Source organism: Myxocyprinus asiaticus, chromosome 32 (assembly GCF_019703515.2).
Source record: "Myxocyprinus asiaticus isolate MX2 ecotype Aquarium Trade chromosome 32, UBuf_Myxa_2, whole genome shotgun sequence".
Classification (NCBI taxonomy): Eukaryota; Metazoa; Chordata; class Actinopteri; order Cypriniformes; family Catostomidae; genus Myxocyprinus; species Myxocyprinus asiaticus.
In genome coordinates this window covers 24,531,058-24,675,236 of record NC_059375.1, presented here as the reverse complement: position 1 = coordinate 24,675,236, position 144,179 = coordinate 24,531,058, and the positions used below count along the sequence as shown (strand labels likewise).

General features: G+C 38.5%; 3 protein-coding genes across 9 annotated transcripts in view; 1 reads left to right on the top strand and 2 right to left on the bottom strand.

The window, feature by feature from the left end:
- Positions 1–109, top strand: part of LOC127422765 (putative glutathione-specific gamma-glutamylcyclotransferase 2) — a 13,557-nt gene extending 13,448 nt beyond the window's left edge. The window contains exon 3 of the mRNA XM_051666502.1: positions 1–109. This exon is cut by the window's left edge and continues 1,429 nt beyond it. The gene's annotated coding sequence lies outside the window, so the exon portion shown is untranslated.
- The window catches only part of LOC127422761 (proteasome activator complex subunit 4B-like), a 55,328-nt gene extending 324 nt beyond the window's left edge, over positions 1–55,004 (bottom strand). The window contains exons 1-47 of one of the 7 annotated variants that reach the window (XM_051666490.1): positions 54,501–55,000; positions 52,318–52,458; positions 47,555–47,671; positions 47,070–47,123; positions 44,889–44,933; positions 44,423–44,572; positions 44,219–44,282; positions 43,990–44,064; positions 43,789–43,911; positions 43,576–43,668; positions 41,947–42,212; positions 39,730–39,916; positions 39,182–39,271; positions 39,021–39,085; positions 38,773–38,923; positions 38,279–38,377; positions 38,132–38,201; positions 37,979–38,046; positions 31,584–31,799; positions 30,893–31,050; positions 30,324–30,419; positions 30,174–30,229; positions 29,962–30,018; positions 29,812–29,867; positions 29,552–29,650; positions 29,398–29,460; positions 29,196–29,291; positions 28,966–29,097; positions 28,654–28,863; positions 27,944–28,080; positions 27,793–27,846; positions 27,559–27,688; positions 24,489–24,570; positions 24,188–24,341; positions 24,031–24,097; positions 21,363–21,488; positions 20,568–20,720; positions 20,353–20,457; positions 17,575–17,666; positions 15,067–15,198; positions 14,654–14,948; positions 14,386–14,514; positions 5,917–6,072; positions 5,648–5,810; positions 3,150–3,283; positions 2,894–3,032; positions 1–1,199 (exon numbers count right to left, since the gene is read on the bottom strand). The exon at positions 1–1,199 is cut by the window's left edge and continues 324 nt beyond it. In XM_051666490.1, the coding sequence (XP_051522450.1) occupies positions 2,898–3,032; positions 3,150–3,283; positions 5,648–5,810; positions 5,917–6,072; positions 14,386–14,514; positions 14,654–14,948; positions 15,067–15,198; positions 17,575–17,666; positions 20,353–20,457; positions 20,568–20,720; positions 21,363–21,488; positions 24,031–24,097; positions 24,188–24,341; positions 24,489–24,570; positions 27,559–27,688; positions 27,793–27,846; positions 27,944–28,080; positions 28,654–28,863; positions 28,966–29,097; positions 29,196–29,291; positions 29,398–29,460; positions 29,552–29,650; positions 29,812–29,867; positions 29,962–30,018; positions 30,174–30,229; positions 30,324–30,419; positions 30,893–31,050; positions 31,584–31,799; positions 37,979–38,046; positions 38,132–38,201; positions 38,279–38,377; positions 38,773–38,923; positions 39,021–39,085; positions 39,182–39,271; positions 39,730–39,916; positions 41,947–42,212; positions 43,576–43,668; positions 43,789–43,911; positions 43,990–44,064; positions 44,219–44,282; positions 44,423–44,572; positions 44,889–44,933; positions 47,070–47,123; positions 47,555–47,671; positions 52,318–52,458; positions 54,501–54,697 (5,538 nt within the window). In that variant the 5' untranslated portion in view covers positions 54,698–55,000 and the 3' untranslated portion in view covers positions 1–1,199; positions 2,894–2,897. Of the gene's footprint in view, positions 1,200–2,893; positions 3,033–3,149; positions 3,284–5,647; positions 5,811–5,916; positions 6,073–14,385; positions 14,515–14,653; positions 14,949–15,066; positions 15,199–17,574; positions 17,667–20,352; positions 20,458–20,567; positions 20,721–21,362; positions 21,489–24,030; positions 24,098–24,187; positions 24,342–24,488; positions 24,571–27,558; positions 27,689–27,792; positions 27,847–27,943; positions 28,081–28,653; positions 28,864–28,965; positions 29,098–29,195; positions 29,292–29,397; positions 29,461–29,551; positions 29,651–29,811; positions 29,868–29,961; positions 30,019–30,173; positions 30,230–30,323; positions 30,420–30,892; positions 31,051–31,583; positions 31,800–37,978; positions 38,047–38,131; positions 38,202–38,278; positions 38,378–38,772; positions 38,924–39,020; positions 39,086–39,181; positions 39,272–39,729; positions 39,917–41,946; positions 42,213–43,575; positions 43,912–43,989; positions 44,065–44,218; positions 44,283–44,422; positions 44,573–44,888; positions 44,934–47,069; positions 47,124–47,554; positions 47,672–52,317; positions 52,459–54,500 lie in introns of those variants that run through there. The other 6 variants (XM_051666487.1, XM_051666491.1, XM_051666488.1 and 3 more) reach the window with 6 other exon arrangements.
- Positions 55,005–57,704: 2,700 nt separating this feature from the next.
- On the bottom strand, positions 57,705–124,138 carry LOC127422760 (supervillin-like). Its single transcript, XM_051666486.1, has 42 exons — positions 124,069–124,138; positions 116,645–116,705; positions 115,509–115,600; positions 113,291–113,351; positions 112,379–112,527; positions 111,537–112,221; positions 104,911–105,783; positions 104,079–104,246; positions 103,467–103,501; positions 102,346–102,410; positions 100,449–100,585; positions 100,100–100,195; positions 98,096–98,381; positions 93,575–93,956; positions 84,003–84,231; positions 82,283–82,415; positions 80,537–80,587; positions 79,154–79,222; positions 78,261–78,311; positions 76,895–77,063; positions 76,646–76,741; positions 75,768–75,854; positions 75,474–75,651; positions 74,972–75,144; positions 74,336–74,491; positions 72,310–72,446; positions 71,485–71,632; positions 71,188–71,333; positions 70,498–70,673; positions 69,956–70,091; positions 69,614–69,807; positions 69,364–69,446; positions 68,931–69,079; positions 67,357–67,462; positions 66,411–66,618; positions 66,166–66,299; positions 63,758–63,913; positions 63,413–63,556; positions 61,854–61,975; positions 61,539–61,694; positions 61,131–61,151; positions 57,705–58,643 (listed from the first exon to the last, which is right to left on the bottom strand). The coding sequence occupies exons 1-42, from the start codon at positions 124,121–124,123 to the stop codon at positions 58,557–58,559; spliced, it is 6,840 nt and encodes a 2,279-aa protein (XP_051522446.1). The 5' UTR covers positions 124,124–124,138; the 3' UTR covers positions 57,705–58,556.
- Positions 124,139–144,179: the final 20,041 nt, after the last annotated feature.

Here is a 144,179-nt window from a genome sequence, read left to right as displayed (position 1 = left end):
ATCGTAGACTACAAACATGCTCACTCACACCAACATGCATATGTATCTCATTGCCCTCCATGACAAGACAGACACTTGTACGAGACCACTCACACCAACTGGCCTCAAATTTAATCAGATCAGGCTGTTATCCCTAGCAGAACTGTCAGTCGTTTATGCACAGATAAATGCATATGTACAGTGCATAAATACATACATACAAACATATACATATATAAATACACAAACACATAGGACACACAACAAAACCCTGTTATGATGGCATGTGAGCAGAGTGCTATGGAACAATACATGGCTGTGTCTCACTAGACCACAAACTGCTACCTTCAAACACATATCACAATGGTAAATAATAAAGGCTCAGTCAAAATATATTCTTGTATGAGGTTCCTGATGCGTCTAGCTTTGACCAACCATCGCAACACTTAATTTTTTTGCATGCCGCATCAGATTGTCATGAAGATTTTAATATACTGTACAAATTTAGGAACAAAAGATCCTAGCAGGCCAATGAGGTTTTTTCGTTTCATCAAATTTGGTGTCTGAACATTCCTTGAAGATATTTGAAATGTTTGGGAGGTGGAAAATTTTACAATTCTTTATCAAATGGATTGAGTTTTTTGGCTTTAGGGGAGCCAATTTTCAGAAGCTCAGTTCAGAGAGCATGATGGGGGAAGAGAGGCTTGAGTCTTGGAAATGGGGGGGGGGGGGGGGGGGGGGTGGGGCATTCAGTCCTTCATCACACAGTCCATGTCAACACACAGGATTAAAGATAAGAAAAAAAAATTCTATCTGTACAATAATATTACAGACTGCAGGCCATACATCCCTGCACTGGTAAACCTTAAATATTAAGTATAATTCAAATGCAAAAATATGGGCTAGATATATACATACAAACAGTACATACAGAGTACATTTATAGGTCATTAATCACTCATCCCACGTCTCTGTACTCCAAACGATTCCTACATATTCCTCCTCCTCTCATCTCCTCATGTGCTCCTGGTTTACTGGGCTCTTGGGTCTGAGTTCGAGAGTCTCTGCTGTAGATGCTGTTGCCTGAGCTGAACAGAGCATATTTGTTCCTCTTGTCCTCCCATGACATCCTCATGAATGCATTACATTTTATTCGCTTGATTATAAAATAAAATAAAAAAAAATGAACAAACTAAAACCTGCAGCAACATTGTCACAACCTGAAAATAAACACAGATTAAACATCCATCAGATCACAGTAAAATAATTTAAAGAACATTAGGCAGATTTTCCAGATAAAACAGCTTTCATTGTCAAGTTACTACTGTAATGCAACAAAACATTAAATATGTCTAAAAAATTAGACAGCCAACCTAAACAGCATTTGTTGGGCACCCAAGATGTGTTGACCGATACATTTCCATGACCTTTCCAGTAGCTTGATAAGGATTTTTAAAAATAAATATGTGACGAGGAGGAGGGCGGGGCACGGCTGTGAGGATACACGCCCAGCCCTGAATCGGGCTAATCAGCCAGGAGGGGGATAAAGACGAGCCGGAGGCGCAAGTTCAGGGGAGAGAGAGAGTGCCACATGCGGCCACTGTGCGTGTGTGTTTACATTGATTTAAGTTCATTTATGTTATTAAAAGTTATGTTTACTGTTCAGCCGGTTCCTGCCTCCTACTTGCCCATCTTACCCAGTTACAAAATAAAATTCAGAAAGTTATGCTAATTAATCATTCAGTAGGGGTGGGTAAAAATATTGATTTTCCGATGCATCACAATCTTCATTTGAATGATTTCGATACGATTCTTAAATTCCAAAATCATGTAATGCGTGTCCAAAGATGAGATCCATACATTTGTCATTGAATAAGATCTATTCTAATACTCTGTGATCTACAGTCAGTTGTTGAAAAACAAAAAAAATAAACATTTAATTCTAATCATGCATGGCATAGCTGAGATTCAAGCCATTCGAGTCCTCTCTCGTTAACATGGTAACGTTTTTTTTAGCATGTGTTCAACAAATCAATATAAATACCTGTGAATGGTACACACTATGCAATTAAACAAACAAACAAAAAAATAGTAGTAAACAAAAAAAATATATAAAATATAATATCTTTATTTCTCTGTATGGAAAAACATGGATTTGCTCATTTTTAAAAAGCCAACATGTGACCAAAATGATGAAAAACTAAAATATAATTAGTAAAATTAATATTTTCATAATGTACCTAGTTAGAAGGTCCCTTGTGTAATAAATAGCATTAATGGGGAGAATGTTTTTTTCATATGTATGCAAAAGGGACATTAGATCTGAAATATACTCATCTGAATCTATATAGAACCCCATAGAAAGCGAAATCGAAAGCTTGTGAATCGGAATCGAAAAATCTTTATCAATACCCAGCCCTATCATTCAGGCCAATGTGCAAACCAGATTGACTGATTTATAGAAAATGACAAACTCAAAAGAACAATTAGCTCACAAATTTGACATCACTACTGCTTATTCAACACAAAACAATATCAAGCCAATTAAATATTTTAGAGCACAGCATAACTACAAAATTTCATATTCATAATTGAAATTTCCATGACTTAAGATTTAAGAAAGGTAATTACTGAGTAATACTAATGAACTAAATGTAACTGATGTGTAATTATTTTGTAGGCCTGCTTGTATAACTAATGTAATTAATAATAGTAACATGTAATATGTGCAACACAGATACTGTAAAAAAAAATATGTTGCCATTAATTTCCATGACTGTTCCAGGCCTGAAAACCACAGTTTTAAAATTGCCTGATATTTCCATTTTTTTCACGACTGTGGGAACCCCACAATTCGTGTTAATGAAGAAAACACCAGCTGTGTTACTTTTGAATGAGTAGCTTTGTTCCATACCCATCTATGCATAGTAGCAGGGTGACACAAGAAGGTCTGTGAGCACCACGAGCTGGTCGTCCGTGAACTGCTGCTTGTGCTCCAGCCAGTTGTCGTGATGAGTACGGCGGAAATTAGACAAAGTCTTTTTCACTGTCATCTAAATCAGACACAGAGAGGCTTGTATTGATTTTTTATAGACTTAATGGCCCCTAAAAGTGAGCTGCACAGAGGGGGACAGAAAGCAAACGTGTCTCAGTTGTGATGACTGGTATACCTCGATAGGCTGTGTGTCGTTGAGGTGTGCACTTAGATCCATGAGGAGCTGAGGCATCCACGTAGGGACATCATACGGACTGGATAAGATGCAAGCACTGAGTCCCAGCACTCCTGCATGACGCCGTACTAGATCTGAGAAAAAACAAACAAACAAACATGGATCATGTCCACGGGCAGCTGATGCTTTCCAGGCATGACAACATACACTTGTGTCCCAGTGATGGCTTCGACATGAACACGTAATTATAGCCAGAGGTGGGTAGTAATGTGCTACATTTACTCCTTTACATTTACTTGAGTAACTTTTTGGAAAAAAAGTACTTTGAGTATGTTTTATAGTGGGTACTTTTCACTCTTAAGTAAATTTCTGATGAAATTTGTTCTACTTCGTTACAACGGGTAGCAATCCTGTCGTTACATTACTGGTTTTAATTTAATAAGTGTTAATAAATGCGTAATTTATTTAGATTTTTGAATGGGACTCTTACGACAGTGGAACTTTACAGCTGCGTGCTGTCACTCGAGTCGCATTCAACACTACAGCAAGCGCGCAAAACACATTTTTTTTCACTCCACACAATGCCTTCATTTGACACCAAGACAAGGATATAATTCAAGATTAAAATTGCAGCTCCAACTTAAGAAAACACAGTGAGGTATATTTTTGAGATTGTGACAATGTGGGCTTGTCTGTGTCATGACGATACTCATTTATTTTCAGCGTGAATCTGTAACTGTGGGCTCTTATGACCTCAGTTTCTAAATTTGCATTTTTATATCAGCACTGCAACATATCAGTACCTACTGTATAAATCCTTGTCAACATCCATGTTAAGTGCAAATTTTTTGCCCTGCCTATCACGATTGTGAGCATTTCTGCATGTGCATGGTTGGCGCGTGCACAGCGTTTGACATGTGGGCAGCTTTGTCTTATGGACAACACGCTTCCAAATACAGAGATAAATGTGTAATTTACCCTTAGTGTACAGAACTAATTATCTAAATACTTTCGACACTGACAATGCTGGACCGTCTCAACAAAATTCACGCAGGATGTAAAAAGCAGTGAAATAATGACAGAAGGCATGAATAAAGCATAATCTTGCTTCAGTGTATAAACAAACATTATATGTAACTTGGGACTGTGTGACATTGTTCACGTTTTTCACCATAATAATTACTAGAAAAAGGTTTCCAAACTTCTCTTCTAATTGACAGATTCATCCAAATCTGAGAAGTGTCCTTAAAGTGATAGTTCGGCCTTTAATATTATATCATCATTTCCCCGCCCTCAAGTTCCTCTAACCCCGTGAAACTTTCTGTATTCTGTGGAACCCAAAAGATGTTAGACAGAATGTTAGGGACTGACAGTCTCAGTCACCATTCCATTTCAAAATATGGAGGGAGAAAAAAACATGCATTGAAAGTAAATGATGATTAAGGTTAGCATTCTGTCTAACATCATATAGGAATAATGTTTCCAAAATTTTTAATTCTCACATCATTTGCTCACCCTCATGCTCATGTTTTTTCTTCAACTGAACACAAATATTTTTAGAAGAATATATCAGCTCTGTTAGTTTATACTAGAATGCAAGTGAATGGGTACTAAAACTTTGAAGCTCAGAAAGCACATAAAAGCAGTATTAAAGGAATTCAAATGACACTGGTTCAATCTATGTCTTCAGAAGGGATATGAGTGTGGGTGAGAAACAGATCAATATTTAAATCCTTTTTTTACTAATAAATCTCCACTTTCACATTCTTCTTCTTGTGTTTTTGGTGATTCAATACTTTGTGCACTGGGTAGGGAGTGAATATAGTAAAATAGTTTTTTAATAGTAAAAAAAAAAAAAAAAAAAAGGAATATATTATAAAGTTATATACATTTATCTGTTTCTCACCCACACCTATCATATTGCTTCTGAAATTCACTGGAGTCATATTAATTACTTTTATGCAGCCTCTATGTGCTTTTGGAGCTTCAGAATTCTGGTCACCATTCACTTGCATTGTATGGACCAACAGAGCTGAGATATTCTTCTAAAAATCTTCATTTGTGTTCGGCAGAAGAAAGCAAGCATACACATCTGGGATGGCATGAGGATGAAAATGAGAGCATTTTAATTTTTTTGTGAAATATATATCCCTTTAATTTGATGCATGGAAGAAATAGGCCATATGGGTTTGGAACAACATGGTGGTGAATGATGACAATTGCCATTATTAAGAATAATATTAATAGTATTATTATTATTAATAATTCTGTCATGCATGTTAAATGTGTATCATGTACTGGAATATAGGAGAGTAAACATCCATAACATTTTATGTGAAAGTAACCAGTTACTACATGAGTATTATTTTTATTGGATACTTTCTTACTTACTCGGATAATTTATAACATTATTACTTTTACTTCTACTTGAGTAACGTTTTTAGCTACTCTACCCACCTCTGATTATAACACTGCATGTGATCAAAGTGGGTGCATACCAACTGAAGGGATGGTGTCCACCACAGAGCCCAGTTCTCTTTTCCTCTTTTTGGGCAGTCTGGTTTTGCATAGAGCCTCAAAGTGAGTCTGCATAGAGGCATCCATGCTCAAGAAGTTGCACTGCAGGAAGCCACTGAGAGTGGTCGCAGCCATCTCCCTCACCTAAGGTACAGAAAAGTAAAGAGAGAGATGCAGGTTATATGAATGAACAGGTGCATAAAACAGAATAAATAATGATGCCAGCACGCCAGTGTGACATGGCAGGTACCTCCAGTTGTTCATCCTCCAGTAGCCGGATGACCAGTGCTCTTACGTCCTGAACAGCCTGATTGGTGCTCAGTATGGTGAACAGGTTATAGAACACCATTATCTGTAGATATGTCAGCACTGAATATCGTGCATGCCAGGAGCTGCTGCCAGCAATCTAAAAACACAACATGAATCTCATTATTCCAGAGCAAAGACAGTGACCACTAGGCAATATACACTGCCTGGCCAAAAAAAGTCACCGTTTGGATTTAAATAACAGATACTTAAGAGCCTGTGTTTGGATCATTATTGCAGTGATTAATATGTTTCAGCTGGCAACAATTCTTTTAACCCTAACTGATGCCGTGTGTAGTTTCTCATTTCTTAAACATGTCGGAAGACGTATCCCGTGGTTGTGGAAAAGATGTTACTGTGTTTCAGAAGGGGCAAATTATTGGCCTGTATCAAGCATAGAAAACAACTAAGGAGATTGCTGAAATCACTGGAATTGGGTTAAGAACTGTCCAACACATTATTAAAACCTGGAAGGATAGTGGTGAACCATCAGATTCGCAGAAGAAATGTGGTTGGAAAAAAATCTTGAATGATCGGAGATCACTAAAACGCTCACGACAGTAGAATTCATGGCTATGTTTGATAGTGAATGTAAGAGCATTTCCACACGCACAATGCGACAAGAACTTACACGATTGGTACTACAGCTGTGTGGCCACAAGAAAGCAACTTGTTTGTGAGGCTTATTGGAAAAAACTACTTCAGTTTGCTAGGGAGCATAACAATTGGACTGTGGAGCAATGGAAAAAAGTAATGTGGTCTGATGAGTTCAGATTTACCCTATTCCAAAGCGATGGGCACCTCAGGGTAAGAAGGGAAGCATATGAAGTGATGCACCCATCATGCATAGTGCCCACTGTACAAGATTCTGGAGGCAGTGTTATGATCTGCGGTTGTTTCAATTGATCAGGTCTTGCTCAGCAATGTTATGCAGCAATAAAAAAGTCGTCTACCTGAATGCACTGAGTGACCAGGTTATCCCATCAATGGATTTTTTTTCTTCCCCGATGTCACAGGCATATTCCATGACGACAATGCCAAGATTCATCGGGCTCACATTGTGAAAGAGTGTTTCAGGGAGATGAGGAATAATTTTCACACATGAATTGGCCACCACAGAGTCCTGACATTAACCCCATTGAAAGTCTTTGGGATGTGCTGGAGAAGACTCAACGGAGTGGTTTGACTCTCCCGTCATAAAATTATTATTTATTTTTATAAAGTGAAGATGGCGTAGCAGATGGCCGCCCTGGTGTGGAGCTCTTCAAAATTCTTTTGTTGTTTTTGTTTGTTTGTCCTGTTTAGTAATTTTTTTCCAATCAGTTTTACCAGGGATGAACTTCGGCAGCACATACCAGACAATCTTTTCCCGGTTTTGCCTATTCAGACATTTTGCTGGACATTTTAGTCTGAGGTGCAGCCGTGTTGTTTAAGTGCGCTATGAGATGCAGGTGAGGGAAGCGAGCCGGCAGCGCGGATTTTGAACAGCGCTGCCGAGTATTCATCTGGCGAATCTCCGCTCTCTTCCTAACAAAACGGACGAACCACATCTCCTCACCCGTACAAACAAGGACTATTTAAACTCTGCTGCCTTGTACTTCACAGAAACTGTGAAGCCATTCCAGACAGCATGTTACATTTGCCAGGCTTTCAGCTGTTCAGAGCGGATCACACTGCAGAGTTAACGGGGAAAACAGAGGCGGTGGAACGTATTTTTACATCAATAAAAGTTGCTGTACAGATGTAACAACATTAAAGAAGATGTGCTGTCCTAATTTGAAAGCGCTCTTTATCAACTGTAAGCCTTTCTACTCGCCGCAGGAGTTTTCCTCGTTTAATCAGAAGAGTGTTTATATTCCTCCACATGAGTCTGCATATAGAAGGGAGGTTGAATGGCTGGCTCACTGGTGCAGTCATAACAACCTGGAGCTCAAAACACTCAAACATTGACCCCGCTCACCATTCTAAACAGCACTGTGGCAGCAGTGGAGTCATTCAGGTTCCTGGGCACTACCATCTCACAGGACCTGAAGTGGAAGACCCACATTGACTCCATTGTGAAAAAGGCCCAGCAGAGGTTGCACTTCCTTCGCCAGTTGAGGAAGTTCAACCTGCCACAGATGCTGCTAATCCAGTTCTACTCAGCAGTCATTGAGTCTGTCCTCTGCACTTCAATAACTGTCTGGTTTGGTTCAGCTATGAAATCGGACATCAGAAGACTACAAAAGACAGTTCGGACTGCTGAGCGGATTATTGATTGCCCCTTGCCCTCCCATCAAGAACTGTTCACTTCCATATATATATATATATATATATACACACACACACACACACACAGTTTACATACACCTTAGCCAAATACATTTAAACTCAAGTTTAAATGTAAAGTTTTTCACAATTCCTGACATTTAATTGTAGAAAACATTCCCTGTCTTAGGTCAGTTAGGATCACTACTTTATTTTAAGAATGTGAAATGTCATTATAATAGTGGAGAGAATTATTTATTTCAGTTTTTATTTCTTTCATCACATTCCCAGTGGGTCAGAAGTTCACATACACTTTGTTAGTATTTGGTTGCATTGCCTTTAAATTTTTTAATTTGGGGCAAATGTTTTTGGTAGCCTTCCACAAGCTTCTCACAATAACTTGCTGGAATTTTGGCCCGTTCCTCCAGGCAGGACTGGTGTAACAGAGTCAGGTTTCTAGGCCTCCTTGCTCACACATACTTTTTCAGTTCTGCCCACAAATGTTCTATCGGATTGAGATCAGGGCTTTGTGATGGTCACTCCAATACCTTGACTTTGTTGTCCTTAAGCCATTTTGCCACAACTTTGGAGGTATGCTTGGGGTCATTGTCCATTTTGAAGACCCATTTGCGACCAAGCTTTAATTTCCTGGCTGATGTCTTGAGATGTTGCTTCAATATATCCACATAATTTTCCTTCCTCATGATGCCATATATTTTGTGAAGTGCACCAATCCCTCCTGCAGCAAAGCACCCCCACAACATGATGCTGCCACCCCCATGCTTCACGGTTGGGGTGGTGTTCTTCGGCTTACAAACCTCACCCTTTTTCCTCCAAACATAATGATGGTCATTATGGCCAAACAGTTCAAATTATGTTTCATTAGACAAGAGGACATTTCTCCAAAAAGTAAGATCTTTGTCCCCATGAGCACTTGCAAACAGTAGTCTGGCTTTTTATGGTGGTTTTGGAGCAGTGGCTTCTTCCTTTCAGGTTATGTTGATATTGGACTCATTTTACAGTGGATATAGATACTTGACTACCTGTTTCCTCCAACATCTTCACAAGTTCCTTTGCTGCTGTTCTGGGATTGATTTGCACTTTTTGCACCTCTCTAGGAGACAGAATGCGTCTCCTCCCTGAGCGATGTGATGGCTGCATGGACCCATGAGGTTTATACTTGCATACTATTGTTTGTATAGATGAATGTGGTACTTTCATGCATTTGGAAATTGCTCCCAAGGATGAACCAGACTCGTATTTTTTTACTTTGCTGATTTCTTTTGATATTCCCATGATGTCAAGCAGAGAGGCACTGAGTTTGAAGGTAGGCCTTAAAATACATCCACAGGTACACCTCCAATTCAGTACACCTCTTATCAGAAGCTAACTGGCTAATTGTGTAAAGGCTTGACATCATTTTCTGGAATTTTCCAAGCTGCTTAAAGGCACAGTTAACTTAGTGTATGTAAACTTCTGACCCACTAGAATTGTGATATAGTCAATTAAAAGTGAAACAATCTGTCTGTAAACAATTGTTGGAAAAATTACTTGTGTCATGCACAAAGTAGATGTCCTAAACTTGCCAAAACTGTAGTTTGCTAATATTAAATCTGTGGAGTGGTTAAAATGAATTGTAATTACTTCAACCTAAGTGTATGTAAACTTCTGACTTCAACTGTATATTTACAGTATATATATATATATATATATATATATATATATATATACACACACACACACACACACACAGCAAAAAAGTTTGTAATAATGTACAGATTTTGCTCTTATGGGAAGAAATTGTTACTTTTATTCACCAAAGTGGCATTCAACTGGTCACAATTTATAGTCAGGACATTAATAACATGAAAAATTACTATTACAATTTGGAAAAAAATTTCAGAACTTCTTAAACTACTTCGAGTTGTCATCAAAAAATCCTCCATGTGCAACAATGACAGCTTTGCAGATCCTTGGCATTCTAGCTGTCAGTTTGTCCAGATACTCGGGTGACATTTCACCCCACGCTTCCTGTAGCACTTGCCACAGATGTGGCTGTCTTGTCGGGCACTTCTCACGCACCTTACAGTCTAGCTGATCACACAAAAGCTCATTGGGGTTAAGATACTGAACATAACACTCTTTTCTAATTATCTGTTGTTCAATGTCTGTTTCTTTGCCCACTCTAACCTTTTCTTTTTATTTTTTGGTTTCAAAAGTGGCTTTTTCTCTGCAATTCTTCGCATAAGGCCTGCACCCCTGAGTCTTCTCTTTACTGTTGTACATGAAACTGGTGTTAAGCAGGTAGAATTCAATGAAGCTGTCAGCTGAGGACATGTGAGGTATCTATTTCTCAAACTAGAGACTCTGATGTACTTATCCTCTTGTTTAGTTCTGGCCTTCCACATCTCTTTCTGTCCTTGTTAGAGCCAGTCGTCCTTTGTCTTTGAAGACTGTAGTGTACACTTTTGTATGAAATCTTCAGTTTTTTGGCAGTTTCAAGCATTGTATAGCCTTCATTCCTCAAAACAATGATTGACTGATGAGTTTTTTTTCTGGCCATTTTTGATCTAATATTAACCTTAAAACATGCCATTATATTGCATACTGTAGAAACTCAAAAACAAACACAAAGACAATGTTAAGCTTAATTTAATGACCCAAATAGCTTTCAACTGTGTTTAATATAAATGGCAAGTGATTTTCTAGTACCAATTTAACATAATTACTCAAGGATAAGGTGTTGGAGTGATGGCTGCTGGAAATGGGGCCTGTCTAGATTTGATCAAATATTACTTTTTTAAATAGTGATGGTGCTGTTTTTAACATCAGTAATGTCCTGACTACACTTTGTGATCAGTTGAATGGCACTTTGGTGAATTGAAGTACCAATTTCCTTCCGAAACAGGAATCTGTACATTATTCCAAACTTTTTGCCACCAGTGTGTGTGTGTATGTGTGTGTGTGTATGTATGTGATTTTATATATATATATATATATATACACACACACACACACAGTGGTGTGAAAAAGTGTTTGCCCCCTTCCTGATTTCTTATTTTTTTGCATGTTTGTCACACTTAAATATTTCAGATCATCAAACAAGTTTAAATATTAGTCAAAGATAACACAAGTAAACACAAAATGCAGTTTTTAAATGAAGGTTCTTATTATTAAGGGAAAACAAAATCCAAACCTACATTCAATTTCTCTAGCCACACCCAGGCCTGATTACTGCCACACCTGTTCTCAATCAAGAAATCACTTAAATAGGACCTGCCTGACAAAGTGAAGTAGACCAAAAGATCTTCAAAAGCTAGACATCATGCCGAGATCCAAAGAAATTCAGGAACAAATGAGAAAGAAAGTAATTGAGATCTATCAGTCTGGAAAAGGTTATAAAGCCATTTCTAAAGCTTTGGGACTCCAGAGAACCACAGTGATAGCCATTATCCACAAATGACGAAAACATGGAACAGTGGTGAACCTTCCCAGGAGTGGCCGGCCGACCAAAATTACCCCAAGAGCGCAGCGACGACTCATCCAAGAGGTCACAAAAGACCCCACAACACCACCCAAAGAACTGCAGGCCTCACTTGCCTCAGTTAAGGTCAGTGTTCATGACTCCACCATAAGAAAGAGACTGGGCAAAAATGGCCTGCATGGCAGAGTTCCAAGACGAAAACCACTGCTGAGCAAAAAGAACATTAAGGCTCGTCTCATTTTTGCCAGAAAACATATTGATGATCCCCAAGACTTTTGAGAAAATGCTCTGTGGACTGATGAGACAAAAGTTGAACTTTTTGGAAGGTGTGTGTCCCATTACATCTGGTGTAAAAGTAACACCGCATTTCAGAAAAAGAACATCATACCAACAATAATATATGGTGGTGGTAGTGTGATGGTCTGGGGCTGTTTTGCTGCTTCAGGACCTGGAAGACTTGCTGTGATAAATGGAACCATAAATTCTGCTGTCTACCAAAAAATCCTGAAGGAGAATGTCCGGCCATCTGTTCGTGACCTCAAGCTGAAGCAAACTTGGGTTCTGCAGCAGGACAATGATCCAAAACACACCAGCAAGTCCACCTCTGAATGGCTGAAGAAAAACAAAATGAAGACTTTGGAGTGGCCTAGTCAAAGTCCTGACCTGAATCCTATTGAGATGCTGTGGCATGACCTTAAAAAGGCAGTTCATGCTCGAAAACCCTCCAATGTGGCTGAATTACAACAATTCTGCAAAGATGAGTGGGCCAAAATTCCTCCACAGCGCTGTAAAAGACTCATTGCAAGTTATCACAAACGCTTGATTGCAGTTGTTGCTGCTAAGGGTGGCCCAACCAGTTATTAGGTTTAGGGGGCAATCACTTCTTCACACGGGGCCATGTAGGTTTGGATTTTGTTTTCTCTTAATAATAACAACCTTCATTTAAAAACTGCATTTTGTGTTTACTTGTGTTATCTTTGACTAATATTTAAACTTGTTTGATGATCTGAAACATTTAAGTGTGACAAACATGCAAAAAAATAAGAAATCAGGAAGGGGGCAAACACTTTTTCACACCACTGTATATATATATACACATACATACATACACACACAGTTGTGCTTAAAAGTTTGCATACCCTTGGAGAATTGGTAATATATTTACCATTTTTAAAGAAAACATGAGTGAGCAGGCAAAACACGATAAAACATGGCAACAAAGAAAAACATTTCTGCATACCCTTATTTCTTACTACTGTGTATTGCCCCCTTTAGCATCAATGACAGTGTGCAGTCTTTTGTAATAGTTGTCTATGAGGCCCCAAATTCTTGCAGGTGGTATGGCTGCCCATTCGTCTTGGCAAAATGCCTCCAGGTCATGCAAAATCTTTGGTCGTCTTGCATGAACCGCACGTTTGAGATCTCCCCAGAGTGGCTCGATGATATTAAGGTCAGGAGCCTGTGATGGCCACTCCAGAACCTTCACCTTTTTCTGCTGTAACCACAGGAGGGTCAACTTGGCCTTGTGCTTAGGGTCATTGTCGTGCTGGAAAGTCCAAGAGCGTCCCATGCGCAGCTTTCGTGCAGAAGAATGCAAATTGTCTAGCAGTATTTTCTGATAACATGCTGCATTCATCTTGCCATCAATTTTCACAAGATTCCCTGTGCCTTTAGAGCTCACACACCCCCAAAACATCAGTGAGCCACCACCATGCTTCACAGTGGGGATGGTATTCTTTTTACTATAGGCCTTGTTGACCCCTCTCCAAACATAGCGCTTACGGTTGTGAGTATGAAGCTCTATTTTGGTCTCATCACTCCAAATTACAGTGTGCTAGAAGCTGTGAGGCATGTCAAGGTGTTATCGGGCATATTGTAACCGGGCTTTTTTTGTGGCATTGGCGCAGTAAAGGCTTCTTTCTGGCAACTCGACCATGCAGCTCATTTTTGTTCAAGTATCGTCGCATTTTGCTCCTTGAAACAACCACACCGTCTTTTTCCAGAGCAGCCTGTATTTCTCCTGAGGTTACCTGTGGGTTTTTCTTTGTATCTCGAACAATTCTTCTGGCAGTTGTGGCTGAAATATTTCTTAGTCTATCTGACCTTGGCTTGGTATCAAGAGATCCCCAAATTTTCCACTTCTTAATAAGTGACTGAACAGTACTGACTGGGTATCTTTTTATATCCTTTTCCATCTTTATAAAGTTCCATTACCTTGTACGATAATGGAATTATCCATTATTCCATACGCAGGACTTTTGACAGTTCTTTTGTGCTCTAGCCTGCTCAGTGCATCCACGTGAGAGCTAACAAACTCATTGACTATTTATACAGAGACACTAATTGCAATTTAAAAAGCCACAGGTGTGGGAAATTAACCTTTAATTGCCTTTTAAACCTGTGTGTGTCACCTTGTGTGTCTGTAACAAGGCCAAACATTCAAGGGTATGTAAACTTTGATCAGGGCCATTTGGGTGATTTCTGTTATCATTATGATTTAAAAAGGAGCCAAACAATTATGTGATAATAAATGGCTTTATATGATCACTATCCTTAAATAAAAGACAGTTTTTTTTGCATGATCAGTCATATTTTCAAAATCAATGGCAAAATTTCTTTCAAAATTGCCTTCTAAACAGTTGTTCTGATGTGAAAGGTTGTCTGGTGTGCCTGACACCTCACCTCATGTAGCACACCAAGTACTGGAGGGATCTGCTCAGGATAGAGAAGCCCCTGAGACATAAGGGACAGACATGTCTTTGCGTCTCTCTTTAGCTCATCATAGCTGTCATCGTTTTCTACAGGAGCGATCTGCAAATGGAGAGAAACAGGCAGAGAGTGGAAGTCAGGAAAGAAAAAATCCACTTAGAGCACTCCACACAAATGGATAGATTATGAGTTACAAAGAGCATGCACTAAGACGGACAGAAAGAGAGATGGCATGCAAGACCTTAAAGAGCAGAGGCAGCAGCTGTAGTTGCTGAGGTACTGGAGTGGAGAAGGAGCGCCCCGCACTGGCCATCTGCCACTTCAGAACTGTTTTGAGAAGTTTGATGGCCTGGGTCCTCTCGTCCTGCTCTCCCACTCCATTCTCCTCCACCACGTGGTTCTGAATCTCCTCCTCTCCCTCAAACAGAGGCTTTAGCTGAGACAGAATCCTCTCAGTAAACTCAGCAATGTGGGGGGACTTCGTAGGCTGAGTGTATGGCAGGGTAACATCAATCATGAAAATGTATGTCAGCACACTGCAAATGAAGACAGTGTGAAAATGCGAATTCAAAGGATCTGTCTGTTGTTTTGTTAAGAATTAGGAATTTTGGATAAAGATTAATGTGACTGCTCCGATTCCTTTTCCAGACTTACCTGCCGATACGCTCTCTCACGTTCTTATAAACCTGAGTGAGTTTGGGCTCCAGGTAACTCAGCAGTCTGTGCAGTAGCTCTGGGACCCTCCATTCCTGCTGTGCCAGACCACCCTGCAGCACATAAAGGTGACTACACAGAAAGGGAGCGAGGGGGAGAGAGAGACCTCAATTCTAAGCATCAAATAAACAACTGTATTTGTATACATAAAACAATGAGAGGTCTCAAAAATACGTGAATTAATTTCCATGTATTGTTTTCAAAGAATCTCGTGATCGGTGAAAAACGAAGACTCGCTTTTTGCCCAGTCACATGCGTGCTTCACTTTGTGTGTCAGAATGTTCGAATCCAGACATCTACTCTAAGGGATTATGGAAGTTTAAAGAACACCTATTATGGTTTTTAAATGTGCCTAATTTTGTTTTAAAGGGGACCTATTATGCAAAATTCACTTTTACATGGTGTTTGAACATAAATGTGAGTCGGCAGTGTGTGTACACAACCACTCTACAATGTTAAAAGTCCACCCACTCCTCTTTCTTATATATCTATTAATCAAAAACAGTGTCTCAAAATGACTGGTTTTTGTATCCGCTCTAAAGTGACATCACTTTAGAGCAGGCCATGCCCACGACTGGTGACGAACTCCACCCTATTATCATAGATCCTCCCGAGTGATCGACACACAGTCCGCCATTTGTTTCCGCACTGGAGCAGCTACAGTGAGAAGAATAATGTCTCAGCTTCGTAAGCATCATAAGTGTTCTGTTGTTGGCTGTAAAAGTGAAGCATAAGAGTCTTCATGTACTCCCGGCAACAGAGCCACTGAAGACGCAGTGGACAAGTTTTGTTTTTGAAGAAAACGTGCCCCAAAACATACCAAAATTAGTGTATGTTTGTGCAAATCATTTTACACCGGACTGCTTTGTGAATGAGGGTCAATATAAAGCAGGATTTTCAAAAAAATTGACTCTCAAGCATGGATCAGTACCAACTGTTCGTGTTCCAGCTTTATATCCTGAAGATGTAAGTATCGCACTTTATATTTTGTGAATGTTTCAAATCACCTTTCCGAATGTGCTTGTTAGCTGATTCCACGGCTAATGCAGCTAAAGTTACTATTGTCTCGGATTGTATTCACGGAGACCAGAGCTATGTCGTTATAGCTTGTTTGCACATGACGTCACGTTACTGCGTTGCTGTGGCGTGAAATGCAGATGGAGGGCAGATTTTCTACATAAGAAGCACTATCACAAACTCAAAATGCCTATGTTTTGCGTCGTTTACGGTTGCTCATACATATATGGCTGAACACTGGTATTTACGGTGTCAGTCATATTGGTTTTGATTTGTTGTTGCTATAGTATCCGAAGCATGAACTGTAAAGGCACAGCCCTCTTCCGGAAAGGGGGCGGGGAGCAGCAGCTCATTTGCATTTAAACAGACACACACGAAAACAATGTGTTTTTGATTCCACCCAAAAAGAGGCATTTACAACATGGTATAATAAATGATCCGTGGGGTAATTTGAGCTGAAACTTCACAGACACATTCTGGGGACACCTGAGACTTATATTACATCTTGTAAAAAGGGGCATAATAGGTCTCATATCATACAATAGATTTACATGCATCCAAGGTCAAAAAACACTTTAATTTGCTCAATTTAAATTGCAGCATTACCTTTTTTGACCAGTGTCAAAAACAACTCCTTCAATGATCCGTTCTAAAGGATTCATTCTAAACTTCTCCTTTCAGAGAACCTACTCTGCTCTGATTGGTCAGATGTCCCAGTCTGTCGTGATTGGTCTACCGCTTAGTGTAGTGTTTGAGGGCGTGTCAAAGCTGTTCGCGAGCAGCCAGTTTTTTGTTACCAAATTACGTAGGTTAGTACAGGAAGTCTGGAATTACAAACGACTCGTTTCAGGTGTTCAGAATCAGTTCTTTCTTTTGGGAGTCAATAACTCCATTTGTCGTGCACTTTGATTTTTGAAACTTTGCAGATTTTTTACATTCACAAACAGCTATATAACACACTACATGAAAGGTAATATTTGAAAAGCCATAATAGGTGCTCTTTAAGTCCATTTACAAACTTATTTCAAATTACATTATAATATACTCTGTATATCCTGTCATACAAGTAGTATAAAAAATATAAAGTAATTAGAGCACCCAGATACTTGCCTCATACAACTATGTTAGTCGTATTAATGTAAAAAAAGTATCACATTGAATCATACCGACTCATATTGCCATTTTTTGCAACACTTTAATATGTGATTTATATGATAAAAATGGGAAAATCAACACCCTTAGCATTGTTAGGCTTTTATTTGTGCATACTGGATTAAAACTACATCAGTGGATTCATCTAACGGAGCTGCATACCCGGGTTGCTTTACATTTGACCAACCATCAGATGGCATCATTTTCGACACTTGAAAACGATTCAGAGCTTCATTTCCCCATCCCTACCCCACAAGCCTACTCTCGATGTACACTTACCAGGCATCTACAAAGGATCCTCCTTCACCACTCAAAGGACATTCCATTAGCATTTCAAGAAGCCAGTGAAGCTTTCGTGGGTCTCTACTCTCCTATAATACCAAACACCAATAGTCAGTTGTTCTCATAGCTTCAGAATCCACAGAAAAAAGATTTAGCATTGCAAAAAAGGCTGCTTGGAAATTCTAAGCTCAGCTGGTATACAAGGGAATATTAAAGGGATAAGTTTACCCAAAAATGAAAATTCTGTCATTATTTTATCATGTTGTTTCAAACCTGTATGACATTCTTTCATGCGTGGAAAACAAATGGAGATGCCAGGCAGAATGTTAACCTCAGTCACCATTCATTTTCATTGTAAGGAAAAAAGAGGCTAACATTCTGCCTACTATCTCCTTATGCTGGTCCAAACCATATGATTTTCTTCCTTGGAACACACAGGGTTCCCACTCTTTTCAAAGCACAATTTTCCAGGACATTTTATATGCTCAACCACTGTAATATTTAAGCAAAAATACATGCGTCCATTTAAATCAAGCTTTTATGCTTGTTTTTGATGGTAGTTTCTCACCTCCAGATAAGGATTTCGCAACATGGTCCAGTGTGATTATTAAACCCTGTCTTGCCCATAAAGATGTGATTTAATGACATACATATAAAGACTTTATGTGCTGTGCACTTCAGAGTGCTCTGCTCTCTGTCATCTCACACACACACACAAGAGTGCACATGATGATCATGATGAGGTCTTTTCAGTGTATGAGTGGCCAGCTTCACATATTTCCCTGATAGTAAAAATGTGTGTGTGAGTCTTGAGTGGCCTATCCGACATCGTGTATAAGTGACTTGGTCCCAGCGGTTATTAAAAGAGAAGAAACTTCTTGCCCAAACAGCAGGATTTATTTCATGTAATTTGTTTAAGCACTGACCCCATTCTGATTGCCACTTGCTTTTGACATACAAATTTATGAATGGTTTCAGATCTGTGGAAGGTATTCAGCATTATTTGAGCTCTGAAGTTAATGCTTCTTTGGCAGCATTATCTGCTTGCTCCTTTCCAGAGATTCCACAGTGGCCAGGTACCCAGCAGAAGATGATGTTACAATTTTGAGCTTCAAGGAATGACAATTTGATTAGAATTTTCACAATTGTTGGGTGATCAGTTTTAATAGATTCTAGTGTTTAAAGACATGATTTTGAATCAGAAATAATAAAAAAAAAAAAATCCTGTTGTTGTGCAGTCTCAATGAACTTCAGTGCCAACAGTACAGCATTGGCCGCTGCAGTGAAAATTAAGCTTTGGTCAGGAATACGTATACCCTGATGTAGTTGATTTGATGCAAAAGCCGCAGACACAGATTTAGGTTCACCTGTATAAAGTGGAATATGTAATGGGAACATTTGTCTAATATCCAGAAGTTGTTGGTGATAATCATTTGGATGAGTTTTTGACTTTTGTTTCTAGTTAAATCCAGAAGGTGTTTTGGTTTTCTGAGGTCCCACGGAGGAATTTTGCAAAAGTGAGTTTGTTGATGAGGTTTAATGTGTAGACCAAATGGGCAGATGTAACTTGTTTTTTTTTTTTTTCATACATTATTGAAAGTTGAGGTGAAAACACTGCTGGATAGGCCTGATTTTCTTTATTTGTGTTAAGCTTGATTTCGTATTGTCCAGATTAATACTGTGGAGGATGAGAATTTCAGAGATTTAATGTGCATTGCAATGAATATGCAACCTATGGGGAGACAAGTTCTTTCAATTAGTCAAACAAGCACTTACACTTTGGGAAACATTTAATGTTACATGAACTGGTGCTATTTCAGTGCATTTCTATCTTTATACTATTGAAGGCTCTATTTGGAAAATGTTAATAAAGCATTATTTGGATACATATTTTGTTTCCAGCATTTTCAAAATCTGCGATTAATCACAATTAACTACAAAAAAAAATTGATTAAATCGCAATTAAAAATTTGACTGACAGCACTACATTTGTTTGAACTGTGCATTCAAACATACATTTTTGTCCAAATATGTCATATTCAATGATATTCTGCTTTTTATATCTAATGCCATTTTTATGACTAGATTCTGTGATTCCGTATGTGTTTTCCGCATACTACATGTGGTAATCGCGGTATAAGCAGACCCTGATTGTTGAATTAGCGAAAATGGATCCACATCTCGAGATGTAAAGGCCAAATAACCATGCTACCAATTCAGGGTGTAAATTAGTAAAAAAAAAAAAAAAAAAAGAAAACAGTGGTCCGACCTTCATCATTGTCTTAAGTTTATAACTCAAATGTTTTTTGGTTAACATAACAGCAATGTTGGAACGGAAAAATCTTATTTTGTACTGTATCAATACTTAAACTCTTTTGTTGGAGCAAAGCACAGATGACAGCAAATGAGCAGAGAATGTACGTGACAGGGATTCATCCATGACAGTCAACCGTTGACATGGTTTCATAATGTGCAACCGCCTGCAGTGACAGCGATATGAATGTGTATTTGACTCCTATTCCGAGTCGTTACCATGTTTTTGTGCATGTAACAAAAACCTTGTTAGCAACACAGTCAAAGAGTTCTATTATACTAAAATATTTTCCAGGACATTGAGGTATTTTTCTAATTTTCCAGGACATTTCCATGACTGGAAAACTGCATTGCAAAATTTCAGGTTTTCCAGGACATGTGGGAACCCTGACACTAGATAGTGAGTAGTTGATTTTTAGGTGAACTATCCCTTAAACGGAGTAAAAATCTGTGAGAACATACACATGCAGTTGCCACACAGGTTCCCCAGTCAGCGTAGGTTTCAACAGTGATGTTGGACAATGCTGTTCGCATCAAAGGAATCAAGAACTGCCATAGTGCTTCCACCTAAGTGAGAGAGAGAGAGAGAGAGATAATTTTAGACATGAATGTGGTTAAACATCTCAGGGGCTCCATAATACGCATGTATCCCTCAGGCTTGCAGCAGGGGTGCTCACCTTGCTGAAGCTCCAGTGCTTGCTGCCTCTAACCAGACCTGCAATGATCTCAGCCACACAGCGCTGGGTGCTCTCATGAGAGTCATCTGCCAGCCGCTCCATATGAGGCTTTAGAGCAGGCAGGAAGGCATCACTGTAGTTCCGGAAAAGTCCCTGTGGATATGGAATGAGAAAGCAAGCCATCTGTATTCTGCCAAAAATTTACACTTATCTCAAGTGTGCGAGGCAGGTTTATGAGCTGGTTAAAATGCAGAGATGTGCAGCAGTATATGTGGCTGGGATTTTTAGTAAACTATTTTTAGTGCCCTTCACAAATCATTTATTAAATGCATCCTCACATACTGCATGTTCTGTTAATTTGGAATAATAGCACAAAAACTGCTGAAAAGAAATGATGAAATCTGAGAATATAAACAGGATAATAATGAGCCAATAAACACCATATTTAAATGTTTTAACTCCACTGAGGATCCAAAAAGGATCCATAAGAACTATGGGGGATTTATTACATCCTTTGCAACATATGAATGTGTTTTTCCTTCACAGAATTATTTATGCAAATCTAAGCTATATTTCTACAGCTTACATCAAGGAAATTCAACATATTTATGATTCTATCAATACAGTAGTAGATTATAATAGTTAAATTTAATGTGTCAATATTGTGATCAGAACAGTGATGTTTAATCAGTTTATGTGTATTATCTCTTTATTCTAACCTACTGCAGAACAATTTTGTTTTTAAAGATAATGTAACTACACTTGTACATGATAATTGCCTTAGTATGAGGGTACCTTGAAGAGACAGAAGCGACGAGGATTGAACTTGTCTTTGCCCTTTCGGTCCTCGAGAGACAAGAACTCGATGAGCTGATTGATGAACATGGGGTCTGTGAAATGGTCATAGATTATGCGCTCCCTCTGTAGGAAAATTAACATTCAGTAGTTGTACAGGTGCATCTCAATAAATTAGAATGTCGTGAAAAAGTTCATTTATTTCAGTAATTCAACTCAAATTGTGAAACTCGTGTATTAAATAAATTCAATGCACACAGACTGAAGTAGTTTAAGTCTTTGGTTCTTTTAATTGTGATGATTTTGGCTCACATTTAACAAAAACCCACCAATTCACTATCTCAAAAAATTAGAATATTTTGACATGCCAATCAGCTAATCAACTCAAAACACCTGCAAAGGTTTCCTGAGCCTTCAAAATGGTCTCTCAGTTTGGTTCACTAGGCTACACAATCATGGGGAAGACTGCTGATCTGACAGTTGTCCAGAAGACAATCATTGACACCCTTCACAAGGAGGGTAAGCCACAAACATTCATTGCCAAAGAAGCTGGCTGTTCACAGAGTGCTGTATCCAAGCATGTTAACAGAAAGTTGAGTGGAAGGAAAAAGCGTGGAAGAAAAAGATGCACAACCAACCGAGAGAACCGCAGCCTTATGATTGTCCAGCAAAATCGATTCAAGAATTTGGGTGAACTTCACAAGGAATGGACTGAGGCTGGGGTCAAGGCATCAAGAGCCACCACACACAGACGTGTCAAGGAATTTGGCTACAGTTGTCGTATTCCTCTTGTTAAGCCACTCCTGAACCACAGACAATGTCAGAGGCGTCTTACCTGGGCTAAGGAGAAGAAGAACTGGACTGTTGCCCAGTGTTCCAAAGTCCTCTTTTCAGATGAGAGCAAGTTTTGTATTTCATTTGGAAACCAAGGTCCTAGAGTCTGGAGGAAGGGTGGAGAAGCTCATAGCCCAAGTTGCTTGAAGTCCAGTGTTAAGTTTCCACAGTCTGTGATGATTTGGGGTGCAATGTCATCTGCTGGTGTTGGTCCATTGTGTTTTTTGAAAACCAAAGTCACTGCACCCGTTTACCAAGAAATTTTGGAGCACTTCATGCTTCCTTCTGCTGACCAGCTTTTTAAAGATGCTGATTTCATTTTCCAGCAGGATTTGGCACCTGCCCACACTGCCAAAAGCACCAAAAGTTGGTTAAATGACCATGGTGTTGGTGTGCTTGACTGGCCAGCAAACTCACCAGACTTGAACCCCATAGAGAATCTATGGTGGTATTGTCAAGAGGAAAATGAGAAACAAGAGACCAAAAAATGCAGATGAGCTGAAGGCCACTGTCAAAGAAACCTGGGCTTCCATACCACCTCAGCAGTGCCACAAACTGATCACCTCCATGCCACGCCGAATTGAGGCAGTAATTAAAGCAAAAGGAGCCCCTACCAAGTATTGAGTACATATACAGTAAATGAACATACTTTCCAGAAGGCCAACAATTCACTAAAAATGTTTTTTTTATTGGTCTTATGATGTATTCTAATTTTTTGAGATAGTGAATTGATGGGTTTTTGTTAAATGTGAGCCAAAATCATCACAATTAAAAGAACCAAAGACTTAAACTACTTCAGTCTGTGTGCACTGAATTTATTTAATACACAAGTTTCACAATTTGAGTTGAAGTACTGAAATAAATGAACTTTTCCACGACATTCTAATTTATTGAGATGCACCTGTATAAGTGGTGTCAAGTTAGGCAGTAGATTACCAGCAATTTATCTAAATAAGAAGTGCATTATAGTTGAGAACTGTGAGATCAGAAGCACATTACAGTCGAGATAATTTTGACTGCTCGAATAGATGACAACTAAATCAGCCAAGTACTCAAGAACTTTGGGTGGGATGAGTGACGACAGATCTAGTTTCATCAGCGCTTTTCTTTTTTTGCAGGTCTATGTACATATGAGTCAGACAGACGGCCGCAGCATCAGGTCTTGCTGTTTTTTTTTTCCAATGTCTTACACCAAGTTAAAAACAGTTAAATTTTTTTAAATTCATCTTAAGGCATCTACATTCTACTACATTCCCTTTTTTTTCTTAAAGCAGGAACATGTTCTGTGTGTAGGTTACTTCCAAACAGTCTTATGCACCATTACTGCCCTAGACTGCAAGCCAGTTTACAGTGTCCATGTACAGTTGCTGTCCCAACTTTTAATTAATCAGACTGCAAGGTACTGTCCAAAACGCTATCGAAACCAATCACAATATTAAAAAATTTAATATTTTGAAGCCAAGTCAAGTACTTAAAGGGATAGTTCACCCAAAAAGCAAAATTCCCTCATCATTTTCTCACCCTCAAATCATGCCAAATGTGTTTGACTATCTCAGCTTTGGATGTGAAGACATCAATTTAGCCACTGGAGTCATAAGGATTACTTTTATGCTGCCTTTATGTGCTTTTGGAGCTTCAAAATGTTGGTACCCATTCACTTGCATTGTGAAGACCAACAGAGCTGAGATATTCTTCTAAAAATCTTTGTGTTCAGCAGTTGAAAGTAAGTCATACACATTTATGATGGCATGAGGGTGAATAAATGATGAGAGAATTTCATTTATGGGTGAACTATCCATTTAAGATTACTTCTGTCCATCCAGAGCAACCATACCTCACTCATGTTCTCAGGGGCAAGATCCTTGGGCTGCTCCTCTTGTGGGGCATAAATTATCAATTTTCTATAAACAAAGAAACAGAGCATGAGAAAAGAGGACATAATGACAGATGAAGATTGAATCATCCAGTGATCAGCGGCTGAGAGTTTTCACTTTGGCCAACAGTAGTAGCCCCAATGTGTCTTTTCTACAAAGCAGTAACTGTCCCAGTCTTGCTGGGTGCGAGGCAGGCTGTCGTCGTGGTACTGCAGCCAGTCGTTCCCTGGCCTGTCTCCTGCCACCAGTCCCTCCGGCTCAGTTACCCCACCTGCAACACACCACATGTGTAATTAGTTCCTTCCACAGATACTGAAACCTTAAACAACAGATGGACCAACAGATGGATGTGAAGTAATTTAATGGTTTCTTCATTTCATTTTAGTATTTATTTGTTTGCACAGCAATGCTTACTCACTTATATTGCAGGGATTAATGGGTACTTTCTTGCGCGGTCTTTTCAGCTGTTTCAGTATGCCTGCCACAGCGGCGATCGCCATCTACAGGAAGTGTTGGAAGCAGAACCCATTAATAAATACAATATTTTTAAACTAGGGCTGCCAAATGAATTAATTACATGATGTGCCATTTTATGCATCCAATTAATAGAATACATCAATATTTGCTCAGAAAATACCCCAAATGAAATAATTTCAAGACATTTCATTATGGCAGATAAAAGCATTGAATAGACATTAAAAAAAAAAAAAAAAAGACTTTTAAAGTCAATATATTGTTTTTTGATCATGGAACATACAACTATTATTGCATTATCTTCCATTCTGTTGCACTCCATCTAGCTGTTTTCAAAGCAAGAACGAATCCTGTGTAAACTGCTTCATCTGCTCAGAGGCTGTGCTGACTGCGGATTTGCCAAAACAAAGCTGGTATTTTGAGCTTGAATTACTCAGATGGGGGGAAAATTCCTTATTACGGAATTTATCAGTCAGTGAGCATGATTAATTGCGCAAATTGTTTTTATATAATGAACCGTACAAAATAAGCACATAAAACTGACAGCCCTATTTTAACCATAACAGGCCAAGTGCATAGAGATGACCAACAACATTATGTACAGCATGTACAGTTGAAGTCAGAAGTTAACATACATTAAGGTTAAAGTCATTAAAATTATTTTTTTAACCACTACACAGATTTTCATATTAGCAAACTATAGTTTTGTTAATCTACTTTGTGCATGACACAAGTAATTTTTCCAACAATTGTTTACAGACAGATTGTTTCACTTTTAACTGACTATATCACAATTCCTGTGGGTCAGATGTTTACATACACGAAGTTAACTGTGCCTTTAAGCAGCTTGGAAAATTCAAAAAAATGATGCCAAGCCTTTAGGCAATTAACCAATTAGCTTCTGATAGGCTAATTGACGTCATTTGGAGATGTACCTGTGGATGTATTCTACTTCAAACTCAGTGTCTCTTTGCTTGACATCATGGGAAAATCAAAAGAAATAATTGTGGACCTCCACAAGTCTGGTTCATCCTTGGGAACAATTTCCAAACACAATTTCCAACCACGTTCATCTGTACAAATAACAGTACACAAGTATAAACACCATGGGACCACACAGCCATCATACTGCTCAGGAAGGAGACACATTCTGTCTCTTAGAGATGAACATAGTTTGGTGCGAAAAGTGCAAATCAATCCCAGAACAACAGCAAAGGACCTTGTGAAGATGCTGGAGGAAACAGGTAGACAAGTATCTATATCCACAGTAAAACGAATTGTATATCGACATAACCTGAAAGGCTGTTTAGCAAGGAAGAAGCCACTGCTCCAAAACCACCATAAAAAAGCCAGACTACAGTTTGCAAGTGCACATGGGGACAAAGATCTTACTTTTTGGAGAAATGTCCTCTGGTCTGATGAAACAAAAAATTGAACTGTTTGGCCATAATGGCCATCGTTATGTTTGGAGGAAAAAGGGTGAGGTTTGCAAGCCTAGGAACACCATCCCAACCGTGAAGCATGGGGGTGGCAGCATCATGTTGTAGGGGTGCTTTGCTGCAGGAGGGACTAGTGCACTTCACAACATAGATGGCATCATGAGGAAGGAAAATTATGTGGATAAACTGAAGCAACATCTCAAGACATCAGCCAGGAAGTTAAAGCTCAGTCGCAAATGGGTCTTCCAAATGGACAATGACCCCAAGCGTACCTCCAAAGTTGTGGCAAAATGGCTTAAGGACAACAAAGTCAAGGTATTGGAGTGGCCATCACAAAGCCCTGACCTCAATCCGATGGAACATTTGTGGGCAGAACTGAAAAAGCGTGTGCGAGCAAGGAGGCCTCCAAACCTGACTCAGTTACAACAGTCCTGTCTGGAGGAATGGGCCAAAATTCCAGCAAGTTATTGTGAGAAGCTTGTGGAAGGCTGACCCAAGTTAAACAATTTAAAGGCAATGCTACCAAATACTAACAAAGTGTATGTAAACTTCTGACCCACTGGGAATGTGATGAAAGATATAAAAGCTGAAATAATTCATTCTCTCTACTATTATTCTGAGATTTCACATTCTTAAAATAAAGTAGTGATCCTAACTGACCTAAGACAGGGAATGTTTTCTACAGTTAAATGTCAGGAATTGTGAAAAACTGAGTTTAAATGTATTTGGCTAAGGTGTATGTAAACTTCTGACTTCAACTGTAGATTATGATAGATTCTGAGACTCTCAGCCAAAAAAAAAAACTTGACAAAAATTTACTTTTTAACTGATTTGTCTGATTTTACATTACATATCTCAAGGTGTAAATAAGGTAGCTCCGGAAGACTCACCTGTAACTGAGTAAAATTTGTGTTGATATGAAAAAGTAACAGTTATAGCATTACAAAAATAATTTCTCCTAGTGTCCAAAAAAATCTCCAAGTATACAAAAGCCTCTCCAAACAAATAAAACATAATAACTGTACATACGAACTACTTCCACGACAATGACCAAAGGCATACTCTCTCTCGAAAGCATGCAGGCATGAGTAACAAGATCTCATTAAGTTCCATTCTGTGTCATTTGAGCCATCATTGAGTCTCTATCACGTACTTGGCGCCATATCCTGGTGGCCAGATATAATTAGACTGAACGATCCTCTCTGCTCATATTTGGATGACTTCCACCTCTGGATGCAGCGATTGTTGTACTCTACTCTTTGAGAGCTTTCCAACGACATATGACACATGGCTATTTGATCAGTTTGACGTTGTTATAGATTACAATAAAATGTGCAGTGCAAAATTATTAATAAATTATCAAAACGGAACACTTCTGATTTGTCTGCAAATTTCAAAGCACTTATTCAGTTTTGGTCATAATGCCTACATGCATTGTAAAGTATAGCTCGTAAGCTTTAAAATGATACCTATTTTGTGTTGGTCAAGACAGTAGTTATTAATATTTTTTTCTCAGCGGGCCCAAAGGGTAAAGGCTTAAAGGGTTAAGTAGAAGATACTAGCATGGACACATACCTTGCGAACGACAAGTGCATCATGGTTGAGGCTCTGTACAAAGAGGAGCACAGCAGGGGCAGGGAGAGGATGGTCATCTCTTAGCAGTAGAGACAGAAAACCAATAGCAATGTGCTCAAACTTCCAAGGCCTGAGGACACGCATTATAACATATTTACAAATGAGTGATGCTTTTTTGTGTCTACTTTTGGAACTTCACTGTGTAGCACTTTTAAACATCTATTGTATACTTACAAGTCCCTGTCATCAAGACATTCCAACAGATCTCTCACAAGCTTTTCATATTTCCTGAAAGAGGAAACACAGCAAATATTTACTACACCATGTTGAATTTGTGGATGGCTTTAGAGCAAATAAATATTGTGTGTGTGTGGTTAGCACTCACTGCTCTGCCTCCTGGTTTTTGTCTTTTTGAAGTGCCAGTCCCTGATCCAGCTCCTGATCTGTGGGGGTGCCCATGTGTGGAGTGGGTTGGCCTGATTCTGTGATGCTCCGGCCCAGTAACGCAGCACTCTCAGGTACCTACAGATTCATCCAAAATATACGTGAGGATGGGCATTCATATTTGTGAATGTTATCTGATAACACTTGATTGTTGCTGATTTACACCATATGTACAATATATATTAAGTTTTGATATTTTTAGTGGCTCTGTAATTAGCATGCTGACAGCTGGCCATGCTGTAGTTTTTAGACAGTTTGTAGGAAACAACCCTCTCTGAAAGGTTGCATCTGTAAAATGATCCCCTTTATAGTCTTTGGTCATTGTGTCACACATGATGCTGTTTGTTTAGCATCACACCACTAGTATTGTGTTAGTTAAACTTATAAAAACCTTGTGTCTCGAGACCCCTGCATTCTGTTTTTGCCCATTAAAAAACTGTCTTATCGAAGTCAGGTGAACACAAAAACCAGCCTAAATACACAGGGCTCCCATAGGACTAGTTGATCAGGTAGCATACACACTAGTCGATTTTTAAATACGTTTTGCACATCCCTCCTCAGTACATCTAGGATAGGTGTCATCAGAAACACTAAATTATACATTACAGCTGCACAATCCCATTGTCTACAACTTAAACACAAGTTTCTCACAGTGAAATCAATGCCGATGGTCTCGTATTGCCGATGGACTTTGTCTGCGAGGTCATCGAAAAGTCTGACAATGGATGGTTTCTCCAGAGACATTGCTGAACTGAGGCCAGAGTGCACTATGGCCGGCCACGTCTGAGCAATGCAGTCCCAGTCATGTAGGTTAGCAAGACACACTCCAGAATGGTTCCCAAGCAAGCAGTACAGTGCCCCCTATACAAGAAGAGGATATCAAACAATGGCATTCAAGCAATAAAATGAATACACTAGTACAGCAGGTTAAATGTAAAAAGTAAATAGTTGGCTGCCATTTACCTTGAACTGTTGCTGGGTGACATCAGTCCGTGTGGGCTCCAACAGCTCCAGGACAAGTGGAGTAATGTCTCTGCAGCAGAAGTTATAGGTCCCCAGCGCTGTGAACAACACATTTTGGGCCTTGCTGCGAACCTAAAGGGCCAAAAATGGTCTAAATATTTAGACGTTTTTAAAAAATAAGGGGGGAATTGTTTTAACCCAGAGGTAGGATGATGGATTTGTAATCAAACCTGGCTGTAGGTGCTGGTGGAGAGACGCAGAAGGTCCCTCAGCAGGTCCTGATGAACAGTCTTGTATTCACAACCTTCTAATAACAACTTGCGCATCTAAAAGTGGAGAGCAGAAATTTTTCTTTAAAAAAATTTCAAAGCTATAAAAACATATCTATTAAATGCAATTCAACTGTTCCAGTTTATTAGCGTAAGCTCATACCTCATGCTGAAGAAGAACTCTGTCAATAAGAAGCGCTCGAATGTGCTGTTTCTTCCCATGAAGCTGGAGAGAACAAAATTCATGTGAAAATTATCCATTTCAAATTTAAAACGTCACTGTGATTCAAGGGGATTTCACAGATTCAACTTCTCACCCGGTTCTCCATAGACTTCTTCACTAGTGTGAAACTCTTCCAATGAGAGTCAAACTCGTGTTTGTGGGATCCTTTGAAGTGCATCAAGTCACTGATGATCTGAGTGAGATAAAACAACTGTCAGCCATGATCTAAAAATGATAATATATACATTATATATATATATATATTATATATACACACACACACACTTGAGACCTTAATGACCAACGATCCATTTATTTTTGCTCACACTACTACAATCTACTGCAAACACTTACCTTGATAATGGAGAAGAGGGATTTGGTGTCATCCTCTGACCGTTCAAGAATGTAATCTATAGAAAATAATTAGATGGTGGTAAATCTGCCTTAAGAGTTATGAGTAATGTAGTTTAAGTGAGTTTTGGGTTTTAAATAAGGAGCACTCACGAAGCAATTGTCTCATCACTTTGCAGATGGCCTCACGGTAGTTCTCTCTGGACTCATCTGTGGAAAAAAAAATCAGCAATGTGTTACTGAGAGACTGACATCCTATTCTCTATGACTATAATACAACATATGTCACAAACTGCTCATTCATCACATCAACAACAGGTTTCATAAGCATAGTTTCACACTGAACTTCCTCATTTATGGCTTACCATAGTCAACCCCAATGTACAGCTTTGATTCCTCCAGACTAACCATGCTGGGTACACTACACAGAAGAGACCAAACAAAAAGATCATATCATACTGAAACGAAAAGAATGCATACACTTTAATTCATACTCAGTGGGTTTTAACACTTACAGGCCGGTGACTGTGGGTCCATCAAGAGGGGGGAGCATGCTGCCAGCTCCCAACAAACAGTGCTGGACTATACATAGACTCTGAAGAACATCATCTCTGATTAAAGAGCAGAAATGGGACAACATTAGCAAAAGGTCACATTTTATTTCGCAGTGTCAAATTTACTCAATATTTACACAAGTAATTACTAAGAAATACTAATTAACTTTATATATATATATATATATATATATATATATATGTCCTGTGTAATTATTTTGTGGAGCTGCTTGTTATTACTATATTACTAATATAATTAATAATAGTAACACAAACACTCTAAAATAAATTGTTACCTAGCAAAAACATTTCAACTCTGTCAACCACAACTTGAGTCAGGGAAAAACATTCAAGCAACCCTGAATGATGCTACTGTCACTTTATTATCCATTAAGAACTTCAATGTTATCAAATATTGGGAGATGTCAATTTAGTGCCTGAATAATTCTTTCATGAATATGTCATTAAATTTACATAGCTCAGTCTCCATTAAAACCTTTTAGCTTCAGCATTAACTTTTGACCTCTGACCTGCTCATGTCCTGCTCTCCCTTTGCATATATCTGCAGGCGCTGGAGCTCTGGCTGCAGCAACAAATCTAGAATGTAGAACACGAAAGCAGTCTCCTCTGCACTGGGCACATGCCACTGGATCTCCAGGTTCCACAGGTCCCCTGGACGACCCCAGTCCTGTGGAGAGACCCAAGGTGGGAGGAAAAGAGAACGCATGAGAAAGGAAAAGAAAATGCATGAGGTTACATCAAAGACTCATACAATTAACAATGGTCTAATAAACTGTCTCTAAAAAAAGACTGTCAGATTGTTAACGTATTGTTAATACCAGTGGCTCTCAACTGGTTTTGCTTAAGAACCCAGATTTTACATTGGACATTAGGTGGTGACCCAACACAGTACCAAAATTGTTTAACGTACAGAAGTAAACAAAAATGTCCTTAAAGTCAAACACTGAAATGTATTAATATTTGTATTAATATTACCATGAACTACATAGGCCCAACAATATGCAAAATTATTACAATTATTTAGGCTGCATAAGAAAGCTTTTATAAGTTGATAAGCCTGTTTATTTTGCCTTTTTGCCTAGCACCATGTTAAATTTGATTATTTGCATTTAGCATTGTTTTTTTCTGCTGTCTGTGGCTCAATCAGAACAGGACCAATGAACTGGTTTATACACTGATCTTTACACACATGGGCAGTACCTTTATTGGCAGGTACTCTTGCAGCGATCTTCTGAAGCCGCCAGGCACACTGCAGTAGTCGGTGGGGTAGGTGAGTGCTGTGGAGCGCAGGATGTGGTGCAGCAGGTTGCAGGCCAGAGTGTAGCCCTGCTTACAACGCAGCCGCAGGGTCAGCTGCAGAATCTGCACCAGCTGTGTGCGGTATGGGAGGAGCTTTTCTCCATCCACACGAGTCACCTGTGGATCAGCAAAAGGGGGTGGCGATGTAAGCTACACAACAAATAAGCTCAGTTCCAAGCATAGTGAGCTGCCTTGCAGTCTACGGTCATACACAGGCAAACATCACCCAACCAAACTGGAACCTCATTAGTGACTGATTTGTTTGTTTGTTTCTTTCTTTCATTTTTTATGCCATGCCAGCTTCTATGGCTATATTCATGGCAGGAGCCAGGTTTAGTTATTTAAAAATAGAGTTAAATAAGGTGTTTAAGATTCATTTTTCCTAAAAACCTTAAAACTAAATTTGGATTCACTTGATTAAAAACCTTTTCAAAAGTATCAACTGAATAATACAGGTTCCTCAGATGTGTAGAGGTATGACAGTCCAGTAAATTATGTTTAATGGATAGTGGGTTCTGACAAGATGAGCATTTTGGTGAATACATTTTGGTGTGTGAGTCTTGTATGTCCTATCTTGCATTGTGTATAAATTACCTGATCCCAGCGATTATTAAGAGAGAACACATATCTTGTTCCAACAACAAGATTTATTTCCCGTAATTTGTTGTTTAAACATCGATCCCACTCCAACTGACATTTGTTTTTTATATATACATTCAGAGTTGGTTTCACATCTGTGGAAGGTGTAGGGCATTTTACTAGTTCAGTACATAGTGCTTCTCTGGCGGCTCTGTCTGCTTGTTCATTACCGGAGATTCCTGAGTGTCCAGGTACCCAGCAGAAAAAAAATATTAAAACGCTTTGCTTCAAGAGCTGACAGTTTGATTAAAACCTTCACGATTGTTGGTTGATCAGTTTTAGTAGCTTCCAATGCTTCAAGACATGATTTTGAATAAGTTATTATTAAAAAAGGTTTTTGTGGAGCAGTCTCAATAAACTTCAGTGCCAGTAGTAGAGCGTTTGCCTCTGCAGTGAAAACTGAACTTTGGTCAGGGATGCGGATACCCTGACACAGTTGGTTTGTTGCAAAAGCTGCTGCCACTTAATTTCCAGATTTAGATCCATCTGTGTATATTGGGATATGTTGTGGGTATACTGCTCTTATGTCCAGAAATTGTTGATGGAAATCATTCAGATGCGTTTTGGATTTTTGGTTCCTTGTTAAATCCAGATAGATTTTAGGCTTTTTGAGATCCCATGGAGGAATTTTGCGGAAATGTGTCTGTTCCAAACTGTTTAGATCCACTTTCAGATTCTCCAGATGGGTTTTTATACATAGGCCAAATGGATGAATGAAACTTGATTTTTTTTATATATTGTTGAATGCTGAAGTGGGAAAACTGCTGAATAGGCTGGGTATTCTTTATTTGTTTTAAGTTTGGTTGCATATTGTAAGGCCAGCTTTAGGTGTCTGATTTCCAAGGAAGGTTCATTGGCTTCCGCATAGAGACTTTGGATTGGTGATGTTCTGTAGGCTCCCAAAGCTAGTCGTATACCTTGGTGTACAGTGTTCAAAAGTCATATGTATGACTTCCTAGCTGATCCATAAATGATACTTCCATAGTCCAGCTTTGAGCGTACCATGGTTCTGTACAAGTTTATGAGAGTTGAGCTGTCTGCTCCCCATTTGGTTTTGGATAAAACCTTTAAAACATTCATAGCTTTAAAACATTTCTTTTTTAGTGATTTAATGTGAGGAATAAAAGACAGTTTGTTGTCAAAAGTGATACCAAGACACCTGTTCTCTTTAACAACTTTAATGGGGACTCCGTCCATAAACAGCTCTGGTTCATTGTGTAGCAAACGAAGCCAACAGAAATGCATACAGATGGTTTTTGTTTGTGAGAACTTGAAACTGTTCTGTGTTGACTAGGAGTGCATATTGTTTATCTTCAATTGGATATTTCGCTCGATAGTATTCATGTACTTGCTCTTGTAGCAAATGCAGATATCATCTACATATAAACTACAGAGGACATCAGAACCAATGACTTTTGCAATGCTATTTATTTTAATACTGAAAAGGGTCACTGATAGGATACTTCCTTGAGGTACTCCAAGTCCTTGTTTATGTAGGTTAGACAAGGTGTTTGCTATTTTAACTCTAAAAAGTCTGTTCAATAAAAAAAAACTTTCAGTGAAGATTGGCAGTCGACCTCTACAATTCATCTGGTACAGATCCTTTAAAATGCCATGTTTCCATGTCATGTCATAGGCTTTCTCCAAATCAAAGAAGACAGCTACAACGTGTCCTTTTCTGGTAAAGGCGTCAAGAATATAGCTTGCAAGGCAAATAAGGTGATCTGTAGTGCTTCGAACTTTCCTGAAACCACATTGGGCATTACTTATGTGGTGTTTAGATTCCAGTATCCAGACCAGGCAATCATTGACCATCCTCTCCATTGTTTTGCATAAACAACTAGTTAAAGTTATATGGCGGTAGTTTATGGGGTCGTTATGGTCTTTTCCTGGCTTTGGAATAGGTATTATTTCTGCTTCATGCCAGGCGGATGGGATTTTTCCCAAAATCCAGATGGAGTTAAAAATTCTAAGGAGCATTTTCAGGGAAAGGTGGGGTAGATTCTTTAAAAATTGATAGTGGATTTTATCCGGTCCAACAGCTGTGTCGTGGGATTTTTTAATGGCTCGCTGTAGTTCTTCCATAGAAAAAGGTTGGTTGTATGGCTCTGTGTTACTGGAGCCAAAGTTAATCTTTTCTTTTTCTTGAGCAAGAAAAGTTCGAAAAGCAGGAAGGCAGTTCTCAATAGATGAATTGTTTTCGAAAGTTTTTACTAGAAAGAATGCAATTTCTTGTTTTGAAGTCAAGAGTGTGCCATGCTGTTTGATGTGTTGTATTTGAGGACCGTTTTTTTTTTCCCTTCATTTTCCGTATCAGGTTCCATATTTTGAGTACTTGTTGTCATGCTGGAAACAAATCTTCTCCAGCTTTCCTTGTTTACTTAATTTATAATTCTTCTTGCTCATGCTCTACTCATCGAGTTTGATAAGATTTTCAGTTGATGGATGTCTGAAGAACAGTCTTTCAGTTTTTTTTTCCTCTCTTTTATAGCTTCTTTACATGTATCATCAAACCATGGAAGTTGTCTATGTTTTATATTTAAAGATGTTCTTGGGACTGTATCATTAGCCATATATATGAGCGTTTTAGTGAAATTCTGCATAGCATCTGGGCTGTCTTCTGGAAATCGTGTCAGTTTTTCATGACAGAGGGTTTGAAATTGATACCAATATGCTTTTTTAATTTGCCATCCTTGTACACATGTTTCTTCCTCTCTGCCTTTGATGGTTACAATGATTGGGAAATGGTCACTTCCACAGAGGTCATGCCAAACTTTCCATGATAGGTCTAAAAATAATTCAGGCTCACCAATTGTTAGGTTGATTGCAGAGTACGTTCCATGTCCTAGACAGGTATTCAATCCATTATTTAAAAGACATAAGGTGTGGTTATCTATAAAATCTTCAATCTTCTTTCTTTTTGTGTTACAGTGATTACTGCCCCACAAAGTGTTATGACTATTAAAATCTCCCATGAGAATAAAAGGAGATGGGAGCTGAGCGATAAGGTGATCTAGGTCCATGTGTGTCAAGTTTAAATTTGGAGGAATGTAGACAGAGACGACTGTAATGGTTTTCTGAAAAGTCAGGCGTACTGCTGTTGCCTGTAGGTTGCTATTAATATTTATATGACTATGGATCACATCTTTTCTTATTAAAATGGTTGTACCACCGGAAACCCACTTTTCATTGGGACCGAAAGTGTTAAAACATGTAACATTTTTAAATGAGAGAGTACCATCTGGTGGTAATTGTGTTTCTTGAAGACATATGGCTAGAGGGTTAATAATTACAGTTAGAAGCTGCAGCTCCATAAAATTTGTCCTGATACCACGACAGTTCCATTGAATGATAGAATTTTCCATTACCTATCAGGGAGAATAGGGACAGTATTCTTGGTTCATTCTCTTTCATTTCCACATCTTTTGTTTGTTTTGTCTTTGAGGTTTTGTCTTGGGATACTTTTGACTGTGAAGAACTTGCCTTACCGTTGTTTTTATTTGCCTTTTGGTTTCCTGTTATTAAGCTCTGACTGGAGTGAATGTCATTTAGAAGAGTTTCGCTCTGTGTTCCTGTGTTCTTCATCTTTGGGGGAATATTACTATGGTTAACGGTTTGGGGTTTGTCTTTATGCATCCAAGTGATATCTGTCTGGCAGTCTATTGTTCTCACAGCTTTTTTTTGCAACAGAGGCAAAAGTTTTATTCAACGTAAAAACAGGGACGACATCCACCATTTTCTACACTTTGAGGTAACTGATTCTCTTAGTACACCTGATCTTCTGTATTTCCTTTTCTTTGATCCACATGGGACACTGTTCTGATGCAGCTGAATGGTCACCTGAGCAATTACAAAATGTTGATGGTTTTTCCACAGCTCCCTTTGTCGTGGCCTACCTCCCCACAGTTACAACAGGTATGTTTGTTGTTGCAGCCATTAAATCCATGGCCGTACTTTTGACAGTTGAAACACCGCAGAGGGTTGGGTACAAATAAGTCCACTGGAACACTTAAGTATCCAATTCGAAGTTTATCTGGGATTAGCAGTTTATTAAAGGTGAGGATGTACATACCAGTTTTAGTCGTTTGCTCTTCTCTCTTGATTATTATTCTTTTTATGTTCATTACTCCTTGGGTCTTGAGCTCATGTGTTATTTCTTCTTCATCCACATCATCCAACTCTCTAGTTTGGATTACTCCTTTACTGTAGTTCAAAGTTGGATGAGGAGATGTCTTTATTTGAACTCCAGCTAACATGCTGGCATGTAGTAGATTTTCAGCATTGGCCTTTTTACTGCATTCCACAAGAATCTGTCCAGATCGTAGTTTTTTCACTTCCTTTTCTGTTCCCGCTATTCCAGCAATACCTTTTTGTACAGCAAAAGGGGAAAGCGTGATGATTAAAGAATCTGGAGCAGCAACTTCAATGATGATGAATTATGGCCAGACATCATTACTCGGCACAAGAGCACATCTATTTTCTGAGGTACTGTCGTTATCCAGGTCCAAGAAACTTTTTTTGAGGTGTGTTTTGTAGCCATGTTTTGGGTTTATAGTTTCGTTATCTCTGCTCCCCACCCACCTTGAAGCCCAAAAGTAAGGGATGCACAGCGCCATGGATCTCCCGCAGATTATGCATCAGGGATACAGAGATGATATACTCAAGCAAAATGAGCAACAAGTTGCTCAATTTACTTGATTGGCTAAGGGTCAATGCCTACTGGGAATCTGAGAGATATTTGATGTTCAGCTATCACAGAATATTCCCAGGGCATGTCTTGGCCAGCCGATTGATTGGATCGAGCCATTCCAACCTCCCACCTAGGTGAAGTAGGAGCCGAAGTACCGTGTTGAAATAGTGGGAGCCGCAGCAAACCACATTTCTCAGGGACAAGGATCTCTTCCTCCACCGACACGGGTCGCAACTCATGGCAAACGAGTTGTCCTTTTCCTTAATTCTTATAACGGAAATGGGATAATAAGGATCTATTATGCACCAGGTCTTTACAGAGTGATGGAAAAATCTTTTTGCTGTAACCCTTGCAGGGGGGGCTTGAGGGTTGTTCTCTCTTGCCCAAGGAGACGACCCTAGCACTACGAAGGGAAGGAAAGTAACTGATTTGAAACCCCCTACATAGGCAGCAACTCAGTAAAAGCTGCCTGCATAAAGTACGAGACACCTGTTGATTCCAGTTTATAAGGCTGACATTAGAATGTCGCTAAGATAATAAATCAATACTTAAATAAGTACTAAACAAATATGTTGCGCAAATATGCTGTTTTTAAATAGTTCATTTGTAATTAAGTATTGATTTTCTTTCAATACTTTTCAGTATTGAATAAAACAAGCTTATATTTTTAAATCAACATTTCCCTTGGCTCTGTCCACCATCTTAGATCAAAGATTTGGGCAATCCCATCACATTAAACTCTGGGATTTCGCTACCTGCAAAGTACAGATTTCAGTCAAAAGAAGGTATCTTGCTTTTAACGGCTACTTTTTTTAACAACCTTTGCGTCACAAGCACACCTATAATGCCTATAATGTTGCTTAGATAGTTGGCTTTCTTGGTTTTGGAACATCACTTTAGAATCTTCAGTGGAAAATCTTGATCAGAGTGATAGAGCGCCTTTATGCAGTGCTAGTGTTGTGTTCACCTCAGACAGCAGCTGAAGGTTCCATAGCAGTTCTTTATCCAGCTCTTCCTCATTCGAAACATCCTCATCTGAAACACATAAGCTCACTTTGAATAAAGTAGACACATACTCACACACCGAAGATGACATTGTCATTTATTTTCATGTACGTACTGGCAGTAAGGTGAGTAATGGCGTAGCAGCAGTGTGGTACAAACAGTCTGAGAGACTCAGCAGGGTGACACTGTAAAAAAGCAGAGAGGAGAGTTGAGTCAATGCAGATTTACAGGTGTGTGTGTGTGTGTGTGGGAATAGGATTACCTTAGCAGCCGCTCTGCACATGTCTGCCACCATTCTGCCTGCAACTCGAGTCTCAAAGATGTTAGTGGTGGCAAAGTTGAAGACTTTCTCGAGAGCCACCTATAGACAGAACCAGAGCAAAGACTGCCTGATATCAGACTGTTTGTGTGTGTGAGAGTGTTTCCAACTACTAGTTAAGAGCTGAGATAATAAAGAGAAATGTGCTGTCCAACTTGTGAATGAATCGCTCCATTAGTGTGGTTCTTATTAATGAATCAGTCACACCAAAATGGCAAATCAGTCAGACCACTCCCTTTCTCACTGAATCGGCTTTGATTACTCAATCACTTATCACCTGAAGGTTATTATGTCTGACTCAAGTAAATGGTATTGTTTTTCCAAGAAAAATGTCAAATATGTTAAAATCTTATAGGAAACACTGGTGTAAAAACTAGAAAGTGACACAGAGAACCCTTAAAAGTGGAATAGAATGCAATTGTGATCATATGTAAGACCTTAAAGATCTCCATGGAGCACTGTGTCAGAATGGTGCTGAAGGTGGATGAAAGGCCCAGCTCCACTAGGCTCTCTAAATGAGTCATCTTCTCCGTCTCAGTCTCCTCGCGTGTCTGCTCCAGTGTGCTGCTGTCAATCAATGCAAAACACCTACAGACACACACAAAACAGGGCATAAACCAACAACATAGTGTTGTTTATTTTGTACTAGACATTTTTCAAACACACATCTGACAACATGCCTCACCTGTCCATAAACTGTAGAACAAAGTCCTCAAACTCTGCAGAAGCTGAACACAACTCTCTTTCTATCTACAAAAAAAAAAAAAAAAGAATTACAGTTGGTTTAATCACATGAGACCAAAAACAAAAACAAAAAACATTTATGTTAAATCTACAGTGCCTCACCTCTGTCAAGTCATTCTTCTCATGGAGGGCTGATGAACAGTCCACTAAAGGCACTAGAGTAGCGAAAGTAGCAATGAACTGGAACGTGATCTAAAATAAATAAATAAAGGATACCATTTTTTTTCTTTCGGTCAAACACAAAGATTGCCACGGGAAGATTAAAAACTTGGTCTCTACATATTTTACAATTATAAAAAAAAATTCAAATGTTAAAATACATTTTCCTAAACCAGCTTCATATGCATTCTATGAAATATGCTTTTTAAACATTAAGCCATATGTAGATTTATTTCCCCAAAAAGGGTAAACAATGTGGCTCTTTGACAGGATCAAAACGTTGTTCTTGCTTTTTGAGCATCCCAACCAGACCAACACAGCATCACTGGCTCAACTACTGCCATGTGTTTTGCCCAGGGTTCTATTGTTTGTTGATGGGGTTTGTCAAACATGTTTAAAAAAATAGAGATTATTTTTGCAATTCCACTTAGTGACATTAGTGATAGTTTTAAGAACACAATCCTTGAGAGTTCATGTCACAATTTACCCACCATGCATTTGCTGAAGTCATTGGGGTCAACACCAGGCAGTGCTCGCATAAGCAAGGGAAGGACGTGCGCAGGCCCTTCTGGATAATGCCGGCCGCCGCTGAGAAGACTGCGTGCCATGCCAATCATGCAGCTGAGAGTGGCAGTAAGCTGGTGTGGCTCCGTCAGTGTCTCCATAGCAGGATACGTCCTGCAGGGGGCAGCACAATCACACATTACACCCAGTGACTGCCAGCTTGTTCCTCCTTTGGGAACAGTCAGGCTCCTACTTTACACTGTATTCTAAGAAGACTGCTTGCAAAGCCTATTTACAGAGATTAGAATTGTAAACCCTGACAGTGAATAGAAGAAGCCACTATATGGGCTATAAAAGCATTAAGACAAAAACAATTTTTTTTATTTTAAACTGCAATTCATTCTAAACTATTTGAATACTGTACAAATAAGCAAATTTAAAGTTTTATTCAGTTATCAATCAAATAATTGACCCTTTAAAAACATTTCCAGGCTTGGAAGTTGAAGTAAACTATAGCAAGGTAAATGGTACTGCTGGTGATTAGAGGTAAATGGGAGAATATACATTTTTTTATTGTAGAACTCTCTTGTTCTCCAACAGAACAAATCCACTACGGTACTTTTCAAAACAGGAGAAATTAAGAGAGGTGAATGACAGCAGTAAGAAAAGAGGGAGGTGCCAAATTTACTGTGACTCCCTCAACAGCTATATCTGAAACTCCATTGCAGCAGTGCTGACTAGTTTACAAGATTTATTTAAATTAATGCTACAGTAATGTAACATAAAATACAGTGATATCATACATTAAATAACACAAACACACACAAAAAAGATTTGCCTAAATATATATATACACTATATTGCCAAAAGTATTCGCTCACCTGCCTTTAGACACATATGAACTTAAGTGACATCCCATTCTTAATCCATAGGGTTTAATATGATGTCGGCCCACCTTTGCAGCTATAACAGCTTCAACTATTATGGGAAGGCTTTCCACAAGGTTTAGGAGTGTGTTTATGGGAATTTTTGACCATTCTTCCAGAAGCGCATTTGTGAGGTCAGACACTGATGTTGGACGAGAAGGCCTGGCTCACAGTCTTCGCTCAAATTTATCCCAAAGGTGCTCTATTGGGTTGAGGTCAGGACTCTGTGCAGGCCAGTCAAGTTCTTCCACACCAAACTCGCTCATCCATGTCTTTATGGACCTTGCTTTGTGCACTGGTGCGCAGTCATGTTGGAACAGGAAGGGGCCATCCCCAAACTGTTCCCACAAAGTTGGGAGCATGGAATTGTCCAAAATCTCTTGGTATGCTGAAGCATTCAGAGTTCCTTTCACTGGAACTAAGGGGCCAAGCCCAGCTCCTGAAAAACAACCCCACACCATAATCCCTCCTCCACCAAACTTCACAGTTGGCACAATGCAGTCAGACAAGTACCGTTCTCCTGGCAACCGCCAAACCCAGACTCGTCCATCAGATTGCCGGATGGAGAAGCGTGATTCGTCACTCCAGAGAATGCGTCTCCACTGCTCTAGAGTCCAGTGGCGGCGTGCTTTACACCACTGCATCCGATGCTTTGCATTGCACTTGGTGATGTATGGCTTGGATGCAGCTGCTCGGCCATGGAAACCCATTCCATGAAGCTCTCTACGCACTGTTCTTGAGCTAATCTGAAGGCCACATGAACTTTGGAGGTCTGTAGCGATTGACTCTGCAGAAAGTTGGCGACCTCTACGCACTATGCGCCTCAGCATCCGCTGACCCCGCTCTGTCATTTTACGTGGCCTACCACTTCGTGGCTGAGTTGCTGTCATTCCCAATCGCTTCCACTTTGTTATAATACCACTGACAGTTGACTGTGGAATATTTAGTAGCGAGGAAATTTCACCACTGGACTTGTTGCACAGGTGGCATCCTATCACAGTACCACGCTGGAATTCACTGAGCTCCTGAGAGCGGCCCATTCTTTCACAAATGTTTGTAGAAGCAGTCTGCATGCCTAGGTGCTTCATTTTATACACCTGTGGCCATGGAAGTGATTGGAACACCTGAATTCAATTATTTGGATGGGTGAGCGAATACTTTTGGCAATATAGTGTAGGTGGAAATATGTGTGAAAATGTAATAATAAATGTGCAAGAATAGACCATTAAAGAGCTATCAGGGAGAAGCCCTAAACATCCAGTAGCCCAACACACTCACTTCTCCAGCACAGGTGGGATGACCAACTCTGGCCTCATCAGTGCAAGGTTCTGCAGGGCCTGGGCTGCATCCATGCTGCCTGTTTTGCTGAACATGGCCATCAGCACTGGCTGCTTCATGCTTTCCACAAAGTCCGTCACATCCTGGTCAGTGAGTTTGTGACTGGCAGGAACCGGTGTTATCCAGCAGGGTTTCTTATAGCGCTCCCGATGCAGCCGTCGAACCACGCTGGCAGGGAGACGCTGCAGGAGCTTCATCAGCTTCATCTGGAGAATAAAACATGAGAGAGAGAGTTATTAAGATCTGATAGGCCCAGATATCCCAGAAAGACAGTGAGATATCAATATTTGGTTACATATATAGATATGTGCAAACTTGGGAAATGAGTATTACTTTGATGGAAATTGTCTTATTTCTGAGCTTTTTCGCCTTGTTTATTAGACAGATGAAGATATGGGATGTGTAACACCATGGCTTGTGCACTACCCACAGCAAAATGGCAATGAGAACAGATCAAATTTCTAATGTGATATTACAGATTATAGAAAAAAATGACTTTGCAATTTTAAGAGTTACAAGAGTTGTTGATATTGTGCAGCAGATCTTTCTTCTTACATCAAAACTCTTGAATAGCATGTGGTTTCAAAGGCTATATTGCAAATCCAAATTAAATAATGAACTATGCAAACTACCCTCATGATACTGTATGGTCATGAGTGTGATATGGTATGATACTCTGTCATGAGTGTAAGTAAGTATGCAGATAACTGGAAAGCTGTCACTGGTGTTTCAGTAGCCAGAATGACACAAGGAGTCCCTCTACCAGAGGACCATCTGTTCACTGCATATAGCCTACTGAAAGTGTCATGACATGCAAACTTAAACCTCAGCTGACAGCACGTGACATACAGTTCTAGAATACATTTGAGGAGTGGGGTGGACATTGAGGGGCCTCATCGCAGACCACAAACTTTGCCCACATTAAAAAGGACAGCCATACATTTATCAAGCAACTTGTTTGAACTGTAAATTAGTTAAAGGAATATTCCAGGTTCAATACAAGTTAAGCTCAATCGACAGCATTTGTGGCATAATGCTGATTACCAGAAAAATACATTTCAAATCATCCCTCCTTTTCTTAAAAAAAAACCAAAAAAAACAAAAGCAGCAGCACAAATCGAGGTTACAGTGAGGTACTTGCAATCGAAGTAAATGGGGCCAATTTTGAGGGTTTAAATAGGCAGAAATGTAAAGCTTATAATTTTATAAAAGCACTTACATTAATTCATTTTAGTGTTGTAGGGTTTGTTGACATTACATCGTCATGGTCTTGTGGCTATACTTTTGAAAAAGTAAGTATTTTAACGTTTAAAAATTGGTCCCCATTTACTTCCATTGTAAGTGCCTCACGTTAACCCAGATTTTTGCTTTATTTAAAGGAGGGACGAGTCAAAATGTATTTTTGTGGTAATCAACATTATGCCATAAATGCTGTCGACTGAGCTTAACTTGTATTGAACTTGGAATATTAATTTAAGTAAAAGTGAGAGGAGCATTTACTACAGTATAAATCATTACAAAAGAGCTATGGCAATGTGACATTACACATGGCACCATTTTATATCTTACCAGCCAGCGTCCATTGTTGGAGGGATGGTAGAAGGATGCTATGCTGCTGAAGAGTCCATTAAGCTGTTCCTGGGCCTGATTCTGTAGGCCGCCCTGATAGAGATATTGAAGAATATTATTTAAAAAAAATACAGATACAAATACATCTGTAAACAAATGCAACCTTATGAATAATAATGAAGCTTTAATAGGAGTGTGACTTATAATACTTACAAGCATAGAAGAAATCCAGAGGACTACATGACCAATATCATAGGAGTTGGTCAAGTACCTGGGAACTACCATTTGGCTGGTGCCAACAGGGAGATTGAAACTACGCAGGATCCTGGTGAAGATCTGAGGCAAAACAAGAGATCAAAACATGCTCTGACAACAAAAAGTCTTTAAATCATCAGTACAAGCACAGAACAGTACCTTGGGAATGTATGGATTCCAGTTCACATAGCCAATGTTGTCATTAGCCAGACGTGCAAAAAGATTCACTAGATTCTGTGAGAGGAAACAACAGTTCAGAGAACAGTAAAGCACATTGGCTTAACAAATCTAATAGTTTCAAACTGTGAATTAATGAAATGCAAGAATGACAATAATAAACCAATAATAAATAAGTGACACAGCAACATCATACGAGAAAAGTACTTACACCCTCCCAAGCAGGTAAGTTTTGCACTGAGACCCAGAGATCCATCAGTTCATCAAACCATAACCTGAAATATGCATAAATCCTTCTGTTACCTTCTTGTTACCTTGCAATAAATCAATGTATCAAACTTAGAGGGATAATGAGAAATATTTGACTATATATTGAAACCCACTTTCATTTTTGGGTTGCATAACAGGGTCTTACTTGAAGCCTTTGTGGTGCTGTTCTGGGGGCATAATGGTGGGCAGAAACAGCTCAAAGTAGCTGAAGGCCTTCTGCATAGTGACATCAAATGGACACAGTAACGGCCGCCACTCATCGAGCATCTCCTGTGTGGCAGACTCAGGGAAATAACTACGCGCACACACACACGCACACACAAACAAACGCAGACAAACATTATGACATTGTATGACATGCCATTTTCTAAAAGCCATGGATGCTTATTTTGTTACATGAGCTCTCGCAAAACAAAGTCAAGGGGAAAATGGCTGTTAAATCAACAAAACAGTCAACAGTACAGTGTGTTAAGAGAGCTGTAATTGCTTCAGTGTGAAAGCTGAAGGCTTGTCCAATAACGGCCTGATAATTTGATTCTTTCAACAGCACAACGGAAAGCTGATTAACATAATGTGCAATTCCTTTGTGAAAGGGGTCAAACATTACTCACAGTCTACAGCTCTTGACTAGTGTCTTCAACACGTTCTCCACTGAGCTAAAAGGGAATAGGAAGAAAGAGATGAATGGAGAGAGATAAAAGCAATACATTACTATGATATCAAAAGCTATGCTCATTTGAGATTGAAGTGCTGGTTAGGGATTAAGACCACGTGCAAAGCAGAAACCCAACTAAAGTACATTTTGTGACAGTCAAAATAACAGTTTCTCGAAATCAAAGTCTGGGCACATGAGTGAAACATGCCAGGTTATCAGTTTCTCCTTGTTTGCTTTTTATAACACTGAGCTTAAAAACATTGAATACAGTCAGACTGCACTGACAGCCAATTTTAATCAGGAAACTGTTCCTAGATATTACAACCGAATGAAAGTTGGCCTAGTTGTGTGAACCATTGGCTGTGTGTCACTGCTTTTAGAAAACCACAGTGTTACTAAAAGTTCTAAAAATACACTGCTGAGCAAGTCATCTGTGTAATCAAGACACAGCAGCAATTGATCTTCCTTTTGGTGCAAGTGTAAACAAACACCACCTTCTGCACGCTCTCAGTGCAGGCAAGATTAAAATAGAACACAATGATACCGGACCCAAATGGGAAAATTAGCAAAATTTGGGTGACCTTTCTCTCTAAAAAGCAGGCCCAAATGATCCCACATAAATACTCCAGGCTGATTAGTTAGAAATTTCTTTAAAGGGACAGTACACCCAAAAATGTGCTCTTCCATCATGCTTTGGTGGAACACAAATGGAGATGTTAGGCAGTATGTTAATCTGTCACCATTCACTTGCATTGCATTTATTTATTTTTTTTCCATACAATAAAAGTGAAATGTGATTGAGAATGTCATTTTGTCTCAACATCTCATTTTGAGTTCCATGGAGGAATGAGTCATATAGGGTTAGAACAACATGAGGGTGAGTAAATGATGACATAATTTTTAGATGAACTATCCCTTTAATATAAGCTCAGAGAAATATTAAAGGGATAGTTCAGCCAAAAATGAAAATTCTCTCATAATTTACTCACCCTCATGCCATCCCAGATGTGTATGACTGTCTTCTGTTGAACACAAATGAGGATTTTTAGAAGAACATCTCAGCTCTTTAGGTCCAAACAATGCAAGTGAATGGTGATCAGGCATTTGAAGCTCCGAAAGGGAGATAAAGGCAGTATAGAAGTACTCCATACGACTCCAGAGGTTTAATCAATGTCTTCTGATGCGATTCAGTTGTTTTTGGGTGAGAACCGACCAAAATGTAACTCACTTTTTACTGTACATCTTGCCATTGCAGTCTCTAGGCACGATCATGATTTCAAGCTCAATTATACTTCCTAGCACTTGACACATGCACAGAGTGCTAGATGGCACTATAAGGAGTATAACTGAGCTTGAAATCATGATAACCAAGGAGACTGCCGTCAAGAGTTATATTTTGGTCTGTTCTCAACAAAAACCAACTGGATCGCTTCAGAAGACATTGATTAAACCACTGGAGTCGTCTGGATTATTTTTATGCTTTGCTTTTTGGAGCTTCTAATGGCTTGATCATCATTCACTTGCATTGTATGGACCTACAGAGATCAGATATTCTTCTAAAAATCTTTGTTTGTGTTCAGCAGAAGAAGAAAAAAAGTCAAACACATCTTAGTATGTATGAGGGTGAGTAAATGATGAAAGAACTTTTAATTTTGGGTGAACTAATCCTTTAAGCATCCAGAACCTCAACTGTTAGACAACTGAAAAAGGTTTCTTGATTTAGAGAGTGAAGCCATGGGAGACCAGTCTATCCAATTCCTGAAAGAGGTGTGCTAAATATAACAACCCTCTCAAATGTAAAATCACATTAACATTAATTGTCAAAAAAAACAAAAACTGATATTTTCTGTCATGCAGACAAAATTGACATTTTAAGTTCTTCATGCTAGTCACCAGGAATCATGTTTGACAGACAAAGATGAAATGCCAGAAACTTCCAAAGGAGCACCATTTCCTGAAATGTTTCTAAAACATGTTATTGAGTGGCTAGGCTACTATAGAAACAAAGATTATAAATACAGATGCAGATGTGATATTTGTAACAAATTACTGATTGGCTTTAATTTTGGACACATGCAATATCAGCGGCAGCCCTTAAAAAGTACAATACAACATGTAAAACACTAACTGTGCTTACCGCTTGCGCACAAAATTAAGCATTTTTTGTTTTGTTGAGGCTTCTGCTCGATAACTGAATGTGGGAAAAGGAAAGATGCATAAGCCAATGCTAAACATACCAATAACTTCGATTTTAACACTAGTAATAGTTTAACGGTAATAACTATGCTGTCATATACTGGATGTATTGGAAAGAAAAACAAGATAAAGCAAATCGCTAAATCTCGGGCAGCATATTAGGGTCCTCGTTTTCCATTAAACAAACACAGCACAGACAAGTTTTATTTTCCATGACTTCACCGTGCCCAGTACACTGACCCACTTTAATAGACTTCACTCTTGTCCTCTTTGCTCAAATGTGTCATGAGGTGCCATGCTTTAATAAGAAAGTGTATTCAATCACAAAGAAAGTTCTGTTCCACTGACATTAAATTTTTAATCACTGTTCACAACAGAGCAAGCGAGAAGACGACAGACAGGCAGAAAGAAGGCAGAGAAACCTACTTGGGGAACCAGTTAAGACCCAGATGCTCAGTTTTGGAGTAGAGGATACTTTCATAGAGATCGTACAAAGGCCTCCAAGGTAACTCCAAATCATCCCGGGAAAGCAGTTCTTTCTTCCTGTATGTTAGACGATTACATTACATTAAGCATTCATAACATGATACACAACTAGATGCAATCAAATATGTGGCAATGGTCAGGGGCCAGTTGCAGCAAACCACTCAAAATAAAGGAATGTTCCAGGTTTAATACAAGTTTAGCTCAATTGACAGCTTTTGTGGCATAATATTAATTACCAAAAAATGATTTAGAGTTATTCCTCATCTCTTACAAAAAAGCAAAAATCGAGGTAACAAAGGCACTTACAATGGAAGTGAATCAGGCCAGTGTATAAATGTCACGATCCTGTCACTCTGTCAGTCTTGGTTTTTGTCTGACAAGACCGTGGAATTATGTCCCATGTCTGTCTTGTGTTTCATTATCTATCTTTGTGTGAGCACGCGGTTTCGGTTGTATTGCCTGCCGTGCACTCTTCGGTCTGTCTTGTTTCATGTCGGGAGCACGGTGTCTGGATCCTGACTTCCTGTCTTGTTCAGTTTCGGTCTGTGTCGGGATCCAGACACTCGTGCTCCATGTCTGTCTGTTATTGATGCGAGAGCATCGTGCTTATGTCATCTTGGCAGCATGCACTCGTCAATAGTTTGTCTGTCTCTCGCGAACACAGGTGCACCTAGGGTTGCAAAATTCCGGGAATTTTAAAAGTTGGAAACTTTCCAGGGGAATTAACTGGAATATATGGGAATTAACGGGAATAAACTGGAAAATTGCAAAATTGCAAGTTAGCCAATAACAGGGAACTTAAATGAAGTTGAAAAAAACAAAAAAACATCTTGCAGCATAATCTTAGTTAAAACAACCAGATTTAATGCAAATTCAGTTGAATTTCTACCCTGCGCATTTCTCAATCACATGCACACAGCACACTAGTTACTGCAGGCTACTTACTACAGCAGGACTATTGAAGCCACACTATTGCATTTGAGCCCAAGGACTACATCCAGTCAAATAAGTTTTGATGATATTACTAGGGTAAATATATTTGATCTATGGTATTAAAGTTTAACTAACAAATACTAAATCAAAATGTGTTTATACAGTAGCTAGCTAGCCAGTAAATCAGATATACTAAATGTAAACTAGCTAACACCATTTCATTGACAATTTAAGAGGCTAGCTATCATGGTGCTAGCTAGCTCAACTGTGATGCCGTTTCTTCTGCCAGCCAGTTTTCTGTTATCATACGAGAACGTAGGTTATAGTTTGATTTAGCATGCTGATTGAGGAGTGTTCATCTATTCATCTAGCATATTTCTATTCATTGTCCAGCATCAATTGTAAAATATTTTTACCATTCCAGAATATTCAAATTGTTTAGCTAACTATTTATATATCTGTGCATGGCATTGCATTAGTGTTTTTTACAAGCTTTTTTCTAATTTTATTCTACAGAACAATGCCACGTGCGCCATCTGATGTGTGGATACATTTCACCTCAGCCAATGTAGAAGGAAAGGCTGTGTATATTTGCAAATACTTTGCAAAGACCTATGTTAAGAATGCCAGAAACATGCAGCAGCATATAGCCAAGTGCCCAAAGTTTTTTCCAATATTTCCAAAATTCCCCAGCTTAACTCCCCATGGAAAGTTTCTGGAAAGTTTCCGCCCCTTTGCAACCCTAGGTTCACCTCGCGTTGCGCTCACATTGAGCGCCCGGGTAGCGAGCGGTCTTCATGTTGTGCTGAGGTTTGGTCACTTCAGTCTAAGGTGTTGGGTGTGTGTGTGTGGCTGAACTCTCGCACAGGTGTCCTGTCTTGTTTTTGTCGCCTGTTGCGTGCTTCCTGTGGCGTTTGCATCGCGATGTACGCTCAGGATTGGTTTAGTGTGAGAATGCGTGGCATCGCTTTGCCAACTTTAACATGCTCAAATTGCAAAAGAGTGGTTCAGGAAGCATGAGGAATAATTTTCACACATGAATTGGCCACCACAGAGTCCTGACCTTAACCCCATTGAAAGTCTTTGGGATGTGCTAGAGAAGACTTTACGGAGTGGTTTGACTCTCCTGTCATCAATACAAGATCTAGGCCAAAAATTAATGCAACTCTGGATGGAAATATATGTTGTGACTAGGACTGCACAATTAATCAAATTAAAATCGAAATTGCGATATGACCTCATGTGATTATTAAATCGCAAAGGGCTGTGATTTACTTAAATAAATAGTCTGCCCGCTTCCAAGTTTATGTGCGCTGCTCTGTCCAGTCTATATTAAGTTAGAGCATTATTACAGTGTTTTCGAGGCGGTTATGAGCTCCACAACTCTATCTCATGCTTACAGTAACAGAAGTGCTCAGAGTTAGGTTCCATTTGCTTGTGTGTGCCAAATGCTTTATTCACACTAAACCGGTGCATTGTGCGTGAAGCAGTACATATTATCATGAAAATTGTGAAATGGTAAATTAAATTGTGACAAACTTACCAAAATTTCACTAAGTTTAATTACACCAATGGGTCATCAGTTCAACTTCAGTTTGACATTAAGCTTCAATTTTTAGGACTATCTTATATACAGTAAGGAATAGTTTGTATAAGCCTACTTGTTTTTAAGGCCAAAAGTAAAGAGTAAAATGGAATATTTGTGTTTCTTTAATTATTCATCCAACCAACAGTATTTTTGACATCAAAAACTAGACGACAACAACTATACCAATAGGGAAATTCAGTTAACAGTGACATTGAGCAGAAAGCTTACATACTGTATAACGGATTTGACAGAGCTGCTGATAAAAAGTTAAATGATCAGCATCAGACAAGATGAAAAGAAAATTGGACATCGGTATCGGATGTAAAATTCCAGATTGGAGCATCCCTAATTTTCAAGTTGACTGGGTTTCAAAAACAAATGATGATGATAAGTGGGCTGAGACCCTATCACAAAATGGACAAAAACAGATACACGATGGGTACAATTTGAATATGAAGACAGTATTTTTTCTTTGTTTCACTGATTATTTGTTTGTGGGTGAACTGAAGAAAAAAAAAAAGTTTGGTTATTTTTAAGAGGACTCAAGTGTGAAAAGCCCAGTAGCCTTTTGCCATCTTAACATTACCGCATAATCGCAATCGCAATATTTTTCAAAATAATCGCAATATGACTTTGTCTAAATCATGCAGCACTAGTTGAGACGTTGCATATGGTTGATGAAACAATACCATGATGAATGCGCACCATAATCAAAGCTAAAAACAGTCCAATGAAATGTGTATGCAACTTTTTTTTTTTGCCCAGGCAGTTGTGGAGGTGGAGGCGTGGTGGAGTGGAGTGTTCGTCCGGAGAGAGAGAAAGCAGTAAGGGTGCACATACCAGAGAGCTATGTGTCTAACACGTTTCTGATTGCAGTGAGCAATGGGGAAAGCGATATAAGAAGGAACCACGCCAGAGCCTGAGAGAGAGAGAGAGTCGCACTTCAACAGCCAGTCAACGTGTTTATGTGTGGAAGCTGAGAAACTGTTCAAGTTACTTGTTATTAAAAATCTACCTTATGAGTTGAAGCCCACATTTTCCCATTTCCTCCTTACATCCATTCTTGAACCCCGTTACAGCAGTGTACATGTTAATATGATTTTAGTCCGTTACAATGTTTATCAGATTACAGGATTTAATTGTGATCCGTCATCATGACAGCGAAGTTGCAATATTGGATAACTTTACACAGTTAAGTTTAGTAAGCGATTTAATCACACTAAAACAATGTTAACACATATAATGTTTATGCCTTGTAGCTGTATTTTCAAAACTTGCAATGTTGTATAATTTCAGCATTTTTTCCACATAAAATGAGAATCTGCGATAATCGGATCACTTTTCTCCATATTGATCACAGTAAAACAAGTGCTCGAAAAGCTTGAAGAGGTCGGGATACATCCATCTGCACAGCAGCCATTGTATCATCTCCACAGTTACAGAGTAAGCATCTCTGTCATTAACCCTGCATGCATGAACCTGCAGCAACCAAGAACATTAGCCATTATATGAATGTTAAATTGAAACTAACAATTTGCGTTCACTGTCGAAAGCCTTGTCTAAACATTCAAACTGTTCGCATAAATCACAGCCAGCATATAATCTTAACACGCTTTTCAGGAGCTGCTCTAAATGGTCCGAGGTTCAGGTTGGTGACTGCATCAGTTCACTGGGACTGCTCACATCATGCACTGTTGCACCGGAAATTGAAAATCCACATTCATTAAACGTGTTCGTGTTTGGCAAATCTACATTTGCTCAAAAATACCTTATTTGGATAGTACAATGTCATTAGTCAATAATCACAGTTCTCTCAAATAATCGTGGTTAAATCGAATGATCACGATCAGGTGTTGTAATAATTGCGACAGGCCTAATATTAAATCCTCATTAGTGTTTTTAGTTTACAGTTTAGTGACCAAAGTTTACTTGCACTGTCTGAGGCAAAAACTTTTAATATACTAATAATTAAGGGTCTTCCATTGAACTCATGTTCACCATATCATGTTAGCCATTTTTTTTTTTTTTTTTTGTAGTAATCAACATTATGTTATATTAACTTGTATAGAATGCAGAACATTCCTTTAAGAAAACTCTCAAATAAAATTAAGTTATCACTAAGGGTTTTCTTAATTTAAGGGGTTAGTTGAAACTGGCGTTTAGAGTAGACAATTTTGCGTACTTCAATAGGTTGACGAGGAGTCGTGCAAAGCTCTGCATCATGCTGATCTCCAGCTTGGGGATAGTGACCAGCTCGTACAGAAGCTTGATGAAGAGCACATGGTCCTCCTTGCTGAACTTTCTTCCATACAGACGCAGGTACCTGCCAACAGGATCAGGTCATAGCGTTCATTGAAGAAAACGGGTAGGAGGGAGAGAAATATCAAGATTCACTTAACAAGACATGTAGTGTTTAAAAAAATAAAAAGCCTACAGAATGCACGCTATTTCTAAAATTCTCAATTCCTTTTTTTGATGACCAATACGTTTATCTACATGTTAACATACTAAACTAGAGATATAAATATCCACATAGTCGACATATGGAAGTGGACATCTACCTTCCTAAAACAACATGTATTAAGAGAGCCTAGAAAAAGTTGCTGTTTTTGGCACACATGGGCATTGCTTATCTGGAGCAATTCTGACCTTATCACTAAACAACATGTACATTTGAATGCACCATGTGATCATGCAACAACAGACAGTGAGAGTCAGGCTAACATGGCACAAATAAAGCAATGGATTCTATAAGAGAGGCTTTTAACACATCAACAGACCTCACTTATTCCCATTTTACAAGACTGTTGCATGGCTTTGAATGATTTTTGTTGTTGTTGTAAACATTGTATCCATATAAGCAGAGGTGCTATCCAGTGCTTGGTTGAATACAAACTCTACAGTGGCAAAGAGTCCTGTAGCAGTAATACACTTTAGTAAGTTAAGCGGCATAATGTCGCTTAAAGGAATAGTCCACCAACAATTAAATCTCTCATCATTTAGTCACCCTTATATAATCCATGATATGTATGACTTTTCTTCTTCTGCCAACACAAATTTCTCAGCTCTGTTGGTCCATACAATGCAAGTGAATTGGTACAGAGATTTTGAATATCATATGACTCCAGTGGATAAATCCATGTCTTCTGAAGTGATATAATAGGTGTTGGTGATAAACAGATCAATATTTAAGTCCTTTATTACTATCAATCTCCACATTCACATTCTTATTTTGTTTTTAGCTATTTGCATTCTTCGTGCATATCGCCACCTACTGGGCAGGGAGGAGAACTTATAGTTAAAAAGGACTTTATATTGATCTGCTACTCACCCAAACTTATCATATTGCTTCTGAAGATATGGATTTAACCACTGGAGTCTTATGGATTACTTATATGCTGCCTTTATATGCTTTTTGGACCTTCAAATTTCTGGTCACCATTCACTTGCAATATGAGGACCTACAGAGCTGAGATATTTTTCTAAACATCTTCATTTGTGTTCTGCAGAAGAAAAAGTCATACACACCTGGGATGGCATGAAGGCGAGTTAATGATGAGAGAATTTTTAATTTTTAGGAGAACTTCTCCCTTTAACTGTAGGGTCCCATATATAAATACACAAGTCATGCAACATGGACAAGAAAATGATCATGTAAGATCATGTAATGATAAATGAAAGTGTCAAAATACAAAACACCATAAAAGTCGTCATTAGGTATTTTAATGGAACAATAACACCCCTGTCTGATCTATGCAATTTACACACTTTTAAAAGAAGGTTTTTCTTATAGAAATTGTCTTATCTAAGGTCACATATACACATGTAAATGTGTGATGTTAAAATACCGTGAAGTATCACTAAGAACCATACAAAAGGAACCAAAATGAATAAGGCAAATCATGAATGTAGACATAATAATGGATTTCGATAGAGCAACAACCATCCTGGTTTACAATCTCAAAGCAGTATTATTTTTAAAGAGCCCATGTCTAACCACTAGTTGCAGTGATGCATGTGGCAGCTGCTTGTCCAGCACTAATGTTAGCTGGCTAGCTTAGAAATTAGCTTTCAACAAACCCGAATTTCCTTCAATTTACCGGCTGAAACCATACTGACAAGATAGACTAAGCACTAATGTTACATTAACAATTGTGAAAGACCATCAAGAAATAACATACAATGTGTGTGCGAGGTTTAAACACGAGCAAGGGCAGTTGAGGGACTCACTTAGCTGGTAGCGACTAGCTCGCGAGCTAACGGCTAAAAACTGCGTGAGTCACTCAACCGTCCTTGCGGTTTGTTAATCAAACACTTTACATTTACGCAGCAACGCGTCATTTTTAGCTTTATTAAAATACTTACGTGGAGAGTTTCCTGGTCCAAAATAAAACTCCAGGCCATAACTCTCGGAGCTGGACAGCTCGACCCAAATTCCCTTTAATCTGGGCCAAAATGACATTGGATTCGCGATCAAGTTTAACTGCGTACGGGAGAAGTTTGTTGTAGACGATCTCTTTCTGAGGGACAAAACCTAATATCTCGGTCTGCTCCTTTTTCATATTACGATTTCCCGAAAATAAATATCCTCTTCTGAGTTGTCCGGCTTACTTCCCCTCTTGACAGAAGTTCACTTGATAAATCTTCGTTTTATTCCAAACAAATCCACTACTTTCGCATGAGTCCTGTTATTATGTTGTGGGATTCAGATACAAAAACTTGTTACTTCGACAGATGTCGTTCTTGCGTGTTGTTAAACACATTAGCGTCAGTCACCTGAATAGAGAAGTCTCCACTCAATCTCTTGACACATATTACGAGTCACACGGACAGACGGACACACACACTCACATACACACGCGCGCACAATTTCACAAACATACACACACCGGTGAGTGCAACAACGAGCCATGAGCGGCGCGCCCTCTACTGGTGTTTACCTGCACATTCAGCAATCACAACATGGCCGTTTGGCATTCTGTTATGTCGTTTTCTAGTAGATTAATACAATATGTGATCTTTACACAAGTTTATGCATATTTGATATGACATTTTATATAAAGATTTGCAAATGTCTCAGATGTTTTACTTAGTTGATTGGGAAAAGGTATAGAAGAATGTGCTGTAATTGTTATGATGTAAAAAAAAAATAAATAAAAAAAACATTTGAAAGGCCTTTAATTGTCATTGAAAAGCATAAAATAAAACAAAAAGGTAACATAACACCTTTAGGCATTTTTAATGTACAGCATATCAATGAAACTATATTTTTAACAGTAGTTCATCATGTATATCTGAGTGTTAATTATTTAGAAAGACGTCAAGATTTAGAGATATGTTCTTATTCTCATTTCGCATAAGCATTTGTTAGAGTGCAGCTCATAAGCAGAGATATTTGTCATTAAAATGGTTGTGTGATTGCCTTTTTTCCCTCATAGGTATTTCATCTTGGCATTTCTCTTTAGATCAATACTTAATATGAGCAGATTCATGGATTCCAAGAAAAACATGCGTCGTCCCTGCAGCTCATGAGTATTTAAAGACGTGCACAGACATGTAGGTATTCCTCAAGGTCATTTATTACCTATCAACCACACAGCCTACATCTTTTCCAACCAATAGGAAATTTTCAGTGCAGAAATTCCAGCTAATCAGACGCAATAACCTCTTACCATTTAGCCAACCAGGTTATTTGCCTGGAGGGACATTGCATTCCAGATAAAGCGGATTTGTCTGCCCTGATCATGGGTCTTTTGATAATGAGATCCTGGATTAACCAGGCCTTCTTGCCAGTCTCTAAAATATGGGTCTATGTCAGTGATAACATAAAACAGATTGCCTGAAATGAACAGTAAATTAAATGCATATCATGAAAACAGAAAATTCACTGCAAATATTGTCAGGTCCCTCTTAGCTACTCATATCAAACATCCTGCAAAGCATGTGTGTAAAATGCTTGATGCACGATCAAAGCTATTAATGACTTAAAACTGCATTAATAAAATGCCACATTGGCTATTTCTCATGTATAATAGCTGTACTCCTTTATCTTGAGTTGTTTTCTCGTAGGTATGTCCTCAATCCCACTTGAAAGACAGGAAGTAGCTCATTGACCAGCAGGCACACGCCATCATCACCAATCACTTGATATAACAGTTTTAGCTCTGACTTTAATTGATCATGTGACTTGTAAATCCTATTTGACCCAACAAGTTCAAGGCGTTCACTCTGTCTCTGCTGGCACAATTGCCTCCCTTTGGACTGATGGCAATACTCATTTGCTTTTTGTAAATACTTTTAGTTTGTGTCGTTGATCATGAGTATTTTTAATCCAGGTCCTATGTTAGATAGATTCACAAAAACCACGTTATATTTAGAAATATTGAACTAAGTTATATAACTAAATTAGGCTATAGGCGATTTGAAGAATAATGCAGAGGAAGATATTTATATATGTCATATATGATGGACATTCTAGGATGATTCAGTAATAATTGCTCACTCACATGTTCAGCAATAGCGTCCTCTGTTGGTCTTTCTAGTGTAATTAAGATTTAATCAATGCCCTTAAAGGGATAGTTCACCCAAAAATGAAAATTTTTATTTACTCACCCTCATGCCATCACAGATGTGTGACTTTCTTTCTTCTGCTTAACACAAACGAAGATTTTTTGAAAAATATCTCAGCTCTGTAGGTCTTCACAATGCACGTGAATGGTGGCTAGAACTTTGAAGGTCCAAAAAGCATATAAAGGCAGCATAAAATTATCCATAAAACTCCAGTGGTTAAATCCATATCTTCAGAAACTATATGATAGGTGAGGGTGAGAAACTGATCAATATGCAAGTCCTTTTTTATGATCAATCCCCATTTTCACTTTCTTGTATGGTTTTTGGCGATTCACATTCATCGTGCATATCGCCACCTACTAGACAGGAAGTATATATAGTTAAAAAAAATAAAAAAATAAAAAAAAAGGACTTAAATATTGATCTGTTTTTCACCCACTCCTATCATATCATTTCTGAAGATATGAATTTAACCCCTGGAGTCATATGGATTACTTTTATTCTGCCTTTATGTAAATTTTTGAGCGTAAAAATTTTGGTACCCATTATCTTGCATTTTATGGACCTACAGAGCTGAAATATTCATCTAAAGATCTTTGCGTTCAGCAGAAGAAAGAGTCATACACATCTGGGACAGCATTAGGGTGAGTAAATGATGAGAATTTTTATTTTGGGGTGAACGATCCCTTTAAAAAAACATTTTCATTATTATTAGATTCTACATGACTTAAATACATAGTTCAAGTTCCAAAATACATTCAATGTTGGAAAACAAGAGTGCCACAATACAGCTATTACAAATGTATTTTGTTAACATTTCAACATATTTTTTTATAACCCTTTCTTTTGCCAATTCATAGTTATACATTGTCTGTGAAAATCAAACTACATTTCACAGAATGTTCTTATGCATTTAAATACAAGTACTTTGCACCATCTATTTATATGTAAATCTGAAACCACTCATTCAGGTTTGAGAATAAAGTACCAAACAAAATGTTAATTATCTACATTATTCAGTGTTTATTTGCTTTAATATTTATTTATATCACAAATAAGTCTTAAAAACACAGACTAGCATGTGTCTATATATAAACTGTACATGAAGCCAAGGCACTATACACTGCAGAATAGAAAGAGGTTTTCTCTTATTCCACAAATTGCATTCATTCTAACCAGTTTGAAGAGACACTGTACAGATTCACAAACACAGCCCCATTTATACATACAGGCCTCTTAATGTTCAAGGAACTATCTGTAATGTTAAACACTTTCGAGGCCATTTAGGAGAGAAGATATGAACGTTAAGATCATAAATTACATAATGTAACACAAGGTCTCCCCCAAAGTCAAGGACACATTTGAGCTTCCTTACATTCAGATAATACTAAAAGGCTATTTTCATTTATTGGGTATTTATATAAAGCTGGGCAGTGTATGAGGGCTTAATTGTGCATAAGGGATGGCTGAATGGCTTCTGTCATGTCGTCACAGAGCAATGCAGAAAAATAAAAACAAGAAAACAACAAGCTAGGGAGCACACAAAAAAATCCAACCGATTTTGCTGATTCACTGATAAAGGGAAAATAACAAAACAAAACCCAGGAAATAAAAAAAAAAAAGAAAAAAAAAGAAAAAGCACTACACAAGGCTGGTAAACCTCTGCCGATCTTTTTATTTTTCATCTTCCTCCTCTGCACCTGCCTGTGTGATTTGACATGGGTAGATCTAAGCTTGTGTTTGTCCTGTCTGACTTAAAAGGAATGAGAAAGTTCTCCACTTGCAGATTCAACCCCAGCAGTTCCAGTGCAGTCAAGTCCCTCTTGAAAGGACTCTAAAATGTATTTCCCTCTAAAATAATCCTTTGGCTTTCTTCACATTCACTTGCTTCCATCCTGGCAATGCCTCATACTCACTTTTTGTCATTTCCAATGCTTTCTGTGAAGAGCACACATACATAATATACTGTAAGGATTAAAACCAAAAAAACAACAACAAACAAACATGTTATTTAAAGTCAAACTGGAGTACTGAAAAAAACTGAAAAGAACAATCACACACAAAAGCACACTTATTCTTCTGTCAAGGTGGGGAGTTTCATTAACTTCTATTGCTTTTATGCGGAGGTGGTGATATTTCCTATGGACCCTTTTCACATTTCCAGGTTTGGAATGCGAAAATAAACTTTAGCTAAAAGTTACGTAGGAGACCATAGCAAATATTACTTTTTGCGTTCCAATTTGCTCCAACAGCAGAAAAAATCCACTATTAAGTTTCCACAACTTTCTGAGAGAGAGAGAGAGAGAAATTAGGGCAGTTGTTGACTAGTTTTTTATTTTTATTTTATTAATGTCAGGGTAATATAATAAAGTAAATTTATAACACTATAAATTTACTTTAAACAATTTAAAAATGTAAAATATAAAAATGTTTGCTAAATTTATGCCCCTAAATTAATTAGCTGTTTTCCTGGTTGGGATCATTGGCTGAACCCCACAAAGCAGCTTAACCTGACCCACACATATAAAAAAGTTGTAGGATATAGGCCATTACCATTCACCAATTCAAAAATGTAACCATTTTTTACCAGTTTAGAAAACTATTAAAGATTTTAAACTAAAGAACTTATCCTGAATACAATGTACTAAACTATACTATAACAGTGGCAAGAAAAAATATCTGAACCCTTTGGAATTATCTAGGTTTCTGCAACAATTGGTCATAAAATGTGATCTCATCTTCATCAAAGTCACAAGTATAGACAAACAATAATGTGCTTAAGCTAACAACACAAACATTTATAATTTTTCATATCTTTATTGAACATCTCATTAAACATTCACAGTGCTATGGAAAAAGTAAGTAAACCCTTGGATTTAATAACTGGTCGATCTGTCTTTGGCAGCAATCACCTCAATCAAGCATTTCCAGTAGCTGCATTTTAGACCTGCACAACGTTCAGAAGGAATATTGGACCATTCTTCCTTACAGAACTGCTTCAGCTCCACCATATTCTTAGGATGTCTGGTGTGAACGGCTCTCTTGAGGTCATTCCACAGCATCTCTATCGGTTTAAGATCTGGACTCTGACTGGGCCACTCCAAAAGGTGGATTTTCTTTTATTGAAGGTATTTTGTAGTGGATTTACTTTGATGTTTAGGGTCATTGTCCTGCTGCATCACCCAACTTCTACTGAGCTTCAGCTGGTGCAGAGCCACCCTGACATGATCCTGTAGGACATCTTTATAAACTTGGAAATACATTTTTCCCTAGATGGCAAGCAGTCCAGGCCCCAAAGCAGCCCCAAATTATGATGTTCCCTCCACCATACTTCACCAATGGGATGATGTTTTCATGTTGGTATGCGGTGACCTTTTTATGCTATACGTAGTGCTGCGTGTTCTTCCGAAACAAATCAACCTAAGATTCATCAGTCCACAAAAAATTTTCCCAGTAGCGTTGTGGAGTGTCAAGGTAGTCTTTGGAAAACTTCAGGCATACAGCAATGTTTTTGTTGGAAAGCAGCAGCTTCCTTTGTAGTGTCCTGTCATGGACACCATGTCGGTTTAATGTTTTCTATATAGTAGACTCATGAACAGAGATGTTAGCCAGTTCCATTGATTCCTTTGAGTCACTAGCTGTCACTCTTGGGTTCTTTTTTGCATCGAGCATTCTGCAGTGTGCCCTTTGAGTCATTTTGGCTAGATAGCCACTTCTAGGGAGAGTAGCTAAATCATCTATGAATAAATCATCTAATTCATAGACAATTTGTCTAACTGTGGACAGATGTCTAAGCTCTTCGAGATAACTTTGTAACCCTTTCCAGCTTTATGCAAAGCAACAATTCTTGATCATAGGTCTTCGGAGATCTCTTTTTTGCGAGGCATGGTCCACGTCAATAGATGCTTCTTGTGAATAGAAAACTCAAAATGTCTGAGTGCTGAGTTTTATTAGTCAAAGTAGCTCTAACCTACACCTCCAAACTAGTTCCTGATTCTAATTAGCTTTTGTTGATGTCATTAGCCTTGTGTGAATGTTTGAAAGATGTATTCAATATGCACAAGAACAATAATTTGTATGTTATTAGTTAAAACAGATTGTGTTTGTTTATTATTGCAACTTAGATGAAGATAAAACCAGATTTTAAGACAAATTTATACATACTGCAAATGCAGTTAATTCCAAAGGATTCACATAGTTTTCTTGCCGCTGTATGTATAGACATACAAGACAATCTTAAATTCAACCCCATGCACGGGACCTGCAAAAGTGAGCTATCAGTGGTGCACCATGACCCACACGCTGTAAATATCAGACAGTTTGCACCAAAGGATGTGTTAAACAAGCAAATGGTGAGGCAGTTCAAACGGTGATGATGTTGCATTAGTGGGAAAACACGAGTGTTCCTTTTTATACAAAACTCACCTTCCCAGAAGCCCCTACACCCTGGCATGTGAAGAGAAAAATTTACCTTAGTCAGACTCAAGACTACAATAGCAAAAATGGGAAAAGCAGAAAGATAGCATGAAAAGAGAGATAGGTTAAGAGGGGCCACTTGATGAAGACATGGTGGAAGCAGAAGGAGAAATATGAAATGCAGAGTAGTACAGATAGTACAGAACATTTATGCACAGACAGACAAGCATTACAGAACAGATAGCCTACATAATATACTTCAATAATATCCGTATCCTAAAATTATCAAAGTTAGGCTTATTAATAACTTAAATTGATCCAACTTAAACACTATGGTCTATAATAACATCTGTAGACAGTAGACATATCTTTACCAAATGGGAGATCTACTGAAACTTGAGATGTGCTTTATCTCACCTCAAAGTCTTCATCTGATAGGTAGACCTCAAGACGTAGAGGGTCAATACCTTCTGGTAGGGGACGGGCTTGTAGATCGGCCAGTGGGTAAGTGGTCTTGCAAAGTCTTGTCAAGACGTCTTTAACAAGAATGATCTGATTGCATACTTCAGCTTCCTATAAATCGCAGAAAATAAATGAGAAAGTTGGTGTACACCACAAGACCACCAACCATATGCATTAGTCAAACTTATCCTAAAACCCATCCATGTGCCTTAGTAGTAGTACTGCTACTATTAAAGTGTAATAAAGTTAGTGAATTTAATTCTCACTCACCTTCTCTGTGATCTCAGCGATGTCCTCTCTGTGTTCCCAGCTGGGAAACATGTTAGTGAATGTAAGAGGCTCTAGGCCTGCATGGATCAAGTATGATTTTGGAGGTTTCTTCTCATTTTTTTCTACAAAGACAAAAGCAAAGTGTCATGCTGATGTAATACTACCAGCTACTTAAAGAAGAAAAACATTTATACTTCGTCAATTCCATGGTCAGACTTGTTTAATGTAGCCAACTGCAAATGTAAATTTGTGGGCTCATTAAGTGTTGACAACTAAATGTTCTATAGCTAGAAGTTGTATTCAAGAATATTCAATAGCAAAGTAGGAATAGACAAAATATGAATGATGTGTCCTTGTTTTATAGAAAATCATAAGGAAAATAAGTTTATTTAACTAAAGAGGTCTATATAAGCAATCCAAGTTATTTCACCAATTTTTTCTCTAATGATAATACAGTTGAGACCAGGCAAGAAATTGGTTTAAAACAATGAGGAAATGGGATTGAGAAATAATGAAGGCCAGATTCAAAGTCCCCATGAGCACAACAGATCTTTATGCAGCCTGATATCATGAACATTACGTGACCGTGGCAACACTGTTGCCAAACCAAATTACATGCTTCATTACATGTTTTGCTGCAGTTTCCCAGTGAAATGTCCAGTGGGGGGCGCCAAAAGTGAGTGAAATAGTGTTGTAATCAGACAAGGTTTTTAAGGTGAATATTAGATCGAAGTATTAATAAGTAAATGTAACTCCCTAACCTAAAACTTTAACATAAACCTAACCAAAAAGCAAATGAGAGGTAAACAAAACAGACATCCTTACCCTAAACCAACACCTAAACCTAACCGAGAGCATCCAAAATGCAAATATGACATGAAATGCACATTTTCTGAAGCAACCATGTAATTTCGTGTCTATTCTATGACACTTTCATCTCATGTGTCTACTTGCGAGCTTGGCTGGGCTTGAACCATGATCTTCTGAGTCCAAAGTCCAACACTTAAGCTACTGCGCAAGTTAATCACATTGGAATAAATATGTAAATGTAGGTGGGTCTGTAATACAAGCATTAAAATGTATTGTTTTTCAAATGATGCGTTATAGTAAAAATGTTTCGATATCATAATATAGCAGTGTATATTACAGTAAAAAATAAGTGTTTATAAAATCATAATCAGCCATTGTTGTTGTGATTTGTGTGAAAGTGATTTAAATGCACAGTTGTTGAAGTGCCTCTAGTGCTAATTTCACTAGGTAACTGTGGCAAAACGTAGAACGTGGCATGCAAAACTGAGTTTGCAAAAATTAAGTTATAGTAACATTTATTCTATGAGACAAGGTTGTCAAAATGTGTCATCAAGAGTATGTGCACAGCTCTTACAGCACCAATATTTGTAACTATGTTCTTGACAATTAAGCAAAATATACTTTGTGGCAGAAATTCACTTAAAAAAAGATATTACACATTGGCACTGATATCTGTTTCTTAGCTAGATAATTTAAACACTGGAATGTTCATTTAAGTGGCCAGGAAGGTTGGTCAGCTGCATGGTCACCTTTGCAATAGTGGAGCACAGTTTCCATGGCACACTTCCTGTCAGAGTCCCATCGTATGCGAGCTGATCCTGTGCTCTCACTGTCCTGAGGCCACCAGCCCTGCCATAGGTAAACTTCATGGTGATTATCCACCAAAAACAGGGCTAAAGAAAAACAAACACATTTTTGTACAATAGCAATAAATGATTAAGATTTTTTTCCCCATAATACATTATACAGGCAATGATAGTAGAAAGTGTCATTAAAAGCTAACTGATGTCTACTCTGAATACCTAAACAGTGAGAAGTATATCTGACGACAGCACCCTTAAAAGGTGTTTAGTGAACATGAATGTGTCAAGCACCTGGCTGAGTGGCTGTATACAAATCCTCCTGAAGAAAAGGCATTGAGTTGACCATATTTGGCTCTCTGGACGGATACACAAACTCCACTGCCATAAACTCCCCTGAAACACTGCTTAGCTGGAAGAGCCGAGGAGTAAAGTTAAATTTTCCTGGGTCTGAAACATACAAACAAATAGGGGCATCATAAATGAACAGCTTAAACATTTTAATTACTCCTTTTGTTTTATACAGGAAAAATGAGTGGGTTTCGAGGGATATAATCACAACAATACAATTATATTTTTAAACATTCATCATGCAAAATAACTGATTAAAATATTTTGCATAAAAAAAAAATAAAAAAAAAATATATATATATATATATATATATATATATATATATATATATATATATATATATATATATATATATATATATATATATATACACACACACACGCGCACATATATATATATATATATATATATATATATATATATATACACATATATACACACACACACACAGTACTATAGTTTTAGGCACTTGTGAAAAATGTTGCTTAGTGAGGATGTCTTCAAAAATAATGCCATAAATTGTTTTCATTTATCAATTAACATCATACAAAGTCCAGAAAACATAAAGCTAAATCAATATTTAGTGTGACCACCTTTGCCTTTAAAACAGCACCAATTCTCCTAAGTACACCTGGACATAGTTTTTTTTTTGTGGTTGTTGGCAGATAGGATGTGGAGAATTCACCAAAGTTCTTCTATCTATTTAGGCTGTCTCAATTACTTCTGCCTCTTCATGTAATCACAGAATGACTCGATGTTCAGTGGGGGCCTCTGTGGGGGCACCCTGTTCTTCTATTCTAATCTGTTCTATGTGCAAAAGTAATGTTTGGGAGTCTAAAATGTATTTCTCCTATTGACACACTAAAGCTGAAGATATAAATAACCATCAAAACAAATGTTTTTGTGAAACATTTTAAGTGCCTAAAACTTTTGCACATTACTGTATGTATGTATGTATGTATGTATATATATATATATATATATATACACACACACACACACACACACACACACACACACACGCGCGCGTGCGCGCGCGCATGCGGCCAAATGTTTGGAATAATGTACAGATTTTGCTCTTATGGAAAGAAATTTGTACTTTTATTCACCAAAGTGGCATTCAACTGATCACAATGTATAGTCAGGACATTAATAACATGAAAAATTACTATTACAATTTGAAAAAAAAATTTCAGAACTTCTTAAACTACTTCAATGAGTTCTCATAAAAAAAATCCTCCACGTGCAGCAATGACAGCTTTGCAGATCCTTGGCATTATAGCTGTCAGTTTGTCCAGATGCTCACCCCACACTTCCTGTAGCACTTGCCATAGATGTGGCTGTCTTGTCGGGCACTTCTCACACACCTTACAGTCTAGCTGATCCCACAAAAGCTCAATGGGGTTAAGATCCATAACACTCTTTTCTAATTATCTGTTGTCCAATGTCTGTTTCTTTGCCCACTCTAACCTTTTCTTTTTGTTTTTCTGTTTCAAAAGGGGCTTTTTCTTTACAATTCTTCCCATAAGGCCTGCACCCCTGAGTCTTCTCTTTACTGTTGTACATGAAACTGGTGTTGAGCGGGTAGAATTCAATGAAGCTGTCAGCTGAGGACATGTGAGGCATCTATTTCTCAAACTAGAGACTCTGATGTACTTATCCTCTTGTTTAGTTGTACATCTGGCCTTCCACATCTCTTTCTGTCCTTGTTAGAGCCAGTTGTCCTTTGTCTGTGAAGACTGCAGTGTACACCTTTGTATTAAATCTTCAGTTTTTTGGCAATTTCAAGCATTGTATAGCCTTAATTTCTCAAAACAATGATTGACTGACAAGTTTCTAGAGAAAGCTGTTTCTTTTTTGCCATTTCTGACCTAATATTGACCTTAAGACATGCCAGTCTATTGCATACTGTGGCAACTCCAAAACAAACACAAAGACAATGTTAAGCTTCATTTAATGAACCAAATAGCTTTCAACTGTTTTTGATATAATGGCAAGTGATTTTCTAGTACCAAATTAGCAATTTAGCATGATTACTCAAGGATAAGGTGTTGGGGTGATGGCTGCTGGAAATGGGGCCTGTCTAGATTTGATCAAAAATGACTTTCAAATAGTGATGGTACTGTTTTTTACATCAGTAATGTCCTGACTATACTTTGCGATCAGTTGAAAGCCACTTTGGTGAAATCAATTACCAATTTCCTTCCGAAACAGCAAAATCTGTACATTATCCCAAACGTTCGGCCACCAGTGTGTGTATTTATTTGGAAGATTCAAAATCCACTTGGCTTAAACCTCTTAAACTCCACATCAGATGTAAACACACACTGGCACACAGTTCTCTACTCACCCTGCAGCATGCAGTCGTAAGCCTTTCGATCTCTCCTTCCCAAGGCCTCCCAGAAGCCCTGTGGTTCTGCTCCCTCATCACACTCATGAATGGACACTTTACTGCTGCTGTGAAGCCCCGCCTCCAGAGGACACCTGTTGATCAGACACACTAATAATTTGATCCTGACACATATGTTGCACAAGTATTGCAAGTATGTCTATTAAAAACTACTGTATATGTGTATTTTATAACAGTTTACTCACAGCTCTTTGATCTTGTTGGCAGCGGTCCGCCCCACATCACGTGTGTGTGTCTGTGCCTTGCAACCGTGCCACAGGTACATGCTGGCTTTAGGAATGTTCAGCAGGATCATGGAGATTCGAGACCGTAGGCTGCTGCAGTGGCACACCACCTCCAGCAGTTGGCCCTCTATCGGTTTCTCTCCTCTGACACAGTATAATCGCCAGTCATCTGCACAGTGAGAAAATCGGGTCATAAGCATGACATTTTATACAGCCTCAAGTCACTATGAGATTTGATAGTTTAAAATATGCTGTTCATGGCCTACTGTATTTTTATATACATTACATACATATATATATTATACACCACTTCTCATAATCTCCACAGATTCAATCATGTGGTGTTTTCAAAACAGACATTATACTTCCTCAATAGGAATAATTTATTCAAATAAATAACATCATATACATATACTGTGTGGCAGCAGAAAAGCATTTAGACAAAACAAAAACTGGCTTTAAAAATAAAAATATTTTTTTGTTTTATTTCCATATCATTATACATAACACTATTATTGGCCTAATTCAGTTTGCGCTATTTTTAATTGTTGGTCTATGTACTCGTGTCAGATGGACACTTTTGGAGTCTCATTTTGGATGCATAGTGTGTCACTAGAAATGCATAGGTTTAGTGTTATTACTTAAGTTAGTTTTATCACATTTCTTTAAAAAAAAAAAAAAAAAAGACATGATTACTGTAGCCGGTCAAATTTGACAGGGAATACTAAGAGTGTCGTCCTGTAACGAAGACTGTGAAGGGATACATTCTGATACCGAAGTATTTTTGATCAATTCAGTAAAAGAACCGGTTCATAAGAGTCATTTGTTTGTGAAATGTTTTCCTTAAAAAGTTTAGGTAAAATTAAACAAAAGGATAGTTTGTGGTAAAATTAGCAAAAGAGATTACTTTGTGCATTTTCTTCCTCCTCCTCTCTCTTGCCAGCATGGACAATCATTCCTCCATTAAAGCACTGTAGGAAACAAGGAGGCTCCTTTCCCTGCTGTACCTGGACCTGCATACCACACACACACAAACTACATCTTGTTTCTATTATGATTAAAGGGATAGTTCACCCAAAAATGAAAATTCAGTCATTGTTTACTCACCCCTGTGTTGTTTTTCTTAACACAAAAGGAGAAACTGTGAAAAACTTTTTGTGCTCAGTGATGTCATACAATGGCGGTTTATGGTGACTACATCTTCAAGCTTCAAAAGAACGCAAAAGTATAATTAAGAAGTCTAATAAATTATTTCATGAAACTCATGATTGTTTTGAAAGCATAAGATAAGGTTTGGTGAGAAACAAACCGAAATCTAATGTATAATTTAGTGAAAATGTTCACTGAACGTTGATCTCCGGTGCGTTCGTGATAGGGCACGAGAGCAACAGTTCCCGCAGCCCCCTCGTGACATTGTGGCATCGAAGCAAAATCTTGTTTGGTTTAACTAAAAACAGGTCTGCCACAGCTACAGCGACAACAGAACCCAACACAGCTGCACACAAAACAGAGAACAGAACTTACTAAACATTTCTGAAGAGTTCGTAGTCGAAGAATTTATGCATTTCTATGCCCAGCTTATTTTTTTGAAAGTTGTTGCCAGTTCATAGTGGATGGAGTTACCCGCATGATGCCAAAAATAGAAAATAAGCGATAGATAGAATGTACCGTCTCTCATCACTGCTGGTTAGGACAAAAACTCTGATTACCATAGAAAATATACCTTTTATCGTGTGTCGTTTTCCATCAGGTTAGGACATTGTGTAACTGTGGCTGCCTGTAGCCTCCTCTGTTCCTGTTTGATTTCTGAATACTCCGTTTAAAAAAAAATATAAAAGGCTGGGCATAGAAACGCTTCAATTCTTCGACTAAAAGCTCTTCAGACATCTTTAGTAAGTTCTGTTATCTGTTTTGTGTGCAGCTGTGTTGTGTTCTTTTGTCGCTATCGCTGTGGCGGACCTGTTTTTAGATAAACAAAATGAGTTTTCGCTTGAAAGCCCCAGTGTCGTGAGGGGGCTGTGTTTCTCTTGTGCCCTATCATGAACGCGCACAGGACATCAACGGTCAGGGAACATTTTCACTAATACATTAGATTTCGGTTTGTTTCTCACCAAACCGTATCTTATGCTTTCATAACATTCATGAGTATCATGAAATAATTTATTAGACTTCTTAATTACACTTTTGCATTCTTTTGAAGCTTGAAGATGTAGTCACCATAAACTGCAATTGTATGACATCACTGAGCACAATTTTTTTCCCCCACAATTTCTCTCTTTGTGTTAAGAAAAAGAAAGTCATATTGGGTTATAACAACACAGGGGTGAGTAAACAATGACTGAATTTTCATTTTTGGGTGAACTAATCCTTTAAATACTAATATTTCACAGTTTTCACATTAGAGCCAAAATGATAAGATTAATTGATTAATAACAGGAAAGGTGTAAAATGTATGTTTTAAAATAATCCTGAGCTGAATACCTGAGCTCCTCTCTCTTCGTCCAGCTCCACAGTCATCAGTGCTGATGTTCCTTTCTCACTCACCGTGGAGTTATGACCCTGCCAGAAGAAATAACAACACTTCTCCTTCCCTGGACCGATAATCCTTTCCGAATTCAGCCTCTTGCCAACTGCATGAAAAAGCAGAGTTTAAGATTAGTGGTGGCAGTGGTGCTATGAAAACAACAGCCTAGCTGCAGCAACATACTCTGGCACCCAGTAACTACTGGTTTTATGAGAACAGTTCATTCATGACTGTTTATAGACAGGATGTTATATCAGCATCAAAGAGCTTCTGAACACTAAGATGCTAAGGAAAGGACAGTAGGGGAAAAAATGCTTGCTACACACATGCACGCACTAGTGTGCTCTCTCATATGTCCATTTACACCTTCAACACACATGCACAGCTCACCTGCTGTACTGATCATGTATTTCCATTTAACCACATATGTGTCCCCTTCATGGAACTGACCAATGCTCTGTTTGGGTAGGCGACTAGAACAAGGGAGATATATAAAACCCATTCATTTAATCTCTCACATTATTGTGAATTTCCTGCAAATATCTTTATCATCTCTAGATGTAATTCACAGATTCATGCCACTGTAATAGGTTTTAATAAACAGTGGTACTTGAACAAAAGATTTCATACAGCACCCTACCTGTAGTCAAACTCTAGAATGTGCCAGACATCAACAGACATTGTGCTGATCTCAAAATTCCGCCCTTCGTCACCCTCCACCAATCCGTAACCTCGTCCAACATTAACACCATCCAAAATGGTCTTTACTGACGTCCGTACCATCGGCAACATCAGAGTCACATCATAGGGCCTACATTCCCCACTCCGAAGCTCCTAAAGGAATCAATGAATTAATCATTTTAATAATTTTACAGCAATTTAAAATATTATCTGCAGTATCTAATGGATACATACTTGTGGTTATACTAAAAAAAAAAAAACACGAAGTTATTAGGATACAACTTAGGCTGTATGTCTTTACCTTGTTTTCATCAGCATGTAAGTGGCCATTCTTCTTGGCATCACTCCAATCCAAAAACTTCTCTTTAAAGAGAGTTGTCTCATTGTGCTGAGTTAACCTGCCAAACACAGCCCAGTCAGGCCGTCCCTGGCCTTTCCTATGAAACACAAATACAGCAAAATAGAAACAAACATTTTAACATATAATTACAGAAAGTAAGGTTTTAAATCAGATTGTGCTAGAATAGAAGAAAAAAACAGACAGCACTAATGTGTTTTTGGAGTGTCATACTTGGTACAGTTTCAGACGTTCTGAGGGCAACCAGAAGTCTGTTAATGAACATTGAAATACTTGGCTACTGTTGTAACAGATCTAAACAAGTTAAGCTTTAGAACACATCATTGAGGCAACTTTAGAGCACTTTTTACCTGAGAGGACTCTGTGAATAAGCTTTAAAAGGTCACAAGTGCCAAAACTTGATCTATAATGGAACAGTATGCATAAGCGGAGCCAAAAATACTCAGCTCTGTATGTGTTTATGCATTGGTGTGTTTTGTTTGTACCTGGGTATAAGTGTGTTGCATTCTCCAGGGTCCAGAGGATTAATATCACAGTTGGTGTAGTCAAAGGTACCATTCCACAAGTGCTTTGCTAGCTGAAAAGCCACTTTTCTCTGTGCCAGCGTCACCTCCTTACCATGCCACACGTACACTTCGCTACCAAAATCAAACACCAGCACCTAGATTTCAGATAACAAAAGTAGTGCGTTATCTGTTGTAATGATGGAATTTTGGCAAAATTCAACAGAGAACATTTCAAACTACTGAAGTTCACATTATCAAGTATTTCTGAGTATTTAGCAGAGACATACAATGCAGTATATCGCTGACCGTATCAATATCAGCCATTTTTTTAATTATCGGTATTTGCCAGAGTAGGCTGATATTTGAACCAGGTAATATCAGGCTTTTTTTATTTTTATAATTTGAGCAGTAAACTCTTTTTCTATGTTAGGTTTCAAAGGTATTGAACAGTTATCTATCTTTGTACTGTACATTATAATATGTATATGTCTGATTTTACTTGAAACATGTAAAATTGATGGCTGGAGCTTATCATATCTAACTGATTTGCAATATTGGCCATCACATCAGTTGTCAGCCATAAGATAAAAATAACTGTCAACCATCTGAACAGGCCAAATTTTCTACATCAGTCTATCCAAAGTATTTATTATGTAATATTTTCAGTACTTCTTTAGAGCCGAGCATGGAGGAGCGGGGCACTCGACCCCAGTAGTCATCTTCAGGAACAAGTTTATCCTCCATAAGCCTGTAGATGCAGTTGGTCTCTACAACAGCAGTCTCATAGAACTCATCTTCTTCTGGGGTGCCTGCAGCTGTAAGGTAAAATGGACATATTAAACAGGGACTGCAGAATAATGCTAAGATCAGCCTGGCTTATTATTACTATGCTTGCATACAAAAACACAACTGTATGGAAATAAGTGTTGACGAAATAACTAAGAAATACTGAAAACAATAACTTACCTTGATAACTGGCTTGGCCGCCAAGAATCTTCCAAAACTCTTTGGCTGCATAACAGTGAGTGTTGGCACCTTCCTCAATGGTCTCCACATACGAGGCTCTGCAACCCAGGTCATGCTTTGTCTGAATAAACGTGGCCAACTCTGCAGCCTGCAGGATTGAAAATGAAAATCAGTTGCATCACAAATGCAGCGCCAACAACAGTGGTCATACCATTTTTTTTTTGTTTTTGAAAGGGAATCATTTTTAAGAGCCTGAGTCTGGAGATTGCATGGTTGTATGCTTGACCTGCTAGTAATTGGTATAGCTAGAAGTGGGTGTCCACACACATACTTTTTAGCCATGTACTGTAGTGTACTGCAGCATGGTTGAATGCAAATGATACAACTTTTAAATTACATCATTATTAAATCCACAGGTATTACTGAACAATATAATGCCCTATAGCAAACACATAACACACAGAGCATCACACATCATTGGTAAGATGTAGGTCAAACTCAGAGTCCAATGACCTGCTGTCTGGCTTTGAACAATCAAAGCTTCTTCAGTTTGTTTGAGCGAGAGAAACACTGAAGTTTTACAATCCATCACCTGCTTCCTGTGCAACATGACATTTCCTCTGTGGTTAAATCTGTTTACTTCCTGCACGTGAGGGACACGGCAATACAAATATGAACATTAGGGGGAATACTGTACCCTGACTAAAAACAGGAAATATATTACAGGTTATAGTTGTTGATATAGTTGACAACCTTTGAAATTAACAGATGCAAAATAAACAACAAAGTGTGATGTGTGTGTATATTTCTGCAGAACATACTCACTTTGGCCTTCTCGATAACATTTGCAAATTCTCCAATCCAGATGAAGCAGTGATGGGGCGTGATCAGGAGGAAGCAATCGCCACTGTTCAAGGAGGAAGCTCTGGGCTCAACTAGTCTGGTCTGGACATGGCGACGACCTGATTAAAATGCATGGGGAAATTGGGCCATTATCACGGAGTCACAGGCTTAACCCCCTGTTGTCAGGAACAAAAATACATAGGAAGTGATTTGCTTTTACATTGCTTTGTCTTGGTTTAATTTCAAACTCAGGGGAGAATTGTTATATGTGCACTGAAAACAGTGTTATAATCAGTTGCATGAATATCCTGGAAAGCAGAACAATTACTACATTTGGACACAGGGTGTGTCTCAGTCAGCTCCCTAGTTCAGTAGTCAGGGCACTGAACAGGGAGTCGGCCATTTTTAAGGCTGTCCAAATCGCAAAATCGTTCCAGTGCCTAGCTACATGCTAAAATATGCTATCAACACCTAGCTACATGCTTAACCATGCTAGCAATGCCTAGCTACAAGTTAGCAATGCCTAGCTACATGCTAGCATTGCCTAGCAATATGCTAGTTACACCTAGCTACATGCTAAAACGAAAAATCGATCTACCTATCTATCGATCAAGATTGTAACTTTTTTTTAAACTTTCAGACAAGATTCTCTACAAACATTTCAGTCTAGTTTTCTCTTTAAAAGAGCTGTTGTTTGTAATATACTCAGCAAAAAAGAAACATCCTCACTTTCAACTGCTTTTATTTTCAGCAAACTTAACATGTGCAAATATTTGTATGAACATAAAAAGATTCAACAACTAAGACATAAATTGAACAAGTTTCACAGACATGTGGAATAATGTGTCCCTGAAAAAGGGGGGTAACAGTAACAAGTCAGTATCTGGTGTGGCCACCAGCTGGATTAAGTACTGCAGTGCATCTCCTCCTCATGGACTGCACCAGATTTGCCAGTTCTTGCTGTGAGATGTTACCCCACTCTTCCACCAGGGCACTTGCAAGTTCCTGGACATTTCTGGGGGGAATGGCCCTAGCCCTCACCCTCCGATCCAACAGGTCCCAGACGTGCTCAACGGGATTGAGATCCGGGCTCTTTGCTGGCCATGGCAGAACACATTCCTGTCTTGTCTGTTTAAACGTGCAACTTCGTTATCGTGTCACAGGTGATTGAGTCATATATGTCCCAATGTTCACTGGATCTACACCCTTGCCAGTGCCTGAATTCGTGTTTATGATGCACTGATTCATGACATAGGGAGCGAGATGAGACATTTCACATTTATGCGATTGGCATACACTTTTATCCAAAGCGACTTACAGTACATTTAAAGTATAGATTTTATCAGTTTGTGTGTTCCCTGGAAATCGAACCCATGGACTTGGCATTGCTAGTGCCATGCTCTACCAGTTGAGCTACAGGAACATGGGAGATGCACCCATGATGTTTTTCTTCGGACTGCACGCTCACTGTTCTCTCTTTTATTTAACCCATCTGGTTTCTTTCTCTCTCTGTTTCAATTAGGGCAAGTGTAGAATGTTGATGAAGGGTTAGATTAAAAAAGAGAGATAGATGGGTAGCAAGAGAAGAGAGTTAAAGAGAGAGGTAAGGCAGTATGCCTTATGTGGAATTGGTATTCACAGCCACCCTACATTCCTACAGCAGCAGTCCACATAACAGCAACTGGTCTCCTCGTGCTACATGACAAGAGAAGTTCTCCTTCCTTCTTTAAAATAAACATGTTATCACACAGCTTTTCATGGCTGTCCCACTGTCAAATAATGCAATGCCATCTACAGTATAAATATATACAAGGTGCACAAGTTCTGTATGCAGTTCACCCTATTAGAAATCAAATAATGTATATTGTATCCAATTACAGATTTTAATAGTAATAGTTGTGCTTTCAGTGATTTTAAAACAAGGTGAGGGCTACCTTACTAAAATAACACTCAAAACTAAATGCTTCCATTCTATAATAAACTTTGATGGTGGGGTGATGTCACTCACCTTTGACCAGAATGAGCATGAGTTTTTTGTAGGGCATGGCACTGTTGTTGGAGCTCTGATCGGAGATGTTCACACTTCGTAGACTCACACTGCTGAAGTTTTCCTTACTGGCCAATCCAGCGAGAGCAACTTCAGAGAAACCACTGTTCTTATTTACTATGACAGAGAGGAAAAGAAAGAACCAAATGAGCGAGGAAGAGTGAAAAAGCTACAGTATGAACTACAACATTCAGTGGTCCAAAAAGTATTTGGACGCTTTTAGACACTTACAGTAAGTCACACTTAAAATGTATGAATTTCATTTAAATACCATAATATAATATTTTAAACTAAGCTAAACTAAGTAAACTAAGCATTAATGCTTTTATCAAAACTAACTTCACCTTTTAATTTCTGCAATGACTTAACTGGTCCCAAGGTGATTTTTATTGGATATATTAAGTCAGTTCCACTTAAGTTCACACAAGTGAAAAAAAAAATACAAATACTTCTAATTGTGAAAAGTAATTTTATCATTTAAAACCTAACAAACTTCTTCCTGAAAAGTGTGCTTATATCATCTTTCTTTAAAATAAATATCACTTATTCACTGAAACAGGGTCCCAAAACAGAACAGACCCCTCTTTTATCACTCACTCTTTTCCTGTTTCATCCTCCTGCTCTCCAGAAGACCGATGTTCAGTCTCTGTTCTGTGTACTCATGTCTGATGTCCTCCCGAACAGCCAGGAGTTTCAAGGGGTTCCTGGATGACTGAACGTTCCTGGTTGGCCGTACTGCTCGCTTGTGCTGCATCATCTCTGAGGTCAACCTGAAGAACACCAAGGTCAGATGGTTAAATGATCAATAGAAACTAGCCAATCTGCCTACATTAAATACAGGTTCATTAGTAGCAAGGATGAATATGGTTTGTGACATGTGTTTTGTGCAGTGAATTATTGGCCGTCAAGAGCATGAAACAATAAAAATTCAAGAGATATTTAGAATTCAAACAATCAGTAATTTTGTCTATGCCCAGTGGAGTGATAATGGTAATAATCTTCTTTCCTTTTTTTTTTTCTTTCTTTTTTTTAACTGTGTTGGTTCGCCACTGGGTCGGAATATAAAATCTGCTCTTCACGATATTTTGTTTGGCTTTACCTGGGCAGCTGCATTCCAAATATGGTGTCAAAATCATCATTGATATCCAGACTGCTGGTGATCTTGGCCATATCCTCTGTGTGCCGATAAAACTTATCAAAGATCTCATCATCCAGGGTCATGACCTCTTTAACAGACTTCTCTGTGACTGCAATTGTGGTCTCCTGAAGTCCTGACACTATTATAAAAGGAAATATTAAATGTATAGAAAAACATTGTATACATACTTACACACAAAAATACAAATAAGGGTTGATGGTTAATGTTCATAACACTTTTCATTATTACACTCACCTTTACTATTGATTCGACCAAGGAATGACTCCAACTTTTCCAGCTTCTTGTCTGACTCGAGCTTCATGTCTTGTCTGACTTCAATTTCTGTATCAAAAAATATCAGAAAATAAACCACATTATCTGATGGTAAAGGGATGTATGACCCCATTTTACACCTGGTATTACAATGCGTCTCGGGTGAGCCGGTCACATGTGGTCAGGCGAGACTTGTGTTCTGATTTGGAGGGGAGGGTCTCTGATTTCATGACGACATACATCAATCACTGTGTTAGCGTACTACTGCATGATATTAAAGCACAAAGTCAGAAAAGACAAAGAAACCGGAAAAAAATGCTGTTTCTCCCAACTGCCGCTGAAATGTAATCTAAGCACAAATGCAATATTTCGAGCAGAATTATCAGTAATTTTAATTAATTTCATGTATTAAACTGAGCTTCAGATGTTTGTCCTTCTCATCTGTCTCACTGCATGTTGATATCAGACACACATAAGAACATCCATGAAGTTTCTCGTGCTTGTTTATGTATCCACTTTTCACATTTTCCGATCTGACTGTTATTTCCTTTTAAAGCAGCACGTAACTGGCAAAGTTTAGACTCTTGTTTTAGCACAGCGTTTGATTGAAAGATGAGGGGCTGTGCTTCGCTGCTGGGACACATTCAGGATGGATAGCGTTTACACCTCAAATGCGATAAGGTCACATGCAATTTTGACCACATTAATATTTGTTTTTTGTGATCCGATCACAAAGCGTTTTAGACCCCATTTAGACCTGTATTTAGCGCTGACCACATATGATTTGGATCACCCGAAACATCTTAATACCAGGTGTAAACGGGGTCTTTGTGTTAGAAGTTGTGTGTATGGCTTCTTACCTTCATGTGGCTTTAAGATGGCATGGGAGGCATTCTTGTTTTTAGAGGACAGAGGAGACAGCACTGGATTTGAGAGGACAGTGGGGGCTGCCAGACCTCAGATAGAGAAAAACACAGGGAGAAATTCTTAACTGCATATTGCTACAAAGCAAAACTAGACTCATTGTCCTAATATTTTCACGAAGGCTCAATCCATGTCTGGAAGCTGGTATGAAGCAATGAATTTGAACGTATACATTTGTCACCAACCTTTCTTGACCATTCGACCAGCCACTGTAAACTGAGTGGAGTCATTGGCTGCTCCATGACCTTTAACCTTCCATGCATCGTCTTGCGCGGTGATGAGCTGCTTGCGTTCCTGAATGGACATCTCTAATCGTCCAATCTGCTGGCTTTCCACCACCTCATTTCCCATTCTCTGAGACAACAAACGAGAGGACATTAAACTTCAAGTGTGCACATAACTGTCTGGACAAAACCTATTGTTCATCTTGAAATCAGCAGTTCCCCAAACAAGCATTAAAGGGAATGTTCACCTCAAAATTTTAATTCTGTCATCATTCACTCACCATCATGTTGTTCCAACCCGTATGACTTTCTTCTGTGGAACACAAAAGGAGATTTAAAGGCACGGTCACACATACCTTCGCACAACAAAATTCTGCGGGAGATGATGGCGTGGGTGGACGTGAGCATATGTGAAACCAAAAAATATATAATTGTCAAGCAGCCTCTTTTTAATGCTGCAATTTATACTCTGTAAGACTTGTTAAAAAGAAACTCACAACTAAAATTATATCCCTTGTCCATTGTGAATATTCAGTGTAGCCGTGTACAAAGCACTGCCCACGCAGAGATCACTACCAATCCAAGAAAATTCCCATTGGTCAACCCGGCAAATTCGCCTGTCAAAGTTCACCAAACTTGAACTCCACACGAAATCCGCGAGGGGAAATTCTTCGCCACCGGAAGTCCATCACGTGGATTACCATTAAGAGGACTATTTCGCCTGTGGAACCATGCAAATGTATGTGACTGCACCTTTAGGCAGTATGTTAGTTTCAGTCACCATTCACTTTCTTTGTATGGAAAAAGATGCAATGAAAGTGAATAGTGACTGAGGCTAACATTCAGCTAAACATCCTATTTTGTGTTCCACGAAAGTCATATGGGTTTGGAACAACAGGAGGATGAGTAAATAATGACAGAATTTCAATTTTGGGGAGAACTATCCCTTTAAGCTGGTAAAATTTGTCAGGGACACAACACCTTTCATAGGAGTTTTAGTGAAGGAAAATTGTTAAAAATAAAATATTCTGATATGTGAAAATAAGTCTTAGACCACACATTCAGCTACTGCTGACCTGGAAACAAATCAAAGAGTCTCTAAAAGTTTTTGAATTTTACACACTCATAATTATTAGTAATTGAGTGAGTGATTAAAACTTCCTGCAGGTGATTAAAATGAATATAATACATATTAATCTTAAACATGACACGAAAAGTAGACAAAGAAACCAAAACAACACCAAAACAGGCATTACACCAACAGTCTAAGTGGAGTGCTATTATGGAGGAACAGTGGATATGTTTAGATGTGGGGGGTGGGAGGCACCTTCCTTCTCCAAGGGTGACGCTCATCCATCTGCACAGGCAGGGGGGTAGCCTTCACATGGAGGGAAGTGCAGGAAAACAGACAGGAAGAGAGAGAGGGATGAGCAAAGAATAGAAAGAGGATGAAAGATGAGGATGCAGCCTAGACTACCATTAATAGAGAGAGGAAGGTGATACTTCACTTGAGACTTCAACACTGACTCTTCATTTAGTTTTACAGTCAGTCAGTTTGTGCTATGATGCAATTATATAGGATTGATTTGAAACTGAATAGTAGCATGACATTTCAGAGAGTTTTCAGATCAGCTGGTCATGATTGCAGTATAATGTCTCTCTTCTACTTAATGGGACTGTAGGCAAAGTTTTTAGTGAAGTATTTAAAATAGCTACATAAGATATATATATATATATATATATATATATATATATATATATATATATATATATATTATTTTTTATTTTTTTTTTTTAGAAGAGCCAAAGTTCAACAATAAAGGCATTCTAAATATCCAAGAAAACTCATTCTTTTGTGATCTACTATATATGGCCAGGTAAGAAGCAAGAAGCAAAAAGTCTCAAAACGGTCATTTAGATGTGCATAATGGGTGCTTGTCAAATTAATTTGACAATATGAATAAACAACACAATAAGTAAAACAAATATAATTCCTTTGATATGAAGAAACACTAAAAAAATCTTGAAGATTCTAAATATAAAGAAAATAAAATTATTGACAGTTTGATAAGGTACAATAACACAGTTATTATTAACATAGTTACAAAGTTAGAAAGTAAAAACGAAACAAAGAAAATAATTAGTGGTAGAGGAGAGACGGAACGTCAGTATCAAAGGCAGGAAAAGGGAAGAGAGTTTACATTGGGTGGTCTTGCTCACCTGTGGGAGGATGGCTATTTGGTCCAGCGGTTCAGAAACACACGAAAAGGAGGAGGACAAAACAGTGTCCTACACACAAGATGGACAGGGGAAGTAACACAAAAGATGACAAGATGGAGAGACAAATGACAGAGGAGGAGGGAATGCAGGAAGTCCAGGAGCAGACAGGTGACACAGGTCTAGTCTAATACACTATTATACAACTTCTAAATACCACATGACCTCCACAAAGGTAATGATCACATCAAAGTAATCTACTAGACTTGCAAGGTCAAATCTAGAGTACAATGCACAACAACTAGCCTTGAACAAGCACCCCGAATTTGATGACTCTGAATCTGTCTGTTATGTCCAAACTAATCTGTTGTTACAAGTCTAACAGGTCTAATCACAATGAGAAGTGCTGAAGTCAAGAGAATAGTTGCTAAACGTGCAACTACAATGATGCTGTTCCCAAATTAATGACAAATTCACAGGCTCATCATTGTTATCAATTGATGTGGTCCCAGAGAAGCAGCTTGATAGAAACTGGTTATAATAAAATTGGGTCTAAATTTTTAGAACAGAACCAAACTGAAAGTCTGTATAGCTGGTTGAACAAGGCCAGTAATAACACACCAAAAGTGTGAAGTCATCACAAGGTAAAATGACAAAAATAAATAAATACTGGCATTGCAAAAATCATACTTTTACTATGGTAGCAATGTGAGAGGAACAAGCAAATAAAAAAAAATAAAAAAACACCACAAGCAACAGGTCATCCAGAGTTGCCAAGATTAAGTACAAAAACACCATAACAGCACACTGACATCATGATTATACTGTCAGAAATTAAAGGGATAGTTCACCCAAAAATTTAAATTCTCATCATTTACTCACCCTCATGCCATCCCAGATGTGTGTGACTTTCTTTCTTCTGCAGAACACAAAGATTTATAGAAGAATATTTCAGCTCTGTAGGTTCATACAATGCAAGTGAATGGTGGCCAGACTGTTGAAGCTCCAAATAAATCACATAAAGGCAGCAAAAAAGTAATCCATACAACTCCAGTGGTTTAATCAATGTCTTCTGATGCGATGTAATCACTTTGTGTGAGAAACAGATTAATATTCCAATCCTTCTTTGTTTTTAAAATTCTTGCCCCCATTGGCCACCATTTACTTGAATTATATGGAAATATTTGTTATGAAATATTGAAATATTCGTTTGTGTTCTGCAGAAGAAAGAAAGTCATACACATCTGGGATGGCATGAGGGTGAGTAAATGATGAGAGAATTTTCATTTTTGGGTGAACTATACCTTAAAATGTAAACAAAACCATAAGCCTTGTACACCTCCAATAACCAGTGCTAAACCTGTGGCTAACGGCTAACAGCCTTACCCAGAGTTGTTCAGACACAGCAAAGTCATCTATCATCATCATGCCATCATCCTAGAAAGAGGGGTAAAATGAACAGGGGAGAAATGACCCCCCCACTAAAAGCTTGGACACTAAACCTAACCTTTAGGATTACTGTGAAGATTCAGAATAAACATTCTCATAACTTGTGATTCCTAGTATTTCTGAGATGTTTTTCAAAGGAATTCATTTCTTATAATTTAGGTGTTCAGTTTCTATATCACTATGTTAATTTGTAAGTATCAAGTAGAGATTGACCAATATTTCTTTAATTATTGTTGTAATTCTGCATTTGACACCATCATAAATAAATATTAATATTCATGAAATACTATTTATGCAAAAAGTTGTTTTGCAATCAAAATGGTCACAAATGTATTTTTATCTTTGTACTGGGCAATGTCTTAAATAGTTTCTAACTACATTTTCTAACTTGAGAATCAATGGTTGCAATTACTGAATATAAGTACTAATCGGTTATTGGATCTTTAATATTAGTAGAACTTATATTGAAGATTCAATAACCGGTCAGTCAAAATCATTGTCTATTTCTAGTATACAGTACTGAGTAACAGTATTCCGATGTAAACATTCCTTTAAATGTGGGACACTGAATTTTTTAATCCTCAGAAAACTAAAGTATTGGTTTTGATTAATGAAGACTCTAATGACTGCCAATTACATGTCCAAAAAAAGTTACGTGTAAGGGATGTTATAGAGCAGAATTACACAACCTGAATCCAAACAGAGAAAGGCATGTGAAACCTCATCCCATCCCCCACCGCATTAGAGAATTACTATAAAGCATGCAAAGATTTGAAACACTTTTTATTATAATAATTTTAATAAATAATTATCAACAACAACAAACAAAAAAACACAAAACCATGCAGTAAAGTAGTGGATTAGCAGAAAGAGACAAAGTTAGGTACAAGTCGGTTAAGAATAGATATAAAACATACTAATAATCTAGGACCTTTCATTACAAAGATGATAGTACATACAGTACTTGTGATCTCATGACCGCCACATGACCTCTACTGGTCCTTTCAAAAACAACACTGTAGACAGCACCTGTTATTGCTCTTGGACAAACACTTAGACTGTACTGACATGATTTTTTTCTATCAGTCAATATGAATACATACAATTATCCATCTAACTAGATACCTTTCAAATATGATTTTTAAATAAATACATGTGAACGTGGAAGCTTGCACTGAGCAAACATCACTACAGCTGTCTGGCATAGAGTTTCTATTGTTTTAGTTGATAGGTGTGCTTTAGTTTCAAACAGCCAATAAATAAATAAATAAATAAAGAAATAATTGTGGACTCATGCATACCACAAGAACATGCAAACAGAAAGAATAGAATGAATAGAAAGAAGACTAGAAGATAAAATAATTGACAGCACATACCTTTCTCTGTTTAGAGTTACTCAAAATGTAACTGCACTAACTCTTAGTTTAAAACCTTTTCAGTTCTGCATTTAGCTAAAAGAAAAAGACATTTCTGAAATTGTGTACCATGCAACAAAATATAATCTACTACATCACATAATTAACCAGTAGAATTAAATTTGATAAACTAGAGTTGATAATACAAGATGCTATTCACCGCACCAACAAAACAGCTGCTGAATACACACAGTATACAAAATTAGACAATTCATTGTGACCTATGACCTTAATGGTCAGGTGAGGCAGTTCAAGGTACAGAGGTTACCTTCTTCTTGAAGCTCTGCTCCACTTCCCATAGCTGAGCTTGTCTTTCAGAAACAGCGACCTTCACCACATCCTGTTTTTTATTTATCCTGTTCCTCCAGTCTTCCTCTCCACTCTTCTTCAACAGAGCCAGCCTAGAAGGGACAAACACAAATTGAATAAAATTCTTAAATACATCTAAACAAAAATTATGGATGAAAAAAAGAATGGGGAAAAAATGTGATCTCAGTGATTTTGACCGTGGCATGATTGTTGGTGCAAGACGGGCTGGTTTGAGTATTTCTGTAACTGTTGATCTCCTGGGATTTTCACACACAAGTCTCTAGAGTTTACTCAGAATGGTGCCAAAAACTAAAAAACATCCAGTGAGCATCAGTTCTGCAGATGGAAATGCCTTGTTGATGAGTGAGGTCAACGGAGAATGGCCAGACTGGTTCGAGCTGACAGAAAGGCTACAGTAACTCAGATAACCACTCTGTATAATTGCAGTGAGCAGAATAGTATCTCAGAATGCACAACACATCGAACCTTGAGGCGGATGGGCTACAACAGAAGATGACTACGACAGGCACTTTATTAGTACCATAGTGTTCCTAATTAAGTGCTCGGTGAGTGTATATTGAATAGAAAAACATACACACATAGATACACACTATGAGATCAGTAGTTTGCATTATGTCATTAATCAATTTATCTCGTTTGCATCAGCTTGACTACCATAGCAGCAGACAGCTGTCCATCAGTTACACAATACTTTGGACACAGCAATACAATTCTGACTCAACTAAAACACAAACCAATCAATGGAAATTATCAAGGGACTATAATAGATAGTTATGCTGAACTGGAATATGCTTTATAAAAGCACTGTATCTAGGGGGAAAAAATGTATTTAAAGGAAAGTATTTTTCTAATATCTGGCCCTCTGTATCTGTGTGCTGACTACAACAAAAGGATGCAGTCAGACAACACTAAAGTTGACATCAAAGCTCACTGCAACATTATTACAATCGTATCAGCAAAGCCAAAAATGTTATATAAGGACTTTGAGCATCTCATTTGTTCCCATTTCTAATATAATTTTCTCCAAACTACACTTCATTCTTCACTATACTTAAAAGGAATGGACAACATTTGCCTGTCACTTGACATTCATTCAAAAGATATACACAGCGCAACCTACTTTCTACAAATAGAGTCAAGATAGAACACAGTCTAAACAGAGCCAAAACATACAATGTTTTGCTTTCAGATGCTGTAAATTAGCATGAAACATCCTCGTTGATTAACAAACTACATGACACTGAGCTTTGAAGGCGAGATGGAGGCATTTTTTGAGAGACCTCTGCTTTCAGTATAGATCTACATGTGCATTCTATAATTTACGTTTACTGTTTAATAAGTATACTGTATAATATACGTTTTTCCAATGCAATTTTAAATGATAATACCATAAACTTCTATTGTTTTAAAAATAAAGCTAATTATAATTACTACAGACTAACCTTAACCAATATCTTAACCCTCCCCTTAAAAGATTTATTGCATTTTTAGAAAAAAAAAAGAAAAAAAAAAGAATAGAAAAAAAAAAAACATAATTTAGAAATGTTTTTTCCAAATGAGTATGTGCCCAAAGTGAGATTCTGTCATATTTAGGTAACTTCTGGATACATTTATCCCCAAACAATTGTTAAGTACATATGCACACAAACACCACTCACCTCTCTTTGATGGACATCTGTCTGGCAGACATGATGTCTGAGAGCTTGTCTCCCTCCTCTGTTTTAAAGTCTGTCTCCTGCTCGTGCTCCTGTTCTCTATTGTTTTCCTCAGGGAGACGTCTGGTAGACTCTGTGTGTGTGTGCTGTGTCAGAGAGGCGCTCCGTAATGAGGATGAGCCCTGTGATACAGCTACCGCTGCACATACTGTGGCTGTGTGCACAGGAAGATCTGTTTAACAGACACACACAGGAAAGGGTTAGAGCAGCCCCAGTGCTGCGATCAATAACAGCGACAGTGACAGGCGGACAGACACCAAACTCTCTCACATACATTCAGTTCTTTAAAGAGTTGATACTAAGTCATGTGAATTCATACACAGCAAAACTGTGATGAATATGTAAGCAAGGCAACAGGACGTGAGTGTCAGTTTCTTCATAAAGGGAAGCATTGTTTCTCATGCTGTGGCCATGTGGGTTACACAGACATCTTTCTGTCAGTTCAGATGGAGAAAACTTTAAAACCTCAAGCCTACATGACAGACAGTTCAAACACACAACAGGAAGACATTTCAAAAACTCACACTCCACTGAAAGGACATTCACACATACAGTAACATCCTGTTACTCTGCTGTGACCTCTACTTTTTTAGTCACACCGATATCAGCACAGAACACATGTACAGCAGAGCAAAAATAAACACTATCACCACCCTACACCACAGGAAACCAATATAAGCTATCCCTGACAAATTGCCTCAGGCTCACTGACTGTACACACGGAGTCAGGGATCCCACACTTTTCCACCAATGAATTTCCATGACTTTTTCCAAGACCTGTCCAGTTGCTCATGATGACTAGATTTGGATTTCTTTAGAAATTGTTTTACAGAGATTGCCATTTCGATGTCAGGTACCATTCTTTCAAATAAATTGATTTAAATGATTATACTTACTAGTGTACAAATCAGGGATGTGCTGTGAACTTTGAGACTGGGCAACGCACAGTATAACTATAATTCTTCACAGCAGTCAACTCAGGTCACCACTTCATATGAGATTAACCAGATACAATGCTATGCAAGCGACCGCTATAGATCTTTTTCACAGTAACGTCATGTTTGAATTTTGACATGAAAACAAGGCTGTGAAAGATAGACTGGGTGGTTTCACATATAGACCATTTTAAATTATCCAAACCCTGTTCAGTTAAAGTTGACCAAAAAGGGAACCAGCTGCAAATGGCCCCAGCACTTTTTGTGTTCACAATGTATGTGGACTTAAGAGGACCCACTTTTTTTTTGGCCCTCTTTACATTGATGTGATCTCAGACCCTTTGTTGTTAACACCACAACTCCTTAAGAACTCCTTGGCAGTCATGATTATGAAATTTGGCTAACAATAAATTGTCATACATATTGTGATCATGATGATAAATTGTCATACAGTGGTGGCCAGAAATATTGGCACCCTTGGTAAATGAGCAAAGAAGGCTGTGAAAAAAAATCTGCATTGTTTATCCTTTTGATCTTTCATTAAAACAAATCACAAGGGGAAATATCTCATTATTAAATAAATATTTTTCTCCAAAACACGTTGGCCACAATTATTGGCACCCCTAGAAATTCTTATGAGTAAAATATATCTGAAGTATATTCCCATTCATATTTTACATTTTTTAGTGCACCTGGGTGACTAGGAACATGAAATTGTTCAGCCATGACTTCCTGTTTCACAGGGGTATAAATATGAGTTAACACACAGGCCAAAGGTGAAGAGGATGGTTCAAGTGGCCAAAGAATCTCCAAAGATCACAGCTGGAGAACTGCAGAAATTAGTTGGGTGTTGGGGTCAGAAAGTCTCAAAACAACAGCAGACATTAGCTACACCACCACAAGTTGTTTGGGAGGGTTTTTAAGAAAAAAAGCCTCAGCTCTCATCCAACAACAAACTCAAGCATCTTCAGACTGCCAGACACTGCTGGAACTTCAAATGTGACCAGGTTCTATGGTCAGATGAAACAACAAAAAAAAAAAAAAAAAAAAAAAAAAAAAAAAGAGCTTTTTTGTCCAGAGATGGGTGTGGCACAAACAGAGATGTAGTAGTACCCAATGCCCACGGTTAAATGTGGTGCTGGATCTTTGATGTTGTGGGGCTGCTTTTCTGCCAGAGGTCCTGGACATCTTGTTCGGATGCATGGCATCATGGACTCTATCAAATACCAACAGATAAAAAAAAAAATAAATCACACCCTGGCTGCCTCTGCCAGAAAGCTTACAATGGGTCCTGGTTGGATCTTCCAGTAGGACAATGATCCAAAACAAACATCAAAATCAACACAAAAATGGTTCACTGACCACAAAATCAACGTTCTGCCATGGCCATCCCAGTCCCCTGACCTGAACCCCATAGAAAATTTGTTGGGTGAACTGAAGAGGAGAGTCCACCAACATGGACCTCTGAATTTGAAGGATTAGAGATTCTGTATGGAGGAATGGTCTCGGTACCCTTGCCAGGTGTTCTCCAGCCTCATTAGGCATTATAAGTGAAGACTCAGAGCTGTAATCTTGGCAAAGGGAGGTTGCAAAAAGTGCCAATAATTATGGCCAATGCGTTTGGAGAAAAATATTTAATGAGATATTTCCCGTTTCAATTGTTTCACTTCAATTAAAGGTTTGTCACAGCCTTCTTTGCTCATATTTACCAAGGGTGCCAATATTTTTGGCCACCACTCTACCTCTTAGGTGTATGTGTGTGCTTAATTCACATACACCTTAAATAGTCATTTATTAATATTTAACTTGGAATCATAATAAAATAGGGCAATGATTCCCTCTAGCACTTTAAAAAATTTAAATATTGCACAGGGATAGAATTACATGAAAAAGAATATTTCAAATGTTACAATATTTCCAATACTTCATAAATGTCTGTCCTTTTTAGTCAACTTTTTATTTATACCGTTTTTAATATATCCCAGACAGCTAATTCTATTCTATTAAAAAGATAAAATCTCTAAAAAATGATATTATGCAGTAGTAGTCTGTCCTAAATTCTTTACTTTCATATGTTAAGGCTCTCCGATTAAACTCACAAACCCTTATTTCGAATGAAGGAAAACATTTGAGATTTTATGAGTATTTGAAAATATGTTTCTCCACAGGAATAAAGCAAGCGGGAGCCTCCTTCTGCATGTCATTAACACTACAGGTATGAATGAACCCAAAACACCTTTTTCACACTCAGGGTTTTGGAACTCAGAAGTAAACGTTTGCAGGGTAAACTTCGACAGCAGTGAATGGGAGACCACAGCAAATATTATATTCACTTACCCATTTGCTCAAAGACCAAAACAAAAAATACAACAAAAAAAAAAATCCACTTATGTTTGAATGACTTTCCAGAAGAGGAACAAAATAGAGAGCGGTGGATTAAGCAAGTCATATGGGAGAAGATGCCAAATATACAGTTACTCTCTCAACAGCTGTAATAGAAACCCCTTCGCAGCTGTGGTAATTAATTTTTTAAAAACTAATTCCAGGGTAATATAACAATAAGCACAATGTTAAAAATGTACACTCAATATTTAAAAAATGTATAATAAAAAAAACTTGATTTACACTGCTAAATAAGGTGGAAACGCATCACAGTCTGTGAAAAAGGTCTATTACATGAACATTAAAATAAAGTCACACGGAGCCCTTTGTTCACTATCAAAATTCTTGCTTGTATTTTTGCGGGAGTTTGGTGCGAACCTCCGCAGACGGCGTGCGCATCACAGCTCCTTTTGTGGTCAGAGTACGGTTTGTTTTTGGGACCTTTTAGGGGTCTGAGATCATTTGTGTTTTCACATATACATGTTATATCACTCTGAGACCGTTTGGAGTGCTCAAATGAACTAGGTGTGAAAATGCCCCTACAGTCCTTCCAATGGCCTGTACTGAAAAAAAGCTGTAGGCTACAAAAAAAGCTGTAGGCTACAAAAAAAAGCTGTAGGCTACAAAGCTCCTAGATCAGAGGTTCCCCAATTTTATTTTTCTTAACTACAGCACCCCATTATAGTGTTTTTACCCCATAGCACCCCATCCACTGAAAAAATAAGTAAATAGTCTGTTGAAAACACTCCTTTATATAAAAAGTTTTATATTAACCTGTGTAATCCTAAAATTTCTGAGTTGGCACATGTATTTATTATGCCTTTTCAATTTATTTATTTATTTATTTATTTATAAGTTAGTGAAAATATGAGATTTATTCTTGGTCATAATTGAAACTGGTGGAAAAATACAGAGTAAGTGTGATACTGTCATTTTGCTCAGTTGATGGCGCCGCAGATGGCCGCCTCGGTGTGGAGCTCTCCAATTCTTTTGTAGTTTTTGTTTGTTTGTCCTGTGTTTAGTAATTTTTTTCTAATCAGTTTTATCAGGGACGAACTGCTGAACACTCGGCAGCACATACCAGACAATCTTTTCCCAGTTTTTGACTAATCTGATGTTTTGTTGTACATTTTAGTCAGAGGTGCAGCCGAGTTGTTTAAGTGCACTATGAGATGCAGGCGAGGGAAGCTAGCCGGCGCGCTGATCAAGCTCCGACAGCGTGGCTTTCGAACAGCGCATCTAGCGAATCTCCGCTCTCTCCCTAACAAAATGGATGAACTACATCTCCTCACCCATACAAACAAGGACTTTTCAAACTCTGCTGCCTTGTGCTTCACAGAAACATGACTGAGTGAAGCCATTCCAGACAGTGTATTACATCTGCCAGGCTTTCAGTTGTTCAGAGTGGATCGCATTGCAGAGTTAACAGGGAAAACAAGAGGCGGTGGAACATGCATTTATATCAATGAAAGTTGGTGTACAGATGTAACAACTTTAAAGAAGATGTGCTATCCTAATTTGGAAGCGCTCTTTATTAACTGTAAGCCTTTCTATTCGCCACGGGAGTTTTCCTCGTTTATTCTGGTGAGTGTTTATATTCCTCCACATGCGTGCGTGAATGCTGCGGTGCAACAGCTAGCTGATCAGATCACAGACACGGAACAACAATACCCGGACTCACTTATTATTATTCTCTGTGATTTTAACAAAGCCAACCTCACCCGTGAACTGCCAAAATACAGACAGCACATTACATGCCCCACCAGGGACAGAAATATACTGGACCACTGCTACACAACATTAAAGGACGCATATCACTCTGTCCCTAGAGCAGCTTTGGGACTCTCTGATCACTGTCTGGGTCATCTTCTTCCGATCTACAGGCAGAAACAAAAATTAGCTAAACCTGTAGTAAGGACTGTAAAGAGATGGACCAATGAAGCAGAGCTGGAACTACAAGCCTGTTTTGACTGCACTGATTGGTGTGTTTTTGAAGCTGCAGACACCAATATGGACGAGCTCACAGATACTGTACTGTACATATATCAGTTTCTGTGAGGATATGTGCATTCCTACTAGGACTTATTTAACGTTCAACAACGACAAACAATGTTTACAGGAAATCTCAGACAACCCCCCCCCCCCCCCCCCAAACTTTACTTAACATCTGTAAAGAGGAGGTGTGCTGGGTCTTCCGGAAACAAAAGACAAGGAAACCACAGGGCCCAGACAGTGTTTCACCCACTTGTCTAAAATCATGTGCTGACCAGCTGGCCCCCCATCTTCACACAGCTCTTCAACAGATCACTGGAGCAGTGTGAAGTTCCCTGCTGCTTCAAATGTTCCACTATCATCCCTGTCCCAAAGAAACCCAAGATCAAAGGACTTAATGACTGAGACCCGTCGCTCTGACATCTGTGGTCATGAAGTCATTTGAGAGACTAGTGTTGGCCCACCTGAAGGACATCACTGGACCCTTTCTAGATCCCCTACAATTTGCTTAGAGCAAACAGGTCTGGGGATGATGCAGTCAACATGGGATTGCATCATATCTTGCAACATCTGGACAGACCAGGGACATATACAAGGATCCTTTTTGTGGACTTCAGTTTGGCTTTCATCATCATTATCCCAGCTCTCCCATGGAATAAATTAACCCAGCTCTCTATTCCCACGTCTATCTGTCAGTGGATCACCAGCTTTCTGGTGGACAGGCAGTAGCTAGTGAGAAAGGGGAAATTCACTTCCAGCACATGTACGAACAGCACTGGTGCCCCCCAGGGACGTGTGCTCTCCTCACTACTCTTCTCCCTGTACACCAACGACTGCATCGCCACGTACCCCTCTGTCAAGCTCCTGAAGTTTGCAGATGACAATTCTGTCATTGGCCTCATCCAAGATGACGATGAGACTGCATACAGAAGGGAGGTTGAACGGCTGGCTCACTGGTGCAGTCATAACATCCTGGAGCTCAACACGCTCAAAACAGTGGAGATGATTGTGGACTTTAGGAGGAACACCCCAACACTGACCCCCCCGCTCACCATTCTAAACAGCACTGTGGCAGCAGTGGAGTTGTTCAGGTTCCTGGGCACTACCATCTCACAGGACCTGAAGTGGGAGACCCACATCGACTCCATTGTGAAAAAGGCCCAGCAGAGGTTGTACTTCCTTCGCCAGTTGAGGAAGTTCAACCTGCCACGTGCTGCTAATCCAGTTCTACTCGGCAGTCACTGAGTCTGTCCTCTGCGCTTCAATAACTGTCTGGTTTGGTTCAGCTACAAAATCAGACATCAGAAGACTACAAAGGAGAGTTCGGACTGCTGAGCGGATTATTGGTTGCCCCTTGCCCTCCCTTCAAGAACTGTACACTTCCAGAGTGAGGAAAAGGGATGGTAAAAATCACTCTGGACCCCACTCACCCAGCCCACTACCTTTCTGAACTGTTGCCTTCTGGCTGACACTACAGAGCACTGAGCACCAGAACCATCAGGCAAAAGAACAGTTTTTTTCCCCTCAGGCTATCCATCTCATGAACAGTTAAAACTATAGTATAATTATGTGCAATACACAGCCTAGTCAGTTATGTTATTTAACATATCCTACCTCTTCTGCATTACATTCCCTTGCACTGTATATAACAGATTTGCATTTGTACATACTATATGTATATTTTTGTCTTATTGTGTATTTCTATATATACTTATTTTTCTATTTGCTTTTTATTTGTATTCTATTTGTATTTATTTGTATTATTATCTCTGTCTTGTTGTTGTATTGTTTGTGCACTGGAAGCTTCTGTCACCAAGAAACATTTCTTGTATGTGGAAGCATACGTGGCAATAAAGCTCTTTCTGATTCTATCATTTTGCTCAGTTGCTCAATAGGACCCACAAGAAAATTGCAATAAAATAAAACAAAGTAACATAATTTGGAAAAGGAAATGGCAAACCAAGAATAACTGCATCATAATTTACTTACCCTAATGCCATCCCAGACACATATGACTTTTTCTACTGCAGAACACAAAGGTTTTTAAAAGAATATCTCAGCTCTGTTGGTCCATATTATGCAAGTGAATGGGGTCCAACACTTTGAAGCTCCAAAATGCACAAAGGCAGCATAAAAGTAATCCATAAGACTCCAGTGGTTTAATGTCTTCTGAAGCGATGCAATAGGTTTTGGGTGAGAACTGATTTTCACCATAGATCTTGACATTGGCAGTCTCCTTGGCAATCATGATTTTAAGCTCGATTACATTTCCAAGCACCATTTAGCGCTCTGCATATACGTCAAGCACTAGGAAATGTAATCAAGCTTGAAATCATGATTTTGCCTAGAGACTGCAATGGCAAGATGTACAGTGAAAAAGGAGTTATATTTTGGTCTGTTCTCACACAAAATCAATTGGATCGCTTCAGAAGACATAGATTAAACCACTGGAGTCTTATGGATTACTTTTATGCTCCCTTTATGTGCTTTATGGAGCTTGAAAGTGTTGGACCCCATTTACTTGCATTGTATGGACCCACAGAGCTGAAATATTCTTATAAAAATCTTTGGTTGTGTTCTGCAGAAGAAAGAAAGTCATACACTTCTGGGATGGCATGAGGGTAAGTATATGGGAGAATTTTCATTTTTGGGTGAACTTTTCCTCAGCAGCAATTAAACATTAAAAATAAAAAAATAATCTAATGAAAAATAGAACTACTTCCATTATTGACATATTCTTTACGGTGTGATTTTAACTGAAAACTAGACCCGTCATCAAAATTTATTTTTACATTTATATATATAAAGTTATCCAGCCAAGGACGATTAGTGCTTTTCTCTGCTTCTTGTCAATATTGTTGTTTAATATTAACAGAACAGATTTTTGTCCCATCTGTTAACACTCTCATAATACTTTAACTGCTGTGTATACATTTGTATTGTGTCAAGAGGGGCATTTTGACTAAGAAATGCACTTAAAATGTTCACGCATGCAGCTGCACTCACCACGAGACACGAGCACTTAATAGAACATGCGCAGACATAATTCCAGCAAATTCCAGCCAATGAACAGGTAGAGGGGCTAAGCAAAAGTGCTGCTGACTGGCTTACTCATTGTGGTCAGCATGATTACACTTCGCACTCCATTCACTCCCATTAAAACATATCCGAACCGGAAACGCAAGCTCATGCCAAGAAATGTTGTACTCCACTGGGTACAAGAGATCAAGTTAGGTGAATTCTGACCTGCAAATCTGTATGACGAGAGGACGCGTGACCAATGGAAGATCGAAACTTCAAACGTGTGAAGTACAAAGAATACATGCAGTATTTCACAGCTGCATGTTTTATTGTTGCAGGAAAGTGAGAAGTCAGTATACTTTAACATTTTAAATATAATATTATTTGATATTTGTGACGTATTTACTTACAACAGAAGCCCTTCCGCATGACATCATATCCTGGTCCGTTGTGTTGTCCGAAAAAAAAAAATTGCGTGCTCATATCCTAGTATGACTGCCCCTTTACCCTGACCACATTTATAAGTGAGTCTGAGTGTCGTACATGGAGAACAATTATTTGAATACAAGTCAGAGAAAGCATAACAAAGTACTTCTACCAGAGGGAGGCACCAATGCAAATGAATTACTGCCTGTTCTGCTGCGCTGAGATAAGAGAACAAATTTTTATGAAAACAAGCAATTTTATTTGAATATTCCATGTCCTTTTTTCCATTTTTTCCCCTTCTGTTATGCAAGTACTGCTTACCTAGATTATATGGACAGCACGTCCACGTTACAGATGTCTCCAATAAGACCCTCAATCAACAAACTAATGTCATTTTGAGTTGCAAGTTTTACTCTACACAAGCTCTTATCACAAGCAATATCTCACAGATGAAATATTTTAGATTAGAACAAAACAAACAAAATGCATTTTCACTCACAAATCACACCTTAACTTCCCTGACGTTTTCAGGTTTTCCATGACTGTGGGAACCCAGAACTGTGAATATCACTGACTAGCAGCTAGCACAAACGGCATGCATTAATGGTATTGTTATCTAAAATATGGAAAAGACAAAAGGATGAGACAAAACAGACTTCGCATAAATCAATTAAATAAAATGGAAGTACAGACACAAAAACAAGTCTAGGGGAAAGATAGCACATAATAGACACAAACACACCACCCATATTCCTGTACCTGACATGTTTGCCTTGGACTTGTGCTCTTCATCTGTTTCTAAAAGGTCCTGAGAGGACACCAGTTCCTTATTGTGCCCTTTTTGCTCCTCCCACTCTCTGGCCGGCTGAGCATGAGGTGTCTGTTTCATGCTTTCTGGAGAGGGGAGCTTCCTCTTCCTCATGCCTTGGGCATCCGATGTCTTATCTGGTCCATGATGTGTCTGGAACTCTTGGGCCAGTTGAGAGTGGCATGGTGGGGACAAGGCTTGCTCATAGTAGGCGGGGCCAGAAACATTAGGCGTGGCCAGGTGGATGTCACCGGCGTGTTCAGTGGAAACGGTGGATGATCTAAGAGCTGAGGAAGAGGCGAATGCAAAACGGCCTCCACCCACAGGCTGCAGCTACAGGAGGAGAATAAGGGCAGGGGGAGAAAGGGGTGGAGGGAAAAAAAAAGTGTGGGGGGGGATGGGAGATGTAAGGTGGAGGAAAATTAGATGCAGTACGAAAGAGAAAATAGAGGAGACAAGGGATGGAAGGATTTGAGGATAAATAGTGTAATGAAAGTAGAGCATTAATATAAAAGAAGGTAGAAATTGGTAGGTGAAGGATTGTTTAAAGGAAGGAGAGAGAGGGTACACAAGATGGGAGAGGTTGAGGGTCAGATGGGAAAAAGTGAGAGGAGGGATGAGAATAAAAAGTGGGTCAGTATGGGCAGGAAATAGCACAATCATCAACAGTTCATCAGCCCTGATGTGTTGATCATGCTGACTAATCAGAAGCTGACTCATTGCATTTCCTGTAGCTGAAAGGCAAGCATCAAACTGGCAAATGTCAAATCCATTCATAAAGCCATGCCAATTATGCACTGAACCCATCTCCACTCATTATGCCCTCAGAATGGAACACATTGACAATCTCAATACATTACAACCCTACTGTAAATGTGGCTCCACTGGCTATTAAACAGAGCGATAGTGTGCATTCAGAACAAGATCATTGACTGTAAAATGATTAAATCAATCAGAAAAGTGATCTCAATTACATTGATTCACTTCCTCTGTTCTTATAAAAACACTCAAAAAACCCCACTTATTTATCATGACTCCCTCACACACATGTATATACACAGTATATATACAATCACTAAGCACTTCATTAGGAGCACTATGGTCCTAATAAAGTGCCAGAAGTGGTCTTCTGCTGTTGTAGCCCATCCGCCTCAAGGTTCGAAGTGTTGTGCATTCTGAGATTTTATTCTACTCACTTCAATTTTACAAAGTGGTTATTTGAGTTACCGTAGCCTTTGTCAGCTCGAACCAGTCTGGCCATTCTCCGTTGACCTCACTTATCAACAAGACGTATCCGTCCGCAGAACTGATGCCCACTGGATGTTTTGTTTTTGGCACCATTCTGAGTAAACTCTAGAAACTGTTGTGCATAAAAATCCCAGGAGATCATCAGTTACAGAAATACTCAAACCAGCCCGTCTGGCATCAACGATCATGCCACAGTCGAAATGACTGAGATCACATTTTTTCCTCATTCTTATGGTTGATGTGTCCATTAACTGAAGCTCCTGACCCATATCTGAAGGATTTTATGCATTGCACTGCTGCCACACTATTGGCTGATTAGATAATCACACGAATAAGCGTACAGGTGTTCCTAATAAGCGAGTGTATATTCTGTATATATACTGTATATATATACTGTGTGTATATATACTGTATATATATACTGTGTGATATATATATATATATATATATATATATATATATATATATATATATATATATATATATATATATTGCAAAATAGTTATTAGAAATGAAATACTTTTAATATTTTACAGAATATTTTATTGAATGTTGCAAAGCCTTTTTGCTAAAATTAATATTTGGAACTTAAGATGGACGCAAACCAAACAAAAGGATTATTAATAACAAATACATAATGAATATTCACATTATAACACTAGATTTAAAAACAAAAGAATAAATAGTAAAACTAATGTTGTAAAATGGATAGTTCAGAGCATAAATTCTGATCAGTTGAGTTTTGTCTGCAAATGTGGTCACAAATATACAGTGGCAAGAAAAAGTATGTGAATCCTTTGGAATAACCTGCATTTATGTATAAAACTGTCTTAAAACCTGGGTTGATCATCTAAGTTACAATAATGAACAAACACAATCTGCTTTAACTAATAACACAAATTATTGTATTTTTCTTTTATATATTTAATATATAATTCAAAAATTCACAGTGCAGGTTGGAAAAAGTATGTGAACCCCAAAGGCTACTGACTTCAACAAAAGCTAATTAAAGCCAGGAGTTGGCAAACCTGGCATCCAATTAAAGAAATGAGATTGGAGGTGTGGGTTAGAGCTACCTTGATTTATTAAAAGCACTCAAACATTTTGAGTGCTTGGCCATCCAGCCAAGATGACTTAGTGAGGTAAAAAAAAAACCCAAGAGTGACAGCTAAAGATTTAAAGGAATCATTGGAACTGGTTAACATTTGTTCATGAGTCTACTATATGGAAAACAATAAACAGGCATGGAGTCAATGGCAGGACACCACAAAAGGAAGCTGCTGCTTTCCAACAAAAACATAGATGCGTGCCTGGAGTTCGCCAAAGACCACCTTGACACTCCATAATGCAACTGGGAAAATGTTTTGTGGACTGATGAATCTAAGGTTGAATTGTTGGGGAAGAACACGCAGCACTATGTATGGCGTAAAAAGGTCACTGCATACCAACATGAAAACATCATCCCAATGGTGAAGTATGATGGAGGGAGCGTCATGATTTGAAGCTGCTTTGCTGCTTCGGGACCTGGACCACTTGCCATCAAGGAAAACTTTAATTACCAAGATTATCAAGATATCCTACAGGATAATGTCAGAGTGGCTGTGCGCCAGCTGAAGCTCAGTAGAAGTTGGGTGATGCAGCAGGACAATGACCCAAAACACTGAAGTAAACCCACTATAGAATGGCTTAAAAAAAGAAAATCCACCTTTTGGAGTGGCCCAGTCAGAGTCCAGACCTTAACCCAATAGAGATGCTGTGGAATGACCTCAAGAGAGCCGTTCACACCAGACATCCTAAGAATATGGCTAAGCTGAAGCAGTCCTGTAAGGAAGAATGGTCCAAATTCCTTTTGAACATTGTGCATGTCTAACCCGCAGCTACCGGAAATGCTTGGTTAAGGTTATTTCCAAGGGATCACTAATGTACTTTTTCCACCGCACTGGATGTGCTCAATAAAGACATGAAAGATTATAATTGTCTGTGTGTTGTTAGCTTAAGTGCATTGAGTTTATCTATGCTTGTGACTTTGATGAAGATGAGATCACATTTTATCACCATTTAATGCAGAAAACCAGCTAATTCCAAATGGTTCACATACTTTTTCTTGCCATTGTATCTACCATGCAAATACTGCTAACATTTCTACCGTTTAACAGTTTTTAGCATCATACCACCCAACTCTAAAAATTCATTTACACTATTAGAGCACAATAAACCCAAACAAAAAAAAATCATGGCACATAATGACTGCAAGGCCTGTGCTTGAACTACATTCAAATATAGCAACATTAACACCCATGCCTTAAAGACTTAATTGGGGTTTTACGAGCTACAACTAGCAGGATGCTAAAACATGTCCTGAATTCAAGATACTGGGAAATACTGTATATGCTGAAGCATTAGGATGACTGCTGCTAAAACATAGGCCAATGGCTTTACTGCAAGCAGAGCAAACCTTGGGCTTTATAAAATATCATACAGTTCTAGAGGACTCAGGCACCCTCACATGTTCCAGATCACTCAGGCCCACTGAAAACTCTGATTCCTTGTCAAACATCTCAGAACCAGAACAATCCTGTAGAGACAAACCTTTTTAATGGCTAACAAATGTGTGTCTCAGGAAAAATAAGTTTGATTATATGTCAACTGTAAATGGGTGTGAAATGTCAATATATGCCCAGCGCCTAATAGACCTTAGTAAGACCAATAGTCCAGAGTAGATACATATTTAATTTAATGCAACTGAAATTGAGGCTTTGAGAAGTACAGTCTGTTCAGTATGTTCTACTGTTGGGTACCTGGGTATCAATCGACAAGAAACAGAAAATACCTATTATTGTCTACAGGAAATTTGAGGAAAGGCGCCTTTTTTCAGCGTTTCAGTGTTACGGATAACCCTCCACAATACTTAACTTCAGAAAAAGAGACTTTTAGTTTAATGAGACCAATTTAGAGGCCGACCTCTTAACCCTACTTTCTTTCTCTGACAAGGTACAAATTTGTCTTTTCTGTGCTCTTGAGATGGCTAATTCCTCTCTCTCGCTCTCTCTCTAATATAAAATAGTCATATTTGTTCTGTGTGTGTTTGACAGTAAATTTTACAGCTCAATTTGTAGGGTAAAGTTAACAAAACACCTGTTTGGGAAACACTGATGAAGTAGTTATGTACAAAACTTGCAGAATTCTTATGGTATAATGATTGAATGAAAGGAGCTATATGGTACCTGTTCAACCTCTCCTAGTGTGATTGGCTGGGTCTGGTAGCGGGCGTTACTCCTGCGTGCTCGAGTGTCTCCTCGGGCCAGAGGACCGTGGCTGGGTGGCTGTGCCAGGCGGTTAAATAGTGCCATCTTCTCTGCCAGAGTGAGCGTGGAGATGTCTGGCTCCTCTTGGTCATCCTCCCCAGGAGAGGCATGGCGAGCTTGATCCATCTCGACTGACTCCTCAGCTAGCTGAACCTCTCTGGCCTGCTCCCTCACCATGGAGCTCTGCTGAGATGATGCCTGCAAGCTGTGGGACAAATCCATACCCAGTCTGCTTAGGAATGCAAAATATGTTTAATATTAATTCCATTACATCACCTGTAAGGCTGGGTGGTATGACGGTATGTAACAAGCGACAGTAGATGTGTGTCAACAAGAATACACGTAGATTACATTTGCTATCTATTATGCAATGATACATATATTTGCACAGCTATCAGTGGGCAGGACTGCTTTACATTATTTATTGAATTTAAGAATTTATTTAATTGAATTATCCAAATAAATAAGCATTACCACATACACTCAACACTTTATTAGGAACACCTCTACACCTACTTATTCATGCAATTATCTAATCAGCCAATCGTGTGGCAGCAGCGCAATGCATAAAATCACGGATCACGCACCATCAGAATTAGGAAAAAATGTGATCAGTGATTTTGACCGTGGCACGATTTTTGGTGCCAGACGGGCTGGTTTGAGTATTTCTGTAACTGCTGATTTTCTGGGATTTTCATGCACAATCGTCCCTAGAGTTAACACAGAATGGTGCCAAAAAAAAACAAACAGTGGCAGTTCTGCGGACAGAAAATCTCTGTTAATGAGAGAGGCCAACGGAGAATGGCCAGACTGGTTCGAGCTGACAGAAAGGCTACGGTAACTCAGATGATCACTCTGTACAATTGTAGTGAGCAGAATAGCATCTCAGAATGCACAACACGTCGAAACTTGAGGCAGATGGGCTGCAACAGCAGAAGACCATAGTGACCATAGTGTTCCAAATAAAGTGCTCAGTGAGTGTACTTTAAATATATAAACAGCTTTTCATTGAATTTCCAACAAAAATAACTTTATAGTGAGATATACCGATACCATAATTTAAAATTACTTACACTGTAATACAAGATTTTGGTCACAACACTCATCCCATATCACCTTTATCTAATATCATCTGTGCAATTAATAAAGAACTGGGTGCATTTTTTCAAGTTATATAAATTTAAACACGTGTGCATGCATAGACAAGTGATTGTGAATCATGTTACAACACAAAGCAGATAAAATTTAACCACCCAGAAATAGGCAAGTCAATTTATACACAGCAATGTGTTAGTGTTACACATTTCCAAAGGGTAATTAATACGTACTGTTGTATTAAGATTATAGAAGAGTGTGCAGACAAACATGTCATGCAGTTTATATACTCAACATGTTGCAATGTGACACTGATGAGTTCAGCGATGTGACACTTTGACAAGTCAAGCCGACCCTGCTTTGATGGCTTGTAATATTTTATAAATGTATAAAAAGACTAACATCTGTCTTGTGTATACAAATCAGTACTATTATAAATGTCATAGGTGATATCCTGCATAGTTTGGAAACTTTGGACTTGCTTTGAAATTCTTCCTCTTTTAAGTAAATAAATGTAGGCATGACTAAGACTTGTGTGTTGGCCTGACAATGCCACAAGAGGGCGGTGTTTCTTGATTTGAAGAACTATACGTTCATGTATTTGCTGGACAGTTTGTTCCTTTTACAAGACCATCACACAAATGAGATGGTTGAGTACTTTCCTTATGACACATGAATCCAGAGAGAGGCACACGTATTAAAATGACAGACACCTGTGGCAAAACATGCTCCGAGTGAAAAGACTGAGATACATTAATACTGATTAGCATTTTCATGCCTGTCTTGAACACATGCTCATGTGGGTGTTTATATGTGTGTCCTGGGTACCTGTACATGGTCACAGAGCTGTTGATTAGAGTGGGACTAGGAACATGCGCTACAGAAGTTTGTACAGTCACGGACAGTGACAAATGGCCAGGGACACTTAACCATATAGAGGAGGGGGGAAGAAAGAGACAGAGGAAAAAAGGGCATGGGAAGAAAATGAATAAAAAAAAAACAACAAAAAAAACAGATCATAAATATATGAAATGAAAGAAAAGGAAGGGATAGATATTTGGCTAATATATGGCACATAAAATGGTTCTCCACCAAATAAAGACAATGTTTTTCCCTCTTTTACTGAAAAACTGCTACATTTGCTTTATCAAACAGACCACATACTGTATGAACTTACGTAGCAGCAATGACCACTTCCTCTGAGGTGACAGGCTGAGTGCGGGAGCGATCCTGACCTCTCCTAAGTCTCCGCTCCACTGCTGCGTTGCGGCTCCATGCTTTTACTGCTGAACCATCTGAGGTCTTCTCTAGTTCCTAAGGAACAATGAGATTTCATGAGTAACAGTTTTACAGCAGCTTAAATATAAATGTACAATTATTATTTTTTTAAAATATTATATATATATAATATGTGTGTGTGTTAGTGACTGTATTTGTTTTGCATTCCAAGGAGTGTGTATCGAGGACACACCTCAATCCATTACCACACAACTCTCATATCATACACATTCTGCATTCCTCAAAAATGACATTTGATACCCCAGATGCTGAGATGGATGTAGAGCGTGAACTTGTACAGCAGGCCAAAAAAAAAAAAAAATAATTTTTAGTGAGTCCAACAGCAACCTGAATTTAACCGCCAGTGTGTATGTATATACACACACACATTTTATATATATATATATATATATATATATATATATATATATATATATATATACACACACACACACAAACACACGTATGTGTATATATATATATATATATATATATATATGTATGTGTGTGTGTGTATATATATATATATATATATATATATATATATATATATATATATATATATGTATGTGTGTGTGTATATATATATATGTGTGTGTGTGTGTGTGTGTTTATATATATATATATATATATATATATATATATATATATATATATATATATATATATATATATATATATGGCAAAAGAAATACAGTCACTTACACCCACAGAAAGACAGACAAGTTATGTTCCAAATTTAAGAGCTGCCAACCTAGGTAACCTTTTTTTGGCAAGATAAGCCTCCCAAAATGAAAGCTGTTACAAACAGTACGCAGCAACATTGCTGCCTTCTAAAATTACTCTTTTTGGCAAATTCACAGAATGTATTGCAATGAGCTCAGTGAAAATTTTAATCTAAGTTGGCGAGGGAGTAAAAATGTATTCATTATTTAAATTAAGTTTTTATTTATTCAGTGCTGAAATGTTATAACAAAATATACTTATTGCTTAAAAAATATCTACTTAAAAATGAACTCCAATTTCACTTATTATTTGTGTGCTATGCGTGTTCTGCTTACCAGGGCAAAGTTTTTAGCTTAGCAGCATGCTAATGCTAGACTCAACAGCAGGGTTTCTCAACCACTGGGCTCATTGTCTGCTGGGTCCTGAGATCTTTTCTGTTATGAGTATAAATGACCAATTAGGATAGAACTTCACATTTGCAATGTTTGGGGCAACAGTGACCTCTATTGTCGAATCGTATTAATGACTGGCATTCAAAAAAAAAGTGGGCAAAAGGTTGAGAAACCCTGTTCTACCGGAATAAACTGAGAATTAGTAAAGTCTTTTGTGCACTTCATGTGGAAATTGCTATTTCAAGGCATGTGAGTGACTGCTAAAATAATTGCACACATGATTCAAGTCATTCACTTATGATGTTCCATTTCAGTTAGAATGGTGCCTCGGAAGGTCTACCCTAAAAATAAAAATAAAATAATAATAAATAAATAAATTAAAAAAACAGCAAAGCTGGTCACCAGCATATTGTGTTTTGATGCTAGCCCACAAAACAGGATGCTGGTACTGAGCATTACCAGAAAAAAATATACTGGTCAACCAGCTTCACCAGCTCTGTTTTGCTGATAAACTACATGGCCCATCAGCTAGACCAGCACTTAACCAGCACTAGTCAGCATAAACCAGCATGGGAATTGCATGCTGGTTAAGATGTTCTTTCCAGCATGGTACAGTATGTAGACTGTGAGGCAGCTCACTAGGGAACAGAGTTACAGATACACTCAGGCAGCTCATACCCTGAAGAGAGAGCGCTTGGCAGCCACACTCAGCTTTGCTCTATCATCCAGTTTCTCTTCATCCACTGAAAAAAAAGAAAAAAAAAAGAAACAAAAAGAATGATTCAGAAGCATTTTCATGAGAACAAATCTCTTGAAACCCAATGAGCTAAGCACATGCTTAAAAGATTTCACAGACACAAATGCATTTCTGCTTCTTTTCTCTGACTGATCTGTAAAGATGAGCATATTATGTGACACATGGGCAGACAGGTTAGATCACGGAGTTGTGCAATCATCTATTAAGAATGTTCTCTGACAGACTCTGCATTGCGGTCTAATTTAAGCTTAAGGATATTTACAGCCAATGGTCTACAGCAGAATTGAGGTACAGAAATGTAAAAGTACAAACAGCACAAGAGCATTGCCAAACATTTACATAACGCAATTTAAGTACTATACCAATCTGTCCTAGTATTGAGTGCAAAGTGATCTATAGAATACATAATCTTGTACTTGTTGTCTTTATGAACATCCATATGCATTTGGTGCAAATTTACATAATGCGTTTAATGATGATCTTACATTTTAAAAGTAACATGCTTATTCCAGTTAACACAAGAACAGAATGATATTCCCTACACATAAAACTGGAAAGTTAAAGCTTCTAGCTTATATCAAGGATCTAGAGGCCCTAAAAAGTAGGAGCATTCTCTCTGGAGCATTCAGATACTTAGGCAAACAGCACAACTGCTTTTATTTTCTGTTATCCTTAAAGTCACAGTGCACATCAATAAGATTTTCTTCTTCACTTTAAAACATTTTCCAGCTCAGTCAAACTGATATCTTATTGCATTTAATTACAAAAGACTATGTGTCAGTTAATAAAGGTGGTGATATGTGCCAAACTACTGAGATGCAAAGATTTGAAACAAATACAAAGGTTTTACATCATTTCTGTAGTTGCATCCCTCTACCTTGCAATTTAGTACTGTGTTCTTGCTCATAAACAGCATCTAAAGACCTGATTTAAAGTGAAACATCAATTAAACTTGCTATGGAAAAGATATTTTCCATTTTAAAATTACACAACAAAAGACATGATATCTTAAAACTGTGTATGCAAAAGATCTGCAACTTACCCTCTGGGCTTGGTTGTTTGGGGATTGGACAAGACCTAAAGGAAGCAAAAGTTGAAATTTCATAGAACAGTAACTTTTCTTAGAAAATAGAAAATGATTAGATCAACAAGCTGATTAAAAAAAGGACTGTATCAGTGTGAGTGGCCATATCAAGGTAGCATATTTAGGATTGAGAAAGAGACAGAAAAGGAAAGAAGAAAACACACAAAGCGGCAGGATTCTTTGGTGGGAATGTGCAGAAAAGGCACAATCAGAACAGCTTAATCCATTGTGTTAAACAGAATTATAGATTGCCACATGCCACAAGACTGGAGGTAAAAACAAAGAACCTTTCATAGAAATCACTGACCAAACCTTTGGATTAGAATCCAAAACGAATGAAAACATGCTGGGTGTAAATAAGTAAATGACAGATTTATAAAGTGAGGGAGAATCTAACTTTATTAGGTAATCAGTGCATTTGGTATAACAGTGCAGTTAGAAAAAGTAAAGTTCTAGTCCTCAGAAGTGTCACTCACAAACTATACTGGGTTATCATCAGTTTAGTGTAATTCTAATTGGCACTCCAGGCTAACTCCACAATACCGTGCATGAGTCTACTCAAAGTCATACCGGTCCGACTGTTCACATTCAGCTGATGTGATTGGCTGAGTTCTAAACCTCTCAGAAGTCTTTCTACTCTCAGTGGGACATATATACCGCAGTGGGCGACGAGATGACTGACCTCTGCCTCTCTCACTTCTCCAGGGTACTTCTGTAATTGCAGGCAGGCCATCTGCCCTATTGCGTCACAAAGTATGATTGAACGAGGCAGCATTCAAGACAGAAAGATGAATGACAGGTGCGTGGGTGTGAGAGATAAACAGGATACATTTATTGTAAAAGCTGGGAAGTGCTTGATTATCTTTGGCATCCTTAAATGTGTTAAACGAACTAATGAAACCCTACAATCATCAAAAAAGTGATTACGAATGATTACACTTGTTTGTTAGCAAAACTGGTATACACACAGCAGCAATCTCCATTCCATCCAGAAAGACAAGGTTACCAAGCTTTGCTAAGGTTAGACAGACAAAAGAGAGCCAGAAATGGTTAAATATTATTTACAATTTGACCCTTCCGTGGTTTTGCGGGTAATTTTGACCCATTTTTAAAATGGTTCTAAATGGGTCTGAAAAATTAGCAAGACCAAGGAATGGGTAAACTAGAGAAGCTGAGCAGCATATATCCAAGAGCATGATAACTGAAGGAAGAGACCATTAAAATCTGCTGGACAAGTCTGACTGAATGATTCTTCTATAAGATCACAGTCTTTTCCTTCACTACATTCTCCAAGGAGTTAGATTAGATGGTTAGATTAACAGCAGCTTAATCTTCCTTAGAAGAGATTTGTCAATGTTAGACAGGTTAGTAAGTCAACACATTACAATGAAACACCACCTACAGTTCGGTTTTCCGTGGGCTTGCAACACTTTCAAGGTACGTGTGGCGGAGCTGGGCCACTGAAACCATGGCATCATGTGATAGGTGCTCTCCATTGGACACTTTCTCCTGAAGGTCAACCTCTCTGATTGGCTCCTGGATGGTGTTCGGTTGAAAAACAGTCTTTTGGACATTTCCAGCATCAAACATAGAATGAGTGAGGAGTTTAGATGAACATGGCACCCATCTTCCACTGGAGGACTCAGTAGGGGTTTGAATAGAGGTTTGGACTGGTGCATAGCTGGATTGTCGATGACTGAGGCTAGCATCAGCCCTCTTTTGGGCCTCTCTATCTCTGGCGTGCAGAGCTTCTGGCTTTCGGGACACATGCTTGGTGTACACTTCTCGCCTTGACCAACCTCCACACAACGCTCTGGGGTCATCTACAACCCCTTCCCTTCCATGCCCAGTGATGCCAGGGCTTGCCTCCACATTCTCAGCACATCCGTGGTGTGGGTCTTCAGTGCTCTTCTTTTTCCGTAGAATCTCAGAGGGTAAAACAGCCTTTCTGCTCTGCAGGAGACCCTCCATCCTCACATCCTGCTGTCCCTCCCTCTTACACACCACTTCTGCAAGCTCCTCATTCTCCTGTTTATGCCTGGTAACAGGTTCACTGCCCATAGAGAAGTAGCTATGGTACCCTGGATCATGGCGTTCATCTTGGCCTGGGTGGGTCAGCCGTTTGGCTGGTGTGTCAGGGACTGTCAGAGTGTGAGGATGATATCGAGGGTATGATTGGGGAAATTGGTTGTATGCAGGACCCTCTGTTGTGGAGCCCATATTTGTACTCTTGTGTAAAGGCTCTTCATGGGCCATTCTCTCCCTAACTCGGATACTTCAGGAGAAGAGAAAAGGGTTAACACTCACTAAGAGGAAAAAGAACAAGAGATTCACTGACTCTGCAAAAGAAAGAAAAAATAAACAACTATTTCACAGGTCTGGAAGTGATAATAAGCAAGACTGAATTCTGATTCATCCAAAACAAATGTTTAAGCCAGAGACCCAGTTGAAGCATCTCACAATGGTTTATTCTTTTAAAATGTGGTCAAAAAACTACCTTGAAAATGCTTGGAATAAAATACACCAAGACACTAATACGAATCAAAGTCCATAGTTTCAGCAGTCATAACGAGACCCATGTGAAAAAAATATTGCACTCACTGAACACATCAGTTGAACCGTACTGAAATGAACTCAGAACAAGGGTTGTGACCAAACCATTAAGAACAATGGTCAGTCCTTCAGATGACAAATGACTGAAAATCTGCTTGAGGATTCTACATAAGCACATTTTTTATCTGAAATATACAGTGTATTATCATATAAAGTGTGACTATGGGCATCTTTATTTCACACTGCACAGCGTTTCATTAAATGCTGGCACTGCGTCTGGGTGAGAGAGGTTTGCTAATAATCTAGCTTACTTTTTGATGACTGGATCTTTAGCTTCAGGTCGGACTCAGCAAAGCAAACCAAGTTCTCAGCAGGGGGAGGCAGATTGCACAAGACTCTTTAAACCAAACCCTTTGCAGTTAGTGTACTAGCAATGAAGTAAAACTAAACACATAAAATTTATTAAAAAAAAACACTTATCCTCAAGGGTTTGAGGAGTGCCTGTTTTTTGTGAAAGGTAAAATTCTATTTGTTTCCTGTCAATTATTGCTGTCCACTGTCAATTATGTTCTTGTACTCTCCTTATTGTCTACCTCTTCTCACCTGTTCACCAATGTCAAGCTTGCTTTCCAGCATGAGAGCCATAATACTTTAAAAAAAATAAAGAGTCAGCAAAAAACCCAACTGTATGCTACACACTGTAGATCCTTTTTATGAGTTAACCCACACTCCTCAACATGCTAAAAGCTGTTTCCCCTGACCCAAGTCCTCCAGAACATTGCAAAGCTTGACGGCTGAAATATATGGGGTACACTCACACTTCAGTTTCACATATGTTGAAGTGCACTCCACTGGATTCTTTTTGGACCCCTATTTAAGTAAAACCATGCTTTGCCCTTTGTAATTGTTGAGTCATGTGAACTGATTTTAACCTTCCCTAAATAGACTGCGTTTTCAAGGCTAAATAAGAAAAAGGCCTCTAACAAAATGCTGCCAAAAATAATGTTTGGGATATGGTTCATGAAAAGGTAGAACTGGTCAAAATAAATGTGACTGTAAATGTGATTATAAACACAGAGAAGACACAAGTTCTCTCTAAAGCAGAGAACATGTGTAAAAAATAATTGAGATGGTAAAAAACTCCAAAGGGGAACCTGACACAAACAAGAGGTTTATGGATGTTAAGTCAACATGAAACACTGTTTCACCCACTTTACTTCTGCAATTTGTATTTTTCAGAATAACATACCAATAAATTGTTTACAAATGTATTTAGAAAGTAAACAGGGTCAATATTGATTTCATGTTGACTTTAAATGCAAATTCACAGTGACTGATAAAATAGGGTCTCATGCTGAATGATGGTAAGTGCAGCTAACATGCCAGGCACAATAGATAACTATGAGAATTAGAGGAAAAAAATAACACTGTAACAAATGGAAATTCTGTACTTCTATTTTTAACTGATAATGCTAGAAAGAAAATTCTGTTGACTCAAATAGGAAAGATGAGGTGAAACCCCCATCCTTCTTCCTTCAACTCTCTCTATCCTACTTTTTATCTATGTCAGGGTTTAAGTCAACATAGACTAAGTGGCAATAAATTAAGAAAAAGTCCACATTGCAAATAGACTAGACTAATATATGTAGTTTTCAGAAAAAATCAAGTAATGGGAGAAAGAGAGAGAATGAGAGAGGGGAAAGTAGAGAGAAAACAAATGCAAAATGTGAACAATTTGCCTGTGAAATGATTCCCGGAAAACTTGTCTCTGGCGTTTTGCATGAATAATCAAGTTATCACACTCGCCATTTGGCATATTGAGCAAATGCAGACTGAATGATCTGGGTTTACATTCTTGTCAGGTTTGGTGACTCACGGCTCAACAATTTTCTCCTCCAGCACAGTACCCAAACTCAAACAAGTCACTTGATTTAACTGACACGAACCAGGTCCTCAAAATGCATAAACAATACGAGGACAATAGGACAAATCACACAAACACACACACACACACACACACACACAGGAGAGAGTGGACTGTGACTATTAAGTATATTAGCAAGAGTTAAAAGCCACTTTACCACCATCGAGACTGAACTGTTCTCGTTGCGGAACAGTGCCATTCTGTACTGATCTTGGCCTGTTGGCATGGTTACAGTTTCTTTTTCCATTGTGGTGTTGCGAATTCAAGATTAGAATGGACTAACCGTGCAAGTGACCAAACGTGAGTTTTCACACCACTTAAGCAGTTCCACCAGCACAGTTCTCCTGTCTGAGTACGGTTAGCCAACCATGCTGAGAAATCTAGGCAAGGAAAGGTTTATAATCATCCCATACCAGACTGTGCACAAGTGGAAATGCTCAGAACCGTTCAGCCTGATGGTTGAAAAGTGCTAAATGTAAATGGCAGTTATGCGGACAAATTCAAACTCATAGCACTCATTTAACAGTGTGGAACAGGTGGTAGAAATGTGAGTGGATGGCCATTTTTGTTACTGAGATGATGGGCCCCAACTCAAAACCACACCCTGAGCTCTCAACCTTTCTTGTTTTCAAACTAACTGATTGAATAAGGTATGGGTTCCCAATATTTTTGTCAGCTGAACCCCTATGATTTAATTTATTTACCTGAAACACCACCTGAGGTTTTAAATGTTTTTGTTTGCTTCAATCTTTATATTTTCACTTATTTTATTGATGTTTTATTTATTCTTATTTTTAATTGTAAATTTATACATAATCATGTACCACTGGTTGGCAAAGCCTGGTCTAGAGCAACAGAGCCACAAGAAGTCACAATCCAATTAGTTTCGGCCTCACACCGCACGGCCACAGGCTGTCTGTCTACGAGTCTACCAGGCTGCTACAATGATTCCGTGAAAGACCTAGTCACCGGTTTTAAAGTTTGCGAGGCATAGGGCATTACAATTTTTAAAGATACTCAAGCATTTTCTCTGAGGCACTAAGGAGCAGTTAAACAGGATATGACCCAGCGTTATGTCTGTGAGATAAAGTACACATTACGTTTGAAGGACAGAAATCTTGACTCCAAAGTCTACACACATTTTCTACTAATTTAGTCTGTACAATTACTTTTAGAGACTGCTATGCCATTATATACCTTCCCCTAAATGTCACGTAAGAAAAACAACTTTTGGTTGTTGGTCAACTTGCAGGCCAGTCAAATGGCCCCTGCCTGTCTAAGTGGGTGCAATCATAGCCAGAATACGCAGCAAATGGGACCAGATTTCATTCCGATAGTCACAGTTGTGAAACTACAGAAAACACAAGTATCTTATCGTATTGTTACTCTTTCTTTATATTCCAGCCAGGAGGTTTATAGGACACGAACAGAGATGGTTTGAGATAGGGCCATGAGGTTAGGCGGGACCACCATTAAGGGAAGGGTGTCAAACACACCCATAAATCCCAAAGGAAAGGTACCTGGAAGGCCAGTTGATTGGAGAGAGGGTGTCTCCTTCAGAATCAGTCTGGAGTGACCATTGATTTGCTGACTGGCTATGGTTGCTAAATGTGCTGAGAAACACCCAAGAGAGTGAACCACTCAACAAGCATTTATGCTCAGAGAAAAAAAATTAGCAATTCCTTTTAATTTGGAGGGGGGGTATACACAAAAATAGAAAGCTGGTTCCTGTAAAGACAACAGCCTGATGTAAAGCTGTAGAGCTGAGGAGGGCGGGGCCGGGCTGGAATGAGACACACCCGGTCCCCAATCAGCCTGATGGGGCGCGCGAGGGATAAAGGCGGCCGGGGACGACAGTTCGGGAGAGAGAGAATTACAGACAGCTGTGCTGTGTTTTTAGTTGTGTGTTTTTGTTTAATAAATTATTATTTAAGTTGTCAAGCCGGTTCTCGCCTCCTCCTTTCCTCTAAACCCCCTTACACTGGTGCCGAAACCCAGGAAGGAGGAGGGATTCCCGTCGCAGAGTCCTCGACACTGCCGTCCACCCAGGGGAGCGCCGCTGCCGTCCGACGGGGGACGGAGTAGCCCGACTACCCGGACGCGGGGAACGGCCGCCGTCCGCGAGGCGAGTGGGGACGGGACTCCACGACCGCCTGGAGCGAGGGAGCCGCTGCCAGGGGCGGAGGAGTGCCCTGCCGTCCCCCGGGAACGCGGAGGGGTCGAGAGAAGACCGCCGTCCGCGGGGGAGGAGGGAAGTGACTCCCCGACCGCCTGGAGTGGTAGGGCCGCTGCCAGGGGCGGAGGAGAGTCTCCACGGGACGCCGGGAACGCGGAGGGGCGTTCTGTCCGCTGGGGGTCGGAGGTCTGACTCCGGTCCGCCCGGGGAGGAGCGGCTGCAGTCCGCCTGAGAGGGTGGAGTAGTGATCGAGGACCACGCGACGGCGCATCAGAGAACCGGTGAGTTTCTTTTTCTCTCTCTCCTCTCTCTCTCTCTGCCGCTCCGTGTTGGCCTTTCCCTCGCCATTTTGTGTTGTTTTTTCTCCTCCCAGGTCGAGGAAGGCGGGGAGGACCCGCCGGCAGTCGGGGCATAAGGCACGCCCCCCACCCGGAGAGGAAGGGTGGGGGGGATGTACGTCATGCCGGGGGCTCCCCGGCCTGAGGCAACGCCGGGAGGAGTGTAGAGCTGAGGAGGGCGGGGCCGGGCTGGAATGAGACACACCCGGTCCCCAATCAGCCTGATGGGGCGCGCGAGGGATAAAGGCGGCCGGGGACGACAGTTCGGGAGAGAGAGAATTACAGACAGCTGTGCTGTGTTTTTAGTTGTGTGTTTTTGTTTAATAAATTATTATTTAAGTTGTCAAGCCGGTTCTCGCCTCCTCCTTTCCTCTAAACCCCCTTACAAAAGCATTTTCAAAAGTTATGAAAATTGAGCTTGTCCTGCTGGGAGTTTAAAGGCCTCAACTGTTTACATTAACCAATCAATATTTATACTGACATTATAGATGCGCACTGGGTATTTCCTGAATATATATTTTTTTTGCATATTAATTTATATATTTCTGGCTTGGCTTGTGAAACTTGATGTTAGGAATTTTAATTCTCCTGGAATGCCTTTTTGCTTAATTTGGCCAACACTTTAATTCCAATATGTCTCAATAGAGCAATGATCCATGATATAAAGAAACAGCTGCCAAAAGACATCCTTATGAAGTGAAGGTCAAGGCTAATGGACAAAATGTCAAACTGAACAGAGCCCACCCATCTTTAGGGAGTTGTAGAAATACTCTAAGTATGTGAGCCAAATCCTGCAAACTGACAGGTTTCTTTTGGGGAAAATACCTGTGAAAGACAGATTCAGGGAAATACAGGCCAACATTTTTTCCAAGAAAGGAGAGAGTGAGAAAGAAAAAAAAAAAACTGAGCAAAGAAAGGACTTAAAAGGACTGATATCTTAATCCAGAACTACACGGTGATGATCTGGTGACTTTAAGAGAGAGAGAGAAAGACAGAAGCTGATTGCAAGAAACAGCTATTGTGATCTGCAGACTCACCCGTGTCTGTGCAAGATGTTGTGAGTTTGCTGCTCAATAAACAGTTCACCAGGAGATGCACCATGTTTGGGAGATGGCACTGTGACCCTTCTGCCTCCAATGGGGGATGTGGGGACCCCTATAATCCGTGGTTCCCTCCCTGGGACCCTGGCAGACCCAGACACATCCATATATGCTGCAGATGGGTCTGGTGCAACCCCTCCACCTCTATGCAATCTATCCCTCTCCTGTGCTTTCCTTTGGTTCTCTAGATTCATCATCCTCTCACGCTCAGAGAAAGAGTCTGTATGTTCTCGGCTGTACTCTAGATCTTTGCAAGTGTGTGAGCTGGCCCTATCTTCATGAGAGCTAGAGGTGTAAACATTATGCACCACCTCCTCCCCTTCCACCTTTGTCCTGCGTGGTCGGTCTAACCCATCAGGCTCTCTGGAGGTTCTAGAGTAGCGAGTGGTATAGTCGGTCTCCGTCTCCTGATCCAGAGAGATACCGTAGCGCTCAGCTAACTGCCGTCGACGTTCTGCCTTGTAGCGAGCAATCCGTTCGGCTTTAGAGTCCAGCTCTGCCATATGAGCTGAGCCAGTGCTGTAGGCAGACTCTGAGTGGATGGTGTGGGTTCTGGATTGAATGTTTGCTCTGTGCAGATCTGAGATGTTTGGGTCGGTTTTGTCATAGTGCTGAAGAGAAACTGCAATGAGAGAGAGTTACAGCTCATCATTTTCCATTCACCTTAGTTAATCTTTTTACATTCAAGAATCAATCTGCCCTTTAACTACCTATAGTAACTAACACAAGTTATACACCCTTTAATTAATTTTTGTTTTAATATTTAGCACTTTTCTGACCTGTGCAAGGGTCACAGGTGTCTGCTGCACGGGTGTATCTCGGAGTGTCCTCCTCTAGCAGCCGATTGGTCACTAGACCAGGACAACTTGGGAGATTTGGGAGAACTTCACTTTCAATACCCTCCAGACGCCGTGCAATTCGCTCTTTTCTATGAACAGGAGTGGCAGAGGTGAATATTAAAGAGAATATCACCCTGTATTATTAATCTGACAAAATATTTTTTAAGGAATATTCCAGGTTCAATACAAATTAAGCTCAATCGACAGCATTTGAGACAATGTTGATTACCATAAAATATAATCTTCCCACCTTTTCTATAAAACAAAAAAACAAAAATTAAAGTTATAGTGACTTACAATGGAAGTGAATGGGGCCAATTTGTCGAGGGCTTAAATGCAGAAATGTGAAGCTTAATTTTATAAACACACATTAATTCTTCTGTTAAAACTCATGTATTGTTTGAGCAGTACAGTTGTTTAAATCGTTATTTTTACAGTCATTTTAGGGTTTTAGGGTTTGCTGACATGACATTGTCATGGCATTGAAGTTGTAAAATTGAACATATCTTTACACAGAAAAAGTTAGTAATCGATTTTATCACACTAAAATCATGTTAACAGAAACATTGTTTATGTCTTATGGCTATACTTTTGAAATAGTGAGTATTTTAACGTTTACGAATTTCCATTGTAAGTGCCTCACTGGAACCTAGATTTCTGCTTTTTTTCCAAGTCAAAATTAATTTCTATGGTAATCAATATTATGGCACAAATGCTGTCGATTGAGCTTAACTTGTGTTGAACCCGGAATATTCCTTTAATAGTAAAAGACAAATATATAATTTAGTACAAGCATAAAAACACTTTTCAGATAAGTCACCACTATAATGATTTTATGTAGTTTCTTCTCACCTGTTCATGTCCCAACTCTGGCTCGTGCTTATGTTCTCAAAACGTTTCCTCAGTTCTGAGACTAGAGAGAGAAGAGAGCAAGACAAAAGAGTACAAAAGTGTCTTGCACAAATACAGCCAAATGAGCACAATTTTAACTAGATTTGAACTATTATTAAATACAATATTACACAATATATTTATACACACCATATTAGTGCACCGCGGCATCTGTTTATAAGACTTTACATAATTCGGTTTAATTCGCTGGTGTTTAAATGTCCAGTCATGTTTCATGAGGTGATCAGATGTATTTGATCGCTTTGCCTAAGAGCTTCTGAGAGCTCTTTGGCAATATTAACATTTTCCTTTTGTAAGACCCCCAGCTATTGGAATGAGTGGTAAGAATTAGCCAAAAAGTATACAAGCAATACAAGTCTATGTATTTTTTTTATTTATTTATTTTTTATAAAAATGCATACTCTACATAATCTATTTATTATTGTTAAGAGTGTCACTGTGAGGATATTGCCATTTATTTACTGCCATCAGTTATGCAATTACTATAAATGTCTGGGTGACAGAAGGTGAGCATGTTCTTTGGAACAAAAGTAGCTTCCACTTTTTAAAGTCACCCCGTATGACATTAGCTAGGATCATTGCTAAATGCTTTTCCAAAAAAGTTAGTCAATCATAGGTAACATCCTCTGTAAAGCTGTTTCAGTGGTAACCATGGAAATCTGATTAACCAAACACCCAAATGTGTCCAGTCACCAGGGAGACCACTGAAGTGATTGAGAGGAAACCAATCATGGGCTAATGTTTACACATGACGCACACCATTTCTAACAGTGCTTCCCGAGCCTGGTCTCTCTGGGGTTCAGAGCAAAGATCTCAGTGATACAATGATGAATTTCCCTTTCTGTTATATGTAGTTAGATAAGGCTTGTGTGTCTTGTTGACAACTACCCAGCTCAACTCAATTCTTGAAAATTGTCAGCTGGACAGATGTGTAAAGATTTCAAAAGAACAACAGATCATAATGAGACAACCTTAAAAATATTGTAAATAACATATGACATAAGGGTGTTCAGGATATAAGTCACTGTCAAGTGAGTCTCTCCATTTGGAAAACATGAAGAAGAACAGCAAAGTGAATTTGACAGTAGACAGACCTAATTCTAACAAGCTAGGATTGCAAAACTACAAGAGAATCATTTCAGTAAAGTGGTTAGCCAAGATAAACCACTGCCAATGAGTCTTCTTGAAAAGAAAACACCAACAATAACCTTGTACATACCTACAAAAAATGTCTAAATGTAAATAAATGACATGCAGCTTCAATATATAATGTTAGGGATTCTTAAAGTCTTTAAGCGTTAAAATGAATCCTGAAAGCTGATAAACAAAATACAATATTCAGATCATAACCTGACAGCAGTAGACTGACAAGCAGGATTTGTAAAAATGAAGGAACAAGCAACAGAATAACATCACAAGAAAAAAAAGATGAGAAATGCACAAATATCTTTTGAGGCTTACCAGAGGGAGGTTGCTCCTGCAAGAGCTACAAAAAATCCTGTTCACCCATTTTCTGGTTTACACTTTCAAAAATGATCTTTCCATTCTCTTTCACACAAATGTCACATTTTGAGGACCAGAAAGCAAGACTACTTGCCCAACAACAGGTGGCCCTCTGCGGACCAAAAATAGGCCATCAGCAGCCCATCCCCCAACCTCATGTGTTCAAGACCCAAAAAGACAATACTGAATGAAAAAACACAGTCTTGAATGGCAAATTTCTGCTTGTAAAAACTTGGATTAAGGGATTATGGATAGCATAATATACTTTGCTATTTTCCATTTAACAGTCCCTTGCCATCTAACGTTTGAAAGCAGCATATTCATACCACGGACAGCCACCCTTATGTTACCTGGGTTAAAAGCTTTGCTCAAGGGAATACGAGTGGTAGAGCAGGATTATAATTACAGTGACAATTTAATGTCTGAGTTCTTCGTGGGACTGAACATGCAACCTTTTTATTAAGATACTTATCCCTTCGGCTAACATCACTCCATGAGTAATCTGAAGAAGCAAACTAATTCCTGCAAAGAATTATGTGTAATGTGCTGCATAATGGGCTGACTGCTGATTTAGTTAATGTCAAAATCTTCCAACTAGGCTTGTATATAATGGCCATGATAAAGAACCACAGTGTTGTACACATACCATACTTACCCTTTGATGTATTTGCCAGCAGACTGACATCTACTTCTCTGTTGCTCTTGGTTACCTCCCCTTTATCTTCAAATGAGAACCCTTTTTGGAAGCTGGACAGAGAAACCGGCTTTAACTTTTAATACATTTTGGGGTTATTATGGAAAAATGAAGGCTGGGTTTTGGTCAAAGCAGCAAACATCAATCCCCCAAAACATTTTAATCTTGGCAGATATAACACAATTCCATTCAAAAATGTGAAATGCAATAGCTTCACTTACAAATGTTATTTTCCATGACTGGAAAAGTTAATTTTAAGCGTAAAGAGGTCAAGAAATATTTTCTAGACAGAAAATAGGGTCAACTGCAGTGTACAGAATTCCAAAGAAAAATATCACACGTTTCTAAAAGTGCAGACACATCCCAGTTTCTTTTTTTTTTATCCCCTTTTCTCCCCAGTTTGGAATGCCCAATTCCCACTACTTACTAGGTTCTCGTGGTGGCACGGTTACTCACCTCAATCCGGGTGGCGGAGGACAAGTCTCAGTTGCCTCCGGTTCTGAGACAGTCAATCCACGCATCTTATCACGTGGCTCGCTGTGCATGACACCGCGGAGACTCACAGCATGTGGAGGCTCATGCTACACTCCGCGATCCATGCACAACTTACCACACGCCCCATCGGGAGCGAGAACCACTAAATCGCAACCACAAGGAGGTTACCCCATGTGACTCTACCCTCCCTAGCAACCGGATTAATTTGGTTGCTTAGGAGACCTGGCTGGAGTCACTCAGCACACCCTGGATTTGAACTCGCAACTCCAGAGGTGGTAGTCAGCGTCAATACTCGCTGAGCTAACCAGGCCCCCACATCCCAGTTTCTTAAGCGAATAAATGATTATAAAAAGCATGACTATTTCTGGAGGTAAGGCAATAGAGGATCAACCACTATGACCACTGAATCAATGAATCAATCAATCCACTACATGGCCCTATTAAATTTGATCAAGCAGAGAAGACTGTAAAATTTCTGTTTGTTCAGTGTGCATGCTTTACCATTCAGTTTATAGAAGTATTCAAAACCAAAGTTATTATTATTACAGTGCAAAGAAATTATATTAAATTATCTTTTATTACATAAAAGATAAGGATCTTACCTAAGAGCTCTCCTTTGTAGATTGCTGTGGACAACCTTAGAGGCAGACTCTCCTGTGAGGCCTGTGCACACACACACAAATATCCCTTAGACTACAAATACTCTTGCTGGTTACAGGCTAGATCAGCTATAGATGTTTGAAAGGCCCCATGTGAAGGACAGGAACAAAAACAATAGTATTCATTTCATGGATGTCAACATGGTGCTCAGTCCATATTTGAACAGACTTTTTTTCTGTCTGCAAACAGGCACTGCAGATGCAGCATCATGCAGAAGCATTTACGGTTATAAATGCCATTGAAGAAATGCACTTTTCGCTGTCAGCCATGATTGCTTTATTCCGTGAGCAAGTGTCAAACAATAGGTGGGTTACTGAGAAAAAGTGAGTAGTATTCGGCTAGTCATGTGATTTCAACATGGCGGCTCCAATGATGCAGCCCAGCACCATGTAAAATAAAACAACTTTTTTAGGCCACTGACCTTATGTTATGCGAGTGTACATTATTTTTTCTTTTTAAGTACTCACTTTGCTTAGGGGTAAAACCTGTTTTTGAGGAAAAAAATGACTGAGTGCACCTTTAACGTAGTGAGTTTCAATTCATGTGAGTAATGTAATGAGATGACTAGTACTGGCACTGTAATCCAGGTGTGGCATCAGTTCTCTGATCAAGCACATGGAGATTTTACATCTGAGCAGGCTTGGGGAGTAATGGAATACTTGTAACGCGTTATGTAATCAGAATACAAAAAAATGTGTAACTGTAATCCATTACAGTTACATAAAAACTCAATGTATTCAGATTAGTTTCATTTGGTAAAGAAATGGGATTACTAGCAGGATTACAATTTTCAATATATAAACAAAAGATCCTCCGGAGAACGGTCAGTATTCTGTTACATGGGCCGCTTACTGTCTAAACTTTTGTGACTTCTCATTTCCATCTTAACTTCAGTTGAAACTCTAAAATTGCTCTCTAAAATGCTTTCATGTTGTAATGACAACTGTAATTGGGACAGCATTTCTTTTTTTCTTTGTTAAAAAAATCCAGATTGTACACATGAATACCAAATGAACTGAAAATGTTAAGTTCTTAGGGGAAACGTACAATGGATAATTTATCTGATTTTGATACTTATTATAAATGTATTGTTAAGAATAGTTCAAAAGTTTGGGTGAGGAAGAAATACTGGCAAATGTGACATTTTAAAATTCATAGAAAGTAGGAATAAGTAAATCAAGACACACTAATTAGGTTTAAATCTATTTTGCTCTATTCTTTAAAACAAGATGACAGACACTGGAGGCATTAATAATAATGATGATGATGATGATGAAGATAGCATGTGATCTACCTATTGCAGTCGGAAGTTAATGAATGGTCAGTGCCAATTAGTCTACATGCTAACTGCAATACATGGCATAATTCAAGTTTGTAGTGTTTTTGAATCCGAGGTATAGCCTGTCAGATTTTTTAATGTTGACCAAGACATAAGTAAGTGCATCTGTTCTAACTGTATTTGCTTGATGAGAAAATAAACTATTTTCTGTAGCAGAGAGAGGGCTAATTTGGTTAAAAATGCAGAGTTGTTCTACATTTGAATTTATTCTGTTTTCCTATTAAGGAGGCAGTGTCCCTGTTATGTTTTTTTCTTATATATAATAATAGCTATATCACTCATAAGATTATTCAAACATGGTTTGTTTTGCATTCTGAAGGTATGATTAAAAGTCAGAGAACATATTGCTTTTTTCTTGACTTTTCACAAATGCAATCTTGAGGTAATCAAAAAAGTAATCTGATGACATTACTTATCAATGTAACTGGATTACATAACTTATTACATTTTTACTAAGTAATCAGTATTTGTAACAGATTACATTTAAAAAGTAACCCTCCGAACCCTGCATCTGAGCCTCACAGAGGGTTCTGAAGAGAGGAACATGTGTTTCCACTTTACCCACAGATCAATAGCTCCACCACACTTTCACCCTCACTGACCAACACAAACATCCAAAATTTAAAATTTCAAATCTGTTAATCTATAGCAAGGACTGAGGTTTAACATCATAATACCCCCTTTTCCATTCACAAACATCATTTGAGAAGACAGTTAATGAGAGACCCATCTGACAGACTGTGTTTTGCTACGGTGAAAGTTTTCACAGCTGGGATGAGTATCTGCTAAAAACATTCCTCACTGCCTAAAAATCTCCTCTCACTTTACAAGTCACAGGGCCAACGGACAAGGCGACACTGACTGGAGGAGATGAAGAGTCAAGCACAGAAAAGTTTTGGAAGATAAACTTAGGAAAATTGGATAAGGGTAGTGATAAAATTTTTGCTGCAATGTCAAAAGAGCCAGATATGAATTTATTTAGCTTGCCCCGGCATTGACAAAGAATGGTGATTTCACAGCAAATCCACATTGACAAGACTGATCCCTTGAAAATTATGTGACAATGGCAACATTTTCGATATTACTTGGCTCTTGACATGCATCGTGGCAGTTCTTAAGTGAAATGTCCACAATTTCTCCCAAACAGCTGAGGTTTTTTAGGGGTAGTTCAAGTTTTAAATCAACAAAACCTACTTCTCTACCCTAAATCTCAAAGGATTAGTTCACCCAAAAATGATAATTCTCATGATTTACTCACCTTTAAGCCATCCCAGATGTGTATGTCTTTCCTTCTTTAGCAGAACCGAAATGAAAATTTTTATAAGCACATTTCAGCTTTGTCCATACAATGAAAGCAAATGGGTGCCATGATGCTGCTGACTGTTTGACGGTCCAAAAGGCATATTTAGGCAGCATAAAAGTAATCCACATGACTCCAGTCAATAAATAAATGTCTTCTAAAGCAAATCGACAGGTTTGTATAAAAATTCAATTGATAATATGCCTTTTGGACCGTCAAAAAGCCAGCAGACTCACGGCACCCATTCACTTCCATTGTATGGATACACAGAGCTGAAATGTGCTTATATAAATCTTTATTTCGGTTCTGCTGAAGAAAGAAAGACATACTCATCTGGGATGGCTTAAAGGTGAGTAAATCATGAGAGAATTATCATTTTTGGGTGAACTAATCCTTTAAACCTAACCGATAGCATCAGAAAAAGCAAATGTGACATGAAAAACTCAATTGTAGAAGCAACCACATAAATTTGTGGTGCTTCTATGAAACTTTCGGTTCCCCAGTCATTTGCGTCGCAAGTGCAACACTCTATCTGTTGAGCTGCACAAAGTGATCACACTCGAAGAAGCTTCTAAATGTAGTTGGTTATGTAATGCAAATGTTAAAACTCATCACCTTACAAGTCATGCACAATAGTAAAAGTGTTTTGATGTCATAAGATAGCATTGTGCGAAGAACGGAACAAAAGTACAATTATGTAGTGATAATCTGCTGTTTTACTTGTGATTTGTATAACATTGCTCAGAGATGTTACCAATGCTTTAATATTGTAGCTCGGAAAAATAAGCTACTGCAGTTCAAGCATAATAAACACAACAAGAAAGGAGGGATGCTCCGATCGATCAAGACTGGCCGATCTTTATCTTAAATCTGTGATCGCCAATATGGCCTAGATTCAGAGACGATCTTTTTTTTAATTGCAGCACACATGAAATAACACATATAGACTGCTACCCTAATGAATGAGCACTTGCTTAGCCCATGATGCATAACATTGCGGCCAATGGAGGGCAAGTTATAGAGCACAAGTCAGGTTCCAGAAGTAAAAATCCCATTCATTTTTTCCAGACAAACTGATATTTAACATTAACTTATATACCTTTAAAGACAGACCTACCGTGAGCTCCGACATTGTTAATTAATGGTATATGCTTCTGTTGAAGCCATCAGTCAGCGTTTTTTCAACTTCACTGATTAAAAATTGCATTTAATAGCGGAATTCCTGATGAACAACACTACCCATGAGTAGGTCTTCCTTTACCCTCAAACTACTTATTTCTTTGTAAAGTAAAATATAGTGTTTCTATACTAATAACCAACAACCTAAAATCAATAGTTTTATACACTCATTGAGCACTTTATTAAGAACACTATAACTGCTGTTATAGCCCATCCGCCTCAAGGTTTTGTACATTCTGAGATGCTATTCTGCTCACTACAATTGTACAGAGTGGTTATCTGAGTTACCTTAGCCTTTCTGTCAGCTCAAACCAGTCTCGCCATTCTCCGTTGACCTCTCTCATCAACAAAGTGTTTCCATCCACAGAACTGCTGCTCACTGGATGTTTTTTTTGTTTTTCGGCACCATTCTGAGTAAACTCTAGAGACTGTTGTGTGTAAAAATTCCAGATTTTTTTACAGAATTACAGAAATACTCAAACCAGCCCATCTGGCACCAACAATCATGCATCGGTTTAAATCACTGAGATCACATTTTTCCTCCATTCTGTTAGTTGATGTGAATACTGACAGAAGCTCCTTACCCATATCTGCCTGATTACCCATATCTGCTGCCACATGACTGGCTGGTTAGATAATCACATAAATAAGTAGGTGTACAGGTGTTCCTGATAAAGTGCTAAGTTTGTGTATATTTCAATTGGATTTTATACCATTATGTCAGTGATTTATGGGATTGTAGTTTGTGTGCTCATAAAAGATGGTAGGTACACAGTGTTGTACCTTTGTTTTTTAATCAGATTTTCAATTTTTTTTTTTTACTTCAAATCAAAGTTTGTATTGTTGCGAATCACCTCTGAGCTGGTTGGTTTGGTTCATGGTATAGAACTCTTATGAAGGATTTTTTGAAAAATCAATAGGAAAAAGCCAAGGAATGGGAGAAATTCTTTAGAAACTGACACAGCAGAAAAAAAGGGTGGAATTCTATTGGAATTCGCAAATTTACACTTTCAGACATTCTGTAATTCAGATGCATATGCTGGTTTGTTTTAAAAATGTGCATGAATATTAAGGTGCCCACTTCAGTGAGTCAATACATTAGTAGTTTTGACTTGCTGTACAGTTAGACTGAGAGGACAAAGATACTGCAAACGGATGAAGGAACTAATTAAACAAACAAACATACAAAAAAAAAAAAATATATATATATATATTATAGTATATGTGATGTAACGCGAGTTGCGACAGACAGTGTGTGGATAGATAGAGACAGTTTGAGCAATTATACGCGCTCTCAGTTTCATTCCTCCAATACGTGTGCTCTCGGTGTCAATCAAACATGCATAATGCAGTTAGTAATGCAGATAAACTAGATCATTTAATAAGCAATCCTTACGTGCATTGCGTGGTATTGTGTAGAGCACCTACCGCTAACAGACATGCATTCAAATTCAGAACACCCCCAATGGTGTTACTTGGCTCTGTGCCCTCTTATGCACAAATGCTAATCAGAAACAACTGTGACATTTACAGCACTTCAAATGGCATGTATGTTATTTCACAGCCCCATGATACACCAACATACCTCTCTCATCTACAACAAACATCCTATTAAAGCTAACCGTATAGCTCCAAAACTTTTTCAGGTTAATTTTATGTTTCAACACATCACACAACTGTTTTCCAACTAACAAGTAATGTAGACAGATACACTTGCATGAATCTTGTTCAGTCATTGATATCTGCCATTATTCAGAATAGAAGCACATCAAGGTGCTAAGGAGAACAGCTTGTATGGCGATAAGATGAGATTATAAAACTGATTTGTTTCAGAGGCTCTCTGGCTTCTAACAACTGTCACTATGTTTGTGAAAGCACATTTAGAAAAGTAGGGCAGTCACAGTTTACAATTGAATGAATGTAATGAACTATGACAAGAACTGGCAAAAACTGGCAAAAACGTAATCACAACACAAGTAAAATAAATGAGAATTTATTTAAAACAAACAAACAGTTATTTAAAAATGAAAGGTATTGGAGAACTACTTTCTGAAAAAAAAATCAGCATATTAAAAAAAAGCAAGTGTGAACAATAGTCGTGAATTCAACACACACTTATGAGAGAACAAAACCTATTAACTAAGCATAGGGCCAAATGTGGCAGCCAGTTGTTTTGGCAGCTTTGTCTCTGCTAATAAAGGATTAGTCTTCAAAAGGAATAGGATTAGCCAGCGTCTCATGTTTAATGTGAAGACCTTAATGTTTTAATACCAGTGAAAAATGAAACATTCTTCAACACCCTTCAAAACAGTGTAAAGCTGTTGCTTACTACTGCACAGACAGAGAGGGAGATCTTAAAGCCGAAAGTATACTTTGTTCAAACGCAAACACTCGGACACGACACAAATCTCGTCATCAGCAGAGAGCTCGAGAACTGAATGCGTGCAGCCCGATTTTTCTAACTGCGCGCTTTTGTATGCGCCTACAGTTATTTGCACTAATTACTGGGCCCACAAGGTGGCAACACTCACATTTGAGCAGTTGCTGTCAGGAAGAGGTGCTAGAAGATGTAATCGCTGCTAACCATCAGGAGATGAAGATAAAAACAACAACAATGGAAGTCAAGAGCACATGTGAGAGGAGGTCTGGAGACACATGCATTTGTATAACTCTAGTCTAAAGTGATATAAAAGACATCTTTATGGGTCTAAACTCCTGAATAGAAAATCCGGTGTCTCATAGCAGTCGTAGCATGCATGCGCCAACCGCCTGTTTATGCGCGCACAGTTATGGAGTGTATTTTGACAGGTTCGTACTCGACTGTACACAGACGCGTGTTCGTGTCAAAATGGAAGTATACCTAAGGCTTTATTACGAGTCTTAAATGAGACAGCTGGTGTCTACACTCTAGATTAGGGCAATTACGTGACAGGGAATCTCTAAAGACCATTCACACGTTTACGCATGAACCCATATAAACCTCTCTGAAACTTTAATAGCAGCAGTAAACACTGACTGGGATACTTCCACTACGAAAAAGTCAAATATAAAATAAAATAAAAAACCTAGCAAAAATGTATGCATAATTTGTGCTTTGCTGGACATACAGTACATCCAAGCACCTGATATAAATGTGCAACTATGCAACACCATATAACTAACTAAGAAGAACTAAACACACAAGATACCTTACAAGCATGTTCCATTGTGCAAGTGCACAGACCATAACAAAACCATTAAAAGGCAATTTGGTAGAACTGCAAGTCTGACAAACTCTCTTAAACTGACTCTAAAACATACAAAAGGCACACAGCTAAAATTTTAAGTACCAAAAACATTTGTATCTAAAATACAGCTCTTAAGATAGAGGACATTTTCTCTGCCTTAACATCTCTATTTTTACTGTTTAGTGCCTTGTCCTGAATAATTCCTGACAGTTCTGAAGTCCTAAATAGCCTCTAGTGCCATTAAAACCCAAACAACTTTAACAGTGATGTTGTAGGCCCGTCGCATCCCATCCCGTTCCACCCCAACTCCCATTCACTCACCTTGACACAACTTGACATTGTTGATATAGTTGGAGATCCACGGGTTCCGGTACATGTTGATAAAATAAACGTAGGTGTAAACGACAGAGCACAAAAGTGACAAAAAAGGAGAGGGGGAAATGGGGACTGTGATGTGAAGGACCAAAGAGAGGAGAAAGAGGGAGTGAATGAGAAAGAGAAAGAGAGAGGAGTGTAAAGGGAGGGGACTGCAGAAAGGCAGCAGTGTGTGAACTGCAAGGTGATGCAGAGTTAGCTGCAGCAGTCCTAGGACAGCCAGAGAAGAGAGGTGGAGATAAAGAGAGGGAGAAAGAATAAAGAAAAAGCAAGAAGAGAGGAGAGAGAGAGCTAGAGATTGTGAAAAGGGGGCAGGAGGAGAGAGAGAAAGAGCTAGAGGTTGTGAAAAGGGGGCAGGAGGAGGAGAGCAGTAAAGAGAGCAGGATTTTTCCAACACTATTGCACTACACTGACTTCGAGCCTCTCACTGTGCACTGACTGCATGGCTACTGCTAAATGCTAGCAAGGTAACTACAGTGCTAAAGCTGCTCACAGAACACTAATCAGATTAAAATCAAAATACTGAGGCTGGGGAGTATGGGGAGAGAGAGAGAGATTTTATTCTAGATATTTTATCTTATTAGTATTCTATTAAATTATGTGTACAGCATGCTTTGTGTGTGTATGTATATATAATGTTTGGCAATGTAAACCTTTATTCCATGCCATAAAGCTACCTGAATCTGAATCTATCAGAGACAGAAGGAAAGAAAGAGAGAGAACACATAAGTCAGAAAGTAGTAGCTGCATAGATGTGTGTAGGCTTGCTGGTGTGTGTGTGTGCGCTTCAGGACAGCTGAAAGGGTGAGAAAGTAAGAGATGAGTGAGTCAAAAGAAACAAGAAATTCCACTCATCTCTGAGCAATGACACATGTGGTAGAGAGAGAGAGAGAGAGAGAGAGAGAGAGAGAGAGAGAGAGAGGGTGGAAAAGAAAGATCATTGCCATGGGGAATTTTTGCAAAGAAGTGATATTGTTGTACGTACTCAAAGAAGGGACTGAATAACAGACTTCCATAGTAGAAAAAACATTAAATTAATGAAATCATTAGCTCTCTTTCCCTATTTTCCCATTCTGTCTGCCCAATATCAACAGATGATGCTGTGTGGTAAATAGGTTTAGATTTTTTCATTTTTATTATCCTGGCCCCTGTAGTTTTTTTTAAAAAAAGTGACTCCAGCACATTAAGTTTCTTCACAGGATTACTGATGAGTTTTAAAAGAAAGACTGAGCACACCTGTTCAAATGGGATACAATATCCATATGAGCAGCCAAATTCAGAAATTCTCATGTAATAAAGTCACCCATCTGTGAGCAAGAGAGTTGACTACTGGGATCAGAAAGGAGAAATAGAAGATGATAGTGTGAATGGAGATAAAAAGTGAGAGAAATGAAATAATGGATAGTGTTTCCCCAAGGATTTCTTTTTTCAGCAGTGGTGCTGTTTTGTGCACAATGTTTTGCATTCACAATGCTGGACCCGTATTAATGCGTATTGGTTGAGGAATAGCTTAAAACAGGGGTGTCAAAACTCAATTTCAGACTGGGCCACATGAGGGTTTATTTGTGCCCTCAAAGGGCCCATTGAAAATGTGGCACCAGTAACTGCTTTGGTGGCACCAAAGTTATCTGCATTGAAATAAACATTTTACAGTACTGCACTGATTTTGAGGTTAGGATGTAGATGAAAGTTATGATATTAACAATAGTAACATCTGTGGGAAAAAAAAAAAAAAGAACACCCAATTTTTATAGGGCTAAATTGAATATTCCGACAATGTGACTAAGTTGGGTCTTCTTTACAGATTCCTTTCATCAGGCTCCTACTGATTAACTACAGTCATGTCTTGGAATTTCTGAAGGCAAACAAAACAGCTTGCATTTTCCTACAATCAGAGAGCATTACAAGAGAACACATTTTATACAGTTGGAAAACTGATGGCTTGGTCCATAATAATTATGAAAATTTACCATAGTCCTTCCATAATATCCATAGTTTTAACAATTATAGTAATAAGTCCATGGTAACCATAGGTAAAACCATGCATGGCTCCTCACAACCATGATTAGTAAATGGTTTCTATATAAAAAAAACTATGGCATTTAGAAACTTTTTCTGCCACAACTACCATAGTTATTGCAGTACAGTTAGTGTTACTACAGTACATTTTTGTAAGTGTTGTGATTTGAGAATTTGAGAAAGCCTTCTAATTTATGTTTTCTCCCGTTTTCTTTGTTGGTGTCGTTTAGAATGTGGGGGCTGTTTGTTTCATCAGCGAGACATCATAAGAGTTTTGCAACAGACAGTTCTGTACTACATTCAAACGGGTTTTGCAATCCCTGCCACGAATCTCACTGGTTCACAAGCACATTTAAAATAGTCTCTGCGGTTGGGTCTAGTCCACGAATTACCGCACCTGCTCTGTGCTCGTGCTGCTTTATCTATGATTTAGTCGTGTTGATAATTGATCCATGTAGCACTGTTTCATTCTGCTTTTGAAGCAAGTAAAATGCACTCCAAAACATACAGATGACAGGGGAATTAATATTCACAAGGAAAGTGCTAACTGATTGTTCAGTGAAATTTTGCGCTCCCCTGCAATCCTGTGTTTCGGAAATGAGCTCGCGGGCCACTTGAACTGAAGCGAGTTTGACACGTGTGTTATGCGGTGACTGTGAGCTGTGAGCGTGTATTTGTGTGTGTGTGGGTGGGGTCTCTTTCGCAGTGTACAAAGCGCACAGCTGACTGGGGCTGGCAAGCGTTATGTTGAGTCAAGAATATTAAATGAACCATGTGAATTCCCAAAAGTGCCGCTCATAATTCAGCAGTGGCGTAGCACAAAATACATATAGGGGAAACACTGGGATTTAAAAAAATGAGCTAGAGCAACTAAAGGTTAGAAACTTGCCAAAGGATATTTAAAACAAACAATAAATTCTCCTCTCTCTCTTTTTTTTTTTTTTTTTTTTTACCTTAGAATAAACATTTAAAAAAGGTTCACAATGCAAACGACCCTCCCAAGTCCACACAATTATACAAACTAAGCAATAAAGAATTCATACCGAATTGACATAACATCTATGAGTATGAGTATATTAACATTATACCAACCACATTTACACATGTCTAGTATTCAGCAACAGCCCTCTAAGTTGCGACTAAATTTCGCACTATGCGACTAAAATATGTCAGTTATTAGCCACTGGCTGGTACATATTCAGATTTTACTCGCCAGTAATTGTGTTGTGTAGTGGCAAAGCAAAGAGATCTTTTTCCTGAATAAGAAGCTAGCGATTAAGAAGCTGAATTCAGCCTCGTCTATTACGCATGCTGTGTCTCGTGAGCGCGCACTCTGAAGAAAATGGACCTTATTTGGCTGCAGTCGGCCCAGAGCTGTCGTGGATTGCGGTGTCACCATTGCTTTAGTTGAGCTATGATATGTCATAGTTACATTTACATTGCATTTAACCATGTCAACTCTAATTTTGGTTAAACTTTTCAATGGACTGTTTACACAACATTCTCCAATTTACAGCATTGCTACAGGGCAGTGTTTCGTGCCTGTTGGATGTCTATTAGAAGGAAAAACACGCTTGTAGATTTGAATTTCAGATCTTGTACAATAAATATTTGTAGAAGAAAGTAAATACACATTATTAGGGCCCTATGATTTCCGTGTTGCGGAAAACACAGACGGAGTCGTGGAACCCATAACAACAACGGAATTAACTATAAAAATTGGACTGTCATGGAATTTGACATATTTGGGATGAAATTAATGTAGAAATGCACAATTAATCAAATTAAAATCCTGATATGTCCTAGTGTTCTGATTAAACCACAAAAGGCTGAGATTTAGCAAATAGCCTATACAGTCTGCATAAGCTTCAACAGAAAGTGAATGTGAGAAGCCACTGATTATACACTAACCGCATGATTAACTTCGTGCGCTTAGGGTTGCCACCCATCCCATAAAATACGGGATCGTCCCATATTTAAAGATGAAACGATGCGGCACGGTGGTGACACAGTGAAATCGTTCCAGATCGCTAATTTAACATGATACAAGTTGGAAAGTTTGCCTACGATGGGTAAGGGACCGTCTGAAAAGTCCACACATTGTGCTAAAATGTGCTAATACTGTGGAGGGTGTGGTAAGGGACAGCCTGAAAAGTCCACACATTATGCTAAAACTGTGGATTTTTTTTCTATACAGTATAAATGTTCAATAAGATGTACAAAATTACACAGATAGAACAATGCATGAATACAATAACTGAGTCATACAGATAAGTACAGGTGAAGGAAAAAAAAAAATACATGTGTCCAAAATGTGTATATAAACAAGATAAAAATAAAAATAATATTCATGTATAAAAGATGTATTTTCTTTTTTTTTTTTAAGTCATGGGTCAGGACAGTTTTCATTTTAGCATAAGAAAGGATATACATTTTTTAATTATTAATAAGTCAACCAATTTATTGCTAAAACTGTTGAGGATGTGATAAGGGGCTGTGATTTTTTTTTTTTTTTTTTTTTTTTTTGACAGTTATGAGTTTCACATCTTATGAACCACTGTCAAACTCTCTTTTACTGTTCTGCATTTGTAGATTTGTATAACTTTATAGTTTGGAATTGTGCGAATGAACCTGCAGCACTTCACAATGCAGGTGAACTGCGCTAAAAACACAAGCCCGTCGCCCCTGCGCGTACACACAGATCAGTGCGTCGTTGGTTCATACTGAAGTGCACACAGACAGATGTTTATCTGTCTTTAATCGAAGCCTTTGGCAGTTAAATAATCACATGTGATCATATCTCCATTTTGATGTTGTTTTAATTAATTATACAGCCCTGAAAGATCGTGGTATTAGTCTACTGATGCACTTTATAAAACTTAATGGCCAAATAAAAGGCTCATTAAAATGATTGCTATATTCACGATATTGTTGAATTTTACATCGTCAGCTAAATCATTGCGGTTATATCGTGGGTATCCAATGTATCGTAAAAAAGAAATATAAATTTTAATCACACATTGCACGGATGAGGTAAAAACAACTGTATAACTTCTCTCTCATTAATGTGAGCTGCGCCCATTCAACCATAACACTTACTAGCTAGCTTGCATAAACACTTTCTTAAAAAGTACAAATTGAGTGCTTGTTATAAATATCAAATGTAAACTCAATGTATACTGCGCATATAAAAGTGCTTATAAAAATAAATGTAACAAAATGTAGTAATGTAGTAAGTGTATTGTCTAAATTATAAATATTTAGAGAGACAATCATGCATTATGAAATATTTTATTTAAACACTAATATATATATTATATATATAAAAATTACAAATAGACTTTTGCAGCATCTATGCAGGGGTTTGGTGGGGAAAAAAAATTGCATTGTAGTTTTGGTATAGTAAATTATTTTTAAAATATAATTATTTAATAATGTGTGTAACTATTTTCATTATTAGGTTCCTTGTGAATATTTTGTTAATGTGTATGAAATTTCAGACAGTGACAACAGTTTGAATCATTAAAAATGCAATTTCTGACATTATATAAATTAATGTGAAATGTGAACATGAAATTTGTAATTTTTCAAGAAGCTAAAATGTGATTTAAAATGATTAAAAGCAAAATATGTCATACAATTTACAATCTCGCATACTGTATTGCATGAAGTCATGCACATAAATACTATGTGAAGATGCCCTCTTCCTGATTAGCTTAATATATTTCAGTTTTCAGTTGCATTATGGCTTGCATGTTGTTAAAAGTCTGGTGAGTAAAAACTAAAATTTACTAGCAAATGGCGATTCTATCTCCAATGTGTCCGTAGATGGTTGAGCAACCTTGTTGTTCATCCGCAACCGCCCATATGAACTAAATTACAACTGTTTTTGTGCAAGAAACCATCATTAAATAAACAATGGGGGACAAAAGAAAGGACACGGGGAGGCAAAATGAAGGAGGAGACATCGTAGAATGAGAAACAGGCAATTGAGGAATGCAGGGAGAATAGACACCCCTGGAGAGAACTAAACCTATGAGTGCATTCAAACAAGCAGGGCATTTAAGCACTGCTGTACATGCAGAATGGCATTTGCCCCGCACTATTTCTGGCCTATTATCCTAACTGCAATGTTTCCACTGCAATGCTTATCATTCTTGTGCACACACAAACACACACCCTTAAGAATGGCCTGTAGATCAGAGAACTGAGACCCATCAAAATCAAGAATGTGACAGTGAGTGACTCAAGTGGCCTGAGAAATCAGTTGCTGTTGTTCTAGACACAATTATAGTGCCCCTGCTAGATCGAGATTATCAGCATCTGATAAAGCTAGACAGATCCTATCACAGAACATCATCATGAAGTCAAAGGCATTCCAAAGACTGAGCTATTATCTAAAATTATCAGTAATTATCTCTGTCAGGATCTAACTAAAGGCGAAAAGGGATGACATCACAGTGCAACTCTAGAGGAGGGCATGTGCACTGCCTTGTCATTACACATACTGTAATCTTTTAATTCTTCAGAGACTGCTGCTTTCTTAGATGACAAATAGTACAAATATGACATCATCCTCTGATCCAAAACACACACACACCATCTAATGACACAGTCTCACACATGCACATATGCTCTGTATTTAGAGCTCAAACTGTTGAGCTTGGTATAACAGCATCTGCACGCTACAGTAGTAAATAAAGATTAAAGTGGTAAGTGGTGACAATAAACTCAGGCAAACAGAAATAAAGAGGAATTATGAGACAAATTAAGCAAAATCTCATGCAGTCTTTCAATGCCGCAAACTAAGCCTAAATACAGAGTTTAAAGTAAATGTTATTCTAAGAACTGGTTCCAATCTACGAAATGTAAGACTTGGAATTTTTAAGTTTTAAGAACTAGTTGTAGACTGGCTTTTGAAAATGAGCCAAAGTTTAGTTTGGTGCATTTTAGCTCAAGAATCTACAATCTATCAAACATTAAATGTCAATGTCCTGGAAGACAAACGTTTTTTTTTAAATTGTGGCTTTTATGGAACAAGGATCAGGTAAACAATGAATATTTTATTAAATTTAAAAAATAAATAAAATAAAAGGGGAAATCTGCTCTTAGTAATGGAAACAATTTTTGCAATAAGACAACCATCTTATTACATATCTAGGAAAAATCTAATTGAATAGTTTAAGTACAACTAGCACAGAATTATCACAAACAAGGGTGTGTAACTGTGCTCTCGAGTAAGCCAAAAAACTATTAGTGTTGTTCTGAGAATGGCCCACATTTCCCCACAAATCAACTTTCAGAAGGTTTCAAGCCAGAACAAAACTCGGAAAGGATCTGTCTTCATGACAAAATGAGGCATAACATTTTTATTATTTAACTTTTTTTTTTTTACTTTTTTGTAAGACTACGTTATAATAGACTATAAAAATGAATATGCGAGACACTGAAACAACAACGAGATGAAATGTATCAGTCAAAGTCTTCTGTCTTATATATACTGCATGTTCATACACTCACTGAGCACTTTATTAGGAGTACTATGGTGCTAATAAAATGCCCAACATGCTCTTCTGACATTGTAGCCCATCCGCCTCAAGGTTGGACATGTTGTGCTTTCTGAGATGCTATTCTGCTCACTACAAATAGTACAGAGTGGTTATCTGAGTTACCGTAGCTTTCTGTCAGCTCAAACCATTCTGGGCTGCATTTCCCAAAATCAACGTAAGCCTAAAGTAGAAAACATTGGTGACAATGGACTCTACGATCAACTTAAGCTTGCGATGCTTTTGGGAACTGGCCATTCTCCGTTGGCCTCTCTCATCAACAAGGCGTTTCCATCAGCAGAACTGCCGCTCACTGGATGTTTTTTGTTTTTGGCACCATTCTGAGTAAACTCTAGAGACTGTTATATGGGGAAATCCCAGGAGATCAGCAGTTACAGAAATACTCAAACCAGCCCATCTGGCACCAACAATCATGCCACAGTCGAAATCACTGATATCACAATTTTTCCCCATTCTGATGGATGATGTGAACATTAACTGAAGCTCCTGACCCGTATCTGCATGATTTTATGAATTGCACTGCTGCCACACGATTGGCTGATTAGATAATAGCATGAATAAGTATGTGTACAGTAGGGTTGCCACGGTGTACTGTGTTACCGGTTTTACTCGGTACAAGGGACAATACGGTGTTAAATTTTATACCGGTGGAAACATTATGAATGGAACTTCCAATATCAATACAATAGCCTAACAAATAGAATAGCTTTAATTAAAGAAAAGTTGCCTAATGTGACCCATAATATATTAACCTATATAATGCATTAAAAGCCAGATGTTCTTTACCAACATATCAAATTCCACAGGCAGCAAAGTATGTGCACTGACAGATGATGTTTAATTGCAGGTAGCGAATATATTGTGCATGGTGGGTAACTGTAAGACGTCTCGGATTCGGAATGACACAAGAAATGCTGTTAGACACACAGACACGCGCTTGAAGAAATATACTTTATTATATTTTTAAGAACAGATGACAGAAAAGCCGTCTATATGCATGTCTGACGCGCTGTTTGTTCGGAAGCGTGCTTTCTCGTGGATCACACGTATGTAAAAGTTTCTCACTCTTTTTTTGTTTCAGTCTTCTGAAAATGTTTTGCAAGAATAGTATCGTCTATGAGAATGCTCTAAATGACAGCTCAGGAGGTGCTTTGAGTTCAGTTCAATTTATTTCCACCGGGCAGTTTGATGTGAGCACAACTCTGCAGGGCCACATTATATACAGCCTATACATCTGTGATTAAATCAGAAAATAATACAAAAACACGTTCACCTCGAACCATGATTTATATTTCAGTGATTATTATCATCATTATAATTATTATGTTTACATTTAGAATTGTTTTAGATCTTAATATGTATTAGTAATTTTCCACCCTTGTCTTGCCTGATGGTAAATGGAAAGGTGGCTATATACGATTTTTTTGCTTTTTGATATGCTTTTTCATTTCGCTTGAAGTGCAATTTGAATTTAGAAATGTCTTTGGTTTAAGTTTTTCATTTTTTAAATAAATGAATTTAATTTTCAATGCAAAAACACTAAAGCAAGAATATTCACCAACCCCTCAGCCGGGGGGTTGACGATGTAATTGGATATTGTGAAAAAAAAAATAAAAATATCATGAACATATTTCTTGCATATCGCCCAGCCCTACACAATCAAAGTCATTACTTATCTAAGCTAAACTGGGTTCTGGGATGAAAGGTAATAAAACACCAACATTAAACCCGCAACAACCCACATTAAGTGATGTATTTGCCCAGACAACGAAATACCCAACCAGTAGCCCATGATGGAGAGAATGCACAGATGAAATTGGTTCACTACCAAAGAGATGCTGCCCTTCACAACTGTTGAAAAGCAATCTTTCAAAAAGATGAACAACACAGTTTAATTGCACTTCAGTTTTTTCAGTTTCATTTGAAAGTTTAGTTAAAATAAATAAAAAATAAAGTTCAAAGTTTGAAATCAAGCTGCCTTGCATGGCTCTTGCTTAACGAAAATTACCCAATAGTACCACCTAGCGTCCAACCAGCGGTAATAAGTTTTGAACATCGGTTTGAACATGAACACCGCACCAGTGTGAAAATTATGATACTGTGGCAAGTCTAGTGTACAGGTGTTCCTAATAAAGTGCTCAGTAGCCACGTTTGCACTATTGGGCCAAATGAGGGTGTGCTAGTGTGTGCCAGGGCCAGTTGCGTTCCCAGTCACTTCCTGACCAACCAGGGATTGAGGCAGGTTCAATGTCAAAGGCGGAGTTTCACTGAAATTAGGTAGTGTATTCAGCGCACAACGGTACAGGTTTGGGGAAAAAAATAAATGTAAAAAATACGGGCACAGTACAAATCCGTTAAAACAGCCAATGGACAAAGTGGTGCCCAAAGAAATTTCCATGGTTTAGTAAACTTTCATAGATGGTGTGCTGTGACATCATCCCACTGTTAGTCGATGCCATGGCAGTTACAGTCGGTGGGTTGTCAACGCTAAGTTATCTTGCTGTTTACATTCGATATAAACTCGATATTCTAGATAACTAGATAACACGATACCTCAGCTTAAGCTACTCACTTGCTTGTGAAATTGGCAGGGTGTGTGACATTGGCACCGCATTGATGTAGTAAGGGCAGGTTTTTAGGCAACGCTGCAGAATTATTGGCCCGACGGTGGGAACGCAGATCGATTTTGGTCTTGCGGCTCGAGGTCCGAGGCTATTGGCCCTGGCTGGCTACTTGATAGCCCTGGCCCGACAGTGGAAAAGTGGCTAGTGAGTGTAGATGTACATGTCTATGGTCTAAACACCCCCCACCCCCACCGAATTGATAAAGCAGAATATAATCTTTGACTCTAAGCCTGCATGACACAAAGGGAATAACCGATGACCCATAGCAGCATTCTGCTTTAACCACTATGACTTCTACAGTACTTGATATATGACACAGGGAAGAAAGATCAAAATCCTGAGATTGGGAGGTGAGTGGTAAACACTCATGGAGTCTTGTTTCAAGCACTCAATTGTCACCTAGTAAGGGTCAGTATTATGTAGGGCTGCCCCCTAATAGTCGACCAAACGTTAGTTGATGAGAAGAGTCTTGGTCGGTTGGTCGCAGGAAAAAAAAAAAAAAAACTCAACAGGAAGTGGCGAAGTCACGCAGTCAGTGATGGAAAGACATGATCGTTTACATGGCTGGTCCATGCGATAATTAATTATGTTGGGCAGAAAATCCAAAGTGTGAGATCATTTCGAGAGGGTAAAGTTGACATGCAAACTCTGCATCATTCATCAACCTCAAACATGGCTTAACATTTGAAACATGCAAGTAGCCTAATGTTAGCCATTTAGCATGGTCGCTCGCTCTAAAGTTAGATAACCTAGATAAATACGCGCTATTTGGCTTATCCAAGTGTTCGTGGGGAAGCTAAATTAGAACCTTGCTTACTGCATGTTTAACGATGTACATTTCTCTCTATAAATTAACAAAATATTCAGTCTCCTTGCTGGTTTTTCGAACACATTCAGAATCATTACCGCTTTTGCCGGTGTCGCTGTGGCTCACTTTGTGCGTGCGCTTGTAAAATTTCTATTTTAAAGGCTCATTATTACGGTTTAGTATTTCTTTGTAATGTAGAACAGTGTTAGCAATGTTACTTATAACATTCTTTCTCAGCCCTGAAACTCAAACCATTTTCTGATGCCCCCAAAAAATATATATCTAAGTCATTAAATTAATAACATAAATGTGCAACAACTAGACGACTAATGGCTTAAACTAATGACTACTAGTCAACTAGGAAAATCTTTGGTTGGGGGCAGCCCTAGTATTATGCAGCATAAGCTCAGAAAACTGTCCACTAATTCCACATCACATTTACCTAAAATTATCACAAACACACACACACCCCCCTCTATCCTAATAAGGGAACACACTTTCTGACTGGCTGACTGTGAGTCACTGTTTCTTTCTTTCCCTTGTCTGGATGGCTGAGCTGTGTCAGTAATGTGGCTACACCTTTGTGTTGAAAGCGACAGGAGGTTTTGTGTGCGTTTGTGTACATGTATGCTCAGTATAGGACCCTAACAGAGTTTCTTGGGCACCCATGACATACACAAAATCAAATGGTACATAATCACTGTCAACAGCTGAAAACCAATACACAATTAGGCTGGAGTGACGTGTGGAACAGTGATCAGAGGCAGAAATAACTGATATCACACACAGGTCAAAACGAAGGGCCGCTCACACATGCTGTGCTTTTGTGTTCTATCTGTGCGGTTTCTTAATTGTTGGTCTAAATACATATGCATCAGACAGACATCTTAAACCATTGTTTCAGCATCTCACAGCATGAGGATTGACTTTTAAAAGACATCTACATTAGAGAGCCCAGCATTCGGTTCCTTTCGTTGCATTTGATCGAACTTTTTAATGCAAGAATGTGCCCTGTGTGAACGCCCGCTAAAAGGTTGAGACATTTTTAGTGTCTCATCAAAAAAGTGAAAAGCTTTTGATACGTTTCAGAAATTCTCAAGCTAAACTCTCTGTGATGATGCATGAAGGGGTTGGTAGAACTTTGAGAATATAACCTACACAGTGACATTAAGCACACAGAATATGCCCTGGTTATCATCCTTAAGCCAGATAATAAGTCATTGTTAGCATGTTAAGCTTAGCTAAAGCCAGCGTGAGTAAATTTAGCATAGGGCTAGTTAATTTACAGCTAACACTTACCGTAAGCCTGTCATACCCATTAAGGACTACAGACACCAATACTCTACCAATGGAAACGGATATTGCAGTGTGGAAATGAATTTAAATAAAGCTAATATAGTTTCATAACTTAAAAGCTTATTCAGCAGTACAGAAAGTGTTTTTACACCCTAATCATATCTTACTGTATATGGGAAAAAGCTTATAAGCCTAATTTCCTCTTATGACCTCATATTGTCGAGAAAATATTGTTTGAAATGTGTATCTGCCATTAGTACGTGTGTCTATTTTCGTCAGAAAAGTCTGACAGAGAGAGAGAGAGAGAGAGAGCAAGTGGGGTCACTGGACAGCTGGAGAGCATAAGGCTTCATTATTTAGGCTTACTGCCCGCACGCACACGCAGAGGTGGGTAGAGTAGCCAAAAACTGTACTCAAGTAAAAGTACAATTACTTAAAAAAAAATTATTACTCTAGTATTAAAAGTGCTAACATAAACAATTTACTTGAGTAAGAATGTATCCAATTAAAAGATTACTCAAGTAGTGAGTAACTCGTTACTTTTACAAATGACATAATGGACGTTAACTCCCCATATTTTGTGTTCCACAGAATACAAAGGGTTTGGAACAACATGAGGGTAGGGAAATGATAGAATATTAAATTATGGCTGAGCTATCACTTTAAAGGGGTAGTTCACCCAAAAATGAAAATTCTCACATCATTTACTCACCCCCATGCCATCCCAGATATGTATGACTTCCTTTCTTCTGCAGAACACAAATTATGATTTTTAGAAGAATATTTCAGCTCTGTAGGTCAGTACAATGCAAGTGAATGGGTGCCAAAATTGTGATGCTCCAAAAAGCACATAAAAGGAATCATAAGTAATCCATACGACTCCAGTAGTTAAATCCATATCTTCAGAAGTGATATGATAGGTGTGGGTGAGAAACAGATCAATATTTAAGTCATTTTTTGCTAGAAGTTCTTCTCTCTGCCCAGCAGGGGGCGATATGCAGAGAAGAATGTGAATCACCAAAAACAAGAAAAATGTGAAAGTGATTGTTTCTCATCCATACCCATCACATCGCTTCTGAAGATATTTATTTAACCACTGGAGTCTTATGGATTACTTTTATGCTGACTTGTGATTTTTTGGAGCTTTAAAATGTTGGCACCAATTCACATGCATTATATGGATCAAAAGAGTTAAAAAATGCTTCTAAAAATCTTCATTTGTGTTCAGCAGATGAAAGAAAGTCATACACATCTGGCATGAGGGTGAGTAAATGTTGAGAGAATTTTCATTTTTGGGCGAACTATCCCTTTAAGGGCTATTGTCAGATCTGAATGAATTTGTCAATAAGAAGAGAGGTTTGGAAATCTTTCTAGTAATCCCACAGGGACATTTATAAAATGCTGAAATATAAACCAAAGCAATATCATGTTTTATTAATGCCTACTTTCGCTATTTCATTGCTTTTAGTTGTTAGTTCAGTGTAGTTACAGTTTTCAGTGTCGAAAGCATTTAGATCATTAGTTCTGTACACAGTACCGCCACTCCCTAAACGCAGAGTACGCAGCCTGCATAGCGCAACACTCTCTTCGCCATATGATCGCCTCGCACATCACTCACACACGCACCTCGTTGTGCACGCACAGAAATGCTGTCAGTTTACACTCCTGTTGTCACTTACACGTTCGGCAGAGAAAAAGGCATTTACACTTAACTTGGATGTTTACATGGATTTACACTGTTAATCCGCCCGAAGTAGCTGCGATAGTTTCCAATACCCCGCGAGGGCGCGGGTTAAATGCGTAAATACTGCTCATGACAAGAGGGACGCTGGACAAAGCGCACTGATATATTGCTGCAGATCTAAAAATGTACACTTAAAAACTGATGTCACAAGAGCCCATATTTACAGAATCACACTGAAAATGACCATCACCATGTCAAAGAAAAGCCCACGTTATCCATTAGAGCCATGACTTACCTCAGAGTGCTGCAATTTTAATCTTGAAATATCTGCTTGACTTGGTGTTAAATGAAGGCATTGCATGACGAAACTTTTTTCATTCTGTAGAGCGAAGAAAGAGTTTCACTTTGAAGAGCATGATGCTGCAGCATTGCTGAACTTCCACTGTCATAAAAGTCCCATTCAATAATCTCTCAATAAATAACGCATTAATTAAAATTAAACCCAGTAATGTAACAACAGGAACGCTGCCCATTGTAACAAAGTAAATGTAAAAAATTTTCATTAGAAATTTACTTGAGTGAGAGTAAAAAGTACTCACTTTTAAACCTACTCTAAAAGTACATTTTTTTCCAAAAAGTTACTTGAGTAAACATAGCGCGTTACTACCCACCTCTGCACGCACGCGTGCGCGCGCACACACACACACACACACACACACACACACACACACACACACACACACACTTAAAGGATGTACAACTTAGCAACAGCAAAGTGGCCAAAAAAAAAAAAAAAAAAAATATGTTCAATCAGATAAAATTTGCTTTTCATGCAACGACATCCACTGGAACAAGCAAAACATAATGACAAATATAAACCTGCCCACTATGAAGTAGCCTAAATGAAACAAGTATTTATACCAAGTATTTATTTTTATTGTAACACTTCATAAAAGTATTTATTATCCACACATTCCAATAAAGGCAAATCATGTGGCTAGAAATAAAAGGATTAATCATGAGGAAATTGAATTAGAATTTTGTCAGCACTGGAAAAAACGCCATTCAGGATTCAAGATCACTAATTTTCAGCAGTATATACAAGCAGTTTCTAAGTCACTGTCTCACAAAACTGGTTAACTTTGTGTCAAGTCATATCGGCTACTATTCTGTCTCTCAGCATTCTTGGTCACTGAGGGCGTTTTCGCACTTGAGACCTCTTTGTGGACCGAAAAGTGGACCGAGTGAAAAAGGACCCAGTTCTCTTTGCGTTCACACTGTTGGAGACCTTGTAAGTGGGCTCAGATCACTTTTTGGTCCACTTTACCAGTTACGGAGTCTCAGTCCTTTTTGCATTCACACTCTGTCATTTGTGGGACCGAGCCCACTTTAAAAAAATATAGTATATATTATAATTATTACTGGGGCTATATTTAATGTTAAGAGTACAAATAGAGGGAGGGGGGAATGCACGCACATCCAACACTTCTACAACAGTGCTTTTTGCCTTGATCCAGCACTTGGAATAAAACTGAAGTGGATCCACACACACTGTTTAATTATTACCTTTTATTAATTTAAAAACCACAGCAATGTTTTGATCAGAATGATCTTCATCAGGCACAAATAGTGCCATGTATTAACTTAAGATAATATAAACATGTTTAATGCTCTCAAAATGAATAAGCAGCATAAGAGCAGGTGACTATATTCAATAAAACTTATTGATCTTTAACATCAATATTATGTAATTCTTTATTACATATTGTTTTATACATTAAAGGAGAAAAGTAAAGCAACATAGGCATTGTTTTCTTTAAATAAAAAAATACTGGATTTAAAAGGCAAAATTCAACATTAAATCATGGTAGATTAGTCTTTAATGACAAACAATGAGATTAATCACAATTTGTTTAATCTGCTGACAGCCTCGGGTTACTTCCATTCATAGATTACAGTAAATATTCTTGTCGTAATTTCTTAACTTTCATGTGGCTTTCAAGGCGTCCGGTTAAACCTTCGAATCTTCATTTGCACAGAACACTAAAGAAAGACATTTGAGTTTGTTTTGTGTGCATTTTACAATAGTTTTAATATGCTTCTCCCTCTGTCATATCCATAGAAATAAACCTAGCGGCTTGTCGCATCTCTCCCGTGCCTGCGTCACATTTCCTAAAGTACAGGAACCTGTCAGGGTTGACATTATGCAAATGGAAAATTAAGTGAGCCCGGAGTGCTTTTTGTTCACAAATGCACGTTATTCGCGAACCAAACCAAAGGCTGCAAGTGAACTCGGACCACCTCCTGAGAAGGTCTCGGCTCAGTTTGCTTTTAAGGGGTCTGAGATCGTTTGGAGTGTTCACATATGGGCCAAAAATCCCACGTACAGCGCTCAGACCCCTGAAACGGACCAAATGTGAAATCTAGTGATTGACTGATTTGGGTTTTTTTTAATTGCCGATGCCGATATCCAGAGAGCAGGGTGGTCAATAGGCCGATACAATGCCGATATATAACACAATTTAATATAGTAAATAACAAACATAAAATTGCTAAAAAAAAAAAAATGGATATTCCTATTTAGCACATTTACTCAATTTCACACTAAACTTTGTAAAAAATTATCTAAAAAAAATTATATTGTATTTTAAAATGGTAAATAGTAGTTTCTTCTGATTTCGGTTTAGTCATAAAATTTTAGTAATTAATTTGCACATGAAAAAATTGTTAATATATTAGGAAGGAGGAAATAACAGAACACAAAGTAGTCCAGCAACTATGGATGACATGTCCACGTTAGCAATCGCATTTTCCAAAAAAAATACAGAATCAAACCAATTGCACATACAGTAAATTGTGAATATGACATTTACTCATAGCACATGAAGCGCTTTTACTTTGAAGTTGCACTCACGCGCTCGTGCGGATCTCCTGACAGTTTAAACAGCCTGGATCGCCTGCTTGGATTGTCACGGAGGGACAGTCATAATTTGTTAATCAGTGGAACTTTTGATCCTGAAGTTTTTGATTCTGGCTGATAGAATACACGCTTCAGAAGAAGATATTAGATGAGCGCTCAACGGGAAGGAAACGCTGGATTTTCATGAGGTTCGTAAATTACATATTTTTAAATGAGACGGTATATAATAGAAGTTTTATTGATATTTGCCTTTTATCATTAGAAAAGTTACAGGGAACTGTTGAGGAGAGGCTGTTAGAATACCTGTTTCAGAGGAAGATTTATGGGTGTTCCACAGGATGCTGTATCTGCTGAAGTTGTGTGAGGTTTGTTTATTACATCTGTTTAAACAAGATATGCGCATATTTGCAGATGGTATATGATATTAGTTTTACTGACATTTGCTTTTTATCATTAGACAAGACAGTTAAAAGTTACAGGGAACTGTTGAGAGAGAGGGAGAACGAAACAGGCAAGCACTTTATCATTATGAGCTCAAACGCGTCTGCCGCGCCTCTGATATGCGGACCGTTTAAATGACACTGTGTCGTACACCGGTCTATTATTGTAGTAACACGACGGCACATAAAACGAACCGTGACTGGCCGTTTACATGTCTCAGTTGCTTCACATGCAAGCAGCTGATTCTCAGTACCCTCAAGAAACAAATCAGCCAAAGGGGAAAATTTATCAGCCGATGCTGATAATTAAAAAATTCAGAATATCAGCCGATTTATCGGCCTCTGCAATATATCGGTCGACCACTAGTGAAAACACCCTGAGACAGACCCACTTTATTACAGTGAAGAGAAACTAGATATACTGGTATTCTGTGTTAGTAAAACATACAATAAATCCTATTAAACCATAAGACACACAATTTATTAAAATCACATGCTTTTCTGTTTAACCCTTCAAAAACTCTCAAATTCTTAAATCAAGCATAGATAAAAATAAGCAAAAAGGGGGAATAAATTTAACTAAACAACTTACTGTAGCAGTAACTCTTGTTTCAGATGTTGTTTTAGTTGAGCTTAGCCTTCACTGGGCAATATGGACTGTTTTTGGGCTGTGTTTTAACCATGAACGGGTTAAATATGGAGCAATACTCGGTACAGACTCATTCACTGTTCTTCACGAGATGTATCGGCTCTGGAGAAGGTCAGAGAGCGAACATGCAACAGGAAAAGGGAGAACAGCAAGGGGGCAAGCGGTACTGGCACACACACACACACACACACACACACACACACAAAAAAAAGCTCCACATTACTGTCAATCACACCCCCTCTACCGAGTACTGAAAAGCTCCATGAGAATACAGACAGAGGTATTCAAATATAGCACGGTGCTTTCCCCCCACTGCTATGCCATAACAGGCCTCACAGACTGACTGAGAGAGGGAGTAGTTGAAAAGCGACCCTGTGACCAGGGGCGGAGCTAGGGGGTGGCCATGGCCACCATGGACCGAAGCCTGGCCACCCCACTCGCAATTGCCATTTTGGTCATTTTTTGTCTTAGGCACAATTTAGTTAGTCTTTCTAACTTTCTACACTGTTTTAATTACTGAAGACAATTCAATTCATTCTCACAATTGACAAAAACTTACGTTTAAATCAACAGAATTCGCAAAAATAATGTTCAATACATCACAGAAAACAAAGTATTTATGTTTTGAAGGCATAAAGTCACATGTGCAAGATCAATCAACATAAGATTTAGTGACAACACATCACTTTCCCATTCCATCAACTGGCCCGAATCTCTCACACTGGCCCCGGGCCAGTTGGCTACCATTATAGTTTAGCCCTACTTAGTATTTGATGTGTCTACATTTTGCATTAATGACAGAATGCACACAAGCAGGCATGGATTCCACAACTTTGTGTAAAACCTGATGATGATCCATGCTAAACCAGCACGGAAGTAAGGAAATCTGACCTTTTGTAGAAAGTAGTTAACATGGTCAATAGCCACTTTAATGGGGGGGCCCAGGTAGCTCTGCGAGTATTGACACTGACTACCACCCCTGGAATCGCAAGTTCGAATCCAGGGTGTGCTGAGTGACTCCAGCCAGGTCTATTAAGCAACCAAATTGGCCCGGTTGCTAGGGAGGGTAGTCACATGTGGTAACCTTGTGGTCATGATTAGTGGTTCTCGCTCTCAAGTTGTGTTTGGATCGCGGAGTAGCATGAGCCTCCACATGCTGGGAGTCTCCACGGCATCATGCACAACAGGCCACGTGATAAGATGCGTGGATTGACTGTCTCAGAAGCGGAGGCAACTGAGACTTGTCCTCGGCCACCTGGGTTGAGGCGAGTAATCGCGCCACCACTTTACAGGCAATTTTTGTTTTGCTACCACACACAAACATCAGCATCAAAATTACATTAAATGAAGAGAAGCACTTTAAAGCTGGATTACACTACACAATGTCTAAAATCTGAACAGATTCTTAAAATACTAGGAATCATACTCCATGTAAATTGCTAGAGACAAAACTGGGCATCATGTGCTAAACGACTGAGGATCAAAGTCTATCTGGCTGTCCAGTTGATCCAATCACAAACTCACATGGAAACACTAGGAGACAAATGACAGATGTATACAAACATGGATGTACGAGAGTTCTGCCATTATTGTTGCTGCCACTCCATTCTGAGTCGTGAAAGAAGCGGGCCAAGTGCATCTGAGTGCAGTCTTAGAGGAAAGAAAGACAACCACGAGTGGTGTTAAAAGTTAAGCTCCTCTCCATTTCTCCATGGTCCAGTTTCATGGCCTCGTGTGGTCAGTTTCCATTGGCTGCTCATCATATGAATTCAGATGAATCGTGGAGCATCATTCATTAAGAGAGTTCCTTATAATCAGCTCTAAAATATAAAACGAGTTTGATATCCTCTGAAAAAAATGGGATAATTTCACTATCTGCCCAATTTGACAGACCCCCCCCCCCCCCCAAGTAATTGCGTGATCTCCCTAAGAACTCTGTGGTTGGCCCAAAGCAAACTTCTTACATTAGCGCGTCCTGATCTTGTACGAGCGCCAACCGTTACTCTGACATCTTTGTTCACATATAGCATAGCAAGTAATGTTGCAACTT

Excerpts from the sequence above, each read along its gene's own strand:
- LOC127422760 (XM_051666486.1), bottom strand. The coding sequence starts at position 124,123 with ATGTACCGGAACCCGTGGATCTCCAACTATATCAACAATGTCAAGTTG. Across the intron at positions 84,232-93,574 it reads GTCCAAGGCAAACATGTCAG|ATCTTCCTGTGCACACAGCC; the intron begins GTACAGGAATAT and ends TCTGTTAAACAG. Across the intron at positions 58,644-61,130 it reads GTGTAGGGGCTTCTGGGAAG|AAAGCATTGGAAATGACAAA; the intron begins GTGAGTTTTGTA and ends TGCTCTTCACAG.